The following is a 141,222-nucleotide window of genomic DNA, read 5'->3' on the forward strand; positions in this document are numbered from 1 at the left end:
GTGTTGTGCATTCTGAGTTGACAGGAGATAAGAAGCACCAGAGACCCGAACCCTGGATCCTCAGCAGGCAGGATGGTGGGTCACTATTTCCTCCTGGCCAACAAGCTCCTGCTCACTGAGCGCGTGCAGCTCAGGGGCCCAGGACAAGGGGATGGGTACAGGGTTGGGGGGATGAGGGAAGAGGCCTCTCTCAGGTCAAGACATGACCCCCCCCCCCTTTGCTAAAACCTTTAAGACAAACTTGCTTGCAGACAAAAGGGAGGGACAGTTCACCTGGGCAGTACCCAGACCAGGGGAGTGTGTTCAGTTGTCCCTCTTAGCTTCTTTTCTGTCTTAAAGGGCCTCCCTCCTTGAATGGGATGAACCCACATCCCCATCAAGCAGCAACTCGGGACCACAGGTCTCACTGACCGGTTCTTTGTTTAAAAATCCTCTCTTCCTCCAGATCCTCAAAGAACTGGCTGATGCCAGCAAAATCTGCAGAAGAATGGGATACAACCCAGGGGGAAGGCATGAGCCCCAAATCTCTTGTAAAAACTGAATGTGCTCTGAGTTTCAATTCTTTGGATAATCAAAATATTTAAAACACTTGGCGGGGGGGGGGGGGAAGAGTTAGTGTTGCTTTCAAAGTGTCTATTAATACCTGAGACTGTCCCTATCTGTAGTGAACCAACTCACAGCATCGATTCTGGGATGGAGGAGAGGCCGTGGAGAGTGGCAGAAGGCGGGTGGACCATGGTGGCTGTCACCCACATTTCCGCCGGGTCTCCCTGCGGAAAGCCTGCCGGGGATGCAGCTGGGGCCTGCCCCCCAGCCCTGGGGCCACCCCCTGCACGGCTCTCCAACACCTTCAACATGGCCGAGCACCCAGGGGCACTGCCGGTGTGGACAGGAGAGCAGAAGAGGGAGAGGCTGTTCCGAGTCATGGGTCTTGGCTGCCTGGGCTTTGGGTCAGGAATCTCAGCCGAGCTCTGGCGGATTCTCCCTGAATCGCGGATGCTCCGCTGCAGACACAGCAGCCTGCCAATCCCGTAGCCCTGCACCCAGCCTCCAGGCGCCTTTGGTTTCTATTAAAGAAACACAGCTTGTGCCAGTGTTCATTAAAAACCAAAACGGATCAAGGAGGCAGGAACCTCTGCAGAAAGTGTGTTAGGCTGGAAACTCATTCCCGTAGTGTCTCGGGTGCTCATCCGCCACGGACAGGTAGGTGGCCCTCATGCTGGGAGAATACTGTGGGAGAGAGGAGGAGTACAGTCAGAACAGGGTCACACGGTACAGTTAAACCAGACGCTGTGCTCGCAAAGGTGTGGGAGCTTCTTGGGGAGTATGAGCGGGGCCAGTCTTTGTCACAGGCATTGTGGGGACACTAGAGTGCTTGGGCAGCCTTCGTTGTTGGCGATGCCCCCAGTCCTGGGGCCATCAGGACGCCTGGCTCCCAGCCTCAAATGCAAGACGCACACACAGACCAGTCACCCTCCCCCTGCCACGGCTGCTATGTCCACCCCAGGGCACACCACTGCCACCAGGGACAGCAGCAGGGCACACCAAGGCACTGGGGAGCCTGCCTAGTGGGTAGGTTGACAGCACAGGCCCCTAGATTCAGAGATCCATGTTCAAATCCCAGTTATGCATCTTACTCAACCCATGACCTTGGCTAAGGCTCTCCAATCTCTGCGAGCCTCAGTTCCCCCATCCTTGAAAGGGACCCAAGAGCCGTCAGCAGTTACAGTGGGAGAATGGGTTGAATACTATCAGACAGGCAAGACCCCTCACACGGCGGTTGTGACATTACAAACTTGGCTGCACATTACAAACACCTGGGAGTCTAAAAAAAAAAAAAAAAAAAATCCTGACGCCCGGGCCATACCCACCAGTATTTTTTTTACTGAGGTAAAATCCACATCACATAAAATTCAGCATCTTAAGGGGCCACCAGCAATTTTTTTTTAAGCTCTTCCAAATGCAACCAAGTCGGAGAAGCAGTGAGCTGACGCAAAGTAAATTCTCAACAGACGTTAACTAGTTGCTACTCTGAAGCAGGAAGACGGGACTCCCCACATTACCACTCTTCATATTCCAGGACCTGCTTCTGCGTTTCTTTCTTTTTCTTTTTTTTTTTTTTAAAGAAGATTTTAATTTATTTGACAGAGAGCGAGAGAGCACAAGCAGTAGAGGGAGGGAGAAGCAGGCTCCACACCGAGCAGGGAGCCCGATGCGGGGCTCGATCCCAGGACCCTGGGATCATGACCTGAGCCGAAGGCAGATGCTTAACCATCTGAGCCACCCAGGTGCCCCTGCTTCTACATTTCAAACGGGCTCCAGATGCTGCCGGTCTGCTGACTTGGAATGGCAGCGTTCAGTATCTCCCGGCCCCAGGGGTTCAGGTCCGGGCCGTTCACACCAGAGGGGGAACATGTGCTCCCAGCTGGTGGGAGCTTCGGGGTGGAGGTGGGTGCTAAACTCTAACCCAGCAGTTCTTAACCAGAGGTGATTTTGTCCCCCAGGGACATTTGGCAATGTCTGAAGGCATTTTTGGTTATCACAACTGGGGGGTAGGGAGGGGAGAGTTACCAGTATCAAGGGGGTAGAGGCCAGGGATACAGCTAAACATCCCACGGTGCCCAGGAGAGCCCCCTCTTCCAGAATGACCTGGCCCAACAATAGTGTGGAGGGTGAGGAAGCCTGCGTCAGACCCGAGGTTCTCCGCGGGGCTTCCCAGACCAGCAGCCTCAGCTTTACTGTGAACACGTTAGAAATGCAAATCCCCCACCCAGTCAGAAAGATGGGGGAGGGGTAGCAGGCGTCTGTGTTCCAACAAGTCCTCCAGGCGATTCTGATGCACACCCGCGTGTGAGCATCTCCTTGAAGCACTATTTCCCAAACTTCCTTGATGAAGGAGGATCCCCTGTCTGCTCGATACACTGAACTTCCCAGGCGCCTTCCTGGGATCGTCCACTTCAGGGGTCTGTAGTGAAGTCCCGGTATTGGTATTTTTAACAATTGTCTGGGTCATTTTTGTCCGTCAAGTCTAGGACATGGTGCCTGAGAGGGCACAGGGATTCCTCGAAGGTAGAGCTGGGCGAAGGCATGTTTCCAGCCAATGGGACAGGCCATCCATTCCGACTGCCTTGCGTGCTATCACCCCCCATGGTGAAATCCCCGTCTGTTCCAGAGATGGGGCTGGCAGAGGGAGCGATCCATCCAAACGTCACACTTGCCTTCACCCAGTACAGAGCAGGTGCAGGGGGAGGATGGGGAGCGGCCAGCCGTGCTGTCTATCGGGGCCTCATGCTGGGGGTTCCTTGGTAAGCAGCCACCTGCCAATGCCTCTTCTGGCCCCTTGCAAGGCAGGAGGTTGGGGGGGGGGGTCCGCCCTGGGGCAGGTAGAGCTGGGTGGGGCAGGGCAGCCAACTTGGCCAAAGCAGTGAGAGTCCCTGGACAGGTCTTAACTCCAGGGGGAAAGTGACCTCTGTCCTTGAGCCTCTCAAACAAAGTCAGCTCTTGATGATCTCTGCTAATGGCAAGGAAAGTGGCCTGGGTCTTTCAAAACAGAAGGTAATCCCCAGACCATTTTTATTTGGCATCACAGTGCACAGAGTCATTCTTCATTCACAGCAGCAGATTTCCCCCTCATTACGTTTTGCTCAGATTATTATTAAAATCAATCTGCATTCCTGGGTCTATAGCAGCTGGGGGGAGGAAAAGGGGCCCAGGAGGCTTCTGGGTAGAGAAAGCTGGGTTGGGATTTAAGAGGTGCCTACTCGGAATATTGGCTCTGACCAGCCCTCTGTCCCTTCCTGAGGACCCCAGGAAGCGAGGGCTAGGCCTGGGTCTAGGACTGTGCGTAAAAGGATAGCAGGTGAGGCGCTCTGGGTGGAAAGAGCAAGGTGGGGTCATGGCAGGAAAGATGGGGGACTTGTCAACCATGGCGCTGTGGACATTTGGGGCTGGATCATTCTTTGTGGTCGGGCTGTCCTGTGTGCGGTAAGATGCTGAGCAGCGTTCCTGGCCCCCGCCCACTAGATGCCCGTAGCACCTGCCCCCCAGTTGTGACAACCAAAAATGCCTATAGACAGGCTAAGTGTCATCTGGGGGCAAAAGTACCCTTGAGTAAGAACCTCACTCAAAGGTGTGGCTCAAGTGCCACCTGCTGCACAGGACCTCCTCTGACCCCACAGCGCAGCAGGGACAGTTCCCCCCTCCAGGTCCCAAAGCACTTATTACAGGAGCCACTTTCTTGAGCACCCCCCCCCAGCCCCCGCCCCTGCCCCGGCAGGTTGCGCCCTTGCTGAAGACGGGGGCTAGGTCTCCGCCTTTCCCCAGGAGCACCATCTGTGTTTGGGGCTGACTCACTGGATGTGCCTGCCTGGTTCTCAGGGCCCAGGCATGTGTCACCGACCCCGTGTCCTGGAGTCCCCAGTGCTTCTAGTTCAGCAGCAGGATGGCCCCTTCCAAAGCCCTGAATTCAAACGCTTTTTCCAGCCAGGGGGAAGCAGGGGCGCCCTCCCCGACAGATGCTTGGCTCCAGAACTCTGCTGCGTACCCATCCCCATCGCAGACTTCTGACCTTGTTTTTCACCCCCCCCATGTCCATTTCATATAAATAGTGTAGCTTGTGGAGAAGGCAGGTGGAAGAAGGGGGTAAAATAAGCAGCTCCCTCTTAGAGCACCTGCGCCCCTCCCCACATTTACAGTGACCGAGATTCCAACGCTCGCCATCATCATGAGGTGTGTGCTGTCACCACCCCCATTCCACAGGTGGGAAAACCGAGGCACACAGATGTGAAGTGCTTGTCCAAGGTCACAGAGGTCATAAGCCATGAGCTGGGTGTGAACCCAGTCATTTGGCACAGGAGGCTGTGTCCTTGAACTCCACAGTTTACTGTCTCTACTTGCAGCAATGTCCTCTGGGAGAGGACAGAGCCTTTTCTCTCCAATGCGACCTCCTCACGCCACCGGCTCCTGCCCTGACACAGCGTCTCGGTTCCCTGGCTGGAGGCGGGCGTGGGCACGTTCCTAGCGATGGCAAGAGCTGAGCGGGTTTGAGGAAGGCTCGTCTCCCAGCCACCACTGAGGCTCCAGTGCGAAGCCCAGGGAGAAGGGGTTAACACCAATGAAAACCGAACAACTTCCCTGGAGCAAAAAGGGATGCTCTCCCTTCTAAGATTATTTCCTTTAGCAAACTCATCACTGTAAACAATTCCTCGGTCCCTTTGAGATGTATATAAACCTTTTTAAAGGCGAAATCGGGCTCTGCCAGCTTTACAATCCAGGAATGTTCTTGTAAGGGTCTGGGAGGCATCTCTTTGGAAGGGAGGCATCAAGGAGGACTGCCCCCATCACTGTGGCAATTGGGGACACCCTAATTAGCACGGACTTAGGATGGCCTGGTGTGACAAAGGTGCTGAGTCTTCCTTGGGGACAGGCGAGCCCTGGGGTGAGCTTTCTGTCTCCGCAATGCCTTTAGCGGACTGCCTGTGACACGCGTGGCAGTCTGGTCCAGTAATAGGACCGTATCATTTTTTTCTACCTTTGTGGAGGGGATTCACTGGATCGGCAGGAGGTCTTATCTTTTTAATCATTCCTCTACAAGGGCCACAGCTGTGATTTTGCCCGGAGAGCCCAGGTTACCGTGGGAGGAGGGGAGCCTCTTCCGATGAGGGGCACGTTCTCGTAGCGTGGGTTCCCGCCGAAGAGCATGGCCTGGTTCCTGCGGGGGCAGAGGGGAGAGCTCAGGAGGGGGAAGCGTGGGGGTGGGGGCGGGGGTACCCGGGTTTCTACAGGAGGGGCCCGTGGGTGTGCATGTGCGAGCAGGGGGATGCGAACGGACCACGGGAGGGAGCTGAGCAGGAATATCAGGGAAAGAGTGCTCGGGGAGGCCCAGGGGAGAGGCAGCGGTTGGGGCGCCAGGCGCCAGGAGCAGCGGAGCAGCGTGGCCTGGAGAAATGCAGCTCCTGGGCCCTGCAATCTGCTCGGAGGGTCTGTGGCTGTGCTGGGGGGGCCGCTGCTGGCCTTTGGTGTCTTCCTCCCATCCCGGCCCCCCGGACCCAAAGGGGCTGTCCTCAAATCTAGCTCCCCGAGGGCTAGGTGGGGCGGCGCTGCCCCGGCCGCCATGTGCGGGGGCAGGTTGGGGGGAGGCCCGGGGAGCCCCCGCCGTACATGTACTCCGAGACCGGGGCATTGGAGATGGTCTGAGCGGGGGGCTGCAGGCTGGTTTGGCTGCCCAGGCCGCTGCTGTAGCTGCAGAAGCTGCGGAGCTGCCCCCGGGGCGGGTTGTGGGCAGCGATGCGTCGGGCCTGGGGGTTGAAAGGGTCGTCACTGTCGATGTCATCATAGTCTCTGTCCCTAGAACAACACACAGGACACAGCCGGCTGTGAGGGCCGAGGCTTGGAGGCCGCGCAATCCTGGCCTGTTTCCCAGTCTTTGCTCCCAGGACTCTTCTCTGGCCACGTGTCCCCTTCAGGTTCCTGTAAAACACGGTCCTCTGCCCTGCCTCACACAGATCACTCCACCAGTTCCCAACTCATGCTCACCTCCTCCAGGCAGCCCACCATGCTGACCCCGTCAAACGGACCCTCCCTGCTCTGCTTCCTTTTGTCGGATCTGTCCATAGGCACTGAAATACCATCTCATCTCTACCTCCTCAATGAGAGTGTAGGTGTCCCGCTAACAGTGTTATTGTCTATCCTTCTTGGTATTCTGGGGGTGCCCCTCCAGCACCCAGAGCCCTCATTATCTCATACCTCAAAGTCCTACAGAGGAAGAGAGGACAAGCAAGGGATGCCAGTTTGCGGTATGACACTGTCACCATCCTCAGCAACGCTCCTGCCCCGACCCCTGGGAACCTCCTTTTGGGAGTCTGTCTGGACTCTCAGGGATGCTTCTGCAGCAATCCAGCCAGCCTGTTGGGGCTGAATGCCCGGGCCCCCTGCTGCCATCGTTTCTCCCGGATTATCAGCTCCAGGCTCAGTCTCAGAGCAGAGGTTCCTGCATGCTCCCCCAGGAAGCCCCCGGGCAGCCCACCTGGTAGTAAAGTGCTTCCAGGCCCTTGGCCCAGCGCAGATCATGGTGGAGAAGGCCAGGGCAGCCAGGAGGGAGAAGAGGCCGAGGTACAGCAAGCCCTCGATGCCATCATAGCAGATACCAGCAAGGGCGTCCAGGTAGTCCTGCAGGAGGAAGAGGGACACGTAGCTGGAAGGCAGGTCGGGGCACAGCCTGGGGTCTGAGCGGGTCTCAGTCAGCCCGTCTTCCTGAGCCTGGGCCTGGGATCGCCTACCTTTCCCCGTCCCTGGCACTTTGTACAGCCTGTTAGGGGTCCACACCCTGGGGCCCAACAGAAGGGGCTTCTTGGGTTCACTCCATAAGCAGGTGCTGACCACCTACTGCGTGCTAGGCACGCGAGGGTCAGCTCTGAGCGAGACAGACACAGCTGCAGGGTTGGGGGGCCAGGAGACAGGGGACATTTAATCTAAGACCAGCATGGCAAGAAGGAGTGAATTGTGCCTTGGGCAGATGAAGGAAGGGGACAAGCAGGGCATGTTCAGGAGAGAAAAAAGGCCAGCAGGAGACAGGATGGAGTGGTATCAGGTCATGCTAGGCCTTGCAGGCACGTGAGGAGTTTGCATTTGATCAGAAGGTGGTGAGATGTGATGGAAGGGATGTGACCCAACTCACTTCTACAAAGATCACTGTGGTTGCTGTGAATGAAAGGTCATGGGAGGTTAAGGGGGCGAGAGAGAAGGAGGGGGCAGTCAGGAGGCCACGGCTGTCACCTAGGGGAGCAGGGTGGTGCTTGGATCATGGCGAAAGTGGGGAAGGAGAGAGAAGTGGATGGATTCAGGATACATTTGAGAGTCTAGATGCTAGGACTTGCTGAGGGATTGGATGTGGGTGGTGTGGGAGGGAGAGAGAGTACATGTTCTCGGCTGCTCTGAAGTCAGACTGCCAGGGTCCAAAGCCAAGCCCTTGACTTGAGGGCTCTGGAAACTTCAGTGAACTACTTTATAGATCTATAGATATATACATATATAAATGTCTATCAATCGTCTATCTATCTATCGTCTATCCATCCACACATGCACAGTTTCCTTACCTATAAAATTGCCCATGAAATAACATGTATTTCACGATAATAACTGTGACAACTAATGATATGATGGATACAAACTGCACAGGACAAGGGTGAGCACTTGTTCTCAACAAATGGCAGCCGGGATCATCATATGACCCTTCATGCTAGATCCGCATGGGACATGAGAAGTGTCCACACTCACTGGCTTACTGCTTGGGGGGACGGGGGGGCGCACATACTCCCAGAATGTTCCCTGCATTTGAGGCTGTCTGGTATTCCAAGTTCTTGGAAAGGTGACCCTGGCAATGAGCAGGGGATGTCCACTTGCAGCCAGGGAGATGGATGGGTTGACCAGATGGCTGGGAGTCTGGACACTGGAGAATAGCCTTTCTCATGTAGGTCAGGATCCCCCAACGTTCTAGAGCTAACCGATCCAATCCTCCTACCCCCATCCCCTGGAACCTTTCACTGACTCTCCCTGTCTTAGCTACTTGGGAGAATCAAGAAGCCAGATACCCTTCTGCCTTCCTGTTGTTGTTTGGCTTCTACGCCATTCTGGGGCCTGCCGGGAGCCCCGATAATCACTCTCCTCGACCCTACTGGCTGCTCTCTGGGAAAATGTGGCCTGCGGGGGTACCCGCCTCCCCCCTGCCCCGTCCTGCTTGCCAGCCAGGCCCACCCCGGCACCTTATGCAGCCCTCGGCAATCCAGCATGGCCGTCAGCTGGTGGAGGCTGGACTCCGATGAGTTCAGCAGGAGCTGGATTCCGAGCAGGTCCTTCTGAAGCAGGAAGAGGCAAACACGCAGAGAGGCAGACAGTGAGCAGTGGGCTTGTTGTAGCTAAAACCACAGGCAGCAGCGTGTGCAGGGGCCCGGGAGCGCGCCCCACAGCCCGGTTCTGCGAAGCCCCGGGGGCTCAGGAGGGGCGAGATGAGGGCAGGGAGAGGGTTGTCCGGGTCCAGATGGGCCATCCCCTCTTCCAGCACAGATGCTGTGGGAGGCAGCGCCTTACCTCGGCCGTGGGGAAGAGGGGCATGGCGAACTGCAGCAGGCCGGCCACCTGGATCTGCATGGTGGTGAGCGAGCGCTGGAAGACGGTCAGTGCCTGGCCAGGAGAGACCACAGCCCCGCCCTGAGGCTCCGCTTCCCGGGAGCCGCTCCCCCTGCAGCCCCGCCCGATTCCCACCCTGCCCAGCATCCCTCAGGCTTTCTGAGAGCCGCACAGTCTTCTTGCTTCCTGCTACTCCAAGTGGGGTCCCCGGACTAGCAGCGTGGGCCTCACAATGAAGGGAAAAGCACCCAGCCAGCCACCTACAGGTGCAGGGGCTTCAGGTCCAGAGGGGGCGAGCTGACAGAGGGGGCTGTGGGCAGGGTGGGCGTACCTGCTGGAAGGGGCTGCTTCTGCTCTGACTGCAGTATAGGTAGTAACGGGTCACCTCTGCAAGGCAAAGACATCGGCATCAGGCGAGAGCTGACCAGTGACCAGGCCCTCACCGTCCTCAGTGGCCTGGTCAGTCCCCAAACTCCCCAAGGAGGGCACTTCTAACAAATGGCCCGGAGGTCCAGCTGGACCAAAAGTGTGGGGGGCTGGGGGTGGGGAGGGGTTAGGTGACGACAGGGCTGAAAGGTCCGGCCGGCCATGGGCCTGGTCTGAGTATCCGGAGTGGCTCCGACAGCAGAGGCCCCGAGGGTTCATTACCTGTGCGGATCTGGCCCTCTGTGATGTTCAGGATGAAGGTGTCGGGAGCTGAGCAGAAGTCACTGGTGCCCTGAGCCAGGGAGAGATGGGGAGGGGTGGAAGAAAGTTCTAACACCAGGGCCCTGGGTGGAGCCAGTACCCTCAGGCCCAGCTGCTTAGACCCCTCCGCTCAGTCCTCCCTGGGCACAAATCTTGGCCCTGCCCCTTCCTAGCTCTCCTAGCTCTGTCACTTTGCACAAGTGACTTACTCTTTCTGTGTCTCAGTTGCCTCATTTATAGCATGGAGAGAAAAATGCTACCTACCTTGTGAATTAACCTACGTAAAACACCCAGAAGGGTGACTGGCGGAGGGCAGGCTCTCCGCAGCGTTGGCTCTTTACTCTATTTCTGAATGCTGCTTCTGGGACCAACCTCAGGGGCCCGAGCACCCGCACCATGCATGTCGGGGAGTTACTGCACCACGGCCTTCGTTCATCTCGGTTGTATTTTTGGCCTTCCTGTTATCAAGCCCCACGTGCTTTTGAGGTGCTGATCTATGAAGCATCCCCCAGACTCTCTTCCTAAAGAATTATGTTAGGGGTCCCTGGGTGGCTCAGTCAGTTAAGCATCTGCCTTCGGCTCAGGTCATGATCCTAGGGTCCTGGGATCGAGCCCCGCATCGGGCTCCCTGCTCAGTGGGGAGCCTGCTTCCTCCTCTCCCACTCCCCTTGCTTGTGCTCTCGCTCTCTGACAAATGAATAAATAAAATATTAAAAAAAAAACCCACCACCAACAACGAAAGAATTATGTTGGCATTGAATCCATCTCTGAGCCTGTGGGTACGGGTCCTGTTCCGGATGAGATGGGGGGCTGGCAGTTAGGGGACACAGGCTCCAGGCTCTGCCACTGAGGAGCGGAGGGGCCTGGACCCCACAGCATGGCCTGGAGAGGTGACAGCTAAGGGCCTATGGGCTGTGTGGGAGCAGAAGCCAGCCCTGGGACTGGTGGCAGCAAGGACCCATCCTCTGAGCCAGGCCCTTCTCAGGTTCAGCCTGGGGGTACAGTGGGGCCACCGGGTAAAGGAGGCCTCCCATCTTTCAGAAGAGTCAGGGGAAACTCTGGTGCTCCGACTCATTCCTAGGGGGCCCCTCCCCAGGGCTCTGCACTGCTGGTGCCCTGTCCGCTTTCAGGAGTGGCGGCCTCAGGCTCCACGCTGGAGCTGCATGCATTCATTCTGAGTCGATCAGTATTTATTTAGCACCTACTGGATGCCATGTGCCATTCTAGGCATGAGATACAGGTGTGAGCTGTATCATGGTACTTATGGTCTAGAACATGTGTGTATAGGGGGGTTGGGGAATAAGACGCCCCTCTAGGCCCGGAGCTCCCAGAGCCACGTTTGTATACACATGCGTGCACATACACATGCACACACACAACCACAAGCTCAGGACCCTGGGAGAATTGCTCTATATGCACATCACTAACATACATCACTCAGACTGATTCATTACCATAAATCAGAGCCACAGGACCAGCAGCCCTACTCCTGTCGCTGGAGTGGTGAAAAGGGAGGAGCCAGATCTGAGTGGGGGGATGGGAGGCCTTGGGAAAAATAAAGAGGGAGGCCACCATCTTGGCCTGGGTCCCAAAAAGTTTGGGATCCAAAGAGGGACAGGAGGCCCCTGTCAGAGAGGCTCCCCCGGGGATGTGGCCTCCCACCCCACTCAGGCCAGGTCTGCCCTTCAGCCCCTTCAGTGAGGATCCAACTTTCTCTCCCTGTCCGTGTAGACAATATAATGGCCCCGGTGTCCATTACTCACACAGTGGGGGTGGGCATGGGGGAAGAGGCGGGGGGCAGTGAGCGCAGGCAGAGAAGCCCAGTGTCCAGCCCAGCTGAGGCGGCTCCAGGGAGCAGGTGACTGTCCGAAGGCGTACCCCTGTGGCCCTCACACAACGACATAAACACATGGCAAACCAATGAGGTTACTGCTCATTGGACATTTCCTATATGCCTCCTGGGAGTTACCCGCCCCACGGGATCCATTAACAGTCCTCTGGGGCAAGCGCTACACTTCTCCCCATCTCACACTCGAGGAAACTGAGGTCTGGAGAGCTTCAGAACGTTTCCAGGGGCCCCCCGTTGGGAAGGGGCAAGGTGGGGGGACATGGACCAGGCAGGAGGTTCCAGAGGCCACCCTTCTACTCCCCACCCGGACTCAGTGAGGTGGGCCCGGCCTCCCCCTTGGGGGCTGGATTTGCAGGGCGTACTCTGCTCAGTTGCCCCAGGGTGTCTGGATGACCCCCCCCCATCCCCAGCCTCCATGGCCCCCTTCTTTCTTTTCTGGTGCTTTCTCTCCTCTCTGCCCTCAGCCCCTCACCCTCTCAGGGCGGTCAAGCGGGTAGGCAGCACGGCTGGGGTGGCCAAAGCCCAGAGCTCAGCTCCCTAAACTCCCACTCGGAGCAGAGCTCCTTCCTCGAGGAGGTCCTCTCTCAGGGACAGGGAAGGGATGGGGAGGGAGGGGCTCCGCATCTGTCCTTGGGGCCCCACAGAGGCTGAAAGACAGCAGGCCTCCCAGGGCAGGGGCAGCAGGACCATACAAAAGCTCCCACAATGGCCTGTGCCGGCCTGCTTCCCGCCCCGCTTGCTCGTCCTCACCCCGCTTCCCATTAAAATGCAGCCTGGTCCGTGGCCCCCTCAAAGGCGCATTCAGCTCCCTCACAGCCCTCTCTCACACAGCCCTGACTCAACAATTAGGGAAATGGCCTTCCTTGCCAGCACTGGCAGCCCAGGGCGCCCAGCTGGGAGATTAACTCGCCCCCGGTCTCCCTGAACACTGAAGCCAGGGGAGAGGGAGAAGCCCCCCCTGGGAGGGAGCCGGCTCCCAAAGGGCAGCTCAAGGCAGCAAGCTGGAAGCCTCCCCTGCTTCCAGAAGGCAGAGGCTGCGCAAGGTGCAGGAGAGCCCCCCTGGAAAGCTTGCCTTGTGCAGGCTTCCCTGTGCTTACACTCGTCCCCAGAGGAGAGGCTGTTGGCCAGGCAGCTGTGCATGTAACTCTGGCCAGCAGCCGCTCCCTTGGGACTATGTACCCGCTCAGCTCCTGATGACATCAGGATGCTTTGCAGCATGACCTGGGCCCTCCTAACCTGCCCTTCCCTGCATCTGGTGGGGCCTCAGCCCTTGGGACAAAGGCTCATGCCTGGCTAATTCTCCCTCGTGCCCCAAGTGGACACCGCGCGGTGGGCGGAAGGAACAGGAGACACCCACCCCGTCTCCCTCTCGGACAAGCTCTACCAAAACCTGCTGTGAGCCAAGCAGCACTAGGGTCCGTTCATTCTGTGGGCACCATGGAGGCAGACTGCCCTGGGCCAGAGTGACTAGCCAGCCCCCAAGTCCCTGGGCAAGGTGTGAGTTTGGGGAGAGGGCTTCAGGTAGAGTCCTTGTTCGTTCTTTTATACCCAGGTAGCTAAGGCAGCACAGATGCAGGCCATGGGCTTACTTTGTGGCCCCTGAATTAGGCAGGGGTTCCCTGAAATCTCCTGGTAAATCTTGACCTCCCCCTTACACACACACACACACACACACACACTCTCACTCACACACATGCAGCATGCTCCTCTCTGGTATCCATTCACACAGGGTCACAGTGAGCTGCCTACAAGCATTTCTTCTGCAGCCTGAGACTATGTCAAGAGCGAACTTCATGTCCTCCTGGTTTCTGCATCCTTGGACACCTGACGTGGCTGAGAGCCACAGAGCCAGTCAGCTGAATGAATGACCTGTGCAGCGCTTCGCCTGAGTGTTAGGTCTATTGACGACCAAACATACCTACATAGGGAGCTCCCGCCGCCTTGTGTGTGTGTGTGTGTGTGTGTGTGTGTGTGTGTGTGTGTGTGTGTGTTTTAAAAACATTCTGGGGCACCACATCCAGAAACATACACCCTTGTGTTTCAGGCCGTGTGTGTGAGTCCAAGGCAATGGGACGGAAGGCAAGCTAAACACCACATTCCACATTCCAATGTCCAGGGAAGCTGGCCAAAGAGGGCGCTTTGGAAGCCCAAGGCTTCTCCGGCCTGAAGTTTAGACCCCACCCATCCGCATCAGACCCAGCTAGTTCTTCACACCCAGAGATCTCACCTGGCCATCCAAGCTTGGGCTTACAGGCAGTGGCTGGGAATGGGCCAATGGGGTGGGAAAGGGATCAGTCGTCTTATCTTGGCTTTGCCCCTAAATACCTCATGATCTTGGGTAAGCCTCTTCCTTTCTCTGGGCCTCTGTCCCCATAGGAAGGGCAAAGGGGCTGGTGTGGATGGTCCAAGCCCTCTCAGTTCTGAGATTCTAGGTTAGGGACAGAGACCAGAAGCTGGCCCTGCCTTGGGGGCTCTGGACAGGACACATCAATGTGCCACCGGACAGACGGTCCTGGTCAGACCACCCCCCATGCCCACCCCCAACTCACCACTGCTGCAGCGCTGTCAGCAGCCAGAGACGTCCAGCTGAGGAACAGGCCCAGCACCCCACAGCACAGCATCCTAGGAGAGAGGCATGGCCCGTGGGATCCAGGTGCGGGCTGGCAGGGGGCAGCCCTGTGAGGGCTGTCACCCCACCAGCCTCCAGTGCCCTTCCTCCGAGCCACCAGCCTGTCCCCCCTGTGGCCCGAGACTCTTGCAGTGGCCCCTAATAACAGCCTGCTGATTGCTGGGCGAGAGCTATGGAGCCCAGCGCCTGCAGCGTAGGTCCCTGGGCCGAAGAGACACAGCCATGAGGCCACAGGCTATGAGGAGATGTTGATTAGAGACCCCGGAGGCTCTAGTGCTTGGCCACATTCCTTCAGCTGCTCAGCAATCAGGCCCGGGGATGGTGAGGACACACAGAGGCAGGCCCCATCCTTGCTAGGTGTCCAGATGGTAAGTCAGCGGCTGCCGTCTCCCTCGGCTGGGGGCTGAGGAGGGGTCAGATGGTGGCTTCAGGCCGCTGCCCCCACCACACTCTCCGAGGCTGGCCAGGGCCCCCATCTCTCTGACAGTGACACTGTCACGCCACACGCTTGCCCGGCTATCTGGCCTGCAGGCAGGGATACTCACGAGACCAAGAGACACCTGGAGCGCCTGGCCAGTCCCAGGCAGGCGACAAGGCAGATGACCAGGTCCAGGATGAAGAGCAGGAGGTAGGAAAGCCATCTGGGTGGACAGGGAGAGACGGTCAGGGGAGGGGGAGGTGTCACCCCACTGGGTGCCCAGCAGGGAAGCCTGCACAGCAGCCCCCAGGCCCGCTTAACCCTTTGTTGTGATGAGCTGCCCCGAGCCAGCAGCTGAGCGGAGTAGATGAGGCTGCGCCCTGCCCTGGACAGGAAGGACCGGTGTGCATGGCGGATGGGCTCTTCAGGGGCTCCCAGGGCTGCACCCCCGATTCTGCCTGAACAAAGGGGTCATGCTCGCCCTTGCCCAGGCCCAGGGTCTAAACCAGCACTGCCGGCTAGAATTTCCTGCCGTTCTAGATCTCTGCACAGCCCACTGCATCTGCCCGGCCCCGGCATGTTCTAGATCTCTGCACAGTCCACTGCATCTGCCCTGCCCACGCGTGGCTCCGAAGAATGGAGATACGGTTTGTGCCATGGAGGAGACTTGTGTCTCATCCTAGCTGCTTTTGATTCATTTAAATTCCAGTGCCATGTGTGGCTAGTGGCCACACGCTGGACAGGGCAGGTCTACGTGGTCTCTCTGCAGCCTCCCACAGGCACCTCTTTGGACCCTGGTCCTGCTGCTTCGAAAATGCTTACCGGCATCAGATCAGGCCTGACATTTATGTCCACAGATCTAAGAAAGCCCCTAAGACGCCCATTTCTGTGATGAAGGCTCAGCCCGGCCTTCCCGGCTCGCCCTCCCAGCTGCCTGGCACCCACCGCTTAGGATACGTAGGTTCCTCTCAGCAACATTTCTGCCAGGCACAGGGTGCCTGGATGCGGGGGGCTCATTCCCAGACCACCAGGGAGCTCAGGTGGGGCGAAGGAGCCCCAGGCCACCCCTCACTCCTCAGGCCTTTCTGCCCCCCCACCCCCACCCCCAGGCCACGCTGACGGGAAAAGGCAGAGTCACATACTAACTGGCAGATCCTGACAAGCTGCCTCCCTCCTTTGGGCCTCAGTTTCCAAACCTTTACTGCTGGAACCTTCTCAGGGCTGGGTGAAAAGTTAAATGTTCACGAAGTGCCAAGGTTAATAAGGCATGCTGCTGAGGCATCTCAAAGTCCCCGCTTTCCTGCTTCTCCGGAGCAGGGGCCGAGGAATCCAGAGTGCCTGAAGTCCAAAGGCATTGATCTGATCCCAAGCAAAGCCCCGGGAGTTCCTTTCCTTTCCACACGGGATCCCAAGGAGGGGCTTTACAACTGAGCACCAGCCTCACCTATAGCAGCCACTGGCTAGCAGCCCTGCGGTGCGGGACTGGGGGACACAGGAGGTGGGGGGGGGCGACAGAAAGGACTGCTCCAAGCCCCTGAAGAGGGCAGTCTTTGGATCATTATGATTTCTCTAGATGCAAGAGCCAGATCAGCTCATGGACCCCTCCTCTTTGGCAGGCAATGCTTCACTAACAGCATCATGAGGGTGAGAAGGAGTTTGGAGTGTGGGTGGGAGCAGGGAGGTGCTGGAAGGAAGTACGAGGCTCCCAGAGGGTGGGGGCACACTGAGGCCACCTGGCAGCCAAACGAGGTTCTTCCCACCTTTGTGAGTGGAAGCTGAGTGCCAAGAAAGGGGGCTAATCAAGAACCGCCCCCCGTCCACCAAGGAGCCAGTTTTCCTAAATCGGAGCCAGGGCAGGAAGGGATTCTCGGGAACGTCTGGTGCTAGGACCCCATTCTGCTGATTGGAGAACAGACAGAGGCCGGTGGGAGGACAGCTTTGCCCAGGAATTCTGGACTCTGCCCGTCCGAGTCTTCCTGCAGGAGACACGGCCAGCCACCAGGCGCCTCTCAAAATCCTGGTTTCATGTTTCAAACCTAAAGATCTCTTATTACCTCTCTCCCTGCTGTGCACACCAGCAGGAAATCAGGTTAGGATTGCCTCTAACTCACTCCCCACGATCGTGTTTCAATGCGTTTTCTCTGCCTCCATACCTCGTGTTGTAAGGAGTTCCTGGAAACAGCTCTGCGAGGCGGATGTGTTTTCCCACAAGAGCCCAGTGATGACCCAGGATGTGTTTCTAGCCAAGAACTTGGCTCCAGCAGGAGCTGTGCAGGCCCTTACTCCCAAAGCTCTCCTGGATCCGGCCTCCGCGGGTGCCTTGGTCACACCCCTTGTGAGCCTCTCGCAGAGGCTTGGTTTTTTTATTGCCTCCAATAGTTAGCTGGGCCTTGTATAAAAGCGCTAAAAAATACGAGCTTAGCTAAATGGCTCTGTTCTAGAATCATCTGGAAGGCAAAGATGGGGAGTCTGTTCAGAGGAGCCCCTAAGGCTGGTTAGCTTGAGGAATGAGGCCTCTCTCTGTTCCAGGACAGCCCAGGGGACAGCAGATGGAGGAAGGCACGGAACACCACTGGTTTTCAGGGGCCAAGGGGCGCTAAGGTCCTCGGACTAGGCCTTTTCTGCTTCAGCCTGAACAAGGGAGCTGGGGATGGGGGGGTCAGAGGGCACCCCTTGGTCACCCACACTAAAACAGCAGTTAGGCTTTGTCACCACCCTTCCTCCCATTTTTAATGAAATCACCCTAAAATAAGTCCCCTTTGATACGTAAATTCTGACTTATTTCATTTTTGTTGGTGTCTAATGCCCACGTGAGGTCCTTAAGTATACACGGTCCCGCTCCAGGTCCACTCACAGAGAAAGGCAGGGTCAACACGGACACCCACTTTCCACCTGCCCCCGACCCCCCGGACCAAGGTTCCAAGTGCTCAGACAATGAACGGCCGTCAGATCACAGGACTAATCAGATGCCCCTGTTTTAGGTCACGAGTCACAGCCCGTCCTCAGAGTCGGGAGTTTCTGTTGCCAGGCAGAAAGGCAGTTTTGAACGTGAGCAAAAAAAAAATCTGGTGGGAAGCTGGATCCGTGACATCCTGGGCATGCAGGGGCTGGATGGGCTGCAGAGCCGAGGGGTGGGAGCGCCAGCCAGAGCTGGGGACTGACTTCATGTGCTTCCCTTGCCAAGGTCCAACTTTATCCTCCCCGAGAGGAAGGGAGAGCCCTGGACAAGTTGGGGTCCCACCAGAAGCATTTCCTTTGTGTCCTTATTAGTCAGCCTGGGGTGGGGTTTTCTCATAGAGGAGAAATGAATCCAGAAAACCAGAGTAAATTGTGCAACAGGGCTGGTAAAGGCTCTGATCTTTGCTAATGGCTTGAAGGGGAACCATGCATTTGGGGGAGGGGGTGGGTCCAAAGAGCTGATACTTGTTCTTCAGGACTCATTTATCCTTTCCTCCCCAGGCCCCCCTCCCTCCGTGCAAGGCGCTGGGCCCTGGCGGCAGAGAGACCCGCACTCCAGGAGGGTAAGTCCCCCTTTGGCCAGGAGGCCCCGAAAGCCCAGATTGCTGCCTCCTTCCTTGGCTCGCCCCAGAACGACCCTCACCAGATCCTGCACATGGAAGGAGGCAGCCGGTCCCTGGTCAGCTTACCTGTGTCCAGCGCCTTCACCTGGGATGGGGTCTGGGGAATGGGGAGGCAGGGAAGATGTACACAGACTCCCAGAGGTTATGGAGGTGTGAGTTTGCATTTCTGAGTATGGCAAAGGTGGGGTGGTGCCCCTCAGCCTCCCGTCCCTTAGGCTTCTACCTAAGTGAAGCTGGGGCACCTCTGGGTTTGCTACAAAGTTGCCATCAGGGGACGCTCCATGCAGGCAAATAGGCCACCGTCCCCCTGACCCCCTGCACCCCTGTGGCTGAGTCTGCAGGGGAGGGAATCCTGCCCCCCCAACCCTGTATACCACTAGCATCTGCCCCAGCACCAGCCATGGCGGATGCTGGTCACGGAGGGGTCCCTGGAGGCCAGCTTTAGCCTCTCCAACTGGGGTCTTGGCACGTCACCACTCCTTTGCCCCTTTCTGGGTCTCTGGGGCCTGCCTGCACAGGGACGCAGTTCTACATGCCCACCGTTCAGCATACAGACTCCTCTGTCTCAGGAATGGCTCATTTAGGCCCTGCCTGGGCCCTAAGACACAGGCTGGGACAGACCCGCTGGCCACCCTCTGGCCCCTCACCTATAGTACTCCACGTAGCCAGTCTGGTCAGCCAGCTCGGTCAGCTCTGTGGTGACCTCCCTCCACACCGGCAGCCCTGAGAGCTGGACAATGACATTGCCTGCCATCTGCTGCACGAACTTCAGCGTCTGGATATAATCACCCCGGGCGGCAAAGATCTCACTGAGCCGGGCCAGGTGTTGCTCGAGGTCCACCTTCATCTTCTGGGTGGTTCCAGATACCTGTGGAGGGGCCGGGGTTGTGAATCTGGCCTCCATGGGGGGAGGAAGCCAGGGTGGTACATACCCTATCTCTAACTCTGGAGGGGAAGGCCTGCAAGCTGCAGGAGGACAGAGGCCCTGAGGTCCCCCGGCATCCGGGGGAGGCGGGGGGGGGGGGGGCGGGGAGGACACAGGCCCTATCTGGTCTTAACCAGGACCCAGGCTCCCAGATGGGGAAACAAACAGGAGAATCTGTTTTTGCTTCCTTGAAGATTCCTTAAAACCTGAAACACCTTGGATTAGAAATTCTTTTTCAGACGGAGGGATAGAATGTTTAACGGCGAAGTTCCTCTGTTGCTGCCTGACCTTCTGTTCCCACAATGGGATTTCTCAACGCCTCCCAGGAGAAAGGCTCTGTTGTGGACCTAGCAACAGCTCCCGGCATCCGGAGCCTGCGTGAAGCCTGAACAATGACACTTTGAAATGACACAGAAGGACCGATCCTGCCTCCGAAGAGCCTGGACGTGTGGCAGGAGGAAATCAGCGCCTGCTCTGGGGGCTCACGCCGCCCCCCCCTCTGCACGGCCGTCCTGCCAGGTGGATGGATGGGCTCCCACCCTTGGCTGGGCCGCAAGGGCCTGGAGCTGGGCACTCCAGAAGGAAGGAAGCAACTTTCTTTCCAAGGGTACAGAGGGAAGGAAGCAGGCAGTGACTGTCCTTGGCTTTCCAACAGGGAGCCCCAGGAGGGCCTGGTCCTGGGAAGGTGCTTCCAAACAGCCCAGACGCAGGGTCCCCGCCGGACCCCGGGACGCGGCCTGGGAACCCCAAGCTCGCCCCTCCAAGCCTGCTTGGAGCCCATGTGTCGGCAGCAAGGGGAGGAAAGGCTCTGTTGTCGAAACTGTCGCGCCAAACTGACCAGTACCACCGGCTGGAAGGCGGAGGAGTGTGCGCTCATCGTCCCCTGGGTCTGGAAGGAAGATAAAATGCCACTGAAGGGCAGGAGCTTCCCACGGACAGCCTGGTGAGAGGCCGATGAGACGACACTCCCTGTGACCAATGCTGGTGCGTTAGGGAGACTCGAGGGCAACTTTGTGGCTTTTCACATCTGTACTCCTCGGCGGGTGCCCAGTTCCAGAAAAGAGAATGGTTCTCTTTGTTCCGTTTTGCTTTGTTTTTTCAATGTCAGCAGCTTGTTCCATTTTCCGGCTTGTTCTCGGTTCTTCCAAGCTGGGTAAGGACTAAGAAATACTCTAGGTTGGGCCGCTTCTAGCTTCACGCGGAAGAAAAAAAGATATAAAAGCAGGTTCTCGATCACCCCAATCAACTCTCCTTTCAGTTCAATAAGATCAGTGTATAAGTGCTTTATGACCATTGCTCCAAAAGGCACTGTTCCTAAGTGCTGAGATCAGGATCTTTTTATATTCCTGTATTATATACGATGAACTTTAGAGCAAAGGGCTGCTAACAGTGATCTGTAAACTTTTTCTGCAAGACGACTTCTCCTTCCCTAGCTCTACAATTTTAACTTCTTCATTTCTTAAATCTCTCCTTGAAAAAAAATGAAAGCCAATAAACCTCTGCCAGGCCCTTTTTCCCTCCTGAGGTCCTCCCCAAGGGAACAAACACACACACACTAAAACCACAACATTGATCTACTTATAGTACCCTGTTCCCCACTCCACCGCTGTTCCTCAGAGGGTTACACGGAGCCCCCAAGAGACAGGGCGGCCCCGGAGATGGGGGAGAGTTCTCCCCCTGGGGAAGGGCTCTGTGCACAAGAGGGACAGCTCAGCGACTCAGGCTGGGGTGGGAGTGGGGCGAGCAAGCAGGTGTGGAAGCTCTTGTCCCCACAGGATGGAAGAGTGGTCCTTCAAGTGCGGTCCTGTCCCAGACCCACAGAACCAGAAACTCTGGGGAGGGCCCAGCGATCTGTGTTTATCAGGCATTCCAGGGGTTCGGATACACACTCAAGTTTGAAAACCTCCAGGTGTGGAGGAAGCTTCTCCACTTACTGAGGTTTTCTAGAAGGGCAGCCATACCAGGGGACAAAGGGGTAATGGAGGCTCTGCCGGTTTGGGGAGGGCCCCCATCTCAGATCCTGAAGGGAAGGGCGAAGACCAGAACACCTGGGTTCGGGTTCTTGCTCCAGAGCACATTAGCTTCCAACCCTGCGACAGAAACGCAACGTCCCGGTGCCCCAGATTCCTCACCCAAGGGCTGCCCACAGGCTTACTGCTGGCTCTCCCGGGAGAGCCCAGAGGAGCCACGCTGGCCACTGGACCATGTAGCTCAGATCTGAGTTAGCCAACCTCCTGAGGCCCTTATCTTAACCCAAGACCCTGAGGGGTTAGAGGTATGCCTGGTCCCCTGAGTGAGTCACTCCCCAGAGCCCAGGCCCCCTTCACGGATGGGGGGGAGGTGGATGGGGGACAGTGGACCAAAGGACCCACTTGGCACTCCCAAATGACCCTTTCTGACCCCCCAAATCAAAGTGTGCAGCTGATCCAGAACGCTGCCAGGCGTGCCTGAGCCTGGAGCGGCGGCCCCCACCCACCGGGGCCCTCAGGGTGCAAGGCGGCAGGTGGTGGGGTTTCTGGTCCAGGATGGGGAACCCTGAAGGGCCCACCTGACTCTGACCTGTCTGCCGGGTCCTGCCCTCCCCACGCCCCAGCAGCCCAAGCCTCCTGTCTCCTTCAGGGCAATTATAGGAACACATATAATGATAGTAATTCTGGTAAGGGCCTACACAATGTCAGAGTCACCCCCACTTGGGGGGACTTTGTAGATTACCAGGCACTCTCACCGACATTATCTTATCGAACATCGTTTCTCTGGTGTTTGGCCTTCACCCCTGGGATCTGGGGAACCCTCCAAAATCTGCTGCCTCCCTTGCAGCCCTTGGGACCCAGAGTGTTGGGTGCCCACCCCGAGGCCCAAACTGGCCTCACAGGTCCCAGCAAGGGCCCAGAGCCCTGCCTCTCTGTGGGGGGAAAATGCCTGGCTCACCCAGAGGAGGCAGGCCATGGTGATTGCCAGGAGGGAGGCAGCTCCTAGCTGGCTGGACCATCACAAAACCCTGGGACTCCTGACTTTCAGAAATGGTGCAGAGATAATGAGGGGGCTGACATCTAGGGAAACATAGAACCCTTCCCTTTGGGAACATGGGAGAGTTTGGAGACGTGGGGCTTGCTTTGGAATGTCCAGACCTGGCCTGGAGCACTCAGCCCTTACGGCGGATGGGCCAGCCTAGGGGCTTGTTCTAGCTGTTTCTCTGTACATTCTCATCTCCTGGGATAGGACACAAAGAACTCAAACTTTCCATGAGGATGGCTCTGGGATTCTCTCTCTCCTTAGTCCTTCGGGGAGACAAGCGCCATTCCTTATGGTGGTCACCAGGTAAGCAGTGCAGGTCATGGCTCTGGGGGTTCCCCAGGCAGGGGACTCTCTCCTTTCAGAGCTGGGTTCCTCCTCTAGGGGGTCTGGTGCTGGTAGATGGAGGGAGAGCGGGAGGCAGAGCCTAGAGGTCAGAGCCCCTTCCCGGAGGGCAGAGGTGGGGCGGGGCGCCCAGAGGGTATGTCCCCCCATGCCTCCAGGGCTGGTCAGGCTGTATTCAGGCTCAAGGCTGCCCTCAGCCCCCCATCCCAGCTGCCCCCACGTCGCCCCGCAGAGCTGCCTCCGCCCAGTGTCTGCATGACTCAGTGTCCCAGCGATGGGTACCAGCAGACAAGTGCTGCAGGACAGGTGGGCCCCGGTCTGGCCTGTGACCTTCCGCTCCCCAGAAGGGCTCTCTCTCTGAGGCCAGAGCCCCATCGGCAGCCTTCCTGGGTGCTGAGGAGCAGCAGGACTATCTCTTTACGGTGTGCCCCCCACCCCCACTCCAGGACTGCTGACGGATTAAAGCCTTAGAGGAGCTTAGGGAGAAGGAGGGGGCAATGAGGTCAAATTGTCTTCCAGAATCCTCTTCTAGCAAGTACCAGGGCAATGTCCAAATGCTCTGGCTGGGGCTGGATTCTGTGCTTGAGGCTGCCCAATGACACAAACTGGCCATTTGCTGAGGCCCCCTCTCCCCCTCCCCCTGGCTGGGGAACTGGTCCAGAAGGAACGGGAAACAGTGTGGATGTCCAAGGACCGGCTTCCCTGAAAACTGCCCTTTGCCTTTTCCATTGGAGCCCAGCTCCTGTAGGCACAGGGTCAACCTGGAAACAGGCCAAAAACACCTGCTGCTGATGGCGAAGGTGACAAGCACCTGGGGGGGCCAAGGTCAGTGTTTGAGAAAACCCCAATCCCCACCACTTGGTCCCTCTGGCCAGCCGGCACAATCCGCCGCCCTGAGCCCCCAGCCGGGAGCCAGAGCCCGGACGACACCTCGCCGTACCACCCCTCAGGGTGTTTCACTTGGTTTTGAAGACTTTTGCACCTTGACGTTGTCTGGACCCCACGATACTCCATATGTAGCCATGACGTGAACAGAACGCACCCTGGGGCTGATTTTCCACATTCAGGCTCCCCTGGGACAAATGGGGAAGTGCTCGGCCCTCCCCAAGTCCACACAGCTGGATTCCATGGCCGCTCCCAGGTCCCCCCAGGACCCAGTCCGACTTTCCCCTTTGGTCCTCAGCCCTGTCCTCACCACCCCTCCCTGCCTGAAGAGCAGAAATCGCCTGTTTAGGGGCGCCTGGGTGGCTCAGTTGGTTAAGCGACTGCCTTCAGCTCAGGTCATGATCCTGGAGTCCCGGGATCGAGTCCCACATCGGGCTCCCTGCTCGGCAGGGAGTCTGCTTCTCCCTCTGACCCTCTTCCCTCTTGTGCTCTCTGTCTCTCATTCTCTCCCTCTCAAATAAATAAATAAAATCTTTAAAAAAAAAAAAAAGAAAGAAATCGCCTGTTTACTCCCAGCAGGACCAATTGCAACCTCAAGGGCAGTCCACTCCCCCACCCCACCCCGGGGCCAAGCTGGTTGGGAGGTGACTGGGGCCCTTGTTCTGAGCACACTGACCTCACAGGCTGTGCTGGCCCGGCCCACTGCTGCCCGTGCGCCTTACCAGTTCGTCTATCCCAGAGAAGGTGTGGTTCGCGTTGTCCAAGGAGTAGATCAGCTGGTACACCCCGTCGTTTGTCTCACTGTTTCCATAGAAACCAACGCCCACTGCAGCACTACAGGCAAGACCCCAAAGTTAGAAGTGACACGCAGAAGAGAAAGTTGCTCGTTGTTGTTCTAAATACAGTATATTTTAGAGCAGTTTTATTTTTTATTTTAAGTAGGCTGCATGCTCAGCATGCCCAATGCAGGGCTTGAACTTAAAGCCCTGAGATCAAGACCTGAGCTGAGATGAAGGGTCGGATGCTTAACTGACTGAGCCACCCAGGCACCCCTAGAGCAGTTTTAGATTCACAGCAAAGTTGAGCAGAGGTATAGAGATTTCCCATACACTCCCTGCCGCCCTAACAGCCGCCTCCGTTCCCACCATTCCTCACCACACCGGTACATTTGGTACCTTGATACACCTTCACGGACACGTCATTATCACCCAGAGTCTGTGGTTCACCCTAAGGATCACTCCTGGTCCGGTACATTCCGTGGGTTTGGGCAAATGTGTGGCACCCATCCACCGTTAGAGTATCCTAGAGTAGTTTTGCTGCTCTAAAAATCTGTGCTCCACCTTTCCATCCCTCCCTCTCCCACAACCCCTGATCTTTCCACTGCCTCCAGAGTTTTGCCTTTCCCAGAATGTCAGATGGTTGGAATCATAGTATGGAGCCTTTTCAGACTGGTGTGTTTCACTGAGTAATATGCATTTGAGGTTCCTCCATATCTTTTCATGGCCAAATAGCTCATTTCTTTTTAGCGCTGAATAATATTCCACTGTCTGGATGGACCACAGTTTATTTACCCATTCGTCTACTGAAGGGCATCTTGGTTGCTTCCAAGTTTTGGTGATTATGCATAAAGCTGCCATAAACATCCATGGAAAAGTGAGTTTTTGACTAAGGAGCTCTGTCCTGGGGGTATGGGAGGGGAGGGAGCTCTGGCAGGTGACCCAGGGGGTAGGGGTGAAGGTTCATGGCCACCTTGTCCCTGGCCTGGGTGACTAGCTCCACAGCACATTTCTTTTGGGCTGGGAATAATACTCCTGTTTTCTAGTCCAGCACCTCCGAAGGGGGGGGGAGACCGCTGGCGGGGCCTTTGGGATTCTGCTGCAGTAGGTCTGGGACCTGTACCTTCACCAGCTCCCCAGGTGACTGTCAATGGGAGGCGCGGGGACCACCGAGGTCTCTCCTGAAACCTCCGGGAGCTGGGGACTCCCCCTCCATTCTCTACCCTTTCCCCCTGCTTCCCCACACCACCCATGAGGTTGGCCTGCCATACTGGTAGAAAGTTCTTTCCTCCAAGGAGCTGAAGCCTACCTCCTGGTTCTTGACTGTCTTTGGGGGCATCCCAAAAGAAGCCTCAAATTCTGCGGGATGCCCCTCAGACGACAGAATGTGGCTCCCTGTCCCCCTTCCCTCCTGCTCTCCAAGTCACACGTGTGCCCTTCAGACCGCGGTCCCTGTCATCGCTGTCCACGAGGTTCAAACCTTCCTCCAATCGGTCACTGTCACTCTGGGTGAGGCCCCCATGGCCAGGTGTCCATCCAGCTCTGAGCACTGGGGGCTAAGCCCTGGCACCCCCTCTCTGCCCTGCTGACCCCATGGTCTACAACACCCCTGGGTCTCCTCACAGGAACTGCTGCCAAGCCCAGCCTGTCCTCCTTCCTGTAGCGCTGCACTCATTTTTGTTTTGTTTTAAGCAAAAGCAGAACTTTTAAATCTATCCCTGTGAAACTGCATCGGGTTGGTTTTCATCCAACATTCCAGCCTGGACAAATCATCTCGAATCTCGCCTACATCATCTGCTGTATTTCATCTGACGTGCGCCACCGGGGCCGGGGGGCGGGAGGGGACATGCATCTGGAGGCTCACTAAGCCGCCTCCTGACTCTTCACCCAGAACACTAACTTCGGAGGGGGGGAGAGATGAATGCACACGTGCACACACACTTGCATGTTTTCTTTTTTTGTTCACGAGGAAGGCTCTAGGATGGAACCCCCAGGAGATTTTAGAGAAATCTTCTCCCACAGTGGGCTTGGGCCCCGAGCTCAGTGTTTCTCGAGAAGTGGTTCGTGGAGCGCAGGACAGAGTCACTCAGGGTGCCTGTTATCAGAGTAGGTAAGCACCCCTCCTCCGCGCCACTGTAGCCACGTGCTCTGAGCATGTGCATTTATTTTAAAACAAGGTTCTTCCGTGCTTCTTGTGTATAACACAGACATGCACACGCACTGGCTACGTTCTGGTGTCCCACTACGTATTCTGTGCATTCAACCAGAATGTTCAACTGGCTTTGAATCCACTTAAGTGCACCACTGTCCATTTGGTGTTTCTCCACAGCACCCAATGGGACCTCACGTCCAGCTGAGATGCTCGTACGTGAGATGAACTGTAGTTCTATGATTTTCTATTTAGTGACTTTATTATTTTTTAAAAATTTTTATTATGCTCTGAAAAATACCTCTTGTTTGCTCCTTGTGTTTATAACCTTCTCCTCTAGTTCTCTGTGTCATGATCTAGTGTTTTCTGAGGATTCAGCATCAAGCCAAAGCCTTCCCAACCCTTGCCCTGTTTTTGAGACTGGAGGTATTCTCACTTTCCGCCTTCCCCTAGTCTGGATTTATCGGAGCTGGCCCAGGAGGGCACCTGGTCTTCCAAGACCAGAAGTCGCCCCGGCTGTTTAATGCGGGCCTCCTAGCTCCCTCCAGGTGTCATCGGTCCACCTGGGCCACACAGACCATTCTGTTTGAGGCATAAGATAGAATATCTTTCCCAGGTATAAAATTCTGTCTCCCAAATAGAAGGGCAAAAGGAGCTCTCCTCCTGTACCTTTGGCCGTTTGGGGAACCTGCTGTTGGGACTTTCTTCTATGGACTGAATCTCCCCTCTTCTCCGGGATCCTTACTATCAGAGCTAACACGCCCTCCCAATCCCCCCAATCTCACCTGGTCTCCCTCTACTTCGGCCTTTTCTACTCCCCTTCCCTGACTCTCCCCGTCAACTCATGCTGATCTGAGCACAACTCCAGCGAAGGTGACTGACAATCATTCCACTTACGGCTGATCCCCAAGACCCCTTGTAGCACCCCTACCCTAGCCCCTTACCCCCTCTCTGCTCCAGCCACACTGGCTTCTTTCAGGTCCTTAAAATGTCCCATGCTCCCTCTTGCCACAGGGCCTTTGCACACACTCCTCTTTCTTCTGCCTGAAGTATCTCTCCTACCCTGCCCCCACCTTTGCCTGGTCACCCTATGGATCTCGGTGCCCATCACCCAGGAATGCCCGACTCCAGTAGGCCATCGACTTTACGCTTGTTCCTTTCCTCCAAACTTACTCTTTAGTTTGTAATTACTCAAATCTAACAAATGTGTGATTCTCCAACTCTCCAAAAGCCACAAGAAGGCAGAATCAGTGCCTGTGCTTCTTACCGCGGGCTCTCGCTTGCCTGGCACAAATAGCCGGCAGAATTTTAGAGAATGAATCATGCCACATGCGTTCCTTCTGTTTTGAGTTTTCCTGAAACGGCCGGTAATTATTACTTACTGGAACTGTCCCTTCAAAGTCATTCTTACTGCTCCCAAGTACTCTTCTGTCATTTGCAGCATTTTTTGAAGAAATCTGAGTTCATGCAGAGAGGGCTTGCTGTGTAGAAAGCACTACTGGTTTCTTCACTGTCTCCCATCTCTCCCTGCCCACCCCCAGCAGGAGGCTGTTATTCCAGCTACTTCGTGGGAGGTCCTCTCTGCTGGGAGTCAGACTCGTCTTTAAGCTCCTGACTTGGGCTAGAACTCTCTCCTTTCTGTTTATGATTTAGGACCCAGCGGCATGACACCCCCCCCCGCCCCCCCCCACCCCCCCCGCAGCCCTAGTGCTCAGCGCTTTGGCATCACTGCGACCCTGCTTCTGGCTCCTTCCTATCTTGGCTTAGGTGACCCTGACGCTGCAGGCAGGACGGGATGTGAGCATGCTCTAACAGAGAAGAAACCACAGGAGCAAAGTGAGGCTAACAGCCCAGGCATCCTCACTCCCAGCACCGCTGTGCCCCGCCTGCCTCTCATCCTGCTGCCCAGACAGAGGGCCGAGTCCCGCTGTGGGATCTTGGATGCAACGGGACACTTAGCAAGGAGGGTCTCTACCCTTCGAGAGTGACCACCCCCAGGAGCATCTCAGGCTGGATCCGAGGCTTTTGGAAAAACCTCCGTAGACATGAGAACAAGAACAATACAACCACCTCCCAAAACCAGAGCCAGCAAGCGTGTGGGTACCGCCCGGGCAATGTGGGCTCTTGCACGGGGGTGGGAACCCTCATTCGCCGTCCTAAGCACAGAAGGCCCAGCGGATGGCACTAAGAGCTATGGATCTCTTGAGAAGAATGGAATTGATGTAGACTGCAGTCAAATTTCCTCTGACCTCGCAGAGCAGCTGGGAAGGCCCCACGATGCAAACAGCAGATGCCCCCTCTGTCCAGGAATGCTGTCCGGGGCTGCCAGGCATGCCCCCCCCCGGCTGAACAGGACTGCACCAGGGCAGAGGCACTGGCTAGACCCCCGTCACCACCCCGTGCATCTGACCCCTGTTGCTGGGCAAGGAAAGGGACAGCTTTTGCCCTGGGAAAGCCTCTGCCATGATGGTACCCGGAGCTTGGTCAGAAGAATGTGGCCACACAGCAGAGGAAGCACTTGGGGTTGGGTGGGGGCGGGGGGGAGGGCTGGTGGTAGAGGGAGAGGAAGGGGTGTCATGGGCCAGGGGCTAACCGCCAGGAAGGCCCAGACAGTCAGGCCCCCACAAGCTGACTTTCCCCCCTGTGGGCACCGGAGAACCCCCGGAGCCACCCCCTGAGCCCAGTGCAGAGGGACACTCACCAGCAGACGAGCCCGGCCACCACCGCCGTCCAGGTGACGCAGCAGGAGTTGCGCTGCTTGGTCTGCACAGCCTCGCCCTGCCGGCAGCAGCACACGCAGACCATGTAAGCCGTGAGGACAATGAGGTTCAGGCCCAGGCAGATGGCGGCCACCAGCCCCAGGAACAGCAGTGACTGAAGAGGAAAGGCCCAGTGTCAGCACTTGGTCCCGTGGAGGGGATCGAGAAGCACCCTGTCCTGGGGTCCTGAGCTCCCACTGGGGCTGTGGGGGGCCTCCATCCCTCTTCCGCCTTCCTCCCTCCTCCCATGGTTGAGGCCCCAACCCCACACGCACAGGGCCCGGCGCTCAGGCTGGGCGGGGGCGCCGGGGCAGAAGGTGCTTCGACGTGGGCAGGGCGGGCAGGGGCAGGAGAACAGTGGATGCAGTGTGGGCAGCAGAGGCGAGGGAGAAGGAGCAGCTTCAGGCTGTGCCCCGGTTGGTGGCTTACACGCCTGCATGAAGTTATGGACCAGGCCCTGCCTGATGAGCTACTCTGAGCCGTTCAAGAGACAAGGCAGGAACCGCCAGCCGGCAGTGGGGGCTATGGGTGATGAGCTGCGTGGCTAGGGGACAGACAAGGGGAGGGACATCCACGAGGATCCGAAGGCCGTGGCCTCCTGGAGGACACCGGCTTTGGGCAGGATGTTTTGGAAGCTGAGAGGAACCTGGGACAGGGCCAGGAAGGGATGCCTGGTGCACCCGCTTCCTCCGAGCCTTGTTCTAGATGCTGGGGTCCCTCCAGAGACACAAGAAGCCAGCTCTGTGCTGGAGGGGCAGAAGCGGCGGGGGTGGGGGGGTCAGAACATGCACCGTGGGGTCCCTTTCACTGCAGCCAGAAAGGGAGAGCCGTCCCCAGTCTCAAATTCTGACGGGGGCAGAAGGTGCCGTCTCAGGTCAGCCGAGCACCTCGGGGCCCTGCAAAGCGAGCTGCTGTCTGTTAGGAGGCCCAGAGGCAACCCCCTCCTTGCCCTCCAGTCTCTTGATTCAGCCAGATGGACACCAGATGGCACTAGGATCGGTGGCCGCCAGCCAGGGCTGGACCTGGCCGTCAGTCAGGCTCCTGAGCTGACAGCCAGCCTCACCCTGCTCCCCACATGTCCCCTTGGTAGTTCCCGGTCCAGAGCCCCCAGCACTCTAGTCTGGGCTGTTGGGGTGGGAGCCGGTTTCAGGGAACCCTAGTGCTGGTGGTGGCGACCAGCAGAGTCAGGTAGATGCCGGGACCTCCCGGTCTAAGGGAGAGACTGTGACGGACCATGCGCACACAGAGGAGACAACACTGACAAACAGAGGCTGGGGGGCTCTGCAGTCCTCAGGCCAGGGCCATTTTCGGGGGAAGGGGAGGTGGGGTGGGGAGCCTCACAGTGGTGAGGCACCTGCTGGGTCTGCCCTGTCTCACCAGGTCTGTGAGGGCTCGAGTTGGCCTTTGCACCCTTGATTCAACCTGCTCCTCTGGTCGCCTGGACCTGCAGGCTTCTGAGCCTCATGGACAAATGGCCAAATTGGTGGGGATAGACCAGAAGAGGTCAGGAGATGGCTCATTTGGGAGTGGGGATGGTGGAGGTGCCACGGTGTGGCTTCACCACCACCTGGGACAAACACGTCGCAGGTACTGTAGGAACTCGCTCCCCACTTGTCTCCCACCTCCAGCAGCATGGATGCCCTAGTGACCCGAACACATCAGCCCAGCTGAAGTGTCCCCGATGGCCTCATGGCCTGGCCGGGCTGGTGCTCTTGGCCTGGACCACTAGGCACCCCCACTCTGCTCAGAGGGTGGAAAGGAGCTGCTACCTTCCCGCCCTCAGCCCTTGCTCTCTCACCGGAGGGCCCTGGAGCCCCAGGCCAGGGAGGACGGGTGTTAGGGGCTCGCTACTCAAAGTGAAGTTTACCAACCCGGCACAATATGGACATCTCTTAGAATGCAGACTCTTGTTAGAAATGCAGGGTCTCAGGGCGCCTGGGTGGCTCAGTCGTTAAGCATCTGCCTTCGGCTCAGGTCATGATCCCAGGGTCCTGGGATCGAGCCCCGCATTGGGCTCTCTGCTCGGCGGGAAGCCTGCTTCTCCCTCTCCCACTCCCCCTGCTTGTGTTCCCTCTCTCGCTGTGTCTCTCTCTGTCAAATAAATAAAATCTTTAAAAAAAAAAAAAAAAGAGAAATGCAGGGTCTCAAGCCTCGTTCTGGGCCCTAGCGAATCAGAAGGGTGTCTAGCGATGATCGCAGGAAATCAGTATCCCACAAGTCTGGGGGGCGATAATGAGTGTCCACAGGCTTTCCCAAACCTTTTCCAGCAGCTTAAGCTTTTCTTCAAAGACTCCTTTAGCAGAGCGCCACTCTCCAGGGCCTCCTCTGACTGAGGAGGGGACTGACATGCCATGCTGTGTCTTGGCCACCCTCATGCAGGCCCTCGAGGCCCCTCTGCTAAAACCCTGGGTTGCCCTGACCAATCTGCCAACCACTGCACGACGCACCTACCCCACGAGCCAGTAAGGCCCGCCTGGTCATTTACCTTACAGAAAGGAGGCCCGTGTCCCCGCCCCAGGACATGCAAACGAATGTCCCCAGCAGCTCAATACACTGGTAACAGCCACAGAGCAGAGACAAGATGAGTGACCACCAACAATAGAACAGGTACATACAACGTTCTGTGGTCAGAAGCTGGAATACCACGCAGCCACGGGAAGAAAGCCACGCCAAATGGCAGACATGTAGCGCCGTCAGAGAAGTGCACCTACAGTGACAGGTGGGCACAGGAAACACCTCTGCGAGGGGACAGACTGAGAAGGAGTGGGAGGGGTTCCTGGGGGGTCAGGAATACTCTGTCAGGATGGCCTCTCTCATGCACGTATTCAGGTGCACACTTAAAACTGTGCACTTTCTGGGGCGCCTGGGTGGCTCAGTGGGTTAAGCGTCTGCCTTCGGCTCAGGTCGTGATCCCAGGGTCCTGGGGTGGAGCCCCGCATCGGGCTCAATGCTCAGGAGGGAGTCTGCTTCTCCCTCTCCCTCTGCCCCTCCATCCCATTCATTCTCTCTCTCGAATAAATAAAATCTTAAAAAAAAAAAAAAAAAGAGTGCACTTCCCTGTAAGTTGTTCCTAATGAAAAAAAAAAAAAAGCAACAAAAAGCCAGACAGACCTTTTGTATACACTAGAGTGGTTCACATCCAGACCTCCTCCCAGCTACCCTTGGCTTCCAACTGGTCTGGACAGTCCCAGGCTTTCTCCAAACAGGAAAAGCCGCGACTCTAGCACGTGTCCCCACCTGGCAAGGAAGGACCGCCAAGAGTGGTCTAGACATGGGTTGGTGCCGTCTCAGTCCCCCCAAACCACGGCCAGTCGCCACCCTCCGTCTGTGTAGTGACTCCCCTACTTCACACTCTCAGAGCCCACTCGGCCCCCCGTGAGCCCAGTCCCGAGGGCACAGCCTCCCCAGCTGGGCAGCTGGCCTCAAGGAGGTGCACGTCCCGCCTGAGAGAGGCCAGGCCTGCGAAACCCAAATGCAGGGGCCCTTTGGTTAGCAGTTCACCTCAGGTCTCTGCCCTCGGGTGCTGGGTGACAAGGATGGGGCAGGCCTGGTGGGGGAGGGGGGGAGCAGGGAAGGAAAGGAGGAAGTTGGGGAGCGGAGGGGAGGAGGAAGGATGTGCTGGAGGGAGGAGGGAGCAGTAGCCCAACCAGCAGAACCGCCCCCCGCCCCATGTCACCTGCCAACCTCTAATAGGCAATTATTTTCCTGTCCCTAATTAACACTGCAAGTCCCCATGTGCATGGCAGGTGGGCGTTGGGGAGATCCAACCTCCCTTTCAGAAGTTGCTGGGAGCTCTGCTCACAAGTCCCCTGCTCGGACAGAGCCTGGAAAGTAGTTGCCCATGTCAGCCGCACGCCCACAGCGCCCGGCAGCCACCCCCTCCCCGCCCTGCCCAACACCGAGCCACCACCGTGCCCACAGCTCCACATCAGAGCTGGGGCTCCAGCCTCTGTCCTCAGCACAGTGACTTCAATTAGTTCTGGTTTTCCACTTTGTAAGGAGAAACCCAGGGCAAGAAACCAGGACATAAGCTGGGGCGGGACTGACCGATTTGCACACTGGGGACGCTGACCATGAGGGGCTTCTGCACTAGGCACGGGAGGGGGCTGCAGCCGGAGACCCCCCTCACCCCAAGGGGTCAGGAGGTAGCTAGAGAGTGGGCCAGCCTCGGGGTGAGGCCCCAGGGAGGGGAACTGGAGCAACTTGGGAGGGAAGGGTTAAGCCCTGCCACGGCACCCCAGTAGGGGAGGGGGGCGCAGCGTGATTGTCTGATGACCATGACTCAGTGTGCAGGCTGCATGAATGGGGCTTCCTCATCCAACTTGGGCTCCTCGGCTGGGCTCCCAGCCTGGCCTTTCCTCCTGAGACCTGCCCCCAAGGAACGGGGTGGGGGGGAGCCCTGTGGTTCTGGGGCTGGCCCCATCCTGTCCCCTCCCCTGGCCTGAGGACACACACTTGGGACTCTCTGGGGAGCCTAGGAGCTGAACCACCCAGAGTTAACATGTGAAAATACACTTCTGAATGTAAAAAGTTAAAAGCATCTTGTCTATCTCATCATGCGTGTCCCAAAAGAATGGCTGGTGTATGGAAGGACCCGGGGAACAGGAAGCACCGTGTGGCTCCTGCACTTGGACGGAGGCAGCTGCTAACATCTGCACGGCGTTTGGAGCTACTAAGACATTTCCAGTACATTCGTTCATCAGCACCTGGCCTCCCTGCAATGGCGGGGAGCCGGGTGGTGCCCATAGCTGGAGGAGGGAACACCAGTGGCTTGTTCTGGGAAAGAGTCACAGCTGGATGCAGGGCCAGGGGTCCTTTCTGTGTCCCCAACTCCGCCCAGTGGACACCTGTCCAGCTGGGGGCTCCTCCCCAAGCAGGGCTTGTGGCAATTTATGACATGCCACTCACCGGCCACACGCTCTAGACCCCTTAACTTATCGGGTCCTTTCCTTCTCTCCTTGATGGGGGTGGGGGGTTTCTCCATCTCTACCCATCACCCATCAAAGGTGAGAGACTCAGACTGAGAGGTCTTGGCTGCTTCCCCTCTGCACACACACAGCCTAGAGCTAGGGTGCAGGGTCAAGTCCACTGGCAGGGGAGGGGTGGTGGTGGTGAAAGGGTCAACCATCGGTGGGCTTCCACTGCTCCCCAAGAGTCCAGAAAGTGAGTGGGAACCCTGCTTCCTCAGGAACGTTCTGGGAGCTGAACTTCCTCAGGATATTCCAGGTCACTAGGTGAGCTGCTCGTCTGTCATTTCCACTCTTTGAGACCCCTTTTTTCTTCCAGATCCCTGCATAGCTCGTCCCTCCTGAATTTTCCTCGGGGCCTGCACCTGCCTCTTTCCATCCCCACTGAGTCTTTGGTGCACACGCACACACACTTCCCCAAAAGCCGTTACTGTTCATTTGGACACTTTGGGCATGAGTTAGTTCTTCTCTGATCAGGGTCTGTAGAAGAAAATCTCTTCCCTCTCTATGGCCCGAGGAGTACTGTCTTTGGACACATTACTGAACCCGAAGGCCAGCCTGTCTAATGGTTTGTATCACTGGTCCTACTGCAAAAGCTCTTTAGGTACCAAGCACATTGCATGGAATGTCTCGTTTAATACTTGCAGATGAGGGAAGTGGGGCTCAGAGAGGTATGGACACCTGCCATGACACACAGTAAGTGATAAAACGGGGATTCCAACTCAAGACAGCTGGAGGGCAGAGCCCCAGCCCCACCTACTCAGCTGCTGTAGCCTGGAGCCAAGGCCCTGGCAGCCTTGGTTATCATGTGACCCCTCGTCTGGCATAGCATTTGGCCTCAATCAAGTTTGCTAAGTACTCAGATGATTGACAGCAGAAGGTGCCCCATCCATGGTGTTAACTGGCCTGCCAGCTGGGAGGAAGGGAGCTTCCAGGAGGGACCCATGGTCAGACCACAGGGGGACTCACCCAAACAGGAGCCACTTTAACTAACACCCAGAGCCACGGTCGGGCTGCCCAGGAGCAGTGGCCCACGGGAAGGGAATGCGTTCTGGAGTCATTTGATGCCCTGCACAGTGTGCCAGGGGCTACATCCCGAGAGAAGAGGGGCAGGGACTGTGAGTGGGTCCCTCTGGCTCAGCTGCCACCTCTCCAGGGGACTGAGTGGGTGGGGGAGGTTCAGGCCCCCCAAGCCACAGCTGCTGGCGGGACAGGTGCTGTCTCTGGGGCCACTGGGGTGGGGGAGTGCCCTACCACCACCCTCTCGCCCATCTGGAGGTCTTCCTGACCCAGCCAGTTTAGATTTCCTCTTGTGGAGAGAAGAAAATTAAGGCTGGAGATCTCCCCCCCTTCCAAGATCTGGGGCGCAGGGTTAGGGACACACCAACAAACACGGGCACGTGCACGCGCGCGCGCGCACACACACACACCCCGACACAGCTGTCTCAGAAATCATATCCGCCTCTTTTCATGCATTCATTGGGAGCGGAAGATTCCCTGGAGTTATCCCCAGGCAGCCGCATTCTCCGGGAACGCTGACTTCCACGGGCAGAGCTCTGGGAGAGGGAGGGGCAGACACAGATTAGGAGGGAGCCGGGCTAACCCACCCAAGTGCCTCGCAGCAGGACAGCAGGAAGGGGTCCTGATTCTCTCCCCTTTCTGGAAGGGCAGGCACCTTGTGCCTGGAGTCTGAGGGCGACAGGGACACTAGGGGCTATTATTAGACTCCCTGTCCCCAGTGCACTGCACACCCTGCCGGATCAGGATCCCTCAGGCCCTGCAGGAGCAAGGGCCGGTCAGGGAAGGCAAATAGCTGACTCCCAGCTCAGCGCCCCCCTCAGCGGCTCAGCCTCCCCCTCCGTCTCCCGAGACTCAGCAGAGGCCCTGCTCTGCCCTGACCTGCCCCACACGGGCCGATCAGGCCCAGGCCAGAGAACCTGACACTCTGCAGGCAGAAGCCACCAGGGGTCAAAGTCTCAACATGGGCCCAGAACTCTCAACAAATGGTCCCCGTCCTGGGCTTTTCAGCCTGAATCTTTGACCCAACAGTGAACTGACTCAGCTGGGCCACAGGGGCTGGAGCAGGCTTGGCCAGATTTCAGAAGGCTGGGAGAACCTTTAGTTCTGCCCCGGCGGGGAGGTCTGGGGAGCCCCTCCTCCAGGGGGAGTACAGAACCCGCAGAGGGAAGGGCCGGCGGAGCGAGGAAAGGGCAGAAGTGCAAGGATGAGGGGAGTGGCCGGCCAAGAAGCCAAGACCCCAGAAATTCAGGGCCTTGGAGTGTATGTACGGCGCAGGAGGCTGGAGCTGGTGTGAGATGGGGCTGACTGGGGACACGTCCCTTCCCCCAGACCTCCATATGTGGCTGTGGGCTTTGGGTGCATGGGAGGGAAGTCACCCCCGCCCCCACGCAGCCGCCTTCCCCGGCCCTGCAGCGGTCCAGGAGGGGGCCAGGCAGAGGTGCCCAGCGGCTCCCGACCTGCAAGCAGGGGCTGGGGAGGAGGGGGACTGCGGAGTCGAACTCTGGAGACGAGTCAGTTTCTGCTCAAACTTCTCCCAGGCCACATAAACCCGGAAAGAGAGCGCCCGTCTTGGAACCGCAGACGGAAGAAAAGCCCGAGGCGTCCTTGGCATCCCCACAGCTCGCGCGAAGGAATTACCCGGGTACGGGCGCAAATGCCCCCCTCCCCCGGCGCTCGGGCCCCCCACGCCCCGCACGCAGCCTCCGCGCCCCTCCCCCCCGTTCCCCACCGCTGGCAGAACTCCCATCTTTCCAGCTTTCCCGGCCCACGAGGTTCCCAGACGGGAGCGCCGTAGCCAAGAGTCCCGGGGGAGAAAGGGAGAGGGGTGAGGAGGCTGCGGGGCAAGGGTGGGAGGCGGGCCGGGGAGGCGTGCGGACCGCGGCGGGCGGGCCGGGAGGCGGACGGGGTGGTGCGGGGACTTGGGGCGCCGGCCGTGGCCCGGGTCCGGGCGGCGCGGACTCACCTCCCGGTAACTCTCATCGCGGGGGTTGAATGTGCTGTCCACCGGCTGCAGGCGCAAGCCCAGGTGCGGGACGCTGTGCAGCCACGCCACCCACCAGGGCGCGACGTACTCCACGCGCGCGGCCGGCATGGCTCGGCCCGAGCGCGCCCGCCTGCTGTCTGCTACGGCCGCCGCTCCTGCCGCCGCCGCCGCCGCCGCTGCCACCCGGCCTGGGACGCGCGCCCCGCCCCGCCCCGCCCCGCCCCGGCGCAGGCCCCGCCCCGCCCCGCCCCGCCCCTCCCGGGCTGGACCACCGGCCCTGGGCGCGCCCTCGGGCTGCAGAGGGTCGTGCTGGGGAACCCGCAGGCTTTTCCTGCTCGGGATTCTGTCTTGGCCCCGCGGGCGCAGGAGATGGAAGAAGTGAAAACTGCCCCCCAAATGCCCCTGTTTCTTCACAGCCGTCTCTAGGTCCCCGGGCTTCTCGTTAGTTATTATCAAATCAGGATGTAGATTGTCAATGCGTGCTGCGAGCAGGGCAGTCCTGGCGCCAGATGCGAGACGGCCATTCCTAGGGCTGCCAGGGAGTAGTCAGTTCACAGTGTGGGGACGGCAGGGAGCAACAGTCTGCCCCTGGGTCCCTAGTTCTAAATTCATTCTCATTTATTGAGCACCCACCGTGTAAACCACGTGTACTCAGAGCAGTAAGACATGGTTCTGTCCCGCGAGCGCCCAGCCTATCTGCCCAAACAACTAACGGACGCTGCTTGGGAAGCCCTGGGGACTGAGAAAAGCAGTTTGATTCTGCCTGGCAGGCGGCACCGGGCAGGCCTCCTGGAGGAAGGGACCCTCGAGCGACCAGAGGGGAGGGTAGGAGAGTACTGGGAGGGCCAGGAAAGGCTGGACCTCTTGGGGAGACACAAGACCGTCCACAGCACACATTTACTGAACACCTACAATCTGCCAGGCACTGAACAGAGCAGGGGCATGGCGCTTGGTGGGGGCAGCTGGTAATAGCAGTACACACAGAAAGAGGCAAACTGCTGTCTTCAAAGGGGCTTTGGAGAAAAGCAAAAGCAGAGCAGGGTCAGTGGACCAGGATGCGCTCAGGTGCAGTCGTTGATCTGATAAAGCCTTGTGGACACCTGGCCCTGAGTATGCTGAGCACTCACAGAAGCCCCAGGCATAAAAGCCTGGTTTTGGGAACTGCAAACAGCATGATGTGACGGGAGGACAGGTTGGGGCTGGCAAGTAGAGGTGAGGCTTGAAACAAGGACAAGGTCAAGGTAAAGTACCGCCTGAGGTTTACGTGAGAGTGGAGGAGTTAGGGGTCCTGATGGATCTGGCTGGAATTGGACACAGTCTGGGGGTGGTCACAAAGTGGGGAAGAGACATGGGTGAGAAAGGGGACTCCAGAGAAACTCCTGAGTTTCTGACTTGGGGAGCTGGGTGCGGTGCCCTGAAAGCGTGTTTGCCAGAGGGGCGTGGACCACAGACGTCCCTACTATGACCACTATCAGAGGTCCAGGGGCCAGGAGAGGGAGTTCCAGTTCCCTGGGCCCCTGACTGGGGCCATCTCATCTGGGCATGCCCAAAGCTGAGGCACTGAGGGTGTGCAGAAGGCCAGAGAGTGCTTCTTTTCTCATAGGGGTTTTCATTAATTCAACAAACTTTGGCAGAGCACCTTCTCCCTTCTAGGGAATACAGTGACCAATAAAACACCCGCGTTCCTGTCTGCATGGGGTCTAGAGTTTAGGGAGGAGAGGAAGCTTTTACCCCAGTGATGAGTTGCAAACCCTGTTCAGTGCTTTCAAGAGTCTGGTGTTGGTAGGAGGGTGGGGGCGAGCTACTCGGGGTGTCCTGGGCGAGGGATCTGAGCAGAGGGACAGTACATGATGAGACCGGGGACCGCGATCCGGGTGGGGGTGTTAAGGGTGTAGAAGAGAATCAAATAGGTACAGCACAGGGGGTGGGGGTGGCAGGGAGAGACTGTCAGACTGCAGGCAGGGAGAGCAGAGGCTGACCGGTCCCCGGGGTGGGGCGGTGTAAGAGGGAACTTCTCCGGGTGATGAAACTTTGGTTGCAGGGGTATTTATAAAAGTATAAGTGTTTGTCAAAATTCAGAGAATTGTACACCAAGAAGGATGAATTTCATTTTAAGTTTTGCCTCAATAAGCCTTATTTTATATTTTTCTAAAAGATTTTATTTTAGAGAGAGAAAGGGGGGAGGGGCAGAGGGAGAGGGAGTGAGAGAGACTCAAGCAGACTCCCTGCTGAGCACGGCCCCCCCCCCCATGTGGGGCTTGATCTCACAACCCTGTCATCATGACCTGAGCTGAAACCAAGAGTCAGATGCTTAACGGACTGACCAATCCAGGGGCGCCTCAATCAGCCTTACTTTAAAATAAATACCTTTATTAAAAAAAAAAAAAAAAAAAAAAAGGAGGGCTGTTGAGGAAAATGTACCTGCTGCCTGTTGAGGAAAATGTACCTTTGAAGCAATGTCCTGGGGCCCTCGGCAGGCGGGCTCTGACAACTGGCATGAGGATGCAGCCTGGCGCCTCCATGATAGGCTCTGCTGGGTGCCACATGCACGGTCCCCTCTCCCTCTTCCTCCCTGTTGACAGCACAGGAGGCTCCAGCTGCTGATCCTGCCTCCTGAACGCCGGAAGTTCGGGGATTTGGCATTCCTCTAGAAGATTAGAGTCACAACAGTGATTCTAAGTGCTTCAGGGGAGAAGGGAGGGCAAGATACCAGAGATCCCAAGCGGGAGGGTCTGCCTCCAGGGAAGGGGCGTGTCTCACCCTGGGGACTGCCCCTGAACCTGTTACCGGGGGGTCCTGCCAGCCCGAGAGGGAGGGGGTGGGGCAGGGAGCAGGCCTGCAGACAGGCTTGAAGACGAATACCAAAGCTCACCCTCAGGGCCAGCGTAGCAGCCATCTGCGTGCAGCAATGAACACCCAAACCTGCTCTGCCGGTCTGCACCCAGCTAGACAGTGATCCTTCTAGCTTCTTCCCCAAAGGGCTGCTGACCTAAGCCAGGCGAGCCCACGGAGCAAAGCAGAACAGGAACAGGAGATTGCCTGGGGACACTTTTTTTTTTTTTAAGATTTTATTTATTTAAGAGAGAGAGACATAGCAAGAGAGGGAACACAAGCAGGGGAAGTGGGAGAGGGAGAAGCAGACTCCCCGCTGAGACAGGAGCCTGATGTGGGGCTCAATCCCAGGACCCTGGGATCATGACCTGAGCCGAAGGCAGACGCTTAACGACTGAGCCACCCAGGTCTCCCTGCCTGGGGACTCTTAATGGGAGTTGAAGTGAGAACAGCCCAATTGCCCATTCCAAACCAGCAACTGTGGCCCACGCCTCACCACTCAGCCGATGTGCAGCAGGAATGGGCTCACCCAAGCCGACAAGTGGACCTCAGCAAAGCAGTGGTTGTACCTGGCCACCCGAGGGCTTAACACATACCTAGGCCTCCAACCAACTTAATCATTATCTCTGCCATCAGCCTTGGCCACCATGGAGAATTTTGAACAAGCACCCCAAATGGCTCCAAGGCACAAGCTGGGGCCGAGAACCGTGGCGGGAAAGGGTGCCTTCTCCAGGCACGGAGGCCAAACGCCTGCAGGGTTTGTCTCCTAGGAGCTGGGGCCTGTCTCTGCACAATGTGCTGGGACAAAGGGAGCCCAAGTGGCAAGCCCTCCCTCTTCCTGGGAATCTTGAACACCCAGAGAATGGGGAAGACTGGAAGCCCCTGAAGGTGCTCCATCCTGGGTTGGTCACTGAGGTCGTGGACCCCTCCTGGAGGAAACCCATGCCTCTCATGACTGGATTCAAACTCCCTTACAGCCTTAGAATTTCTATAGGAAAAAATGCAACTAAATTCAGGCAGTAGGCTCCTGGGGAGTGGATTTTATCAAGTGAAGCATTTCTAGACCCACACTGGAGACCGCTCACTTGTAGTATGTCGCCACCTCGTGGTCTGTCCTGACATGACCCCCATTCACCTCAAAATTGCTAAGTGCCAGAAAAGCGACCAGACGTTTCCTTAGCTCATTCACCCTTACAACAGACCACTGAAGCATCAATATGGTTATGGGTTATGTGCCGTAACCATATGTAAACTCAGGCCATGTTGGGAAAGGCAGTCTGGAGGACCCCACTCAGCCTCCTAAGAACTGGCCTTGCACACAGGAGTCCAACACAACTCCTGTCATGTTGTAGAGGCAGCTTTCTCTGCATCATAGACACTTACCCGACCCCATTATCTGTCCTCAGAAGGGAGGGGAGGGGAGGGGATCCACGAGGCTGATTGCCTTGCCGCTGCACAGGGTGACACCTGCTGGCCATCACCGGCCATTAAAGCTGATCTCACGGTCTTTTCTCTGTAAGCACTGTCCCATCCCTGCCTGATTCTCCCATGGTGACTCAATAGGCAGAGGTTTGCCGTTCTTCCCTGGGGCTGGTACCAGTGCATGGTGCTCAACAGTGAGGTAATTTCTCAAGATCATGCCAGCTGGCAAGTGGTAGAACCTGCATTTAACCCCCAAGGAGTCGGGGCTGGCTGGGACCTGAGCTGCTGCACTCATGCTGGAATTTGGGCCCTTTCGAGCAGTGGGTTACACTGTTAGCAGGGCTAACACTCATCTGCTCTTAGCAATAATCTCATCACACCCTACATATTCTGAAGCTCCACTTTACCTTGAGCAGCACTTAGGAAACAGTTTCCTAGCACTTAGTCTGAATAAAAAGCCTCCTGTCTACTCCTGCATCAAGGAATACTTCCCCATGGTGGATCTGAAAGCAGTGCTCTGTTTGGATGGGATAGCTCAGCCTGTTGCTATTTCCTAGAAGCTAATCAACTCCACCTTGTAACTACCATTTTCATTATCAGGAAGCTCACTTTACCTAAATGACTTTTAAATCCCATGAGGGCATACTGGCTTACTTCCACAAATATCTGCCTCTTCTGTGTGTTTCCATCTATTCATTTTCCAAACTTAGGCTAAACAAAGGATGGTTTTATTTGTCCATTGAGATCACAGCCAAAGATCAGGGATGCAAGTAAGTAGCAACCAGGACCCCCATCCTGTTCCCACCAGAAGGCACGACCAAGTAGTATTTCCCTTCCCACCCTCAAAGACAAAGGACATTTTACAAATTTTTAAAACTTTAATACAGTTCAAATCAGTGGGCCAGGTTCACTTCAGCTCCTTCACTGCCAAACCTAGAGGAAAAGATACAAAAGTGAGTCACCCAGAACATACATTTTTATTTAGTTACTCTTGCCTATCTGGATTTGTACTTAAGCTAAAGAGGGTTAACAAACTCAGAAATTAAGCATACCATGGTGGTTTTGCTTAAAATATTAAGTTAATCAGGGTTGTGAGATTGAGCCCCATGATAGGCTCTGTACTGAGCGTGGAACCTGCTTAAGATTCTCTCTCTCCCAGATGATGGACTCTGAAAAACAAACTGAGGTTTCTGGAGGGGAGGAGGGTGGGGGGATGGGTTAGCCTGGTGATGGGTATTAAAGAGGACACATTCTGCATGGAGCACTGGGTGTTATGAACAAACAAAGAACCATGGAACACTACACCAAAACAAATTATATAATATATGGTGATTAACATAACGATAAAAAATTAAAATAGAAAAAAAAAAAGATTCTCTCTCTCCCTCTGCCCCTCTTGCATGCCCTTGCTCTAAATCTAAAGAAATAAAAATAAAAAAAAAATTAAGTCAGTGTTAGGGGCGCCTGGGTGGTACAGTCAACTCTTGGGTTTCTGCTCAGGTTGTGATCTCAGGGCTGTGAAACTGAATCCCACGTGGGGCTCCAAGCTCAGCGGAGTCTGCTTAGGACTCTCTCCCTCTGCCCGCTGTACCCCCCCAACCCCACACATGCGCTCTTAAAATAAATCTTTAAAAAAAAAAAACTTAAAAAAAAAACCCCTCAGCGTTTGATAATTAAAAAACAAAAACAAAACAAAACAAAATCAGAAAGCATTCCCTCTCTCAGCCTTCATGAAGAGGTCTCAAGAAGTTCTTGTCAAGCTGCATTGGTGAAGTTTCCGGTATGAAGGGGCAGCCTTTGAGACCACTCTGCATTCCGGGCCATCTCTGCCCCGCCTCAGCTTTTGGTCCCCCCTCTCTCCCCAGGATGGGCCCTGAGTCTCACCTATACTCATGGCCTATTTAGTTTTCCGACCTGCAAAAATGGGGATGGGTACCAGCACCCACCTTGTAGGGTTGCAGGGAGAAGAAAGAGTTACCCACAGAGTTAAATGTTCGCTGTTACTATCCTGTGTTAGAAAAGCATGGATGGGAGCGAAACAAACTGTTCTCTGGCCAGGGAAACTATTTCTGGAATGGGATGGAACTCTGAGGATCACAACTATTCATTCCTTGCACCACCAACAGCAAGAGCAGATACTTCGACAAGCCACAAAATGGGACTTTCCTAAATCTGGGAACAACTCAAGAAAAGAGATGGCAACACAGGTGCCTTCCACATTTCGGGTCAGCCCCCCAGGACCCCAGGCTCGCTCACCTGGGGGCAAGGACTGCTTCAGCTTCTCTGCCTTCTCCTTGTCCGTGATGACCAAGGTGTAAAGGTATCTGCTGCACCGAACTTTAAACTTCACATTATCCTTATTTTTCTTGATCTTGACGGCTTCCAAAGAGACCAGAATTAGGAATTAAATTGTATCACAGAAGAGATGTCACGCAGTTCATCTGCTTTATATTTATGTAGAAAAGTGGCACTTTTGGCTGCAACCACGGTCAGGGCTGTGCTCGCCTCCCTGTACCATCCCCTCTGCAGAAACAGAAAACCAGAAGCCCTCTACACTTCAATATTAACAGTGTCAGAAACCTACATTTCCCTTATATTAATACGTGAGAGCCTAGGGCTTATTAATCTAAACTGGTTTACACATAAAAACAGATAATCTGATACGTGGAACACATCCGAGAACATTCTGTAACCATCTTATTTTTTAAAGGGATAAAAGTAGCTCATCAAATAAGGACATGTATCATCTGCTAGGATCAAGAACGTTCCACCTCTCTACTTCTGGGAATCAGTTCTCTGCCCCCCCCACCCCCCTCCCCCCGCCAACCCCGGGACAATGGTAACTACTTTCTTCAGGGTCTGCCAGCCACCTGCCCCAGAGTTATGTGCTAAAGCTTTTCCTTAAATTTATGAAACCCATTTTCCGGGCTCTTTCCTACTGCCCAATTCTATCTCAGGACCACAGCTCAGACAACAGAGCCCCAAGTGTGACTCAAGCTCAGCAGTGCAAGGTCTGAAGTTTTGTTGGCGGGGGGGACAAGCGTCCGTGCATTTCCATGGAGAACATTTTATGTATCCATCAAAACTCCTCATTCGAACTTTAAAAACAGGTCAGACACTCCCAAGAATTCATTATTATAAATGCACTCAAGTGCCCATCCCGAGTCAGGTGGCTGCACATGGGTTCTAGTGGCTCAGCCCGAGCCTGACCAGATGGCTGGACACACAGGCCCTCAACCCCACAGAAGCGGCGCCGAGATTCACTTGGACTGACAACCCCCAACTCCCTCTCTGCCAGTAACTCTAAAGAAAGGAGGCACGTCACGGGACGCAGCACTTGAGCCTGCCCAAGGCAATGGCTGCCTTAGCTTATGTTTTAATAAATCCAGCAAACTGGGTCTTCGTTCAAACCAACCTATTTTGCTATCTTCACATTCCTCTTAAAGCTGAGTATGCTGCATCGCCTAGCAGCTGCCGTGTGCCTATAAATTACATGGGACAATCCTAAGACCTCTTAAAGAAAAAACTGTTTATTCAACGCTGTCATCCTGTGCAGTCCTTCCACCTAAGGACATAAACCCAAAGAACTGAGAGCAGAAACGAGAGATATCTGCACACCAGTGTTCAGGGCAACAGGATTTGAAGTAGCCAAAAGGGAGATACCACCCAATGCCCACTGCTGGATGCACAGTGGCAGATCCACACGATGGATTATTCAGCCTTAAAAGGAAATTCTGACAAATGCTACCACATGGATGAACCCAGAAGACACTGTGCTAAATGAAGCGAGCCAGTCCCACAGGGACAAACACTGCTGATTTCATTTACAGGAGGTTTCTAGAGCAGTCAAATCAATAAAGTAAGCAGAACGGTGGAAGCCAGGGATTGGAGGGAGAATGGTAGGTTAGTGTTTCTTGGGTATAGTTTTAGTTTTACAAGATCATGAGTTCAGAAAATGCTGTGGGAAGGTCCCCAGTGCCAGCAAACTGTACACTTAAAATGAGGTTTTGTTACGCCTATTTCTAATTAAAAGTATTTTTTAAAAGTTTACTCAACAAGAACTGAACATTCTGTGTCCAGGGGACCACACAGTCTAAAATCAGGATCCTGAATTCCAATGCAAACGAATCTGATGGACTGGGTGCCATTTCTTCATGGTACTAAGGAGCCTTGCACCAATCCCATGGGACAGATGCTATTACCAATCCCCCTTCAACGGAGGGAAAAGATAGTGTCGTGTTTAATTTGAGGATGGCTTACCGCCTCACAGAGCTAGGATTTGAACCAGACAGTGACTCAAATTCCCTGGCCTGAATGATGATCACAATGACCTCTCTTTACAGCTCGACAGTGTACCAACAGTCCCCAGAAGCACTGCACAGAGCACACTCCTCCCTGTTCCCACAGATGGCCACCATTTCACACAGTCCCAGACAAACAGGACCCTCCCTTCCCCTGTGAACCCAATAAAACGCTCTCCCCGAGCTCCCACCACCATTTCAGCCTTCCACTGACAGAGCCTTAGAGCCTTAGAGCCTTGGCCACCTCAATCCGTCAGCAGAACACGGCTTACTTTTCGCAAATGATCTGATGTTCTCTTGAGAACACATTTCGGAGGGGAAAGGAAGCTTTAAGCGCTATCTGATGAGGCAGAAAAATGAGGACTCTGGGCTACCCCCCCATCTACCATGTAGGAAGCACAAGCCCCCACACCTCCCTCAACTCTAACAAAGGGGTACCAGCCCGACTCCCTCCCACATGCGGTGCACCAGTGAGAACACTGGGCACCAGGGGCTAGTACCATGGGGTGAACCCACTGAAAGCTTGCTGTTGTAGGCTTCTGATGCACCGTTCCCTTTTCCTTATTTATGCGCGCAGGAAACTAACTCCCACACGTGACAAGTCAGACTACTTCCTACAGCCCACTGTCCGGGGCCTGGGCTCAGGCAGCAGTGGGCCCAGAACCCGACCCGGGGCACCAAGGTCAGGGTTCTGAGATGTGCATTTCCAGACTTCCACGCGGTAAGGACTCTGCTCAGAACGCACACCTCTTCTGAACTAAGGATGGTTTTTAAAATGCTCACAATTAGCCAACGAAGGGAACACACTGCCCAACAAAGTCTTCCTTCTGGGAAATAGGATAAATCCCTGCTCCCGGGCAGCCAGGCATCTGCTTCAACAGCCTCCCTCGGTCTGACACCCCAGGGACCCACGCTCCAGGGGACCGTCCAGCCTACGGACCAGGGGAAGGTCTAGGGAGGGACCTGGGGAAGGTCTAGGGGGGATCCAGGGGAAGGAAGGTCTAGAGAGGAACCAGGATAGGATCCAGGGTAGAAACCAAGGGAAGGTCTAGGGCGCGATCGGGGTAGGATCCAGGGCAGGGCCCAGGGCAGAGGACCGCTCCACGCGCGCACGACCGTCCTCACTCTTGCAGTTCAGAGCGACCACTTACATTTGGCGTCCTTTCGCCTGGCCGTGAGCAAAAAGTCCTTGATTTCCTCGATTTTGCGAGGCTGAAACACAAACAGGTTCGTGCGCCGCACTGACACACTTGTTCCGGCCATGACTTGACCACCGCCACCAACCCCTCACGGGGACCGGGGACTCGGGACTCCAGCAAAGGCGCTCCTGCCCCCGCCCCCGAGGGGGCCCCAGCAGGGGCCATACTCACCATGGCTACGGGGGGCGCACGGGAGCGCGCGGCCGGCACCTGCGGAGAAGACCGATGTTGGCGTCAGCGGGGCGCGGGGATTGGCGAGGATCCCCGCTTCTCCTCCCCACCCTCCCCCCGAAATGCCCCCTCCGTCGCACTCCATCCTCCTCTCCCGCACCCTCGGTCCACACTCAGGGTCCCCAGATCTCACCCAATCGTGGATCACCCCGGATTACCCCTCAGTGCCCCGTTCAGAGCCCGAAACACTCACAGCGAGCAGCAAGAAAAGAGGACGGAAAAGAGCGAGACTTCCGTTTCCGGGCAGTTAAACCCTCCCTCGGAGGAAACTGGGTACGGTGTCTGCAAAGGGTCAAGAATAATATAGGCGTTCGTCCTTCCCATTGCAGCACCTCTGCCCCCTCCTGGCCTAGATTAATGGTGTATATCAGGAATAAAATAGGCGGCCTTCCTCCTCCGTCCACTCTCTTTCCCTTCTCCACCCCCAACCCCCACCTTGGCTTTGCTAGGCTTTATCTCAGATCCAGTTTAAAGACCGAATACTTAGGGCGCGTGGGTGGCTCAGTCGTTGGGCATCTGCCTTCGGCTCAGGTCACGATCCCAGAGTCCTGGGATCGAGTCCTGGGATCGAGTCCTGGGATCGAGCCCCGCATCGAGCCCCTCATCGGGCCCTTTGCTCAGCGGGGAGCCTGCTTCTCCCTCTCCCGCTCCCCCTGCTTGTGTTCCCTCTCTCGCTGTTTCTCTCTGTCAAATAAAAATATAAAATCTTAAAAAAAAACAAAAAACAAAACCCAAAAGCAAGAAACTAAAGACCGAACACTTATTAGCTTCTACTTTCTTTAGATGTGTGCATTGAGCATCTAAGCAGGGATTTTCCCATTTAAATAAAGGGATCCTTCTATGTACACTCTAGAACCTCTTTGTAGAGGTTTCTCACGTTTTCTTCTGGTCATCTTTTCCGCGGACATCTAATTTGTCCTGAGCAAGGCCCTCTTTTCCACTTAATGGAGCTTTTCCACTCGCCTCTCCCAATTCCTTTAAGAACTGGTGCACATACGGGTAAATTAGTACTTTCGATAGCTGACATTTATGGAGCACTTGTATGGGGCATCTCCTGTGCTAAGCACTTTTCCCCTGGGACCTCTGATCTTTGGCGCACCTGGGAGAGCTGGTTCTTGTTGTTACCCCAGTTTTACCCGTGGGGGAGAATGAAGGCTTGTCCTTTCCGGGAGAGGGGAAGCCAGGACTTGACCCCATGAGGGCTGGCAGATCTGAAGCCCAGGCTCCTGGCCACTGCTTTAGGAGGCTGTTCACCACAGGCAGGCTGGCAGCCCTGGGGAGGGAGCGATTCCTTTGCCCCTTTGGTTCCTCCCAGCTGCATCCCGCGCCTGACGTTGCTTCCTCCACAGGCATTTACTCTCACACAGCCTCTTTTCAGGCAGGCTCCGGGAAACCTGAGGTTATCGATTTTATTTTTATCTTCCACTTTTGTTCTATTTTCAATCTCTCTACAAATGTCTACATTTTATTATATTTGTTTCCCCAGATTTAATAACTGCACAACAGAATGTAATTGCCATGTGTTTATTATTACAGAACAGCCCACCTGAATAGATAGAGTGCTTCACTGTGAACTTTACTTTGAACTCACTCCCCCCATCCATCCTTCCTTCCTTCCCTTAGAGGAGCCCAGCTTGAGCATCTTCCTGGGAGTCCTGGGGATTCAGGGAGGGATAAACCCACAGTCCTTGCCCCAGGGAGATCCCAAAGTGCTCCAACTGTGTAGGGAGCCTTTTAAAAGAAGCCAAACTGTGTGTGCTAACTACAGCTGGATCTGTGTATTAACAGTAGGAAATGTTAATTGGTAGGAGTCTGAAGGTCTGAAGGTTGGGGTCTGGTCTGGGACTCACGGGACCCTCAGCTCTGACCTGAGAAAAACATCGCCAAGTTCCTCAGCCTGACGTTGCCAGCCCTCCTCCGTCCCAGGCTGATGACGTTCTGGTCTTTGGTCCCCACTGCTCAGCCACAAGCATCCACCCCTTCAGCCTAACCGACTGACACTTCCTGGCTGCAGGTGCCTGCCTGTGCTGTCCCCTCTGATACTAGGTCCCGCCCAGCTTCCATCTCCCCCTTCACCTCTGACCCCTCTCACTGGTGCGGCAGTTACCCGCACACACCTCCTGGTGATAAACTGTGTGACAGTGTGACACTTTTCAGACATTTGTGCTAACTTTTCTTTGAAGACAAGAATGGGGCTCAACATTCTTTTGGTAACTCCTGAAATTCAGTATATCTCTATCTATCTATCTATCTATCTATCATAGGTACTCCCTGCTGACATTATAGGGTTCTCAAACTGGATGCCCCATCTGAGATTACTCATTAAATGAAGGGTGGATGGATGGATGGATGGATGGACGAAGGAATGGAGAGAGGGAAGGATGGATGAAGGAAGGGATGGAGGAATTAATTAGGACAAAGCACATAATAGGTCCACAAAATATTTATGGAGTGAATACCTGGTGCTTCTCCCCACTACAAGACCTACGGGACAGGGACAGAGGACAGGGGAGGGGCTGCACCTCCCTTTTGGCAGCAATCCCAGAGAGACAGATGTTCACCCTTTTAAGTTGTATAATAAGGGAACTAGATGTGTAGTAACAAAACACAAAGGCAAATCTGCTCAAGTACGAAAAATTCTCTCCAACTCCCCAAGGGGCACAAATAGTAGAATAAACGGCAGCCCCTGAAAGGTGAAGCAAGGAACCCAGAGGGATGTCCGCTATGCTTCATGGGCAGATGAGCCCCAGATATGGTGGTGTGGCCGAAGCCTGCATCTCTGAGGGGAGGCTGGATGCTGCACTTGAGAGAAGCTTCCCGGATGGTGCTGATACACACACAACACAGGAAACTCTAAAAGGGGCTCGGGGTGGACCCTGTAGGAGATGAAGGCCCCCAGGCTTGACAGCCAGGCTTCCATGGTCCAGCATAATAACATGGTTTCTGGGAATAGACCATTGTGGCAAGTAGGATCTGTGGGTGGGGGTGGGGAGAAGAGGTTGGAGAGGGCATGGAAGGGGGAGGGTCAAGCCCTCTGGTGGTCTCATTCCAGTCTCACCTGCACCCTTGGGGAGCCAGACATCCTCCCATTCCAGAAGCACACCTTGGGCTCCTGGTCCTTTCAGACCTGGAAGAAATCGGTGAGCCGGACCCACTTGGAGCGGAAGTCAGCATGTCAGCAGTGAAAGGCTGGCAGGGTTTGGTGTTCCATCCAACACACATCCAGAGAACCCAGGGTGGTACCAAGTGGTAAGATGGTGAGCAAGCTCCACGGTGGTCCTTGTGGGGGCTCTGGTGGGGGAGCTCATGGTCTGCATGAGAATGGGGGGCAGGGGTAGAGGAGTAGCACCCCAAGCTGCCCTGTGGGTCTGCCTGGCTCCCTGGGCTTGCCCACTGTAGGCATCAGGGCACAATGGCCCCTGGCTGGTTCCAGTCTTGCCTCCTTCACTTACTTGTTCTAACGCGATGTGTGTGGGGTTATACTACCTCTCTCTTTCCTCATGGGGCTGCTTCGAAGCCTCCATGGGATAAATGAAAAAGCTAAAGGCCTTGCCTGCTATCCGGACTTGCTCCAGGAGGCCTGGAAGCATCTACTTGCCCTGGGTGTAGTGTCCAAGAATGGCCAGAAGGGGGCGCCAAGGCCCTGACTGGCAATGGAAAGTAAAGGCGCAGGCCCTTGCTTTCTGCCTTCTGAAACCCCAGGCTGCGAGGGCTTATATAAGTGACAAGTAATATTTGCATGGTATTTCATACCTGATGGGGTGCTTTCATACCTACTACCTCATTTAATAATCTCCAAGAGGCCCCCAAGAGCCCCGTGACTTTGGCAGCTGGCAGGACTGGCCTTCAAGCCACCTGGCGCGCGGGGAGCGGGGTGGGTGGGAGAGTTGTATTAAACCCTGTGGGTTTTCAGCAGGGGCACAGTCTGCAGTCCCTCCGGCTGAATGCTGTTACCTGGTTAAAGGCTGGGGAGGGAGGGAAGGAACCCAGGGTAGGCATTGGGGCTGGTGCTTTTTTGGGGGATCCAGGATGGCGAGACTAAATTAATGTGGGGGACTCCCCTCTTCCAGACACCCTCTGCAGAGACAACCTCAGGGCCCCCCTGACCTAAAAGCCACAAAGCGTGACCGGTCAGACTGGAACAGGGGTTTCTCAAACTGGGCACTACCGACCTTTGGGGGCAACTCCGAATGTTGTAGGATGGTTAGCAGTCCCTGGCCCCCACCCACCAGCTGCCAGACCCCCACAATCCTGACGAACAATCACATCTCCAGACATAGCCAAATGTCCCCTCGCTTCTTGTTGAGGGTGGCTGGCTGAGAAGGACAAGCCCAGGAGAATATTCTTTATTCTAATGGGCTTCTGGTCCGTCTATGCCTGTGGCCAGGTGACTTCTGGGCACAGGCCACTGTCTTTGCACCCCGCCGTCATTTCTCACTTTTGAGGCCAGCCCTCTGTCTGGGCTGCTCCGAGGATCGGTCTCCCCCGCTGCTGCTTCTGCTTGGGGCTCTGGCCGGCTGGCAGGGTGGGGTGTGGGCAGGTGGTCACTGGGAACACAGGGCAGCCCCGTGGGCCAGATGCTCAGAAGCTTGGGAACCTAATTCTCCTCTTCGGTGGGTTGGAGGCCCGCTGTAGGGGGGTTGGTGGGGTCGGAGAAAAGGCGCCGCCCCCCCCCCACACCCCTTAAGGGGCAAATGGCCCCCTGCCCAGAGAGCTCATTGATTGCATGGATTCCAACCATTTTTAGCAAGGCCACTGTCAGCCAGGCACTGTGCTGGGTCCTTTCCAGTCAACATCCTTTCAGCACAACTTTGTGGAGCTCCAGCTTTGTGCCAGGCCCTGGGCACACGGGACAGCACAGAACCCAGATCCTGTCTATCTCTGTCCCCATCTCAAGGAACTACCAGCCTGGCGGGGGGGCGGGCAGTGGTAAGTCAGGGCTATGTGTGCAGTAGGTGGGACCAGGTGAGAGCCGTGGGGGACTGATCCAGGCTGGGGATGGGGCAGGCCTGGGGAAATCCTCTGGGAGGAAGTAACCATGATGCTGATCCATGGGGGAAAATACCTACCCAGCACCCTCTGAGAAGCCTGTAGGAATGTGCAAACCCTCAAGACAGATGTGTTCCAGGGGGGCTGGAAGGAAGAAGCAATCAGACTGGGGTGCATCAATCCAAGAAGTCTTCCTGGAGGAGGCATTGGGATAGAGGATAGGAAGAAAACTGTTTCAGGGTGCCTGGGTGGCTCAGTCGGTTAAGCGTCCAACTCTTGATACCAGCTCAGGTTTTGATCTCAGGGTCGTGAGTTCCAGCCCGGTGTTGGGCTCCACACTGGGCCTGGAGCCTACTTAAGAAAAAAAAAAATGTTTCTGGAGACAGGCAGTCTCAGGCTCAGATCCTATGTCTGGCTGGGGGACATTGAGCCTCAGTCTCTGTTGAGGAGGGGTATTATTCTCTCCTTCCGAGCCTGCTGGGCCACTGTTCCAGTTGTGCGTAGCCTGCCCAACTGTCTGCGGTTGCCCTGCTTCTGAGAAACCAGAAGATGCGAGGAAGAGAAAGTGCTTCACCCAGAAGCTGGCTCTGTAACTGTTAATTGAATGTGAGTCCCGGGCAGGAGTGGCCAGTGAGTTTGCAGAGCCACAACCTGGGGAAGAGAGGCAGGCGTCCTCCCTCCCCAGAGCTGGGTGAGGCTGGCAGAGGGAGGGCACCCCGCCTGGGCTTCTCCAGCGGGGGCCCCGACCGATGACACCTCCTCACCTCCCCTGCTCCCTTCCACTGGCCCCTCGCAGTCCGCGAGCTGCTTCCACGGTGTTCAATCTGCTACCGTAAAAAGTATAGATTAGACGCTGTCCTCCAGTGAGGAAAATAATCTCGGGCGGAGGGGAATCCATCTTGAGCGTAAAGGACAAGCACCCCTCCTATATATCAACGTGTGCCAGGGTGAGGGGACGTTAGAGGAAGAAAGAGAAAGGGCACAGTCCCTTCAAAGTAAGGGACAGGGGCCAGCCTATCGGCTTGTATGTATCTTGCATAACGCAGCAGGAGAGAGAAAATCAATAGAGCTGCCAGTGGTTCAATGCATTCCCACTGCAGACGTCCCCATCTCAGGATGCTCCAGACGGATGCTCCAAATTAAAAACCAGGGGAGGGGGAGAGGGGCTGAAGGGGTGGGAAATAAACACCCTGACAGACCAGAGGGAAGGAAGGGACGCAACTGAGGATCTAGGAAAATTAAAGTCCATAAATCCTGAGGCCCAGGGAGCGTCCCGGGTGTGAGTGACAGGAGACCCTTACCTTGTGGTGGCCTGGGTCTGGGGTCCCCTCTGCCAGGTGGGGGTCCCAGAGAGGGAGGGGAGTGTGGGCAGGCCTCTTGTATTAGCGGTGTTAAAGGAGCCAGGGAAGGGGGGAGGGGGGTGGGGGAGGCAGAGTGATATGGATGATACCCTCATCCTTGGGGTAGGGGAGGTAGGGGGGTCTTTTGAGTCGGGGGCGGGCCTGTGGATTGCAGGAGCTGCACAGAGACAGGGGGCAGCGCTTTGCTCCCTAACTGCTTCTTCCCATGAAGCTCTGGCCTCCCCCTCAGCACCCCTAGCCGGTACCAACCTCCCCTCTCTGTCCCTGTCTGCCTGCTCCTCTCTGGTTCTCTGGCTCTCGCCGTCTGTGTCCTGCCCCGTGGGGCCTGCTTTCCCCTCAGCCCCAGAGATGGTTGCTGTCTGCCCTCCGCTCATCAGTGGCCTGGGGGCTGCTTCAGCCCCTCCTTCCAGCCCTTGGTTGGGAAGCTTGTGGGGGGATCCTGAGGATGTCCACAAGTCCTTCTAGCAGACCAGCTGCTCTGGAGACTCCTGGAAGGCCATGAGCTGTTGGGCGAGGTGCCTGCCACCCCTGTCTGTCCCCACCCATCCCTGCTCCCCAGCCACCCCCCCCAAGACCCACCTGCTCAGGGAGGGCTGACCGAAAGGAAACCCAGAGCCAGCCCCACAGGGGGCACGGGAAGCAGAAGGTTGCCGGTTCCAGGAGAGAGCCACTTCCCACCCTGTACCCCCACCCTTTGCATCCTTCCAGGTCCTGACAGGAAACAGGTGCAGCTGAACTGGGTGATTGGAGGATAATTTTAATAAAGGAACTGGTTTTGAAGGTATGGGCAGGTGCATGAAACCAGGCGGGAGATGGACAGGAGGGGGTGTCACCTTATCAGAGATGGGGCTCTGTGGAGGGAGGGGCTGCATGACTGATGGGCTCAGACCTTCAGTGAAGCTTCAGCCAAAGGACGAGCTCAGCCTGCAGCAACGGCTCAGGGAGAGCTGGAGAATGAATCTCTTGAGCTCACTGTCTGTCCTCCCCCTGGTCCTCCTTTCCTCTCTCTCTCCAGTCTCCTGCCAGGGCACCCCATTGGCTGAACCCAACAGGGTCATGGTGGTCTCCCTTGGGGCATGGAGCAGGGTGGAGGTGTTGACTCGGAGACAGTGGAAGATACCCCGTCCAGGACTCCTCCCCGGAGAGGGTCAACCTGCATCCTGGGGTGGCCTTATGACCCGATGTGGCCTTGTCACCATCCGTCTTTTTCATGGTCCCAAGGCAGAGATGGCCCCCAGGGCTCAGAAGACTCTCTCCGATCCTGTCCATCACCCAAACAGTCCCCACATTCCCTGATCCCCCAAACCCAGGTCAGATCTCCAGATCTCCAGGTTAATGTGCCCGTCGACAGGTGCAGACATGCTCTGGCTGCTGCTCATCCCGCACACAGGTGAGCCCGCGTGCGTGCATCCCATGCACAGGTGAGCCCGCGTGTGTGCATCCTGCGCACAGGTGAGCCCCCTGCACGCACAGCCACTCAGCCGCCTGCGCTTCCATAGAAACAGGCCCGAAGCTTCATGGCGTTACATCACCCAGGACAAGTGCTACCAATTAAACTGGTGACCGTGTTTCCAAAAGCAATTACCAGAGTACTGCAATGCCTCCCAAGGTGAGGAGATTAGAGACAGCACTCAAGGCTGCAGCGCAGCTGGAAGCAGGGACTCCAGGGGTCTGTGGGCTGCCTGTGTCTGAGGCACCACGTGCATGTGTGCGTGGTGCCTGCCTCGGAGCACGTGCGCTCTTAGCGAGGGCGAGAGTCCCCCAGAGGAAGCCAGAGTCGGGGGAAGGAGACGCCAGGATTTCACCCATGGAGGCCAGCAGCCCCATGGTTAGGGTGGGAACTGGGTCACTATTCCCATGTCCTTCCTGGATCCTTCTCTGGGCTGTGTGAGCAGGGAAAACCAGTCTATACAAAGCCAGACTTGATTTCAAGGGTTCGGGGAAGTGGCCCGTCAGCTTGTGAGCAAGGAGGAGCCAACTGGCAGGGGTCCCCATGGTGAGAAAACTCTGCTACTGCCTTCTCCCCTGAGGTTCCCGGCAACCACACCATTCCCTGTTCCTGGATCCCAGCATCTTTGGAGAAGGAAGGATAGAGGCAGAAGGGGCCTCGACCTACCTGCTGTCTGACTGAGTCTCTGGGAAGGGGGCTCTCCACAGGGGCTGCTGTCCATATTCTGTGGTGACTGCTTCCTCTCTCCTTCCCAACCCCACTGCTCTCCAAGCACCTGCAGAGGGGACATGGTTGCTCCTTCGCTCTGCCATTCCTCCCCTTAGATGTAGCCCGTGGTTTCTGGAAAGAGGCGGGCTCAGGGGCTGAGGGGTGGGAGGTGATAGAAGGTGGGGCAGAGGTGGAGGGCAGGTTGGATGCTGGCTGGTCGTGTTCCGGCTCCTGTCTACTTCTTTCCTACCTTCCTGTTCAGAATTTCCCTCTGGGCCCTTGCGCGACAGGCTGATCTATTAATGGAGCAGGACAGGTGCAGTTGGCTTGTTAATTACAGCGGCCGCCGTCTTCAGCCCAGACCTCCCAGGAGAGGGTCGGAGTGCCCGCAGTGCGTGGTCAACGTGGCCCAACACTTGGATTTAGCCTTCCAAGAACAGGGGCCTGGAAGAGCCTGGGTGTGTGTGGCTGACTGGAAAGGAACTCTCACTGTGGCTTCAGGTGGACCAGGCAACAAAAGCTACCACTGGGTTGACTACCTACTACGTGTCAGGTCCAGGAAGATCATCTCCTGTCATCCTTGCAACAACCCTCTGTGAGGCAAGATTCCAATCCCCATTTTACTGATGAGGCCTCCAAAGCACAGAGAGAGGTTAAGCTACTTGCCCAAGAGTCACACAGCTAGTCATTCGAGGACCAAAGGATGCCTCATTGCTTGGGCATGGAGGGTTCCCTTGTGAAGAGCCTTTTGCCTCTCTCTTCACGGACCATGTGGGTCACAGGTTGCTGAAGAAGGGCCAAAACTGAGACACATGGGACATTCCAAATGTAATCTGCAAATATTTATTGAGGTCCCCATCAGCACAGGGACTGGGGTTCTAGAGATGCACAGACACGTTTTTTGCCCTCCAGCCTGGGAGATGGCTTTTCTGCCCTTTGCCCTTCTCAGAACCAGTCCCGCAGCTCCTGCTGAGGAGGTGGGGGTGGCTATGCCCTGCTCCCCATGACTATGTGACTGCACCCCGTGGCCTCAGATAATCGGACTAACCCGGAGACAATCCTGGGTTTGGAACCGAAACCTAGAAGCTCTAGTGTGTGGTGGATTGGTCTGGGATTTTGTGCAAATGAGCAGGCAAAAGGCTCTTCTTTGGGGGGAAGCCATGGAAATTTCTATTCCAGGTCCTGTGAGGTCCCCTCCCCACATTTCTACATTTTCCTGCAGCTGGTTTGAATTGGTTCCCACTTTTGGATATGGAATGATCCTTAAGGTAGAAGTCCTGGTTGGGGCCTGTGATTCCTGTACCACAGGAACACAGAAGACTGGGACTGGGCGCCTGCCTGGAGGGCTTCTGCAAGTGACTAGGATCTCAGCAGGCAGAGAAGAGAGACAGAAGGCTTTTTAGGGAGTGGAAGGAGAACCCAACAGAAGGAACAGGGCATACAAAGATGGGGAGAGACTCAAGACATGCCCAGACCTTCTGACAGGGGTGTGCTAGCAGATGTTTAAAATCTGGCTTTCTGATAAAAAATATTCTTCATTTGTACCATGTGACAATTCCTATGGTGTAAATACTCTCACCATGGCCGATTTCAAGCTGTCTGTGTGTCGTGGACTTTTGAATGAGCAGCAAGCAGCTTTCACGAGCTGGTGTAACATACGTCAGGTCAGGTGCCATTGCCCAAATTTGGGGGGGGGGACATGTGGGAGGATGGGAGGGGAGGAAGGGGTGGAGGATAGACGTGACCGGGAAGGGTTTGGAATGTCCCATTCAGGAGTTTGAGCTTCCATATGAGGTGACAGAAGCCGAGGCTCTGATTGGGTGACTGTGGGTATGTGGGAATAAGCAGCTGGATGCTGTTTATTGTTGTCTGACCTGACCTTTCTTTAAACTGGTCCCCTGAACAGCCCCCAAGTGGTGGTCTGAGCCTGGTAGGAGGCCTGGGAAGGGGTGCACAGAATGTGAGGTGTGTTATGTTCTGATAAAGAGGGAGAAGAGGAGCTCTAACTCACCCCCAGCCAGCTGCACTTTGGGGGCCATCCCTCATCTTAATGAGACCATCCAAATCTCATTTGCTAATGAGAGATTTAATGGTCACAGACTGACAGGCGAGACAGAGAGGGGAGACGGGAAGGTCGTTCCGAAAATTAGTGTGTAGCTAAGTGCCACCCCTCTGCCATCCCACCTGCCCACTTGTAGTGCTGGCCCAGGGTGGGGGAGAGGTGGGAAGCAAGGACTGGCTTGACCTCACCTCCAGACCCGGCTCCTGGCTGGGCTGGTGGATCAGCACCTCGGACAGGGGACAGCTTTGTTCTAGGCTACACTCTGGAATGTCCTTTATGCTCCTTTGGCTCCCTGTTTTTCCAAGACTCAGATGAGAGGTCACCTCCCCCCTGGACACCTTGCATGCCATCCCACGTGGGTTGGGGTTAGGGCCCATGGTGTCTGCATGGCAACCTTTGCACATTCTCATAGCACCTACATCAAGATGCTAAAATGCTACATTTCCTTGGCTGTTTTCCCTACCGGTTTGTAAGCAACTTGAGTGCAGGGTATGTGTTATCCTCTCCACATCCTGAATACTGACCACATGCCCAGCACTGTGCAAGCCGTGAGAGAGTTTCTTGAGAAATGAATGAATGGATGGACCAGTGAATAAATGAGTAGATGGAGGTGGAGCAAGGGAAAGAATGCATGAATAAAGTGTTTGATGAATCAATCAATGGATATAGAATTGTGGCCAGGCTATTGAAGGGGTGGGTAAGGATTTGGATGCAAAAGAAATGTCCCATCCCTTAGGTTGCACACACAAGACAGATAGGGAAATTAGAACAGAGATTTCCAGAAATCCCCACATCCACTCCCCCATTCTTCCATCATATAGGGCTATCCAGAATAAAAACTACATATTCCAACATTCTTTGCAGTTACCTGTGCCCATGTGACTATGTTGTAGCCAATGGGGCATAAGGAGAAATGGCATAAAGGGAGGGAGGATGCCCTTCTCCTGCCCTTCTCCTTCTGTTCCTCCTTCCTGTTCGTTGAACTATGGGGGCGATGGCTGGAGCTGGAGCAGCCTTTTTGGACTTGGAAGCCAGCCAGCTTGGAGCAACATGTCAGAAGAAGGGTAAGTCTTTTGAGGACTGTGCCGAACAGACCTTCTAGACCAGTCCTGGCCTGCTAACATCCAGATTGCAATGGGAGAGAGAAATTAACCTCTAACTCTTTTTCCCATTATTTTTAGGTTTCAATGATCAGCTGAATCTAATCCTAAGTAATATATGTACCACTGTGAAAGAGATTCAAACATAAAAATAAGAGCAAACCAGCAAAATGCAAACTGTGGAAGCTAGCATTGAGCAGGCTGCCTGAAATTAACCCAGGGTGACATCTAAGCTAGGTCTTGAAGAGGGACGGAGGCTCATGAGTAGTATGGTGTGGCAATTGTTAGAATGGTGACTGGGCTTTCAGATCCTGGGCTCCCCCGCTCCTCCATCCTGGAGGACCTGCTTGCATCTTGTCCTGTGCTCAGCGTCCTGGGAAGAAGGAAGGTAGCTGGCCAAGGCTGCTGGGTCAAGCATCCAGGAATCCTTTCTGGGGTTTGGGATATAGAGAGGACCAGAGAGTGAGTGTAGCTCTGGTCTGCAGCAAAGAGCACTGGACAGGGAGTCACACTGTGTCAGATTGCTGGGTGTTTTCTCCACTTTCTCTCCCATGGGGGAAGACTCTCAGTCAGTCACGGCTGGCAGTTGGGTTGTTTGGGGGGCAGTCCCTCAGGCTGGGACGGGGGAAGCCTGTAGATGTGAGGCTAGCTCAGGGTGAGACATCTTTCCATGGCCTGGTTCTGGGAATCCGTAAAGCCTGGAGAGCAAGCTCTGATGGTAGATGTGCAAGGCAGAATTCCAAAAGGACTCCACTGACCCACACTATTGTATAATCCTCTTCCCTGGAGTGTGGCTGGGACCTATGGCTTGCTGCTAACCCATAGAATATGGCAAAGGTGAAGGAATTTTGTGGATGTAATTAAGGTCTCTAAACAGCTAACTTTAAGTTTATTAAAATGGAGAATATCTTGGGTGGGCCTGACCTAATCAGGGGAGCTCCTTAAGAGCCGGTCTGAAAATCGGAGGCTCTCTCTCCAGCTGGCTTTGAGGAAGCAAGCTGTCAGCGTTCCACAGCTGTTAAGGAAATGAATTTTGCCAAGAACTACATGTGTCCGAAAGAGGACTCAGCCTCAGAGGAAACCCCAGTCCCAGCCAACACCTTGAGCGCAGCCTGTGAGACCCTGAGCAGAGGCCCCAGCTAAACCATGACCAGACTCCTGACCCACGGAAACCGTGAGATAATACACGTGTGTTGTTCTAAGCTACTAAGTTTGTAGCAATTTGTTACACAGCCATAAAAAATTCATAGAGGGTCAGAAACGCCTGGCTGGACCCTGCTTTGCTCCAGCCCCATGGCCTGCCTCTCTCAAGCTGGGCTGGAATCACTGCTCATGGCGACATGACAACGAGAGAGAAAATTAAAATCCAAGAAGGAGCGATTCACAAACTGTAATCTCGGCAAACAGTGGCACTTAGATTTCCTGTTATTGATCCCCTCAGTGGATATTCTCCAATCTCGTAATTACAGAAGGACTTGTTCAATTTGCGCTGAATCGCCTCCCATCCCCCCCGACACCCCTCCTTGATTTCTTTAAACTCACCATAAAGCAGAGTAGATTGTATGCACAGTAGATTGTGTGTGGACTCGAAATAAATAAATGGTGCTAATCATTGTAATTGAAATCCGATCCCAGCAGGGGGAAGGTTCCTCTGAGTGGCGGTCTTCCTCTTATCTCCCTGGAGCAGGGAGTAAATCCTGCCTTTAGCTCAGGGACATTTGCTTCTGGGGCTGACCCCCTGTGAATTCCCAAGTGCCCTGTGGTTGCTGGGAGATGCAGGCCAGTGCTGGGACCCCCTGAGCTAAGCTAAGCTTGTTTATCTCCCTGCATCCAGGCACAGTCCTCCTGGGAGTGTACACTAGGTCCCTTATTCCCAGCTCTTGTTGGCCACTGGACAGTTCTCCCTAGCTCATCCATGGGTTCTCAACGAGGGGTGGCCAGCTCTGTCCCCCTCCTCCAAGAGCAGTGGGCAGTGACCGCAGACATTTCTGGGGATCCCAAACTTGGGAAGAGGGTTTCTGCTTGCATCTAGTGGGTAGACCCGGGGATGCTGCGAAGAACCTAGCAGGACTTGGGATGGCTCCCATCACCAAGAGTGATCTGGCCCCAAGTGTCAGTAAGTAGTGTGGGGGTCGAGGAACCCTGCGCTGACCAGAATCCTGCTTGAACTCATCTCTTTCGAGAAAGGACATCAGCGGCCAGAGGTGGGAGATTTGGGGCCAATAAAGTTGGATGGTCACACACACCCCATTCTCAAGACTTGGTTCCGACATCACCTCCTCCGGAGTCTTCATGCCAGGGGCCGTGTGCCCATCCCTCCAGAATACGCATGCGTATGGTTTCCCCACCGTTTAGCATCCCCTGCAAAATCTAACTGTTCAGGAAATACTAACTCATGATGACAAAGATCAAGACAATGGTTACCTTTGGGGAAGGTAGTGATGGGAAAGGTCAAGAGGGGGCTCCTGGGCTCCTGGGCGGTGGGGGCTGGTTTGCAGAGCTGTCCACTGGGCAAAAATATGCCATGCTCTGCGTGTCTTATGCAGAGTATGTGTGTATTTAATAATTCAATAAAAGGATTAAAAAGATCTGGTTTCTGTTCATTCTGGCCCACCCTGCCCTTGATTTTAACCTCACCCAGGGAGAGACTGTGTCTCACTTATTTCTATGCCCTCTATATCTTTCATCTGGAACATTCAATCCCTCTGAGACGGCTCTTCCTTTTGTGTAAAGGGGTGATAATAATAATGATATTTGCCGCATATGGTTTTAAAATATTTTTTCCGTGATAAATTAAATAATGCCTATAAAGTGTTTACTTAGCAGAGTGCCTGGCACCCAAGGGCTTGACCTGTATTATTATTAGCAGGTTAGTTAAAGTTTGTTGAACGACTGAATAATCTAACTGGAAGCATTCACACACTTAAGCACACCCCCCACCCTGGCTGCCCCACGCCCTGGTTCCCCAGGCCACTGTCATCCTCGCTTGGTCCCTGTGTGGGGGAGCCCTCGGCCCCCTGACCTGGTGCCTCCATCCAGAGCCCATCCCCCACCTGCTGGTTAGGAGTGTGTTAAGGAGTGACTGTCTCACTGAAGTAATTACCACTGCAGGCATCAGGGAGACATTTCCCGCTCACTAAAAATATTTTTCCCTAGCAAGCCCATTAAACCCCGGCATTTAACCAGGAGCCACAAATCTCAGCCCCAGGGACATCCTGCCACTCCGGTAACCCGGGAATGCGGGGAGCCCCTGCCTTCACGTTTTTGCTTCTCATTGCCCTTTTCTCCAGTTTTCAGTAGGATAAGAGAACTCCCAGGCTGACTGACTGACCCCCTGTGGCCCCTGAGAAGCCTGAGCATCTCTGGTCTCTAGGACATCTAACTGGCCGCCGTAGGGGCATCAGGGCTCCTTCCCTTCAGGCACGTGGCCAGCACTCAGGGAGTGCTCCCTCGCGTGGGTGCGGGGGCCCAAGGAGGAAATATTCAGTTCTGAGAGATGCTCAAGGACGTGATCCCCCTACGGACCCCGTCGGAAGGGAGGGGCCGCAGGGGGTCCCTTTGGAGTCATGGGCTTCCCTTGGGCTCTCCATGACTCCAAGACTTGGCCGTGACAGTTGGAACTGTGCAGGGAGGAGGGTATCTGCCCAGGAGGTAGGGCTCGGTGACGCTGCTCGGGAGGCGGGACGTAGTCCACACTCAGAGAAAGTGGCTGTGGCAGGGGTTTGGAGGAGGATGACCATGACCTGGGCCGAGGGCCTCCAGAGGAGCAGCTGGGACCCGAGTGAGGGGACCCGTCGCTCTAGTCCTCTCCAGTGTCCTCTGTTTTCTTGTCTCGTCCTTTCCACAGACCCTCCCTGCGGCTGAAGTTCAGTTCCTTGATGGAGGGACTGCACGTCCTCATTTGCCCAGACAGTTCCGGTTTATGTCTAGGGTGCCGGAATAAGAACTAGTGGCTGTCGCTTTCACTCTAAACAGTGTCCTGGTTAGATCTTAGGGTCCACAGGGAGGGGCCCACGAAGACACCTGGGGACGGCACAGACACGAGACAAGGCTGGAGAAGCCGTGATGGAGGGTGTGGCCAGTCCCAGAGCTGCTCCTCGCCTGTCCTCCACCAAGGAAGGGCAGACATTGAGAGGAAGCATCCAGAAATTTCCATAGCCCTCGACAAGGTAATTTTATACATGTTGACTTAACAGTAACAACAATTAGGCTTCTTTTTGTGAGTTATTTAAATTTTATTTTTCTAGGGGCACCTGGGTGGCTCAGTTTGTTAAGCGACTGCCTTCGGCTCAGGTCATGATCCTGGAGTCCCGGGATCGAGTCCCGCATCGGGCTCCCTGCTCAGCGGGGAGTCTGCTTCTCCCTCTGACCCTCCTCCATCTCATGCTCTCTGTCTCTCATTCTCTCTCTCTCAAATAAATAAAATCTTAAGAAAAAATAAATAAATTTTATTTTTCTAGCAACTCATTTTTATATGATTTGTACAGAGTAGGAATGGTACAGCCACTCTGGAAAATAGTTTGGCAGTTCCTAAAAACGTTAAACATATGACCCCTTTGCTTAAAGCTACCATACAATCCGGCAGTTCTAGGTTTATATGTGCCCCAGGGAATCGAAAATATACATTGTACACGAATGTTCATTGCAGCATCATTCACAATGGCCAAAAAAGGGAAACAACCTAAAATGTCCATCAGCTGAGGAACAGATGAACAAAATGTGGTCTCTGCATACCCCAGAATATTCTCCAGCCCCACAAAGGAAGAGAGCACTAACTCCTGCCACAACACGGCTGAAGCTTGAGCATCCTTTGCTACGTGAGAGAAGTCAGACTCCAAAGGTGTAGGATTCCAGTTTGGTGAAACGTTCAGAATTGGCAAATGTCTAGAGACAGAAAGCAGGTTAGTGGGTGCTGGGGGTGGGGGAGTGGCTGCTAATGATGGTGGGGTTTCTTTCGGGGCGATGAAAATGTTCTGGAATTAGGTAGTGGGGAGGGTCACACACCCTCGCGAATATACTACAGACCCCTGAAATGCACACCTTAAAGGAGTAAACTTCACGGTAGGTGAATTATATCTTAAAAAAAATTTTTTTAGGGCTCTCTGCTCAGTGAGGAGCTGCTTCTCCCTCTCCCTCTGCCGCTCCCCCTGCTTGTGTTCTCTCACTCTGACTCCCTCTCAAATAAATAAGTAAAATCTTTAAAAATTTTCTTTTAAGGTATTGCTCTCCCACTGGTTGGCGACTGAAAAGCTGGTCCTGCGTTACCAGTGACTGAGAGGCACTGACCTAATTCACCTTCAGATGAGGAAACCGAGCTCCAGCCCAGGGGAGGAGAGACCTGGATTGAGCCCAGTGGGAGTAATGGGGGCCCAGTCCCTGCCTTCCAGCGGTGAGCTCAGCATTCGGGTCATCAGCCAGTGTCTACTCTGCTTTGCGATGGGTGGTTCTGGGCATCGGTCAGCTCATCAGCAATGGGGCCCAAGGGTGTCCTGGCAACTCTGGAAGTCTGTCCTCCACACCTCCCCCGAAACACCTCAAAACAAAACTCTAGAGGAAAAGGCTTTTTCTGGGGAGGGTGAGAGTGGACTAGCCTTCCTGGCCTTGTCTCTCCTGCCTCTTCAGCTGGGAGTTGGCCACCCCAGAGACCTGGTTCCTTCCATCATGCAGAAGGCTGCTCACAGAAGCAGAGACCAGGGGCTTGTTTCCCTGCCCCGAGGGGGCTCCATTGGCTCTGCAAAATCCAGAGGAGCTTGCAGGCGCAAGAAGGTGTGGGCAGGACCCACAGTCAGGGCTACTGTCTGCTCAGCATGTGAGCAGGACGGAATCAGTCTGGACCCAGGGTGAATAATGACAGCAATCACAATGAGGATTGCTGGAGTTGTGGGCGCCCACTCCGGGCTCGGCTCTGTGCTAAGGACATTACAAATGCTGTCATAGCTACCCCAAGCCTCTCGGTGGGTGTCACTGTTTCTAGGGTCCCCGGAGAAAACCCAGTTTTCGAGGGAAGCTATGTGGCTTGTGCGCATCCCATAGCTACCCTGTGGTCGAGCCTTGCATGCAGGGCTGCTCACCACACCCCTGCACCGTGTGCCGTCCTGTGCCTGCACACAGAGCAGACAACTGGGAGCCAATGGGGGGAGGGACAAGTCTGCAGAGGGGGACAGGCAGGAAGAGCCACCTAAATGTGTGTGGTGGGGTGCCCACGCCCGTGGAGGGTCACCCACGTTTTCCCTGCCACAGCCCCTCGTGGGTAGACCTATGGGAGGGAAGCTGGTGCCGGTGCTGAACAACACCAGGACCCAGCGGGGAGGGAGGCAGGGGGATGGACCAGATGACCCTACAGTGTCTCCAGACTCATGAGTCTGCTGTTGTGTGGCTGGCACAAAGGAAGTTCTGGGAGGATCTCTGGCTTCCAGGTACTTTCTTCTAACTGCTGTGCTTGGGATCTGGTTACTGGGCGTGTGCTGGCTGGGACCTGGGGTCTTGGTCCAAATATGGGGCACCAGGAAGGACAGAGGAGACCCAGTCCTTTCTGGGTTTTCAGGGAAACATGGGGGTCGGTTGGGGCCCTACATAGAAAGTATTCCAAACAAGAGCAAGCTGAGGCCTCTGAGGGCATGAGTAGCAGCTATACCGGGGAACCTTCTGGAGGAGTGTGTTAGGGCAGGGTCTGGAAGAGAAGGGAAGGAAGCCAGCAGGAGGAGAGGGGTGGAGGCTGGGGGTGGGGGGCATTTCAGGACATCCCACCATCATTTAACTTTCCTTCCCCGGCTCCATAGCATCACTCACTCTGAATGCAGATCATAAAAATTACAATTGATGTTTCAATTAGTTATAATTTACAGAGCGATTACATTTAATTTCTCTTTTATTGTATTTTAATGGCTTCAAATTTCTTGTTGATGAAATTCAGCCCCATGGTCTGAAGCCAAGGCCGGAGGGTGGGGAGGGGGCTCAGGTTCTTAAGGGGGCAGGTGGGCTAGCGATGGTTCCAGGCGCCTTGCTGTCTTGGGTACCGCCCCCAACATAGTCACGCATTGGACTTCACTGTCTGGGGTTGGGGAGTGGGCGGGAGGAGGCTTGGGGCCCTTGCCCTGCGGGCAACTGTTGGAATTATCTCGCTAATGGACAAGGAGTATTTGCATCTTCCTAACTAAGGATCTGGGGGAATGAGGCGGAGGCAAGGGGAGGGGCCGGGTGAGGAGCCAGCGCTAGAGACAGTCGCTGGGCTGTGGCGGGATCAATGGGCTGTGCCCCTTCTCCAGGCTGCCAGAAGTAGAGGCCACCCGCAGAGGGGCTCAGCGGCGGAGCCGGAAGCACGGAAGAGAGCAGCCGGGCCGCAGAGCACGGTTGTATTCCTTGGTGCCAAGCTCAGGCAGCACTTGGTCACCCCGGTGCTTAATAACTCAGATCCGCCGCCTAGTTTTCTGGCCCCAAGCTCCCGAGCAGTTCTTTTTGAAGCTGCTTGTTATTTGGAAGAACCTCCCAGCATCCCACCTCCGGAGGGATGATGGCTGGAGGGGGTGGAGAGGGGCAGCTTGGCCACAGAGGAAGGGCCCATGGATGTGCTTTCCTGAAACCCTGGCCTCTCAGCTCTCCCTTTGTCCCCGAGGGACTGACCCGACGCTGGGTCCGGGCCCTGCTTTGTCATCTGAGGGGTTAGTGTGCAGTGAGCCAGGGCGCTGCCGTTTGCCCTTGGGGCTTGCTAACTTGAGGTGGCCCAGGGGGGCAGGGCTTTTCTGCCACTTGGTGACGGTACGCAATGCCATTGGCTTTGAAGAGGCTTCAAAGCATTTCCCAGGAAGGGTCCCAAGTCTGTGAGCAGGGAGAGAGGACAGCACCACGGGGCTCCCCTCTTCTCAGCTTCTGGGGTGGGAAAGGAGTCAGCACCTCACAGCCCCGGGAACTGGGGACAGGGAGCAGATCGGAGGTCCTGAATCAGGAGGCAGAACAGCCTGGTTTGGAGAAGGGGCTGCTGGCCAGTGGTTCTGAATTGCTGTCTGGGCGGGGCTGGGAGGCTGGGGTCCCGCGTGGCATGGGGGAGGGCTGAGACCGAGCTCCTGAGCAATGCACCTCTGCTCCTGCAGCCGGTGGAGAGGGGGAGCAGATGGGGAAGACACAGTACACCCCTCCCCATGCCTGTCCTGTCCGTGGCCCGCACCCCTCCAACCTCCCCACTGGGGCAGAGCCTGGCCCACTGGCTGGAGGGAGGGAGGCCAGATCCAGGGAGATAGATTGCCAACCAGCATGTGGAGGGTCGGGAAACCTTACCAAGGAAAGAAATGTTTCGAGGAATGGAAATTTCGGCTGGAGAAGAAGGGACCAGAAGGTGACTGCCCTCTCTGACTTCCAAACAATTAAACGCGGAGGGTGATGACCCACTAGGGCATTTAGGTCCTGCTGACCCTGTCATAATTTTAGGCCAGAGAGCAGGCAGCTGTGTCCCCAGTGCTTTGCCTGCTACTGAGAAGCGCTTAGCTTTCTGACAATTCCAGTGTTCTCAGCAACAATTAGCAAACACTCCAGTTTTTCCTAATTAATCAGATAAAAATAAAGAAATAGATCATTTATCAAGGGTTCTTCTCTTTCTTCAGCAATCTGAACATGGGCAGTCTGTTTAGCCTCTATGGGCCTCAGTTTACTCATTGTGGTGGTGTTTGGGGGCGGCACTAAACTAGAAAACCCCTAGGACCATTCAGCCTCTGCTGCGTCATACGTGTGCATGCCCAGGACACACAGTGGAGGAAGGGGTCACCTGACCTGCGGTCCTGCATCCAGTCACAGTCAGTGGGCGTGGCTTTGGGAAGTGAGCTGGGTCCCTGTTTCCAAATAAGGTCACACTGTGGGGTTCCAGGTGGACATGACTTTTTAGGGGTGTAGGAGCAAGGGCAACCCCCCCCAAGATGGGCCATTTTGGCATGAAGACTATCTTGAGTTAAAAAGCAATCAAAATCCAGCAGATTCAGGAAAAGCTCTTTACCTCCCCCCACTCCCCACCCTCCAACTGCCTAAAAAGAACTCGAGTAGAGGACCTGCTCCAGGAACAGAGCTGTCACCATGCATAACCTCGTTAGGATGGGAACAGGGGGGCTAGGCAGGGAGGAAGCTAGCAAAGCCTGGTCGATCAAAGTCCTCTCTGTCCCATTGTTTCTGAGTGGCGCTGCAAACATTTCCTGGTTTTCATCTTCCTGCGAAGTGCCTTCCTTCCGCTTGAAGTCCCAGACCCCTACCCCCTCCTCCTTAGTTCAGGATGACATATGCACCTCATTGCACCTGACTATCTTAGGAATTTCCGTGTCTGTGTGGATTCCCCGCACGTATGCTATTAAATTTGATTTTCTCCTGTTAATCTGTCTCATGTCAACCTGATTCTTAGTCTGCCTAGAAGGACCTTGAAGAGGATGGGACATTCTTGTTCCTGGACAGAGGATGCTATTCTATTCACCGTATCTCCATAGCATCTGCCTGCCTCTTCCTGGTAACTCACCCGCCTTCATTTGGGGGATCACCTGTCCCATTCCCCCATCGCCCAGGATTCTGGTGGGCAGTCACTGCTAGTGTCCTTCCTCATCTGCCTGGCCACATGAGCAGATGTGTGACCCCTGGACGATTGAACCTGTCTCCCAGGTCATGGGAATGGATCCCAGGGCTGGGGATCTGAGCCGGGTCCCTCAGAGTCACCCCTGACATATTCCTCAGGGTATCTTCAATGGGAGAGGGAGAGAGAGCCCTCTGGGACCCTGAGTTAGGATCATGTCCACCTGGAGAGGCCCGTGGCCATCTCCCTCCATCGTGGGGCATTACAGGGCAAGGCCAGTGACAAAAAGCAGCAGAAACTGGAGATGGGCATGTGATTGTTGGGGTTAAGAAAGACTGAGAGATTGAGAGAAATGGGGAAAAACCTGATACCATCCTCCCAGAATCCAGCCTGCCCCCCCCAGCTCCACTGTTTATTTCCCTACACAGCTCTGGGGGCCACTGACCCCCACTTCTCTGCTCCAGTGAGTTGCATTTCTATCCATTTGAGTTGCATTTCTGTCCCTTGCCCTGGTGGCCGAACAGTATATGAAATAATCAGTAGCCATGGGTGGCAGTGTTCAAGAAGGCTGGGTAAGCAGCCTTCTGTGACGTTATCAGATGGGATTCCTGCTTTGGGCAGGGGGCTGTACTGGATTCATGGTTTCAATAAGCACTTATTAGCCACCTCCTGTGTGCTAGGTACTGGGGATGCAGAGATGAAAGACAATGGTGAGGTTGTCTTGTGTTTATGTAAAGTAGGTCAGTTAGAGGATGGGGGGAGGCTTAGGTAGCTAGCAGGTGGTGGGGTGGGAGCCCTCTGCAGCTCAGGAGGTGACTATGCTTGGCACACAGCAGGTTCTCGGGAAGCATTTGTTGAATAAATGAGTTTAGATTATTGTGTGGCTCACCTGCTTATGTTGACCAGTTACTCACACTGCGTGCGTCTTCTTCCCAAGCATACCTGCCCCGCTGCGTGCGCAAGCGTGTACGTGCGCGCGCGCGCGCGCGCGCACACACACACACACACACACACACACACACACACACACACACACACACACACACACACTGTCAGCTGCCCGGTGCTCTGGGCACCTGGGACTGCTGAATAAACATCTGTGGTCCACATGATGGAGCGGCTGGCGGATGAGTGATTGGCAGAAAGCTGCTTCCATCCGTCTTGCTGTCCGTGGTCCTCCCTGAGACGGCAGTAGGGGGTGGGGCCCCTGCGCCGCTCCTCGAATCTGGCCTGTACTCAGCTCCTATGATTCACTTTGTGGATTAACCAGGACGTGTTCCATCCAAGGTCTCTCTCTCCTTGCCCCGCAGGATGCTTCCGGGCCATCTTTTAAGGCACACATGGCCTTTTCTTTGCCTTTTTTTTACACACGGCCTTTTCAACAGTGGTTCTTGACTCCCACGCTATCCGGGGATCTTGGGGGCACTTCAGGGAGATGGGGAGGGAAATTTCAGAGGGGAGCGTGGGATGGGGGGGGTCTCCCTGTTTCTAGATACTTCTATAGTCCCTCTACTGGGAGGGTGCCTCTGTATTGCAGGTCCCCCACAGAACCACTAGATGGCAGTGTTTCTTAATGGATGGAGGGTGGGAGTCTGGAGCAGGGATGCTGGAGAGGGAAGTTCTAGACTGTCTTAGGGGATGAGGGTCTGAGTCATGCCCATTTTAGAGATGGGCACGGTGAGTTCAGGGAACACAGCCAAGACATAAGTAAGGGTTTCTCTGGATAACACACAGCGAGTCAAAGGACTCTAGGTTCAGCCTCTTCCTTCAGCACCTTCCTCCGCAGGGGCGTCTAGGAAGGGAGCAGTGAGTGAGTGGGAAGGTGCCAGAGGGGAGGCGTGGTACTGGTGAGCCAAGCTGGGGAGGGCTGAGGGAGGCGGCCTGACCATGGAGTGGGAAGACCAGGAGGAGGTGTAACTGGCTAGGGAGGCAGCAGGAAGGAGAAGAGTGCCAGCCAGTTTGAGAAGGCTCCACTTTCCAAGGGAGACTCCACCCCACACTGAATTAAAAGCAGGCTGGGTCTCATTTATCTTGGGGGTCCATCCTTCCATGCCCCCCCATGTCCTTCAGACCTGGCACGGTGCCAGGTGCCCAGAAGGCCCTTGCTAAGTGTGCCTGGTGGAAGTCCTGAAGACTGAGGGATCCAGGAGCAGGCAGAGGGTGGCCAAGAACGGGAGGTGGACTCCTCAGTGCATGGGGGCAGACTTCAGGATCCTAGAACACAAGGCAGAGATTGGCTCCTGAGTCCCCAGTACAACAGCGGTGACTCAACACCACTTAGGTGGTGAATATCATCTCCATTGGAAGTGACTGAGACATCTTGGGGCAGACCCGACAGATGCTTATGTGGTTTAACCAGAGTTTAGAAGGTTATCTGCTGCCTACAATATGTTCCCTATGAGCCTAAAGTTCTATTATTAGATACTGATTTATTTAGGTCAAACCATCACCCCCCCCACCACCCCCAGGAGTTTTACATAGTTTCTTGCATGTAATAGACCAGTCAGTAAATATTTGTCAACTGAGTCTCCATTAAAATGAAAGTACCCTGAGGAGAGAGAAACCATTTTTGTTTGCTAACACTTCACTGTGAATTAGTTTATCACACTAACTAGGGCCCTAACAAGTTTCCTGAGAGGAAGAGACACAGCACTGATATGTTTTGAGGAGGTACCTGGGGCAACAAGGAGGTTTGGAATTTGGGCAAACATCTGGGGCAGATGTGACTTGGCTGAGAGTGAAGGCTCAGTGCGCTCAAGGTCAGCACAATGACATTGGGGGTGTCTGCTGCCAGCAAATATGATTGTACCCCTCCTCTGTTGAAAACTCCTGAGCAATCTCCATAGTCCTCAGAGAAATGCCCTAGCCCCTCACCAAGGTTACAAAGGTCCAATTAATTATTCAAATTTAGCAGGTGTCACTTCCCCTGGGAAGTCTTCTGTGACCCATCCCGGGTAAACAAGGTTTTCCTGCTACATGGAAGCGGCACTCTCATAACACTTATATCACAGAGTTATAAGAGGTTAACAAGAAGTAGTACCTGTTTAGAGGTAAAAAAACAAAAAAACCCAATTGTATAGGAGGCTTATCATAAAAAGTTACTGTTGTCTGCTTGTATCAGTCAAGGTCCAGTCAGGGAAACAAACTACGTCAGTTATTTTAGCAGAGAGAATTTAATATGGAGAATTGGCTACCCATGCATCAGAAGATTGAAAAGAGAAAGAACATTGAAGTGGCAAGGACATAGTCACTGCAAAGAGATGCCATCACTTCTAGGGCTGACAGCACAAAGAGGGGAGCCTGGGGTTTCGTGATCCTGGAAGCTTTAAGAGGCTGCCTGGAGCCGGGCTTAGACCCCACTATGGGGCATTGGCTGCCTGGCGCTGTTGTGTTTGCAGGCATGTGATGATGCCACAGTGATGTTTGCAGATGGCAGGGCTTCGCTCTTTTTCATGGCTGAGTAGTATTCCAGTGTGCATGTAGACCACACCTTCTTTACCCATTCATCCACTGATGGTCACTTAGGTTGTTTCCACATCTTTGCTCTCGTGAATAGTGCTGCAGCGGACCTGGGGGTGCACACGGATGGTTGTTGCTCTTGTCTGTTCACTTATTTTTAATTTGCCTTCTGCACCTGTTGCTCCATTATGCTCCATTGCAAATGGCTCTTTTCCACCCTTCTTGTGTCAGTTACATGTCACCTTTTTGGAGGTGCCTTCGATGCCACCTAAAGGTCCCTGCGGTGTTGCTCTTTGGCTCCTCACCCCTGCGTTTCTTCACGTTCTTTTGACATGCTGCGATTCCTGTGTTCATACATTGGCTTGTTTGCAGTCTCTCTCCCGGCCTAGAACAGCATCTCTATGAGGACAAGCCTGGCCTGGCGCGACCATTGCTCTGTTACCTGCCCCTTTCTCTATGAGTGATGGATGGCAGTGGGTGGAGAGGGGCCAGGTGGCTCAGTGACACTCAGCCTGACCGCTGGAAAAGGAAAAGAATTTGAAATTTCCGAACACTGCCAAGGGTCAGTGGTCTGATCTTTGTATAGAGAGACGGGGGTGGGGGTGGGGGGAAGCCTGCATTGAGTGTTTGAGAAACCCAGTTCCTTCTGTCACATCACACAGGAAGGCCTGAGGGAGGGAGTGGAAAGGTGCTAAATAAAGCCAAAATCTCATTGTCTCCGGTCTCCTGATTACCAGGTACTTAGATTGCAGGTCACACCGCCAGCAGTGATGAGCTGTAATTGCAGACGCTTTCCATGGTTATTTTTCCCCTGGAAAATAAAGTGATACCTGTAATTTCCCCAAAGATGTGCTCCAGTCTTCCTGAGACTCTGTCCCGAGACAGAGGCTGAGTAGCCTTTACTACCCCATGATGGGGTCCCCTTTCCCCTTTTTGGTGAACAGGTAGGCTGGCTAGGGGTTTCCAGCTCTATGTCCTGGTCTAGATCACTCTGCCAACTTGCTGGATAATTCTGGACCTCAGTTTGCCCATCTGGAAAGTGGAGGCTGTGCTGGGGGCTTGGGGAGGCAAGGTGGGTGGAGACTGAATCCCAGTGGAGCACAAGGACCTTGAAGAAGGAACTCTCAGGAGCCAAGGTCAGCAAGCAAGGCGAAGACTCCAGGAGGCCTGGGGGTCAGAAGTAGCCCCAAGGAGCTGGAGGCTATATGGTGATTATTAGCCCTGGGGCAGGGGCTGCCTGCATCAGCCTTGGACACAGCCAGAAAGAGGTCACAATGTCACCTTTCCCTTTCTCTCCCCTGTGCCCGCAGCTCTAGGTTATTGCTAAACTCAGGGGAGGCTCAATCTCTGCCAGCTTCATCTTGCCCCTGTTCTCTGGACTGCTTGCTCCAGCTCTAGGACACACGATCTGAAATTTGGAGCTTGGAAACTGCCTGGTTCTACTGCCCATGGTTGAGGGGGTGGGAGGGGAGAACCCCTGACCTTGCTGCCTGGTTCCTCCAGTTGTAGTCCCCACTGGGCTTTCCTCTGGGACCCTGTGACGCACTGACCTGTCCATGGATCCTTGCATAGTGTTGTTTTGATGGGAAGATGTGCTCCTAGCATTCCAGCTCCAAACAGCAGATTTTTCGAAGCAGTTTTGGAGCCCAGTGCCTATTCCCAGGCTGGGGACAGACAGGCTTCTGGGCTCAGAAAGACAGACATGTGCAGGCAAGCAGGGCTTTTGGCTTCACACAACCTCTCCTGTCCAGCTACCCTGTTGCTGAGTTCCCTGCTCCAGGGGCCCCTGAAGTTCAACTCAGTCTCCTGATGGATTGCTCCCCTGCTCTGTACCTGTGTGGGCCCATGGGCCACTGGAGGTTTCTTTGGGCTTGTAACATAGGGAAACAAGATAAAGAAGCTCTCTTGTACCACCCTCTCTCTTTCTTTACCGAGACAAACTTTCCACCTGGGTAGAAGTGATGAGTCATTCCTCAAAGGTCTGTAGGATGATTCATCTACTGAGCAGGCGGTCTGGTACCTGAACCCACATCCACCTGCCCCACCTCTGATCCAGGCCAGCCAGGAGACAGTCCCCGCAGGCTTCCTCTGGTTCACAGTGTGGTGCCTCAAGCAAGGGCACAGATCCTCATTTCTACCCCAGGGCTGCTCTGCTGTGGAGGATGCCAGGCCCAGCGGAGCTCTATAGCCTCTTGTTTCCTGCTGGGGAGGCCAGGGGACATGCTGGGGCAGTGGGGAAAAGCTCCCGCCCCTAGTGCTATCTGGGGCACAACCCCAGGGGGCAGTCTGTACTATTTTTAGGACCTCCCAGAGGAGGTGAGGCCTGGTGATGTCAATAGCCTGCCTTGTTTGTATTGCTTTAGTCTGTCCCTGTCTCATCTCTTTCTTTCCTGCTCCTTGGGGCCATCTCCCAAAGAAAACACCTGCACACAAGTCCTCATTTCAGGCTCTGCTTTTGGGGGAACCCAGGCTAAGACGCCTACCTTTCGTAGGGTCACTAGGGGGTACACGAAAATAGAGAGGAGCTACGGTTTTTGAGGTCCGGGTCAGTTCTCAGTCTGGGCTGGGATACTCCCAGGGGGCAATGCAGCAAGCAGGAGATGAAAAGGTGCAGAGTGACCTTATCTGGCTCTTCTAATTTAGGTTGATGGTGAGCAGAGCCTCTGGACCTGGGCTTAGGAGGGTCAGGGGGTGGCCCATAGCCTGGCCACTTGACATTGGATAGGCAGGGCTCTGGAGGAAAGGCACACTCTGGCCTGGGCAAGCGTGGGAACACACGGTCGTGGTCCAGTGGGGAACCCTGAGCCAGGATGGCTTTCCTTGCTCCCACTTTCTCTTTTGGCTTCAACTCTCCTTGTGGTTTCTCAGTCTGATCTGTTCCTTTGCCCAGCGCATTAGTTTCCTAGGACTGCTGGAACAAAAACTACAAACTGGGGGCTTGAAACAGCAAAGATGCATTGTCTCATGGTTCTGGGGGCTGAGTGGGAGTCTGACGTCAAGTTGACCACGCTCCCTCTAAACCTGCGGGAGGGATCCTTTCTTGCCTCCTCTCTTTTCCAGTTTCCCCCCGATTTCCTTGGCCTTCTTTGACTTGTGGATTGGAGTGATAACTCCAGTCACTACCTGACCATTTTATACCTGTGCGTATGTTTGTATCCGAATTTCCCTCTCGCATAGGGAACGATGCCATATTGGATTAGGACCCACCTTAATGACTTCATCTTAACTTGGTTACATCTGCAAAGACCCTATTTCCAAGTAAAGTCACTTTCACAGATACTGGGGGTTAGGACTTCAGTGTATCTTTTGGGGGACACAATTTAACCTGTAGCAATCTTCTGCATTGGTACCTGGGCTGGGGTGGGCTGACCCAACCTGTCACCCTTGCTTCACCTAGCCTAGGGGCTAATAGGGTGGCTGCTCAGGACGGCCAGGGAGGAGGGAGGAGATGAGAGACATAGGAAGTGCATGGGACAAGCAGGGCATGAATGCGGGGAGCAATGAGAGAAAAGGAGGAGTCAGGATGCTTTACTTCCAGGACTAATGCCTGAGCAATTGGTTGAAGGTGGTGCGCGTGACTGGGATGGGGAAGACCCAGAGGAGTAGGTAGGGCTTCAGTGATAAGTCATATGTAGATCCAGCTTCTTCCCCTGGGAGGTGATCCCTTATGTAGCAATAGGTGACCTGGCCTTTGGGATGGCCTCCAGCTGTTTTGGGAAAGGTATCTCATGAACCCCATTTTAGCTTTCTTAGAAATAGGGTGACCAACCTGGTTTGCCTGGGATTTTCCTGGTTTTGGCATGGAAAGACCCCCATCCTGGAACCCCCTCGGTCCTGGCAAACCAGTCCTTTTGGTCATTCTCCTTGGAGAAAGTGGGGACCTCTGGCTGGGAAGTGACAGGGAAAGTACCTGGTCAGTACAAATTACGTCCTGGTCACTGAGGAATGTGTGCCCAACAGATGGTGAGGCTCTCACGGGGGTGCGTCGGGGGTGGGCCGGGACACCACCCCAGAACGTGAGGCAGGGGAGACAGCAGAGTTTCGTTTTTTAAAGTAATCTCTCTGCCCAGCATGGGGCTGGAACTCACGACCCCAAGATCAAGAGTCACACGCTCTACCCGTTGAGCCAGCCAGGTGCCCTGGCAGCAGAATTTTGAATTTGAGCAAACTCTGGGTTTGTCTCAAGGTGTCTCATCAGGTTTAGGAGGGACCTTAATGCTGTTTAGGCCAGAGATGTGGTTTAGGTCTGGGTCACGCCACACCTGGACAGAAGCCCCAGGGATATCTGGGAGAGCATGCAGAATGGGAGCGAATGAGGTGGGACAACAGCCCACTTCTTTTCTTAGGGGACCAATTTATGCCTTCACTCAAGAAGCATTTATCGAACTTCTCCTGTGTTCCAGAAACAATTGTAGTCCTTTGAGATATGGCAATGGACAAAGCAGGTAAGAGTGGCTGCCCTCATGGGGAGCCTTCTCCTGGGGAGCTGAACGTGACAGTCATAAGTGAGTAACTTTTGTGGTCCCTTAGGAGGTCATGAGAGCCAATGAAGAAGAGAAAGAGCAGAAGCCAAGGGAGGAGGGAAGACAGGGAGGCAGGGGGGTGGGCTGCAGATTAAATAAACTGTCAGGGGAGGACTCAGGAAGGGGAGATGTGGGCAGGAGCCGGTGAGTTGGGGCTTGCCGTGGGAGCTCTGGGGGTGGCCCGTCCTTTGTTTATATGGGCAAATGATACCTCAGGCCCCCACCATCCTCACTCAGGCCCCTGGGAAAGGAAGGTCCAGAGTCAGGTCCATTCAGGTCCAGGTCCTTTCCCCGCAGGAAGATGACTGGTCTCTTGTCTGGGATGTCATAGCATCCATCTTGGTGTGAGACCTCAGAAAGCCCACACGGTCATTTAAGGGGTCTCAGACTGGGTTCTTGGGGCCTCTTGGAAGCCTCCCTTCCCCTCAGCATACATGGCTTTGCCTTCATTCTCAGGAGTGGTGCCCCTTCCCCCCATCGTCCCCCGTGAGACATCCTCATAATGGGGTGATTTCATGCAAACACATTAAAAAAGCCGCAGTGCACTAGGGAAGCTGCGGTAATCCTTTTGTGCAATATCTCTGTTCACTGCATTAATGATCCTCGCCAGATTACCCATTTCCTAACAAACCATTAACACAGAAAGGAGGTGGCGGGGGGAGGAGGGAAGGAAGAGGGAGGGGGCTGAGGCAGGGGCAACCAACTGCACAACTCAAGCTAACAGCAGATGGGGATCTGCATTCTCTCCTGCTTCTCCAGTGTGGCGAGAAGGTAAGGGGTGGGGGACTGGCATCTCTCCTGGGGACCAGGGCCCTCATGAAGCAAGGAGGGCCTTCTCCTGGTCTTACTGTTGCCGGGAAGACAGTCAGGCTCTGAACTTGGCCTCCTGGCTAGGGCAGCTCCGATGCTGGTCCAGTGTCCAAAGGGGAATGAATCTGGACTGAGAATCCCAGTGCCGGGAATGAATGAAGCAAGCCTGGGTTTGCTCGGCATCAGCCAGGCTCCTGCTATGGATAAACACTCTGGGGTGAGGCATTTGTTGTATTTGCTTTCTGGAAGATTGCTGATGGCCTCCCGGTCACCCATGCCCCAACAGGGTTGGATCTATGACGTCAGAGCCATCCTCACAAATGACAGCTTCTTGCTTCTTGCACGCTCCTCTGCTCTCCCGTTCTCCTTGTGCCAGGGGTCCCCCTTCACCCCCAGCACTGTGCTGTGCTCAGCAGCATGTGGTCCCATGTGGGTTCTTCGCGGACAGGAGCTTCTGCCCAATAGGCGCTGGCTCCAGGCCTTTCTGGGAACTGCCCTCTACCCTCCGGCCCCCAGCTCCACTCAGGCCTCGCTCCGGCCGTTCTCATGAACGAGGGCAAGAAGTAGCCCTCTCCAATTGGAAAGCATAACAAGATCTATGGGATTTAATAAGATCATCCAAGACTTGGAGCTACTGCAGTTTTCTGGTGACACCACGTTCTTTGGGGACGTAAATTTCCTTCTCTTTAATCCACTGTATCTTAAGCAGATGACCCACTCTGTGTTATTACAAGCAGGTTATTATTACCATAAATCCTTCTGCTTCTACTTCTTCCATTTACATTAAATATAGTCTCTGTTATGGCGCCTAAATTAGCTTTCATACGAGGAAATTTCTGTATAATTTAAAGGAGATGGGGAATAAGAGTGAGGCTGGGGGAGGGTCGGGGCAAAAGGAAATGGGAATGAAGGCTTCTCACCCCAAAGAGGGACGGAGCCTGGGCTCACTCCTTCCTGACGCGCACTCGGAGCACCCCGGAGAATGCAGGCATCCCTGAGTCCTTTCATCCATTCATTTGTATATTTGGAGAATATCATCCATTCATTTGTGTATTTGGAGAATACTTGTGGGCCAGGTGTGGTGCCTGGTCACAGAGATTAAAAACACTGGAGATGTTGCAGGATTCTAACTCTATGACATTCTGCAGAAGGCAAGAAGATGAAGACAGTAAAAAAATCAGTGGTTGCCAAGGGCTTGGAGGAGACAGAGAAGGATGAAAGGGTGAGGCATAGAGGATTTTAGGACAGTGAAATGATTCTGTACATGTCATTGTACATTTGTCATAAAGCGTCAACCTCAATGTAAAGTGTGGACATTGGTTAATAATAATGTATCCGTATTGGTTCATCAATTGTAACAAGTACCACACTAATACAAAATATGAAGAATATTGATGGCGGTGGATGGAGAGGGTATTTGGGAACTTTTTGCACATTCTGATCAATTTTTCTGCAAACTGTTTCAAAATAAAGAAAGTCTGTTAGTTTCCAAAAAAATGAGGGAGAGAATGTGGGAGCCTACAAGAGTATCCCAGCCTGGTGGGCGCGGCGTACCTGCCCACTGGTTTTCTCTCAAGAATTTGTGGGAGTGCTCCACATCGGTTTTAAATGGGAAACTCTGTTCTAGGCTCTGGGGAGACAGTAATAAATATGACACAGTCCTTGCGCTTCTGGAGCTTACACTCAAGGAGGGGAGTTTGGCAACAACCAAGTAACCAATTAAGTAAATAAAGAGTTCAGACAGCGGAATGTTCTATGGAGAAAATAAACAGGGAATGGACAGAAAGCTGTTCAGGTCAGAAGCCAGGAACAGTGTCCGTGCTGGATGGTCTCTGTTTGCTCCCCCAAATTCTCTCTCCCCTCCTTGTCCAGGGGGCTGAGTTCTTCCGTGGGGAGCACCTGCAAGGATGAGGAAGGGAGGGGGGTAAATCTGGGTTTATTCCCTGGCTCTTACCCTGGCAGATCAACATGTCCTGGAAAGGGTTCCATCTCCTTGCCCCCCACGTCAGGCCCAGGGGTGGCACTAACGCCAAGCACTGCATTATACCTGGCGGTCTTCCTACACCCTTAGGTTTGGAAATGGTCCTCTTATTGAACTGGCTTCCAATTACCCAGTTTGACTGTGCCATCTCTTTTCTGTCAGGAATCTGACTGATGGTACCTCTCTTATGAACACAGTCATGCAAAGGTCTGGGGCAGAATTCTGGGATTGGGGGGCTACACAAATGCAAAGGCCCTAAGGGGGTAGGAGCTCTGTGTGTGTGTGAAACCAGAAGAAAGGAAGGCTGGTTGGATGAAAGCAAGGTGAGTAAAGGAGTGAGTTATGCAAAACAGGGCCTGTGTCTAGTTATGGCCTGATCATGTAGGGTCAGGCAGGCCAGGCAGAGATTATGATTTTCCATTTGTTCTTTAACTTGTGATTTTTTTAAAAAGAAATGTTAAAGGTAAAATTTACATAAAGGGGAAATGCACACATCTTAAGTGTACAGTTTGAGGAGTTTTGACCAATGAAAACACTGGTGTATCTGAACGCCTTTCCAATCAGAATATAAAAATTCCCGTTTCAGTTAATCTTACCCCCTCCAGAGGTGATCACAGCTCTGACTTCTATCATCACTGATTAGTTTTGCCTGTTCTTGAACTTCATATAAATGGGATCTTACTCTAAGTACTCCTTTGCAACTGTCTTTTCTTCGTCAGCATGTTACCTGTGAGACTCATGCATACTTTGCAGGTTTCAGTAGTTTGATCCTTTATACTGCTGAGTAGTACTCCACGAATACACTGTGCTTTGTTGATTCATCTCTTGTTAACGGACATTTGGGTTGTTTCCTCTTTGTGGCCACTACAATGCTGCTATGCATTTTCTGGTACAAGTATTTTTGTGGACGTATGTCATCATTTGTCCTGGGTAAATGCCGGAATGATGGCCCATTGGATAGGTAAATGCTTGACAGTTTTCTTAAGTGATCGGACGGCATTATAAAACTCCACCACCAGTGTGTCAGAGTCTCAGTTGCTCCACGTTCTTGTCAACACTGGTTATTGTCCTTTTGATTTTAGTCGTCCTAGTGAATGTGTAGTAACATCTCATTGTGGTCTTAATTTGCATTTTTCTGATGACTCATGATATTGATAATCTTCTATGCTTATTTTGCAATTCTTTTCTTTTAAAGATTTATTTATTTATTTTTAGAGAGAGCAAGCAAGTGTGTGAGTGGGGGAGGGGCAGAGGGAGAGGAATGATTAGGCTTTTCATTTTCTTTTTTAAATTGAGATATAACTGACATATAACATTATATTAGTTTTAGGTGTATGGCATAATGATTTGATAAATGTATTGTGAAATGATTACCACAATAAGTTTAGTTAACATCCATCACCACATGTAGTTACAGTTTTTTTTTTTTTTTGTGATGACTGTTTTTCCATTTTCTTAATGGTGTCTTTTGATGAGCAGTATTTTTTTGATTTTGTTAAAGTTAATTTGATCATTTAAAAAAAGTTAGTGCTTTTTGTGTCTTTTCTAAGAAATCTTTGCCTATCTTAAGTTCACAGGAGATTTTTTTCCCCTAAGATCTGTACTTTAACTTTCATGTTTCAATAAACCTGCTCAAATAATTTTGTGTATGGTGTGAGGTAGGGGGTCAAGTTTTTTTTTTTTTTCCTATATAGATGCCCAGTTATTCCAGCATATTTGTTGAAAAAATTTTTTTCCTATTGAATTACCTTGGTGTCTTTCAAAAATCAATTGACTATGTATGTGTGAGTCTATTCCTGGACTCTTTATTCTAGTTCATTGATTTATTTGTCTGCCCCTATACCAATAACATAATGTCTTGTAGCTTTATAGCAAGTCTTAAAATCAGGTAATGTGAGTCTTCCAACTTTATCCCTTTAAAAAAATTTTTTTGGGTAGTCTAACTCCATTGCATTTTCATATAAATTTTAGACTTACCTTGTCATTTTCTACAGAAAAGCCTGCTGGGATTTTGATAGGGATTCTCTTGAATCTATAGATCAATTTGAGGAGAAGTTACATCTTAAAATACAGAGTCCTCAATCCACGAATATAGTATATTACTCCATTTATTTAGGTCTTTTAAATTTTTTTTAGCAGAGTTTTGTAGTTTTCAATATAAAAGTCTTGCAAACCTTTGCTAGATTTATTCCTAAGTATTTTACATATTTGGATGTCATTGTTAATGGGGTTTGTTATTTCATTTTCCAATGGTTATTAGATGTATGTAGAAAAACCAAATTTTTGGTATATTGGTTTGTTTTCTGCAATTTTGCTAAATTAATTTTTTAGTTCTAGTATTTTTTTTAGTAGATTCTTTAGTTTTTAAAAATGTAAACAATTATCTCAAGTGTGAAAAAGAGTTTTCTTCTTTTCTAAGAAGTACATACTTTATTTATTTATTTTTCTTGCCATATTGCTCTGGCTAGGACTTCCAGTACAATGTTAAGTCAAAGTGCTGAGAGCAGAAATCTTTGTGTTTCCCCCTACCTTAGGAGGAAAGTATTCAGTATTTTACCATTAAGTATCATTGTAGGAGTAGCTTTGTTGTACATGCCTTTTATCTGATTGAAGTATTTATCCTCAGTTCTTAGTTTGCTGAGGGTTCTATGTCAGGAGTGGGTGTTAGATTTCTAAATCTTTTGAGATCTTGTGCATTCTCTTCTTTGATTATTAATATACTGAATTACAGTGCTTGATACTGAAATGTTGAACCAATCCTGCATTCCCAGGATAAATTAAATTTGGTTGAGTTTGTACATTTATATACATAAAATGTGTTATACATTTTTATATATTGCTGTATTTAATTTGCTAACTTTTTAAAAAAATTTATTTATTTATGTGTTTGAAAGAGAGAGGGCAAGAGAGCACAAGGAGGGGGAGTGGCAGAGGGAGAGGGAGAAGTAGGCTCCCCACAGAGCAGGGAGCCCGATGTGGGGCTTGATACCAGGACCCTGAGATCATGACCTGAGCTGAAGGCAGACGCTCAACTGACTGAGCCACCCAGGCACCCCTAATTTGCTAACATTTATTAATAGGCTTTAATTTTTTAAACTATGTTCATAAGGTATATTGATCTGTAATTTCCCTTCTCATATTGTCTTTTATGGGTTTGGGGTACAAGGTTATGCTTATTTCATAAGAGTTAAAGGGGTAGGGGTGGAGCAAGATGGTGGAGGAGTAGGAGACCTAGATTTTGTCTGGTCTCAGGAATTCAGCTGAATAGGGATCAAGCCATTCTGAACACCTACGAACTCAACAGGAGATAGAAGATAAGAAGAGTAACAATACTCTGAACAGAAAAGCGACCACTTTCTGGAAGGTAGGACATGGCGGAGAAGTGAATCCGAGGCGATATTCGGGAGGATAGACGGCGGGGGAGGGGGCCTCCATCGGCCACTTCTGGCAAGTGATAGAGCCGCGGAGCACAAAATTGGAACTTTTAGAAGTCGGCTCCGCTGAGGGACGTCGCTCCAGTGGCTAAGCGGGGGGTGGAATCCTCACAGGACAGTGTGGCCTCAGGACACTCAGAGTCACAGAAAGACCGGCGGGTGCCTGAGTGCGGCAAAGCTCTCGGGTATCGGAGCGGGGAAGCCAGCTGCAGAGACGGAGCCAAGGCACGGGCTTTCAGCTTGGGGTTGCCATAAACTGTGATCGGCGACACAGTTGGGCCACTGCTCCTCCAGCAGGGACCCAACAAGCAGCAGATCCGGGGAGACTCCCCTTCCTCCCCTGGGAGGAGTGGCGCGGGAGCGCACCGCAGGGATCTGCTGGGTTTGGAGACTTCACACCGAGTCAGGTGCCAGAGATAGAAACGCTTGGTCACAGGCCGGGTGAGCACAGAGTGCGGCCGGAGTTCGGGGAGACGGGAGTGATTGACTGCTTTTCTCTGGGGGTGCACTGAGGAGTGGGGTCCTGAGTTCTCGGGTCCTCCGGGGTGGAGATTGGGAGGCCACCATTTTCACTCTCGTCCTCCAAAGCCGTACAGAGAGTTTGCAGGAAACTAAAGCTCCTGAGAGCAAACCTGAGCAGATTGCTTAGCCCTGACCAGCAAGGGCGGGCCAATTCCGCCTCCGGCAAAGACATTCTGGAACCACGGCAACAGGCCCCTCCCCCAGAAGATCATCAAGAACAGCCAGCCAAGACCAAGTTTACCGATCAATGAGAACGGCAGAACTCCAGCGCTAGGGGAACACATAGAATCTATGGCTTTTTTACCATGATTCTTTAGTCTTTCAAAGTTAATTTTTTTAACTGTCTTTTTTTTTAATATTTCTTTTTCCCCTTTTCAACCAACATCTTATCAATCTCTTTTTTAAAAAAAACATTTTTATTTTTCATTTTTAGAGTCATATTCTATCCCTTCATAGTAGTTAACATTATTTTTGGCATATATATATATAAGTTGTTCTCTCTTTAAAATTTTGAGATACAGTTTCTTCTAACAGATCAAAATATACCCTAAATCACTAGTGTATGGCTTTGTTCTAGTCTCCTGCCTGATCACATTCTCTCCCCCTTTTTCTTTTCAAATCCTCTTCTTTCTTTTTTCAAACGACTTCTTATCTTATCAATTCCTTTTATAAAATTTTTTATAATTTTCATCTTTACAGTCTAATTCCATCCCTTCATCGTATCAACCCTTATTTTTGTACATATGTAAGGTTTTCTTTCTTTAAAATTTTGGGAGGACTTTCTTCTAACAGACCAAAATACACCAAAATCTAGTGTGTGGCACTGATCTATGCACCAGCCTAATCATATTTGATCATATTCTGTTTTTTTGTTTTGTTCTGTTTTTGTTTGTTTTTATCTTTTTCTTTTCCCTTTTTTTTCTCTTCTTTCTTTCCCTTTCTTGTCCCCTGGTTTCAGGTCTTTTCTGATTTGTATAGAGTATATTTGCTGGAGACGTTGTTAACCTGTTAGCATTCTGTTGTCTCATTCATCTATTCTCCTCTGGACAAAATGACAAGACGAAAAAAATCACCTCAGCAAAAAGAACAAGAGGTAGTACCGTCTGCCAGGGACCTACTCAATACTGACATTAGTACTATGTCGGACCTAGAGTTCAGAATCATGACTTTAAAGATACTAGCTGGGCTTGAAAAAAGCGTGGAAGTTATTAGAGAAACCCTTTCTGGAGAAATAAAAGAACTAAAATCTAACCAAGTTGAAATCAAAAAGGCTATTAATGACGTGCAATAAAAAATGGGGGCACTAACTGCTAAGATAAATGAGGCAGAAGAGAGAATCAGTGATATAGAAGACCAAATGATGGAAAATAAAGAGGCTGAGAAAAAGAGAGAGAAAAAACTACTGGAACACAAGGGCAGAATTCGAGAGATAAGCAATACGATAAGACGAAACAACATTAGAATAATTGGGATCCCAGAAGAAGAAGAAAGAGAGAGAGGGGCAGAAGGTATATTGGAGCAAATTATAACAGAGAACTTCCCTAATGTGGGGAAGGAAACAGGCATCAAAATCCAGGAGGCACAGAGAACCCCTCTCAAAATCATTAAAAATAGGTCAATACCCGACATCTAATAGTAAAACTTACGAGTCTCAGAGACAAAGAGAAAATCCTGAAAGCAGCTCAAGAGAAGAGATATGTAACCTATAGTGGTAGAACCATTAGATTGGCAACAGACCTATCCACAGAGACCTGGCAGGCCAGAAAGGACTGGCATGATATATTCAGAACACTAAACGAGAAAAATATGCAGCCAAGAATACTATATCCAGCTAGGCTGTCTTTGAAAATAGAAGGAGAGATAAAAAGCTTCCAGGACAAACAAAAACTAAAGGAATTTGCAAACACGAAACCAGCCCTCCAAGAAATATTGAAAGGGGTCTTCTAAGCAAAGAGAGAGCCTAAAAACAGCATAGATCAGAAAGGAACACAGACAATATACAGTAACAGTCACCTTACAGGCAATACAATGGCACTAATTCATACCTTTCAATAGTTACCCTGAATGTAAATGGGCTCAATGCCCCAATCAAAAGACACAGGCTATCAGATTGGATTAAAAAACAAGACCCATCAATATGCTGTCTGCAAGAGACTCATTTTAGACCCCAAGACAACCCCAGATTGAAAGTGAGGGTGTGGAAAACCATTTACCATGCTAATGGACACCAAAAGAAAGCTGGGGTGGCAATCCTTATATCAGACAAATTAGATTTTAAACCAAAGACAGTAATAAGAGATGAGGAAGGACACTATATCCTACTTAAAGGGTCTCTCCAACAAGAAGATCTAACAATTGTAAATATCTATGCCCCTAACATGGAAGCAGCCAGTTATATAAGGCAATTAATAACAAAAGCAAAGAAACACATTGACAACAATACAATAATAGTGGGGGACTTTAACACCCCCCTCACTGAAATGGACAGATCATCTAAGCAAAAGATCAACAAGGAAATAAAGACTTTAAATGACACACTGGACCAAATGGACTTCACAGACATATTCAGAACATTCCATCCCAAAGCAACGGAAAACACATTCTTCTCTAGTGCCCATGGAACATTCTCCAGAATAGATCACATCCTAGGTCACAAATCAGGTCTCAAACGGTACCAAAAGATTGGGATCATTCCCTGCATATTTTCAGACCACAGTGCTTTGGAACTAGAACTCAATCACAAGAGGAAATTTGGAAAGAACTCAAATACATGGAGGCTAAAGAGCATCCTACTGAAGAATGAATGGGTCAACCAGGAAATTAAAGAGGAATTTAAAAAATTCATGGAAACCAATGAAAATGAAAACACAACTGTCCAAAATGTTTGGGATACAGCAAAGGCAGTCCTGAGAGGAAAGTATATAGCAATACAAGCCTTTCTTAAGAAACAAGAAAGGTCTCAAATACACAACCTAACCCTACACCTAAAGGAACTGGAGAAAGAACAGCAAATAAAGCCTAAACCCAGCAGGAGAAGAGATATAATAAAGATCAGAGCAGAAATCAATGAAATAGAAACCAAAAGAACAGTAGAACAGATCAACGAAACTAGGAGCTGGTTCTTTGAAAGAATTAACAAGATTGATAAACCCCTGGCCAGACTGATCAAAAAGAAAAGAGAAATGACCCAAATCAACAAAGTCATGAATGAAAGAGGAGAGATCACAACCAACACCAAAGAAATACAAACAATTCTAAGAACATATTATGAGCCACTCTATGCCAGCAAATTAGATAACCTGGAAGAAATGGGTGCATTCCTAGAGATGTATCAACTACCAAAACTGAACCAGGAAGAAATAGAAAACCTGAACAGACCTATAACCACTAAGGAAATTGAAACAGTCATCAAAAATCTCCCAACAAACAAAAGCCCAGGGCCAGATGACTTCCTAGGGGAATTCTATCAGACATTTCAAGAAGAATTAATACCTATTCTCCTGAAACTGTTCCAAAAAATAGAAATGGAAGGAAAACTTCCAAATTCATTTTATGAGACCACCATTACCTTGATCCCAAAACCAGACAAAGACCCCATCAAAAAGGAGAATTACAGACCAATATCCTTGATGAACATGGATGCCAAAATTCTCACCAAAATACTAGCCAATAGGATCCAACAGTAGATTAAAAGGATTATTCACCACGACCAAGTGGGACTTATCCCTGGGCTGCAAGGCTGGTTCAACATCTGCAAATCAATCAACGTGATACAATACATTAACGAAAGAAAGAACAAGAATCATATGATCCTCTCAATAGATGCAGAAAAAGCATTTGACAAAGTACAGCATCCTTTCTTGATCAAAATCTTCAGAGTATAGGGATAGAGGGTACATACCTCAATATCATAAAAGCCATCTACGAAAAACCTACAGCGAATATCATTCTCAATGGGGAAAACTAAGAGCTTTTCCCCTAAGGTCAGGAACGCGGCAGGGATGTCCACTCTCACCACTGCTATTCAACATAGTATTAGAAGTCCTAGCCACAGCAATCAGAAAACAAAAAGAAATCAAAGGCATCCAAATCGGCCAAGAGGAAGTCAAACTCTCACTCTCTGCAGATGATATGATACTTTATGTGGAAAACCCAAAAGACTCCACCCCAAAACTGCTAGAACTCATACAGGAATTCAGTAAAGTGGCAGGCTATAAAATCAATGCACAGAAATCAGTGGCATTCCTATACACCAACAACAAGACAGAAGAGAGACAAATCAAGGAGTCGATCCCATTCACAATTGCACCCAAAACCATAAGATACCTAGGAATACATTTAACCAAAGAGGCAAAGGATCTGTACTCAGAAAACTATAAAATACTCAGGAAAGAAATTGAGGAAGACACAAAGAAATGGAAAAACGTTCCATGCTCATGGATTGGAAGAACAAACATTGTGAAGATGTCAGTGCTACCTAGAGCAATCTACACATTCAATGCAATCCCCATCAAAATACCATCCACCTTTTTCAAAGAAATGGAGCAAATAATCCTAAAATTTGTATGGACCCAGAAGAGACCCCGAATAGCCAGAGGAATGTTGAAAAAGAAAAGCAAAGCTGGCGGCATCACAGTTCCGGACTTCCAGCTCTATTACAAAGCTGTCATCATCAAGACAGTATGGTACTGGCACAAAAACAGACACATAGATCAATGGAACAGCATAGAGAGCCCAGAAATGGACCCACAACTCTATGGTCAATTTATCTTTGACAAAGAAGGAAAGAATGTCCAATGGAAAAAAGACAGTCTCTTCAACAAATGGTGTTGGGAAAATTGGACAGCCACATTCAGAAGAAGGAAACTGGACCATTTCCTTACACACACCGCACACAAAAATAGACTCCAAATGGTTGAAAGACCTAAACGCGAGAGAGGAGTCCATCAAAATCCTAAAGGAGAACACAGGCAGTAACCTCTTCGACCTCAGCCGCAGCAACTTCTTCCTAGAAACATCGCCAAAGGCAAGGGAAGCAAGAGCAAAAATGAACTATTGGGATTTCATCAAGATAAAAAGCTTTTGCACAGTAAAAGAAACAGTCCACAAAACCAAAAGACAACCAACAGAATGGGAGAAAATATTTGCAAATGACATATCAGATAACAGGCTAGTATCCAAAATCTGTAAAGAACTTATCAAACTCAACACCCAAAGAACAAATAATCCAATCGAGAAATGGGCAGAAGCCATGAACAGACATTTTTCCAAAGAAGACATCCAAATGGCCAACAGAAACATGAAAAAGTGCTCAACATCGCTCGGCATCAGGGAAATCCAAATCAAAACCTCAATGAGATACCACCTCACACCCGTCAGAATGGCTAAAATTAATAAGCCAGGAAATGACAGATGTTGGCAGGGATGCGGAGAATGGGGAACACTCCTACACTGTTGGTGGGAATGCAAGCTGGTGCAACCACTCTGGAAAACAGTATGGAGGTTCCTCAAAAAGTTGAAAATAGAGCTACCCTACGATCCAGCAATTGCACTACTGGGTATTTACCCCAAAGATACAAATGTAGGGATCCGAAGGGGTATGTGCACCCCCATGTTTATAGCAGCAATGTCCACAATAGCCAAACTGTGGAAAGAGCCAAGATGTCCATCGACAGATGAATGGATAAAGAAGAAGTGGTATATATACACAATGGAATATTATGCAGCCATCAAAAGGAATGAGATCTTGCCATTTGCAATGATGTGGATGGAACTGGAGGGTGTTATGATGAGCAACGTAAGTCAGTCAGAGAAAGACATGTATCATAGGACCTTACTGATATGAGGAATTCTTAATCTCAGGAAACAAACTGAGGGTTGCTGGAGCAGTTGGGGATGGGAGGGATGGGGTGGCTGGGTGATAGACATTGGGGAGGGTATGTGCTATGGTGAGCACTGTGAATTGTGCAAGACTGTTGAATCACAGATCTGTACCTCTGAAACAAATAATGCAATATATGTCAAGAGAAAAAAAAGAAGGAGATAGCAGTAGGGGAAGAATGAAGGGGGGGAAATCGGAGGGGGAGATGAACCATGATAGATGATGGACTCTGAAAAACAAACTGAGGGTTCTAGAGGGGAGGGATTGGGGGGATGGGTTAGCCTGGTGATGGGTATTAAAGAGGACACGTTCTGCGTGGAGCACTGGGTGTTATGCACAAACAATGAATCATGGAACAGTACATCAAAAACTAATGATGTAATGTATGGTGATTAACATAACAATAAAAAGTAAAGAAAATTAAAAAAAGAAGAGTTAAAGTATGTTGCCTTATTTTCTATATTCTAGAATTTTAAGTAAGATTGGTATTCTTTGTTTCTTTCTTTTTTTTTTTTTAAAGATTTTTATTTATTTATTTGACACACAGAGAGAGAACACAAGCAGGGGCGGCAGCAGGCAGAGGGAGAGGGAGAAACAGCCTCCCTGCTGAGCAGAGAGCCCAATGCGGGGCTCTATCCCAGGACCCTGGGATCATGACCAGAGCCAAAGGCAGGTGCTTAACTGACTGAACCACCTAGGCGCCCTGGTATTATTTCTTTTTTATGTGTTTGGTACCTTTACCAGTGAAGTCATCTGGGCCTAGAGTTTTCTTTGTCGGAAGATTTTTTTTTTAAGTAGGATTTTCATCTTTTAAAGAGGTATATAACTATTTTCATTTCTATTTCTTGAGTTAATTTTGATAATTTGTGTTTTTCAAAGACTTGGTCATTTTCATATAACGATACATATTTTTCATAATGTTGCTTATGATTACTGTTTGAGTGTTTGTAGGTTATGTAGAGATGTCCTCTCTTTCACTCATTATATTGGTAAATTGTGTTTTCTCTTTTTTCCTTGATCAACTTTGGTAGGGGAATATCAATTGTATCAATCTTTTAGAAGAAGTAAATTTTGAACCTTGTTAAATGTTTTCTATTTCATGGATTCCTGCTACTGCATTATATATTTCATTTTTTTTATTTCCTTCCTTCTGCTTACTTTGGTTTTAATTTCCTTTTCTTTTTCTAGCTTCCTAAAGTAGAATCTTAGATATTTGATTTTAAACCTTTCTTCTTCTAATAAAGGCATTTAAAGGAATAAATCTCCCTATAAGCACTGTTTTAGTGGCATCCCACAGATTTTAAAAGTGAGTTTATTGAAGTATAAATTGTACAAAATGTAATTCACCAATTTTAAGTGTACGGTTTACTGAGTTTTGACTGATGTAATTACCCATGTGACTACCACCACATCCAAAATATAAAACATTCCCATCACCCCCTCAAAATTTCCCTGTGTCTCTTTTAGTCAATTATCTTCCCACTTCTATGACCACTAGTGATTTGCTTTCTATCACATCATTTTGCCTTTTCTAGAATTTCATGTAAATTATACAAGAGGGTTGTCTTGGTCCGTTTGGGCTGTTAAAACCAAATATCACAGCCTGGGTATCTTATGAACAACTGAAATTTATTTCTTGTAGTTCTGGAGGCTAGGAAATCCACCATGAAGGCACCGGCAGATTTGGTGTCTGGTGGCACATGCTTCCTGGGTCACAGACAGCCATTTTGCCCTTGTGTCCTCACAGGGCAGTTGGGGGAAGGGAGCTCTCTGGTGACTTTCATAAGGGCACTAATTCCCTTCATGAGGACTCCACCCTCATGACCCAGTCAGCTCCCAGAGGCCCTACCAGACTCAGCTAGAACCACCCATCTAAGCCATCCACAGATTCCTGATGCTTACATTGTTATGTGAGATAATACATGTTTGTTGTTTTAGGCTACTTAGTTTGGGGGATACTTTTTTTACACAGCCGTAGATAACTATATTTGAATTTATATATATTCATAGGTAGATCGATGGTGTTTAAAGGCGTTTAGGATTAAACAAAGTTAGATTTCTTTACCGTGAGACTTCTCAAAGCATTTATTATGCCACCACATATCATGAATATCCAAGAGGATGACATAATATTTAGGTTTTCCAAAATTTATTTGATCCTCTGGGCTCTATGAACTCTCTTGCCTCCTCCCACTTTTTCTTCTTTGCAGAGCATCTCTGGCAACTAGTTTGTGGGAAACACACTTGAGGAGGGGGAGGAGAAGGAGGGGGAGGGATGCTACTTTGTCTCTTCGGGCCTTAGTTTCCTTGTCTGCAAAAAGAAAGAATTGGTTTTATTTTATTTTTTATTTTTTTTTAAATAGTTTACTTTTTTTTTTAAGATTTTATTTATTTATTTGACAGAAAGAGAGAGAGAGAGACAGTGAGAGCAGGAACACAAGCAGGGGGAGGGGGAGAGGGAGAAGCAGGCTTCCCGCCGAGCAGGGAGCCCGATGCGGGGCTCGATCCCAGGATCCTGGGATCATGACCTGAGCCGAAGGCAGATGCTTAACGACTGAGCCACCCAGGTGCCCAAGAATTGGTTTTAATAACCTCAGGACTCTGTGCCCTAATATTTTAACCCTCCCCCACACCTCCCCTCCAAACCTGGTCACTCCTCAGTCAGGGCTCACTGGGAGAAAACGGGGAAGCCAGATTAATCAAGGTGGCTAGAAGTCATAGATATGCTGATGCTTTATGTTAATGACTGATGAGAGCGGGCAATTGGAGATGGCGGGATGGTGCAGAGTTGTGAAGGAATTTCCGTTCTTAGAGAAAATAGTGCATTCAAAGAGCTTAAGAATGATTAATGGAGGTTCTGGAATTACCAAGAACAACCAGTAGATACTGTTGGAACAGAAACAATTCAGGGGGAATAACCTTGAGGAGAGTGTGGGCCCAGGCTGGGGACATTTTGTGGACCCACTGAGTGGCTGTGAGAGAAGATGAGGAAAGATGTGGCCTGGGACAGCATTGGGCAGTGAGCCCAGGTGTGGCTCAGGGCTTGGATGTGGTTGGGGCCAGAGGGGCTGCGAGGGGTCAGAAAAGCCGGACCTCTGTGTGCACCTGTCCCCCCTCATCTGCATCTGGTCATGCCCCGTGCCTACTTCCCACCTTACGCAGCAAGGCCTGACTCAGTGCCCAGGGGATCTCGTTCTGGAAAAGACCCGGCAGGGAGAGACACCAGCAGCAAATCACCACGTCCGAAGGGCACTGTTTGCTGAGCTTGATTGGCTGGCCCCTTGGGTGTTGTGAAAGGGAAGTGACCCAAGTTGAAAAGAGAGTGGTGGCAAAGCTCTTTCGCCGAAGGAGAGAAATCAGGATGTCTCATCTATCTTCCTCTTCACAGGGACAACTTGGGGGAGGGCTGGATCTAGGCCCTTCTCTGGGGCGTGCGTGTCTCTTGTAGGAGTCCTGAACCCCGGCTGCAGAGCCAAATGCTTGGGTCGCTGGCTTTGTCTCTTCCTGTGGAGACCAACATGGTTGAGATTCTGGGCACTGCCACCGGGCATTTATAATCCTGCCAGTGGAGGATGAGGGATGGGGAAAGCATGTCCACCCAGGGCGGCTCTGCCCTACACCCGATGCTGCTGACTGAGGCAGCCTCCCCACCTCTCCATCTCCTCCAGTACCAGTCCCAGGGCACACCCCACCTCCCCGCCCTTCTCGCCCTGGCCAATGTCCTCCCAGACAACCTGGCCAGCAGGCAGCCTCCCAGGGCCCCTCGGCCTTTCCGGCTCCAGGGTGATGGATGAGTGGGCTGTGCACCTCCTGTCCCTGCTCCTACCTCACCCCACCCTCACTCTCCAAGTGCAGCGGACGGTCGGGGGTTGTACGGGTCCCACGGAGCCTGAAGTCCTGATGCCAAGTGCGAGTGGGGAAAGGAATAGAAGAAGACCCGGATGTGGCCAGCCCATTCTGGGGGACTTGTTCTGGTCTGCTCTGGACTCCGAGAAGCAGGTCTCCGATCTTCCTTGCTAGTGGATAGAGCTTCCTTTTAAAGAATCTCAAGCCCCTTAGTCGGGTTCCTTCCAATCCAGAAGACCTTCGAGGTCAATTGCCTCCAGACTTCACAAAATCACCTGCAGTCTTTTACGCCAATGAAACCTAACCCAGAAACCCAGTAGAGTAAATGGATGAAAATAGAGCTGGCTGCCTACTTACATTAGAACAGAGCCCTGCTTACTCATCTTGTCCTTGACCTGCTCCCTTCCCAGGCAGCCTCCAGAGGTTGGGAGGCACCCCTAGGTCTTAGAGGCCAGTTCAAAACCTAGTGATGCAGGAAGCTGGCAATGGGGAGTTCCTGTTTAATGGGCATGGAGTTCCAGTTCTGCAAGATGGAAAGAGTTCTGGAGGTGGGGGCCATGGCTGCACGGTAACAAGATGCCTAATATCACCCACCTGTACACTTAAAAGTGCTTAAGATGGTAGGTTTTATGTTATGTGTATTTTACCAAAATAAAAACAAAGACAGAACACCACATCAGTGATGCAGCCCCCATTTGAAGATGGGAAACTAAGGCCCGGAGGGGGACGACACCGCCAAGTTTACGAGCTGCCCCAGAGTCAGGTCAGAACCCCGTCTTCGGCTGCCCCAGTCCTGGCTCTTGGCACTGAGCCGCATTCAGCTCAGGCTCCTTGGCAGGTGGGGGTCCCCGGAGCAGAGGGGAGGTGGCAGGTGAGCAGGAGCGGGTCGGAGGCCCTGAAAAGCAAGGTGAGATGGAGGAGGGGCCTCTTTTGGAAGTTCTTGTCAGGAGGCCCCCGGAAACCTCACCCGTTTTGGGTGGCTTGCTGCATTTTCACCAAATGAGTTTTTTAATTGCTTGATTTACTTATCTCATCTCAGATCTGCTGATATACTCTGCTGCCATTTAATTGCTTGAAAAGTTGAGCAGTTTTTCATGTTTTAAGGAGTGCTGAATTGTATAATTAAAACACTAACAGTGTAAATCAACAGTGCAGAAGAAAGACAGCAGAGAATTAAGCAAGTGTGTTGGCATAATAATAAAATCAAACCGGCATGAAGAGGGCCCTTTGCCATGAAGATGCTGAATACTAATGGCACCTGGGCCTGGGGTGGGGGCCGGGGCTTCCAGGACCCTGATGTGCCCCCTCCTCCTTCTGGGAAGAGAGGGGAGATTGTTGCTTGTGGAAGTCGGTGTGACGGAGGCACAGGGCCGGGGCACAGCCTCTGTCAGGGAAGGGCTTTTAATTAGCCTGTACCTCCGGTGGGAGGTAGTGTGTGCTGGGGGCTGTGGCCCTGGGGCTGGGCCGGCCAGGCTGTGGGTCAAGGTGGGAGAAGGCGGGAGCGGAGGCATCTGCCTGTAGGATCTCCCTTTCTTCCTGACACTGGCCTTGGCCGGTTAGCGTTAGCTCAAGAGGGTGGGCAGGCGGTGCTGGAAGCCTTCCCTCTCTCTGCCCCTTTTGCCTCTCTGCTTCCCTCCCTCCCTCCTCACCCAAGTATTCATGCCCACTATGAGATGGCCAAACAACATCGAAAAATTGAATGCAAAACTTGAAAGCCCACCCTTGGCTTCTCCTGAAGTCCCTCCCGCCTTTTCCTTCCCCGTTGTCTGCTGGGTAGACTGAGCTGGGAACAGAGGTGAAGCGTGGAGGTGAAGGCTCAGGCACAGATCCTGGCAGGATTCATCTGAACCTGCTTTGAAACTCTCAGGCTAAACACGGGTCAGGGTTTCCTGGAGAGCATGAGGCAGCACACCGACCCAGGGAAGTGCTCCATGAAAAAAGAATTTTGGAGCCAATAATTTCGGAAAAGGCTAAATTAAACAAAATAATTTTTGTTTTCTAAATGCAGCACTCGCATAAGCCTTGAACTTGCTGATGGCCTAGTCTCCTTGCCTTCCAGCAGAGTAAACTTTGCTGACCGTGAGGCTCATGGAATGTGGCTTTCAGGGATGACACTTTGGGTTCTGGTGGAAAAGCACTTTCCTTCAGTCTTCGAACTGCAGTCACATCCCAGGTTGACCACTGATCGACCAGCTGTGTGACCTCGGGTACGTTCCATAACCTCTCTGGGCCCTGGGTCCCCCACCTGTCAAATGGGACGAATGCTGCCCCCGGCCAGTCTGGTGAGACGGAGGTGATGCTGGATGGGAATGAGGTCAGCCTGGGGCTGGCATTGGGGCCAGACAGGGCCTGGCAGAGGCCTTCTCTCTCAGCGATGCCCACCCACCCGCACTTCCTACATCACGAGATACGACGGCTCTTAATGATCCAGAGGGTCTTGGAGCCCTGAAACCCAAGACAGAAAACTGGGCAGGCAGCTGTGGCAAGTTGGAGCCAGGTAGAAACGGAATGGATGCCAGAGGGTGAGGAGCAAAGCTGATCTGGGAAAATGTGGCCACTGGCAGGGCAGGGATGAGGGTGAGGCGGGGGAGGCATCACCTGGGCACAAAAGGTGAGTGTGTGCCAAAAACAGTAATCACAATAAATACTACTTTACTGTCATATTTTTTAAAGAGCCAAAATTAATGCCCCCCAAAATCGATGACCAACAAAATATCAAAATTTAAATAAAGATGTGATTGGCGCCTGCACTTATGTAACTCGTTTCTCTGGCCTTCACCCTGATCCCGGCCCTGAGAGCTAACCCTTTTCTGCACATGCTGAGTGTCCCCCAAAGGGCCTGATCTGGGGACCGGCTCCCCGCCCAGGGATTTGCACACTCGCAGCAAGTGCTCTGTGGACAGAGGTGGATGTGGGTTCCAGGCTGGGCCTTTCTTGGGGGGGTCACCGTCCTCTAGCAGGGGTCTGGCTCCCCACGGTGGAGGCAAGGTGCTCACTCACAGCCACGGAGCTGCTGTTTTGCACGGGGCCCAGGCTGGCAAGCTCATACCCACTTCCCCTTCCGGCTGCCCACCCTTGGCTCATTTCCAGGAAGCCCTTCGGGACTCTCCTTCAGCTGGACGTGACCTTGCTGTCCTTAAAGTCCCCAGGGCACTGAGTCCCTCTTCCATGGCACTTGTTAGGTGCTCATTCATCTTCCCCATCTCTGGCTTGAAATTCCCAAAGGCAGAGACCATGGAAGAATAGCCCATTTCCCCAGTCCCATGCCCTGTGCGTCCATGAACTGAGCTGGGGAATGAGCGGTGTGGCCAGGGTCAGGCTGCTCCCTCCTCAATACCAGAACCATCTTTGTGAAGCTGGACACACCTTCTGGGGTGGCGTTGGGCCACCTGGGACTAAGATATTCCGTGATATGTCCCTAAGTGGGGAGGGTCTGATGCAGCTGAGAGTCCCTGGCCACTCTGCTGGGGTAACACCAACCACCATGGACATCTCCTTTATAGGCATTGTCCCATTTAATCTCTACGACAACCTTGCAGGTTGGTATCAACATTCCCATTTTACAGATGAGTAAACTGAGGCTTACCGCAGTTAAACCCGTGAAGTTTGCAAAGCTAGTGAATGGGGGGGCAGGATTTGACCCCATGTTGGCCCCATGCCTCACCTCTAAGGTCTGCTGTCTCTGGATAAGTGGAGATGGGCACTCTCTTCACACGTGGGTGGGTGATTTTCCAAGCTGGTAGACCCCTGAGTAAGAGATTGGGGCAGTTCTGATGATTGTTCTTCCTGCCCACGGAAAAGGGGAAAAGGGGAGGATTTTTCTCTAGAATCCCTGCACAGGTCCATCTCCTTTCCTTCTGGGGGAACCTCCATCCCTCCTTCCCCACACAATGCCCCACACTGGGTGGGGCTGCTGGGAATTGTTCTCATCAGTAAAATTGCTTCCAGGCCCGTCCGAGCCTTAGCCCATCTCTACTGATAAGTCTTAGGCTGCAGACTTAGTATTTGATGTTTATACCACCCCGTTCCTCGCCTTCATGATGGATGGCTCACATGTCAGGATCAATATGGCCTCTCACATTTACATATTTATGTTATTAATAACCAGTAAGTCACCCAGGCAGCCCTGCTCTGCTGGCTTTTCAATGTGTTCCATGCAGACCATAAACCGTGTCCTCTGTCCCTTGCACCAGTCCAGATGGCTGGTATCGATCTGCTTGCTAACGGGGGGGAACACAGAGCAGAGCACAGAACCTTCGGGGACAGAAAGTCTGGAAATCACCCTGGTGCCTTTTGCACTACTGCCCCGCCCTCCGTCTGAGAGTCTGGCTCCTTCTTACACTCTGAGGTGGAGGAGGACCCTTCCTGTGTTGAGGTCCCCTGCAGAGAGTGGTCACCAGGCTGGTGGATGGCTTTCTTCTTAACGCTTTCTTATCCACCTTGGCCTCTCCATGCTCACTGCCGTCCTCACCCAGGGCCTCAGCAGCTCACGCCTGAGCACTGACCAGCCTCCTAACTGGCCTTCCAGCCATCCCTGCCCGCCCCTTCCCCCTGCTAGGATACTTGACTTCCTACCTTCCTGCTGATCGCCCATCTGGAAGAATCACCACTCTGCTCTGAAATCTCCTGTTCTTTCTACATACAACCTCAGTCTGCTTCCACACCCTCAGTAATCTACCCACCAGCCGACCTGGTGTCCCATTTCCCCAACCTATACCTCCACTAGCCTCACCCTTCATCCCAACACACATACACACACCCCATTTATTCTGTTCCACACACCCAGAACACCCTTCCAGATGTCTCCATCAATACACAATCTATTCATGTTTCAAGGTCAGCTCAAGTCCCACCTACTACATGAAATGCCGCCCAACTTTTCAGGTGACCATTAACTACTTTACCTCACACCACTCTCTTCTCCATTCTGTTGTCCTTTCAGCAAATATTTGCCAAGTGCTTTCTATTTGCCAGAGCACTGGCCTAGCCTCTTGGGTCGTAATGGTAACAAAAACTAGTCACAATTTTAAGAGCTTGAAGTCTAGTGCAGAAGGAAGATATCCATTAAATATTGCACAAAGGAATGCAAAATTAGGTAAAGGCTAGTCCCATGAAGGAGAGATACCACTTGGTACCAGTAGGGTTAGTTAGAGAGGGGTTGGTCTGGTCAGGGAGAGCAGAGAAATCTTCTTAAAAGTGGGTGTTGGAGGCAGGTGAGTGAGAGAGCATCTCAGGCTGAGGAACAACAGGTGCAAAGGCCCTGTGGTAGGAGGGAGCATGGAGCATTTGGGAAACTGAAAGAAGCCAGTGTGGCTGAATCACAGCAAGCAGGGCAGGGGGTGGGAGTGCACTGAGGTGGAACGGGCGGGTTGGGCAGTGGCGAGAACTTGCAGGGGCTGTTATAGGTGGTGTCAGGGTATGGTTCTTTTTCCTAAGAACACAAGGAAACAGCAGAAAGTTTTAAGTAGAGAGGCAACATGATTTGATTTGCATTTTGAAAACTCGCTCTTGTTGTGCGGACAATAGGTGCGGAGGGAACAAGGCGGGTGGCGGGAAGGCCATTAGGGGATGATGGCAGGGGGATGTTAGTGAGGATGGAGAGTAGTGGACCGGTTTGAATGGTATTTAGTAAGCAAAGCCATCAGTGGCTCAGTGACATTTGGGATGTGGGGGATGGAGGAGGAGTCAAGGTGGCCAGTTTATGACTCATGATCCTAGATAGAGCCACTTGCTACCCAGGGAGAGCAGAAGGTCAAGTTGATGGTGGTGGGTGGGTGGGGCATAAGCCTGGACTTGGACGGACTGAGGTCAGGGTCTTTGAAGCACCCAGGTGGCAATGTTGGATGCACAGGCGGGGACGCAGAAGAGAGACTTTGCCTGGGGACAGGCAGAGATCGTATAAAGACAAGGGTGGCAGAGGTAAGAGCCCTGGAAAGAAAGAAGACAGGAGAGAAAAGAGGGCCAGCACCAGGCGCTGGAGATGCCCCCTCCTCTGCACTGCCTGCAGTTCTGCGCTCCTTCCAGTCCTTCTCCAGGCACACTGTAGGCGCCCCCGAAGGCGGCTCTGAGTGAATAAGTGTATGGTCCATGGCTTCTATCTGGTTCACCCACCAGCTGTACTGAAGGCAGGGCTGTGTCTTGGCTTTGCACCTGCCTTCCTTTGCAGTAACCCTAATAGTACTGATGACAGTGGGGTCCCTTCTCCATGCCAGGCACTCAATCAGTGGTCCCCTCAAGACTCATCACCCAGATAAGGAAATAGCCTTGGAATGGTTAAGTGACACGACCAAGCTCTCTACTTTCCTATGGTTGTGTAACAAACCACTCTAAGATTTCAGGTCTCAAAATAGTGAGCATTTAAAGCTGGTGCAGCCGCTCTGGAAAACAGTATGGAGGTTCCTCAAACAGTTGAAAATAGAGCTACCATATGATCCAGCAATTGCACTACTGGGTATTTACCCCAAAGATACAAATGTAGGGATCCAAAGGGGTACGTGCACCCCTATGTTTATAGCAGCAATGTCCACAATAGCCAAACTGTGGAAAGAGCCAAGATGTCCATCGACAGATGAATGGATAAAGAAGATGTGGTATATATACACAATGGAATATTATGCAGCCATCAAAAGGAATGAGATCTTGCCATTTGCAACGACGTGGATGGAACTGGATGGTGTTATGCTGAGTGAAATAAGTCAATCAGAGAAAGACATGTATCATAGGACCTCACTGATATGAGGAATTCTTAATCTCAGGAACAAACTGAGGGTTGCTGGAGTGGTTGGGGGTGGGAGGGATGGGGTGGCTGGGTGATAGACATTGGGGAAGATATGTGCTACGGTGAGCGCTGTGAATTGTGCAAGACTGTTGAATCACAGACCTGTACCTCTGAAACAAGTAATGCAACATATGTTAAGAAAAAAGAAAAAGAAGAAGATAGCAGGAGGGGAAGAATGAAGGGGAGTAAGTCGGAGGGGGAGACGGACCATGAGAGACGATGGACTCTGAAAAACAAACTGAGGGTTCTAGAGGGGAGGAGGGTGGGGGGATGGGTTAGCCTGGTCATGGGTATTAAAGAGGGCACGTTCTGCGTGGAGCACTGGGTGTTATGCACAAATAGTGAATCACGGAACACTACATCAAGAAAAAAAAAATAGCATTTATTTCTCTCCTGACCCTGCACTTTGGGTGGGACTTGGTGGGGAGATGGGGGACAGCCTGTTTTGGCTCCATGAGCGTCCATTTGGGAGACTGGATGGGGCTGGAGGATCCACTTTTGAGGTAATTCATTCACATAGAATAGCAAGATAATTCATTCACATAGCAAGTTGGGGCTGGTCATTGGCCAACATCATCAATAAAACCTCCCTGTGAGCAGAAAGCAGACGTAACATGGTTCTCCTACCAGAGAGGTTTTGGCCATCCCAGCTTTTGTCTCTAATTTGTCTGTCCTGAAGTCCAGCCTGGGTGACCCCCCACTCTGCTTTCCGCATTCCGTCTTGCCCCGAGAGTAGCTCGGACCGGCTGGGTTCTGCATTGCTTAATACTGGTTGTCCTGTCTCCCTCCGAGCAAGTGTCTGCTTTCTCTGTGATATCATCTCTTTGGATATTTACCTGGAGAGTAGTTGTTTATTTTGCTCATTGTGTCCTCCCTGCTACCAGAAAAGATTTAAAGGAGACAACGCGGATGCATAAAATATAAGAAGACCAACGTAATTAAAAAGTTTGAAGGAAAGAAGAAAGGATGCAGGATGGAGCAGAAATAGACCAAAAAGGCATGCCCTGGTGGGCTCGACGTTGAACTGGGTTTGCTTCAAAGTTTTCCAATAATCAGAGCATAAGGAGCTGCAGGGTCATATTCATGTTCACAGGGTCCAGAAGATGAAAAGGACTGGGAGTTATAACTGAGCTGGAGGAGAAAACATCTGATCTGGAACTGAGACAATATTGCAAATAAGGCTGCTTTAAACATCCCTCTAATCCAATCCTTGGGGGCAATTTTGTCTCCAAGGGGAAGACTGGTAATGTCTGGAGACATTTGGTTATCACAGCTGGGGAGGAAGAAGGCTTGCTACTTGCATCTAAAGAGCCAAGGCCAGGGATGCTGTAAATGTCCTACAGTAAATGCACAGGATGGCCTCCAAACAAAGGAAGACATGACCCAAAACGTCAACAGTGCCTGGTTGAGAAACTCTGGTCCAGCCCTTTCTTTGGGCTGGCGACAAAGCACTGCCTTAAAGGCAAATCATTTTGGCTCTTTTGTAACTAAGCCCTCTTGGAAAAGACTCAAAATTCCCTGGCCTGAGATTCTCCCTTCTCTGTGGAATACTGCTTTAGATTCCTTGAATCTTAGAATGGAAAAGCTAGATCACTGAGGCCAGCACCCACACAGGTGACCACTTTTATGCTGCCCCCAGGTGGCGTCCCGTGGGGGCAACCTCCTCCCCACATGCTGACAAGTGGAAACATCCTGCCCTGAGCCTGGCACAAAGTAGGTACCTGGCCGTGTTACCTTCCTTTCCCTTCCTGTTGGAAGTCTGAAAACATGGCCCTGAAATTTTTATGCTGCTTCTCCCACCAAATGTGGGGTCTATATCTCCTCACCTTTGCATCTGGGCTCTGTCACTAGTTGGCTTACAGATGACCGTAGAAATATGCTACATCTGTTTCTGGGCCTGGTCCTTGAGAAGCAGGCGGCTTCTACTTCCTGCCTCCTGGGACGGTCACTCTGAGACCTCAGTCGCCATGTTGTGAGGAAGCCAAGAGCCGTATGCAAAGGCCAGTGTGGCATTCAGGCCCACTGCTCAGGTTGCAGACTGCAGCCGTGACAGCCGCCAGAGCTCAGGGAGCGAGCTTTCAGGTGGTTCCAGCCCCGACTGTCAAGTCATCCCACTTTTAAGCCACGTGCCCAAAGTGCAGATTCGGGAGCCCAAGAAATGATTGTTGTTTTACGCCTCTCAGTTTGGGGTGGTTTGTTACGTAGCAATCGATGACTGAAACATGCCTGTCATGTTTTTTCCTTCTAGTCATTCAACAAACATCTTTTAGCACCTGACAGGTGTCAGCCACAATTCTAGATGCTGTAACTAGAACAGTGAGAAAATGAACAAGTATCCTTACCCTCTTGGAGATTATGTTCTAGCAAGGGAGACAATGAGCAAAAAAAAAAAAAAAAAAAAGCAAATGGTGGTAGAGAAAAAAGAAGCCTAGAAGGGAACAGGAGGTGTCAGGCACCAGGGAAGACCTCACCACACAGGTGGCATTGCAAAAAGACTTGAAAGAAATGAGAGAATCAGCCATGTGGGTCCCCAGGCAGAGGGAACAATAGGTGCAAAGGCCCTGTGGCAGTGGTGTGTCTGGAGCGTGTGAGGAGCAGCCAATGCAGCTGGATGGAGTGTGTGCAGGGCAATAATAGACTGTGGGACTCGGGTGGGGGTGGTCAGATCGTGTAGGCCTGTGGATCCCTCCCAGGACTTTTTACTCTTGTGGGGGTACTTTTTACTCTAAGGGGGCCCCTTAGGAGGCCACTGCAATAATCCAGGTACAAGGTGCTAACCCCAGTGACTTCAGCCCGGATAGTAGTGATGGAAGTGGTGAACAGTGGTCAGACTCTTGGTGTATTTTGAAGGTATAGCTACCAGGATCTGCTGAAGGATGGGACATGAGTGGGGTGGCAGGAGTGGAGCCAAAGATGTCTCCAAGGGTTTGGCCTGAGCCAAATGGAGAGATGAGTTCGCCATTTACTATTATGTAAGATGGTGGAAGAAGGGTTGTGTGTGAAGGGAGAGGTTTCAGAAGTTCCATTTGGGGCAAGTTCAGTTTGAGATCCTGTGGTCAACAGCCTCCACGATGACCCCAGTGTCCCCATTTTTGTACCCAAGCTTGTCTGGTCCCCTCCCGCACCGTGCCATGGTTGCTCTGAGTGACCAATACAATATGGCGGAAGTGATCCTGTGCCACTGTGGAGATTAGTTTGTGAAGCCTCCAGCCAGCAGCCATGTGAGAGAATGTGGAGGTCGATCCTCCAGCCAACAGGTGGACTGCAGCCTCATGAAGGGCCCTGAGGCACAGCCACCCAGCTAAGCCTCTCCTGGACTCTTGAACCTCAGAAGCTGTGTGGGATCTTAAGCGTTGGATGTTTTAAGCTGCCAAGTTTTGAAGTCATTTGTAGGTCATCAGTACCGATCTGTATTAAACGTCCAAGTGGAAATGTCAAGTAGGCAGTTGGGGCTACAAATCTGGAATTCAGGGAAGCCGTTCAGGCTGGGATATACATTCGGGAGTCAACATAGAGATGATATCAAAAGCCACCCAGAGCAGATTATTCCTTCTGAGGAAGCTTTTCCAACTTTTCCCCTTCCGTGCTGCGTCAGACGCTGGCCTGGCCTTTGCTGTGCCATATTGTGCTGTGATGACTTTGTTTTATGCCTCGTCCCTCATTAGGTTCCAAAATAACTCTGTTTTCTCTGTATCTGCTTCTGAGCGTGGCATAAACTGTAGGTACTCAATAAATGCTTTTGGAAAGTACAAACGCACGAGGGACCTTGGAAGGAGAAGCAGACGCGGTGAGTGTTCTGATGGAACCCCCTTCGGGGTAACGTACACTTGCCAGCTTTGGCCTCTCAGAGCCTGGCGGGGGGGGTGGTCACTCCTTGCCTCGGAAGGCCCCGTTACGCTCATGTGCAGCCAGAAAGAGCCTGGATCAGTGTTCTCCCGGAGCCCTTAATCAAGGACGCTTACCTCTTACGGAGTGTGTGTGTGTGGGGGGGGGTGGTGGATCATTCTAGATTGTGTGTTTTGTATTGTTTCTTAGAGTGTCCCCTTGGGGTCAAGCCCAGTCACCCTCTTTGGTCGCCAGTTTATTAACAGTCCTTTCCTGGCTGCCCTCCCTTCTCTGGATCATCTCCCTGCTTTCCTGCCGGGTCCCCAGTACTGCTCACAATCTTCTCCGAGGACCTGCTTCTTGGGGAACCAGACCATGACTGTGGAGAAGCAGGATTGGGCGAGATGGAGGGGTGAAGCTTTCCCAAGCCAGGGAGCGGCCCTGAGGGAGGGCTAGGCAGTGCACACAGGGCATTCTGGAGCTAGGTTCCCAAGACTATGACCTTGACCCATCAGCAGAGAGGACTATGGGCTTTCCAATGCTGGCCCCGGTTTTGGAGGAGCATTCCTGGGCCATACCAGGTGGTGTGACCTGTGATCGGGGAGTTCTGCCCTTGGCCTGCAGCTCTGACTAGGCAGGGTCTCTTTCTTCCTTGAAAGGGACAGTGGCTGGCTGCCCCAGCACGCAGCCTGCAGCTGGCTCCACCCGGAGGCCCAGAAAGCTCTCTGCACTGGAGGATGCTCTTCTGGGGCAGGATGGCACTTTGCTGATGCCTTGGTGGGTGTGACTGCGCGCTGACCTAGAGCTGAGAGCATCTGCTCTCCTCCAGGCGGCTTTCCTGGAGAGGCGGCAGGTGGGGAGAGACAGCAGAAGCCTCCACGTTGTGGCTGGTGCCTGGTTCCTGTGGTGTCCTGATTTCCACCCAGCCTCCGCCTCTGCCCAGGCCTCTTCAGCTCCGGGCCTCTAATTCTACTGCTTTGCTCCCAGGCCCTTTGATCACCTCCGTGTGTCTGGCGGCTGTGTCCTGAGGGCTGTAGGCTCTTGCTAGCCTGGCCTGGCCTGGGGGCCCAGAGCCTGGGAGGCCTGCTCGGTACCTTGCTCCCGCTCCCGTCCTGGCTCACCAGAAGCAGCCCCCAGATGTGCAGCCAGATTCTTTCCACACCCGGAACTGCTGAGCGCCCACTGTCCCCCGGGCTGGCAGATGCCGCTGGGAGCATAAAGATGCCCCCAAGTGGGTGGGCTCCCCCCTCTCAAGGAATGTACAGTGGAGAGAGGAAGTCAGGCGTAGCATCAAGAACAAGGATACGTGGGGCGCCGAGTGGCTCTGTCTTTAAGCGTCTGCCTTCGGCTCGGGTCACGATCACAGGGTCCTGGGATCGAGCCCCACATCGGGCTCCCTGCTCGGCAGGAAGCCTGCTTCCCTCTCTCCCACTCCCCCTGCTTGTGTTCCTGCTCTCGCTGTCTCTGTCTCTGTCAAATAAATAAATAAAATCTTAAAAAATTAAATAAAGGTACATTCACATCTAAAAAAACAAAAAACAAAGAAGAACAAGGACACGAGAAAGTAATCCATACCCCAGACGGAAGTGAATAACCCCTTCAAGGGCCTCCTCTGTGCTAGATGCTTTCCTACACATAAATTCACTAAGTCCTCCTACCAACGCGGAGGGAGGGAGGATCAACCCCCAGGTTCATGCTCCTCCTTTCTCCACTGCTCTGAGCCTGGGAGCCACATCTATGCAGACGGCATCCACTAGGCTCTCCTGACTCACGCTGCTGGCTGGGGGCTGCCGAGAGCAGCAGCTGGAAGGACTGGAAGGGGGGGGGGGTCCCGGGCGACGCCTACTCCCCCTCCCAGGTCACAGCTGGGTCCTCCGTCAAAGGTTCCTGTTCCAAGGCTTTCTCTACAACGGGCACCGCCGTCTCTGGCTGCCCCCAGGCTGCTCACACCTGCTGCAGCTCCAGCAGTTTCGCTGCCCCTGGGGTGTCTGCAAACTTGTCTCAGTCTATGTAACAGGTCCCTTCCAGGGCCAGCTTCACTGACAGGTGTCCTGTGCAGTCACCCTTCACAGAACCCCTCCCTCCCCCACACCAGGGGTTTAATCCCCCCCCATCTTGGAATTCTTAATACCTTTTGAACTAGGAGCCTGCAACTTCATTTTGTGCCGGATCCACAAAGGGCCACTCCTGGTGCCTTCGCGCAACTTTGCTGTTCGGCTGCCGGGTGCCATCCCCTTCCTGCGGGGTCCGCTTTCCAACAGGCAAACGGCATTCGAAGGAAACTCAATAACCGGCATGAGGCCACCCACTACTCAGTGGCAGGCTGGGATTTGAACGCAGGACCTCGGCCTCATAGCCCAGGTTCTTTCCAGTTTGAGGAGCCCAGGGATATGCCCGCGATGGAAACTGGCAGTATTTTGCATCTACACTGATTGCCTCTCCTTTGATGGGAAAGTGACAAGGCTTCCTGGGGCCTCTATTTCTCCTGATTGTCTTGGCCCAGCCCGGTTCAGAGCGTCCCAGCTGCGCTGAATCGCTAATGTGACTATCCTGACCTCCCGGTGATGGAGGGGCCGCCTCCCTCCCCCACGGTTCCTGAACAGGGTTCCTTCCCAGCCCCTGCCCACCACCTGCTGCTCCCAGCTGAGAGAACCTCACTCCTGGGCTGCAGCCGAGAAGCTGTGGTCCTGACATGACAGATGAGGAACGGAAATTTGGAAGGGGCTCAAAGCTCTTGCCGGCTGCCTCTAATTTTATTTTGAAGGGAAGGAGAAAGAAAGGGGGCACCAGAAGATTGGGAGACATTTCCCCTGATGGGGATGAGCAGTGAATCAAGATAAATGGAGGCTCTTTTCGAATACTTGTTCACACCCCCAAACTCTGTTTTCTTGGCAGACAAATCCATGCCTGGGGTGCTGGGGCAAATTGTGGGACCCTCGGCGCCTCCACTGATCAGATACAGGGGCTCTGGAAGGAGGGTTTCATGTTTCCTCTCTGCCTTTGGTCCTGGCCTTTCTGGCTAATAATTTGGAGCCCAGTGGACTTTGGGAGGTAAAGGGGAGGGACACCGACTCTATCAGCAGATAAGTAGGTGCATTTGCTCATTCATTTCTTGCAGCCCTGCAGGTACAATCCTGAGTCAAACCAGAAGGTTCTGCCTTTCCCGGAGTAAGCTTGAGGCTTGTCTTACCACTTCTCAGCTGGGTGACCTTGAACATGCTCTCCAACCTCTCAGGGCTTCATGGAACTTCTAGAGGCACGGAGAAAGTCACACTGATTTTCGGTGGAGACGTGAGCCTCAGAGTTGGCACAGATAACGCGCCTGGCCGCGATGCGCTAAACGATTCAGACCCAAATATACTAAGGGCTACTATTATCTAGCTGGTGACTGTAGGAGTGACAAGGCTCAGGGAGGGGAGGGCGTGGTGGGAATGGTCTCTCAAGTCTGTGCCCTGTTTATAAATGCCCAGTGACGGTGGTGGGGGGGTGCGGGAGGGGATTCCCGAGGTGCCCCACCCCGAGGAAACACAATTCGGAGAAAAATGCCCCCCTGAGTCTCTGCAGTCTCATATTCCAGCTGTAGGTTCGTAGCTCCAGGGGGGACCCGGCTCTCCTCTCTCCCTCGTTAAAGTTGGAGGGGTGTATAAATCAACCCAAATAATTCACGACGATCATTAGCGACTCCAAGGCGGCATCTTCTACCTGCAGCTTTAAATTAAAAACAGCGCAAAACTGCGGTTTTTAAAACACATCGGCTCTGTTTCCTCCCCTCTGCCTGCTGTAATCCAAGGCTGCTGGGATCTAATGAAATGAAATTAGCATCTCCAGTCCCCCTCTGGCTGCGGGTTACATGAAGGCAGCTTTGCGGTGGGGAGTGGAAGAGGGAAGTCAGAATTGCGAGGGGGTGCCCCCCTTCTCTCCCAGGCCCTGGTTCGGTGCCGCCCACCTGCCTGCCCTTCAGGAGCCACCGAGCCACAGGGCAGGTGGTGGCTGTGCTGCAGAGGGACCCGTGAGGAGCAATGGGTTCTCTTGGCCAGTTTTCCCTTTCTGCATCTGCAGAGATCCGGCCCAGCCCGGCAGTGTTCACGCTGGCCAGCCCCACCGCGCGTGGTCCCCGGGACAGTGAAACAGCAAGACTGTTTCCCTCCATCCCTGGCCTCCCCTCCTCTCCGGGCCCCCTAACCTGGTGTCCCCGTCATGTCCCTAAACATCCAGCCAGCTGGGCAGGCAACCCAGAAACTTTGTGGATGTGGCCGCCCCCTTTCTTCGAAAGATTTGGATACGTTCTTTCGCCCCTTGGGCTCATGCACCTGGGCGGCTACCTTCTCCACCTGGGCGCTGCAGCATTTTGGTGGAACACGCTTTTTCTCGTTGGGGGGCTGCCTTGTGCCTTGCAGGGTGTTTCGCTCCTGCCCACTTGATGCAGTGCCCTCCCAGTCAATGCAAGAAGGAAAAATGCCCAATGAGCCCTGTGCCTCAGGGGTACGTGCCTCCCTAGTGGAGATGCACTGTCCCCCACGACACCGGGCTCAGCCACTCTCTGCTCAACTCTGGGTTTCCTAAAACAAGCGCTGATGGACCCTTTCCTTAGAAATCCTTGCTGACTCCCAGGGCCGTGATTCTCTGTCCCATTGTCACTGCTCAGGATGTGTCTGCACTGGGGAGTGGGGTGGGGGACAGGCGGGGACATGGCATCACCTTCCCTGGCCAAGTCCTAACTCCTTAGCATGGCACCCACGGGGAGAGTTGCTCCCCTGCCTGAGCCCTTTGCTCTGCTCTCCTAGGCCGAGCCACACGCCAGCTTCACTGTCCCTGGCTCACAGAGGCAGTGCTCTGGTGCCCCTTTGCCTGTCACGTCTCACTGTGGCCATGGCCATCATCCTCTTGTGCCATCAGGCATGTGTGGGCCTTCTGCTGGGGCCTGGTGTGGCCCCCTTTCAGAGGCAAAGCTGAGACTCCCAGAGAGGTTATGCTCGGGCAGAGAGCCGGTGGCTCTTCCCGGCCCTGGGCCTATGCTCTGGAACCTTCTTAAGACTACTCATTCATTCGTTCATTCATTCATTCATCCTCGATTTGTGCTCTGCGGTCCCTCCCAGTCTCTGCCCAGGCTTTCTCCACAGTAGGAGGAGTGTCCTGACAGGTGCAGCTGGGGGTACAGGAGGGTTAATGCCCAACCTCCCACAGTGGGGAAGGAGTAGGTGGGCTGAAGGCTTTAGTCCGTGGTCCTTCCGCAGGGCAGTTGTAAGGCACAGGGACCCCGGTGTCCGTGGGGTTAGCAAGCCCAAGGACGCATGCTTCATTACCCCTCTCCCTTCCTGCCCCACTCTCCCTGGCCCCTCACTCCTGCTTCCTGGGTGCACGGGAGTCCTCATCCCCGACTCTGCCTCCAAGGGGACTCAGACTGAGGCCAACACCTACGGCCAGTCCGGGATGTGGCGAGAGAGGACCCAGCATCTGCTGCAAGTGGGGGGATGGAACGCCGTGTTCATCTGGCACCCGCTTCACCTTCACTGCCGCCCCCACCTATGGCGGACAGAGCGCACGGGGCCATGGGCCTGCGAGAGATGGCCGGCCGGTGAGGACAGAGCAGGAGACCAGCTCCAGGGGCTCCCCAGTCTCTCCATCTGGACCAGCTCCCTGCAGAGTGGGAAAGTGGCAGGTTGCCTGGGGAGGTGGGAGTGACCGTGGGGAAGGGCAGGAACAGAGCCTGCTGCTCAGGAGAGCAGGCCCTCCCTGGGTGCAGTGTGGGGTCAGCAGGGGCTGGGTGTGTGTGTGTGTGTGCATGTGAGAACACTGTACAGACTGAGTTGGTGGAGTTGCAGAGCACCAGCTCAGGGGGCACCGCTCTGAGCAGGAGCAGCTGGTAGCACAGGGACTATTTCCCTGGGCGAGAGGGGGGCGGGGGAGGGCTGGACCCCTGGGGGCTTGAGCAAGGTGGGGGCCTCCCTGCCTGCTGGACTGACTGACCAGACAGCTTATCTGCCTGTGTGCCTCCTACAGTGCTCTACAGGTGACAAGTGCTCAAATCAGCATGGCTTGAAATGGGGCAAAACCCCCAAAATCAAAATCAGAAAACAATCCTGATGGACAGGCCCCGGTTGCTCAGCGGCTGCCCCCTCCCTCTCTCTGGAGAGCGCCCTGCACCCTGCTGTCCTGGGAGGTAGTTGACAGATAGGGAGGAGGGGCTGGGAGAATGACAGCCCATCATAGGGTGGGGGCTTTGATTCTTGTCCCAGATCTTGTCCTGGTTGCAAGTGTCCTTACCCCTGGCCCACCGGCTCTCGGCTCTCGGTGCAGCCCCCTTCCCCAAACAAACAGCCACCTTCTGCTCCTCCCTCCCTCCCCCGCCCCAGCCCTGGCTCCTCCCACCCCCACCCCAGTCCAGAGCCGCCTGGAGGCCTGGGGGGCAACCATATGTTTAGGATGCTTGATTGTTGCTCTTGTGAGCCAGAATGGCTGTTTGGGAAAGGGTACTCAGTCAAAGCTGTGTTTATATACACAAGGGCCGGCGTCTTTTTATTATGCATAATTATACGCTTCTTAATGCACAGGCTTTCTGAGGCATTTTTCCTTCCCCCGGTGAAGCCACAGCGGGGCGGGAGTGTTCTGGGTGGGTGGGAGCCGGGACACCATGGGCTGCTGTCCTCCTCTCCTCGACTCCGGGAGCTCTGAGCCCAGAGCACCGCGGGTCCGGCTGATAAATGGCTGCTCGCTCGCTCTAACTGAGAACTAATTCCTCTGAGGGGATCTGGGGAGATGAGACGCAGCCCTGCTGTCGTGGAAATGTTGCAGAGTGTGATGTGAAGCCTCGTTTCTCTCCCTCTCTGTCTTTGAGCCGAAGCCTCAGATTTGCACTCCTCATCTCCTCCTGCAAGGAAATCGTTAGATCCTTCCCGCACCGAAGTTTCTGGAGTCTGCACCCTGCAATTCTCTTCTTTTAAACTTCACAAACTGGACTCCAAGGGCTGACATAGTCTTTTATTAGACGTTGATCACTAGAGTTCAGGTGAAGCTTCTGATGGTAACAAGATAATAATGATAATGGCAGCTTTTTGTTTGTATAGTGTAATGGGGTTGGATGCCCTGGGTTCAAATCCAGCCTCCACCATCTACACCATGGATTATCTGTGTGACCCTGGGCTTACCATTTAACCTCTCTGAGCCCCGGTTTTCTTGTTGGTAAAATGGGAAGGATATTAGCTCCTACGCCGTGTCCAGCACCTGACACCTAGGAAATGCTTTGTAAACGAGGTTTTGGGCTTCATCCCTGAGGCTCCACACTCTGCTCAAACACAGTGAGCACTCCCCCAAATAGTTATTGCAACAAGGAACGAATGAGCACTGGGTTTGGAATCAGGGCATCTTTGTTTACCAGCTGCGGGGCTGGGCAGTTGTTGGACCTCTGAGCTTCAGTTCCAACTGGTGAACTAATAGATTTGCCCACAGGCTTGTGAAGGTGAGGTTAATCCACAGACATGGGGCTAAAGTGCAGAAAATGTCGAGCGTGGTGCTCGATGCCACACATGCCCCATGTTATTGATGGCTGATATTTCAGTGAGTAGTAGTTTACGATTTAAACGTGTTTGGATTTCCATCATCCCAGGCGATGGAACAAAATAACCAGTGGCCTGCGCACGCCCGTTTCCAGCCCCTATTTCACAAATAAGGAAGTCGAGTTTCAGAAAGATCAGAAAGCTTCAGAAATCTTCAGAAAGATTTGCCTTAGTTTGCACAGCAGGCTGCCCCAGGGCCTGGACCCCCACGCCCTGTGCCCTGTTTAATAAACGAGTTATTACTTTAATTCCAATGCTAGTTGTTGAATTATTTGAGAACGTCCCCAAACTTTCAAATGTAGGAGATGCTGAAACTATGGGGTGTTCTGTAAATCTGCCCTCTTCCCCATTCCTCAAAGCCTGCTTCCACCAGGAAGCCCTCCTGGGATGAAGTTATCAGCTCAGTCTTTTTTTTTTTTTTTAAGGTTTTATTTATTTATTTGAGAGAGAGAGAATGAGAGACAGAGAGCACGAGAGGGAAGAGGGTCAGAGGGAGAAGCAGACTCCCCGCTGAGCGGGGAGCCCGATGTGGGCCTCGATCCCGGGACCCCAGGATCATGACCTGAGCCAAAGGCAGTCGCTTAACCAACTGAGCCACCCAGGCGTCCTCAGCTCAGTCTTGAGAACCTTTTTTTCGGGGCATCCCATCCCAGGGACTTCGGGAGACTGAGGAAACACTGAGACTTGCAGATTGACACTGAGATGGAGCTCAGCCTGGAAGACGTGGACAGACCTCCGTGTTGGGTCAGGACACTTTCCCACATGCCTGCTTGGGACTAAGGGACTGGGCGCATGGCTAGGCGTCCCGTGCATACATGACATGTTCTGTGTTAATGATGATTTTATCCTATGACCCATATTCACCCCGTCAGAACCCCCTAAATGTCCTATATCCAGGTTTTCCCCCTAAACATGACCAAAGTTACGCAGTTAGAGCTATTTTTCAAACTTACCTGGGCATTCTGTATTTTTCTTTTTTTAAAGATTTCATTCATTTATTTGAGAGAGAGAGAGTGAGAGGGAGAGAGCACAAGCAGGGGAGGGGCAGAGGGAGAGGGAGAAGCAGGCTCCTAGCTGAGCAGGGGCTCCCCTCCCAGCCCCCCGATGTGGGACTTGATTCCAGGACCCCAGGATCATAACCTGAGCCGAAGGCAGATGCTTAATGTACTGAGCCACCCATGCGCCCTGACATTCTGTATTTTTATTTGCTAAATATGGCAACTCTAGGGATTGGTGACTTCCCTAGGTAGGAGGTGGCTTGGGTTGGGGTCCTCAGGCCCTCCCGGCTCCCCTCCACAGTGCCTGGGACCCCCTTCCTTCTGGTCTCGCCACTGCTCCCCCACCGACAGGGCGGGACTGGCTGGGCTCCGAAGCCAGGGAGAAGCCCAGCGCTGGGGGGCCGGGCTGTAGGCTGGATGAGCCTGCAGATTGGCAGTAAAGGAAACGTCCTTGGTAATAGAGAGATTTACCATCTGAAGGGCAGCCCCTCCCCCCTTGAAAAGGTGGTTAGTTCTGAAGTACTTTCCTGTGGATTTGTTTCAGGGACATCGGAGGCCCCTATTACTTCTCTCCCCTTCCACCACCAGCCGTCCCCCAGAGATTTAGAGCTAGGAGGTGATCTTCCTTCTCGCTTCCATTACTTTAGCGCCTGAGTTACGAGCCATTATCCCTCAGAAAGCTCTTCACTCAACCTCAGGCAACAAAATCTAAGGAGCTGCAGGAGCGACTTCCTTGTGGTCCGGGGGAGGGGGGGGGGCGCCTGCCCGGGACCTGTGCGGGGGACCCGGCCTCCCTAATCATTTAGCTCCTTTATAGGCTGGCTCTGCCGTCCCATAAGCTGCCGACTTTGGTCAAGACCTCAACCTCCCTGAAATGCATTTTCCTAATGTGTAAAATCAGGTGGTGGAAACAGATGCTTCCTAAAGCCTCTCACAAAGCTGTGGGATCTTTTGGCCCACTTGGACCCGGCACACCCCCCTCTCCACCATAAACAGAGTTAAGGGGTCACGGCCGAGCCCGAGGGGCTGTCTGCCTCCTCCCGCTCACCTTCCAAACCCCGACCCCACCCAATGCACGCCGAGCCAGCCCCTCACTGGAGGGACCGGGAGGTGGGAAATCGGCAAAGTTAATAGAAGACAGGAAAGGACAGACGCGGATCGAGATTCTCTCATTCAATGAACAAAGTGCATTAGGTTTCCTCCCTGCTCCTGTTTACTGTGGTTTCTCCCCCCTCTGGTGCAGGGAGGAGAGGCTTTGCATCAAGATTAGTTGTTCCACACAGTAAGGCTGCAATTTGCCCAACACGTTTGTCATTCGGGGAGCCCAAACACCATTCACAATAGCTCGAGTCCCTTGTCCTTGCTTTGCTTTGGCTTGTTTCCCTTTCTTGTGCAAACAGGGTCTGGGAGGGCGATGGATTCTTCACAGGTTATAAGGTTGGGCGCACTGCTAAGGTCTCGGGGCAGGCCTGCCCTCCTGGGAAGGCCGATGCTTCTGTCTCTCCAGAGGGGCACTTTCAGGACCAAGGAGATGGGCCCCCTGGCCAGAAGTCCCGGAAGGGACGGTCAGCAGCACCTCCCAAGGGATGGGGAAAGATCTGCTGCTCACTCCCAGGTGGCCAGTGTGGGGGAAGGGAGAGCAGGCAGCTCTGATAAGGATGAAACAAAATGAATGTGTTTTCAAAGTTTCCCCCAGGCCCCAGCAGGATTCTGCAAAACTGTAATCCTATTTTGTAAATAGATGGAATTGCCTTTTTTTTTTTTTTTTTAACCCATTGGAGATGCAAAGCCAGTGGCTGTCTCTCTCTCTCCCTTTGTCTCTCTCAAGACAACCGACAAAATGAGAAGGTAAGCTGCCTATTTGTCTCAACGTCCAGATGCAGTAAGGGAAGTGCAGGGAGGGGTTGGTCCCAGAGGCTGTTTGTCTCTGAAGCTTGGCGCCGTCAGTGCCCAAATCTGCAGTTAGTTCATTCAGTTCGGAAAGAGACTGACCAGTTGGGACAATATGAAGCAGACAGGGGAACCCGTGGCCCCCCTGAGTCCTCCCTGAGCCTTTCCTTTTCTCACCAAGGGTCGGGATGAGGCTGGGACCACCTGTCACCATTGCATTTAAAGGCCCCAAGGGGGCGCCTGGGTCCAGTCGTTAAGCGTCTGCCTTCGGCTCAGGTCATGATCCCAGGGTCCTGGGATCGAGCCCCGCATGGGGCTCCCTGCTCCGCGGGAAGCCTGCTTCTCCCTCTCCCACTCCCCCTGCTTGTGTTCCCTCTCTTGCTGTGTCTCTCTCTGTCAAATAAATAAATAAAATCTTAAAAAAAAAAATAAAGGTCCCGAGGGACGTCAGCAAAGCACCTGGGTGCAGAGCCTTGTGAAGCCCCAACAAGGGGACTGGCGTTATTCCAGGTCTGTGGGGGCCACTGAAGGATTTTAATCAGATCAGATGTGTGTCTTAGCTGCCATTAGTGGTCCCTTGGGGGTCAGGGTGGGTGGCCAGGAGCGCAGGATAGAAGACCAGTGGAGGCATGCAGGAAGCTGGGAGTGATGGTGGTGGCCTTAGGCCCCTGTAGCAGGAGCCCTGGGCTTGGATTTCAGGCCTGTTAAGCGCGGCAAGCCATGGCTTGGCGATGCCTGGCTTGGGCACTGGGGGGCGGTGGTGTCATCACTCAGGTAGGGGATGTAGAAGAGAAGCCAGTTGGATGAGCAGAACTAGAGACATCATCCTGGAGCTCAGGTGAAGGGTCTAGGCCAAGCAAGTCATCTGGAGGCTTTTCTGATATTTAAATGATACCTTGAGAAACAACTTTTTTTAAAGGTAACTAGGAAGGAGCAGCCAGGGGTTGAAAAACAGGAGTACATGGCGTGACAAGAAACAGCAAAGAAGGATGGATTAGGGTTCTCCAGAGGAACGGAACCAAGGGGATATTCGTATATCTCTATGAGGAGACTGATGGGAATTGGTTTCTATGATGAAGGAAGATGGGTCCCACAGTCTGCCACCTGCCAGCTGGGTCTCCAGATGGAGGTGTGGTTCAGTCCTGGACCAAAGGCCTGGAACCAGGAGCTCCAGTGGCCAAGGGCAGGAGAAGATGGATGTCCCCACTCCAGAAGAGAGAAGGAACTCACCTCTCCCTCTCCCCCTTTCGTTCCATTCGGATCCTCCACGGACCGGATGGTGCCTGCCCACGCGGATGAGGGCAGATCTCTTCACCCAGTCTGCTGAATCAAACCCTCAGTCTCTTCCAGAAACACCCTGATGGACACACCCAGAAGTAATGCTTCCCCAGCTGTCTGGGCATCCCTTAGCGCGGTCAAGTTGACACATGAAATTAACCATCACAGAGAGAATATCGAGAGATCTGACAGCATCCACCCTTCTTAAGAGACGCTGAACAAGGTCTGAGGGGCGGCAAAGTTTCCATTATACTTGGCAGCAAGGCAGCGCCCTCCACCCCTGGTAAAAGCAGGTCCAACGGCGAGGTAGGAGCAGGAACGCGGCCACGTAGGTTGGGGGTGGATGGAGTCTTCTGGTACATTTCTAGACCTCTGCATCCTCCCGCCCCTTGAAGTTGGAGCTCAGGAAAGTGAATTATTGGTGTCTAATAATTTACCAATTATGAGGAACAGTAGCTGGCTGGAGTAGGGGATCCTCAGGACTAACAGTGAAGAACAGTAGTACGTACCAAAGTGCTGTTTTATTTTTTATTTGTGCTTTAATTTATTTATTTGACAGAGAGAGCACAAGCAGGGGGAGCAGCAGAGGGAGAGGGAGAAGCAGGCTCCCCGCTGAGCAGGGAGCCTGATGCGGGGCTCGATCCCAGGACCCTGGGATCATGACCTGAGCCGAAGGCAGATGCCTCACTGACTGAGCCACCCAGGTGCCCCCCAAAGTGCTATTTTAGAAAACCAACATAACCCACAGAACAATGACTGTCACCCCGCCCAGGTGGGCAGGCAGAGTTGGTGACGGTCACGGGCAGTTGCTTGACTGGGCAGAGGCGTGTGTGGGGGGGAGGGGAAACAGTCAGTAGCCATGGGCTGCTCCTGAGCCCCTTCCTTCCCCTCTCCACTCTGCGAAGCCCCCCCGCCCCCCTACACTCCCCCGGGGTCTCCCCTGAGCTTCCTCAGTGGCCTGAGTGTGGGGTGCGGTCTATGGCTGGAATGAAGAGGTTGCTGGGAAGCCAGTGTTAAGGCCCTACTGGGAACCAGTGGGCTGTGGGGGTGTGCCCGGACACCCCTGGCCCCTGTGAGGCTGCTGGGTAAGGCTTGCCAGCTCCCAGCTTTGTCTGGGGCATCCCAGAGCCAAACTGGGGCTCAGGAGGGACCTGAGGGGCAGGGCAGCCCGACTCCTCCAAATCCCATTCACCCCGCCAGGAAGCCAAATGGTCCATTTGCTGAGTTCACTTGTTGCCTTCGACTCTTCAGTCTTTGTTGACTGGTTTTCATTTTGTCTTCATCATGGCGTTTTAAGGAACTGACCTGCAGCCCATGAGAGGTTCTTGAGGTGGTCAGGCCCAGAGGCTCACTTGGGCTATTTCATATAATGGGGTTTATGGACGAACGATGCAATGGGAAGGCAGAAACCCCAGGGGGGCCCAGGAGCAGCCAGTCTGTCAGAGGCCGTGTGAGTGCAGGAGATGTACAGTCTGCGTCGTGGAGGCTGGGATGGGGGTCGTTCCGGGTCACGGCAGCTCCAGTAGCTGGGATGTTCCTGGTCCCGATAAAGATGGGACGTGCCCATCTACGGCAGCTCCACAAGATGCACACAAGAGCAGGGCCCCTCTCTCATTCTTATTGCGGCCCCAGAGCCCCCCATAGCAGGCCCGGCGCTCTCTCACAGCAGATGGCCCCCCTGCCCCACAGATCTGCAGGAACATAGCCAGGGCTGCCCTTCTCTGTTGGCCCACCACCCAGTGTGTCATTTACACTCTTGCAAGGAACGAGGGAAGGAAGGGTGGTGGCCGGCAGTGGGCTGAGCCTCACGTCTGGTGGCGTGACCTTGGGGGGCTGTGCCCAGCCTTTCCGGGGCCTGATGCTTGCTACCATCTCTCTCTGCTCTGCCCCTTCTCCTTCCTCCTAGCCTGGGTCTCCTCTCCCCTTGCCTTCCGGCCCCCCCAAACTCCCTCCACACTGACTCCTAAAGGAAGGAGGAGGCCCCTCCTACTGGAAGCATGGAGATGGGGCTGAGAGGGAGCGGCTGTTGGATCAAGGGGGACTTGCACATAGTTGAGCCTCGTTTATTAGGTGCCCGATCTACGCCAGGCACCCCACTAAGTGCTTTAAAACCCCGTGTGGAAGGTAGTTGTTTCTGCCACTTTACGGGTAAGAAACTGATGGGGCACAGAGTGGTGATGTGACCTGTCCAAAAGCACACAGCTGATGAACGGGGGAGTCTGATTTGAACCCATGTCTGTCTGACCAAAAGTTCCTACTCAAAACCCACTACTTTATTCTCTGGTGGGGACACAAGGGATTACTTCTGACCTTCAGCTTGGTGGGCCCAGGGATGGGAGACTTCAGTCACTGGCATCCCACTTAGAGTCTGTAGGGAAATACACACACTTTCTCTCCCCAAATGGACTGTCCCCGGATCACGGCTCTGTTTGGGCTCCTTTGGAGGCAGAATCAGCCCCTCTTCCCTTCCTCTCCTCTCTCGGTGCTGCCCTGTGACATCTCAGACTTACTCTTTTGCACATAAAACTGGCCACCTCCTCTCTGGGTCCTTCCCCTGCTTTCTAAGGTCAGTTCAGATTCAGATGTTCCTGGCCACCCGGGGTCCAAAGCAACTTGCCCAGATTCTTCTGCAAAGCCTCCCTGCATCCCAGGAAGGGGATAGGCAGGGGCAGCCACCGCCAATTACCCTGGAGACCCCTTCTTCTCCCTGCCAAGCCCAAGCCCCTAGAGCTGACTGGGTACATCCAGGATGCTGGGCTTCTCAGGAAAAATACCAGGAATGTATCCCCACCCCACCCCCAAGACCCCAGCCCCTGGGGATGTCTATCTTGGATGGCACTGCTGGTTTTTGTTATTCTCTTGGGAAGTGGTGATGGCCCTTGCCCCCAGGAAGCTGGCACCTCCTAAGCCCCGATGCCCTCCCCACTGGTTGCCAGATAACGGGAGATCATTTCTGGTGGAAGGAAGTGGAGCAGGGCCTTCTGTGCAGCAGACTCATTGCAGCAAGAGCAAATGTAGGACAGCAACCCTTCTGGCTCACTGCTCATGCTATTGAAAACAGCACCAGCCAGAAAATACTTGCTAATGGCCTTCTCCCAATCTCCTTCTAGATAATGATAAATATGTGTACTTTTAGTTTGGAATTGAAACTCATTTCTGCTTTTCTGGTGTGTTTCATGTGCCGCCCCCCCACCGTGCCCCCTTCTCCCTTGGGGTCTGAAAACTAGACATTTGTGCATTTACTGTGTGCATTTATTCCCTGCCAGAAGTTGACATATAGACTCATTAATTCCTCCACGATTGTGCTCACCCCCAGACACTAACCTGGCTGGACCAGGAGGGGAGCTGTGTCCCAGCAGGCTCTTCTGCAGGAATCCTGCAGACCAGGGGATAGGTACGTCCTGGAGGCAGGGGACTGGCCCTTATCAGTGATCACTGGTTCCTATACTCAAGCCTGTCCCGGGCCCCACTCCCAGAGTTTCTGATTCAGGAGGTCTGGGATAGGACCCAGAAGTTGCCTCTCTAACAAATTCCCAGGTGATATTGATGCTGCGGTCCCGGGGACCGCACTTTGGGAACCACTGGCCTAAATCCTTGCTACTCAAAGTGTGGTCCTGGGACCAGCATCTTCAGCATCACCTGAGAGCTTCTTAGAGATGCTGCCGCTTGGGCCCCACCCCAGGTGTAATCGAGGTTTGCATTTTAACAAACCCCAGGTGATCTGGATGCGTATTGCAGTCTGAGAAGCAGTGGCCCAGGTTCTTTTCAGCGCAGTGGCCTCGATCTTGACTGTGTATTAAATCTCCTGGGGAGCTTTTAAAACATCCCTAAACCCAGGCGGTGACCTAGGCCAATTAAGCCAGCATCTCTGGGGGATGGGGCTGAGGCATCTATGTTTTTTAAAAGCTCCCCTGTGATTGCAGGGCATGGCCACATCTGAGAACCGTGGTTCCTGGTTCACCTTGAAGGAGACTGGAACAGTCATGCTTCTTTCCTCCATGGCCGCTCACCCATGCCCACTTTTCCGGCCCAGAGAGAACTCAGCTTCGCCTGGCCCAGGGTTGTCCATCTTTCGGGCATGCTCCTGTAGGCTTCTGCAATGCATCCTTCTCTCATTTCAGTTGAGCCGACTGGATGGAGAGTGGGAGAAGTAGCAGAAGCAGCCAGAATTGTCCAAGCCAGGCTTTGTTTACTCTATGGGTATAATTAGAGCAGCACCCACAAGGGCCCACTTTCCATGCTTCTGAAATTCAGCTAAAGTTCTTTGCAGTGTCAAATCCCGAGCCAACCTGGTATCACTCTCCCATTGCCAGGTCCGTGGCAGACATCACTAATCAATCAGAGCACTCGTTCTCACTGAGCCCAGAGGTGGCTTGTCTCTACAGCCCTCCAGCCGCCAGGACCAGCCAAACTTGGCATGGCATTGGAAGCCGTTGACCTTTCCAGGATTGAAAGCATCTGCCCCCTCTTCTGGGGGGCAAGTATCAGGTTATTGGTAGTAAGTGTGACTTACTCATCGGCTCCTTTCCAGGGTGAACCTGGAGCAGGTTTCCAAGTGGGAGGGCGGGCAGTAGCAGGGAGAGAGGTCTGGAGAATGGGAGGCAGTTCTGGAACACCAAATTCAGCATGGGGCTTTTGGGGAGAGGAAGGTCCCTTCTTCTCGTGTTCCTCTCACCTCCCCTGCAAGGGAGGTTTGGCCGAGAGGGGCCAAGGGCAAAGTTCTCCAGGTTCAACACTGTACCTGGGGCTGGGGCTGTGTGACAATTTGGGGAAGGGTCTTTCCTCTTCTATCATGCCTCCCACTGCAGCCAGGTCTTAGCTTCAGCGAGGTTGGTGGAGGTGGGGGTGGAGACCCTCAGTGCAGGGGTCTGGGGTCCTGGATGGGGGGCAGTCCTGGGGCCCCCATAGATGACAGTGGGAGATTACAAGGCGGGCCAGAGGCTCTCTTCTGTCTAGCTTGGGGTGCTGGTGGGGAGCTCCGGGAGAGGTAGAGGAAGATTAGCAGGCCTTTCCACCAATCTTCATCTCAGCTACTCCCAAGACTGGATTTGTGGAAAGGAAGATGGAGTTCTGGAGCACATTCTCCAGAGCAGCGAGGGCCTGCTCTGGAGAGGGGAGTTTAATGAACAGGTAGAATGCAGCACCTGAGCGGGTGGGCCAAAGAGAGGAGATCTAACCTTTAGGTGGGGAGAGAAAGAGGAAAATAAAGGAGATGAGCAAGAAGAGCGTTCTCCTTAAGGACTGTGTGTTTATTCACTCATTCATGAGCTCCACACTTCTCACTGAACACCTATTCCCAGACAGGCTGGAATCTGGTTAGTCCTTTCCTGCGCAGATGAGTCCACTCTCTGGGGGAGGAGAGGAGTGGCTTCCAGACCATCTTAGCAGCTTGAAGCTTGCGGGCAGAGGAGGTCTTACCAGCTCAACACATTCGAGCTGCTACCTGGCTAGAATAAAGGAAACTGAGGAACCTTGGCCTTCCTGCCTTCGGGTGTTCTGAAGAAGCAGAGGGGATCCCCAGGGCAGCCTGTGACTGAGACGGGGACTCTCACGCTACTGGCTCAGCCAAGAACCTTGTCTTCGGAAAAGAGACGAAGACCCAGATCCTGGCCCCCAGCTGTCCCAGCCCGAACGGGAGGCAGCCAATGCGGTGTGTGTCCAGGTAGCAGATGCTCCAAGGATGGGAAGCTGATGCAGCATGGGGCATCCTCTGGAGACGTGGAGGATGGGTTTAGTGAGGTGGTCCGCTAAGAGACAGGGGGCTGGGCCTGATGACCTAATGAGCCCTGGCTGGGGTAGCCAGGATAGCCCTAGACTATGTCCTGGGGGCCCCTGTGCGGCAAGGCTCCTCCCATCTCCCAGCACCATCCCAGCAGGAGGCTTTGCTGATTTCCAGTGACCTTGACTCGTCCCCCTGCCCACTTGGATGGAGAAGCATCTGCACTGCTCAGTCATCTCTGCCGCTCCAGAGCCAGCCTTCCAAATGACCTGCCTCGGCCGAGGCTGCGGTTGGAGCCCGAGAAGCGCTGCGCTCCATTTCCAATTCTGTTGGCTCTCCCACCCCTGCCCCCATCCCTCAGTGTCCTGGGAAGCCGTGGGCACCCCTCCCTCCCCCACCCACAGCCCTGCTGGCACTTGCCAGCAGAGCCCCGGCTGCCTGGATGGATTGACTTGTAGGAGAGAGTATTTATTTTAAGAGGCATTGCACCTCGGGTTTTGATGTGCTTAGCTTATTACCCATAAATATCAACTAACAGAAAAGGGGTGGCCTCTGGGAGGAGTGGATGTTTTGGATGGAAACCAAGAGCTGACATGTTCCCGGGGTGGGGGAGAAGAGGGAACAGTTCCCATAATTGGCCTCTACAGTGCAATCCAAGCGCGTCGTCCCGAGATCCTGATGTGCTGCCACCGAGGCGGTCCTGGGCTGCAACATCCACCGCACGCAGTCTGTGCCCTGGAGGATCTGGGTCTCGCTGGGCAGGCAGTGACCTCAAACCCAGCCAGGGAATAAGGGGCAGAGGAGGGTGTCCCGCGGGCCTGGGGCTGAGGACCAGGGTTTGCATGGGGCTTCCCGGAGAGATGATTTAGAAAAGGAGGTGGCCTCATGCAGCAGCCCTGGGATCTGGAGGCCGCCAGTGTGACACAGACACCAGCCTGCTCTTGCTCGCCACCAGATGCTGCTCCTGACCGCTGGTGTGGTTTCTCTCTCCTCTTCTTTCCTTCCCTGGGAATGGAAATTCTCTCCAGAGCTTGGACATAGGGGAGGGTCAGGATAAGGTGATCCAGTCTGCAGGAGACTGGAGTGACCGCTCTGAGACCTTCCCAGGAGGAGTCTCTATTCAGATGGCTCCCCAGTCCCCCCCCCCACCTGCCCCCATGGAACCTGGGGTGCTTCCAGAAAGGCTGGTGCTGCAGGCGGTTTGATGACTATGATCTGGGCCTTCGAAAGGACTGTGGATAGAAGGGTGTGAGTGTGGGTGAGTGTGTGTGTGTGCGCGCGCGTGGCTGTGTGTGAGAGCATGTGAGATAGGTGTCAGTGTGTGTACCTGTGTGGATGGGGGCTGGATCTTGAGACCTCCTGCTCCAGCATCAAGAATCCCGCTGAGCCCCACTCACGCTGACCAGTCACAGGACCCCATCCCCTCTGCCACATGAGGCGGGAGAGCAGGGCCAACATCCTTCCTTGGAGTCAGTCCGTCTGTTGCTCAGATGCTGTAGTGGGGAGCTGCGAATGTGGGGTGTCTCGTGGCCCTCCTCACCACCATGTGAGAAGCAGCCTGTCTGCGACCAAGATGAGCAAACGTGCAAATCGGCGGGGGTGGAGGGTGGGCGAGGAGACAAGCCGGGCGGAGATGAAGATAAAGGTGCAGACAGGGCCAGCATATGGGTCCCGAAGTCCTGGCTCCCGCCGTCTCTCCTCTCATTCCGTGAGCCATCCCAGAAGCCTCCCAGCCGCAAGAGCTGATAAAACCCCCTTGCCTAGAGTGAGAGCTAGCCGAGTTTCGTCTCCGTCACTCGCAGGTTAGAGAGTTCTGAGTGATGTACTGGCCTTCGCAGGCCACGTCCCAGCCCTCCCACGGGTCTGCATGCTCTCGAGCAGCTGGGGCTGCGTTATACATTCCCCCGTATTGTCCTTCTCTCCTCCTTCTGATTAGAGTCAAATGTCTGTTTTTCCAGCATCTCTGCTCCTCTCCCCTTTCCTATGCTACTTGCTGATATGGCACACGGCCCTTGCCTTTCTCCCTGCTACAGAAAAAAAGTAGCATATGCAGAGAGGAGTTTCTAGATGACCGGGCATGACTGCGCTTGAGAAGCCCTGGGTGAAGACATGACTCAGGTTATCTTGGTCACTCTGGCATTTAGGGTCAAGGGGGCAGGGCCGAGAGGGAGACAGGAGTGTGGCATTCTGGACCTCTGGACTCTGCTTTTCCTAGTGTGAAAGCCCCCTTCATCCACAGCACCCTCCTCTTCTCACTCCTTACGTTTGTGCCTAGTACGTGTCAGCCAGTTTACTATTTTTATTACTTTTTCAACACGGAACAATCTGCAATTTTTTTCCCTTTATAAAAGTAATTCACGGTCATGGCAATATAGTAAAATAAAACCACGGTACATAAAGTAGAAAATCCCCTGCCTTTGGTGAGAGCCCACACTGGGGAATGAACTGGTTACTCGGCAGCCCCTCTCTGGTCCATCATGAGTTTGGTTTCTCACACCAGTCTCCCCAGCAACTGTGTGCTCATCTCTCCCCTTCTGGCCACTCAGCCCCTCCCGTACACATGGCCTCTTCTGTCCCCAGACCACATTCTCGAATTATACAGTCCTGGCAAGGAGAGGACAGCTCATCCAACCTTCTGCCCAACTTAAGAAGCTTGGCCACAGCAAATGACATATGGTAAGTTACTGATGCATGCATGCTGCCGAGATGGGCAGCACACTACCTTCTGGGGCGGCCCTTCCACTGCAGGGCAGCTCTAATTGCTGGAAAGTTCTTTCCTTTGTTTAGCTAAAATCTGGCACCAAGATGCCCTTGGTTGAAGGCCTGCCCTCTGGAGCACTGCAAAGTCAATCTGTTCTTCTTCCACATGACAGCTTTCACACCATGGAAGACAGTTAGCATGTCCCTCGTGGATTCTTTCTGTCTCTGGTCAAACACCCTGATCTCCGAGAAGCACATCAAAGGGGGAACAGCTTCAGAGCCCTCGCCAACCTGGTTTTCATGCCCTCCATGCTCCTCCTGGAGTCTCATACCCAGTCAGAGCAAAATTCTCCAGCGGGGCTTGACCCCAGGAACCAGCCAAGGGGACACGGTGGTCCCATGCTGCAGAGTCCACACTGTGTGTGCGGAACCTCCAGCAGATTCCTGGGCCCATCCCCTGAGATTCTGGATCAGTAAGTCTGGGATTAGTCTCGGAAATAACTTTTAGGAAGAGCTGCACAGCCAATTCTGTCAACAAGCCATTTTTTCTGTAGGAAAATAGAGGTGTGTAAGTGGGATGGGATGGGGGTGAAGCCGGTGTATTCCGCAGGACTCATCTGTTTGCAAGACATAGAAACCCAGCAAAACCAGCCAATGTAAACAGGGGATGTATTGGTCCAGGAGCTGCAAGGGATTCTGGGACAGCAGAAGCCTGGTCTTTGGGAATGAGATTGAGGACTCAAAGCTCTCAGTCCTTCTGCCTCTCATCTTCTGCTTGGCTTCATTCTCGGAAAGGATCTTTCTGTGTTGATGAACATGGCCACAAGTAGTCCAAATTCATATTCTCGCAGCTCACCAGCCTCAGAGGGAAAATGTATTCTGCTCCCCCTCACAACCCTGCCAGTATCTTTAAATTAATTCTAGGGAAGGACTTTTATTGGTCCGACTTGGATCCCCTTTCAGTGATCACTGTTGGCCAGAGATGGGCTATGATGATTGGATTGTGACCCTATCCCTGCTCTGTGCTGGAGAAGGCTCAGGACACCAGGTGAGGGAGAGAGAGTTCTCAGGAAAGGGTTTGCTGGCCACACGTCCACCACAGCCGACCTGCAGGAAAGCCTCCTAGGGTTTTCTTAGGAAAAGAAAGGTCTACTGCAACTTTCGGATGGAGGCAGCATTCTTCTAGAAATAACAGGATCTTTTAAGGACCTTGTTATGATCACCTACTGAGATGAAAATAGGAAGGGATATCGGGGCAACCACAAATGGCTAGTCCAATCACTCACAAACCTTGATTCGTCCTGCAGACATCGGTGGGTCCCATCTATTTCAGACTGGTCTCTCCTTGTTTCACTAGCATGAACCTTGTCTTGTCACGTTTCATTGCTTTGTGTCTGTCTACTTTCTCTAGTTTGTGTCCCTCAAAAGCAGGGTCTATGTCTAGCATGTTTCTGATATCATAGCATAAACTCAACACCATGACTTGGGGTGGCAGAAATGGCTAGCTGACCAATAAAAATATGTGCCACCAGGGTGTAGAACCCTTCCTAGAAAATAGCTGTCTGGCCAGGCACCATGCTTCCCAGGCCCTCTTGCGTCTACGTGATACCACACGGCTTGTTCTCACCAATGGAATATGAATGGAAATGCTGCCTGTCACTTCTGGGCCAAGGTGGCTGGTGAAGCATTGTGTGTAAGATTTCCATGCTTTCTTGTTTCCTCTGTTAGCTGGATGCAAAGAATCCAACAGAGGGCCTCCAGGATGTCCTGGGGACAGCTGAGCCTCAAGATGGAAGGGACCTAGGTCCCCAAGTCACCCCCTGGAGGAGAGTCTCTCAAAAGTGCTAATTGATTAGCAACATCCACATTTAATTCTGTGTGACTGTAAAATAACGCCTTTATTTGTGTTAAACCACTAAGATTTTGGAGCCAACTGCTAACATTAATTACTCTGATTACCCTACTAAGCTCCATAAGAACTGGGCATGGCGGTGGGGGGGGGTGCTGTGGCTGGGTCTGGAATGGTGCATTTCCCAGTTTAAAGTTGGACACCACGTGGGTTGTGGCGTAGTCAAAAATCAGAAACCACACCCATCACTTTAGCAGAGACATTTTACTGGAAGGACGGGTAAAGCGAATACGGGGGAGAACACAGTGTCTCCGTGACACCGAGAGCTGGCTGGGGGAGCAGCTACAGGGAGCAGGCACCACCCTTCGTGCTGGGGGTACGAGGCAAGAGGTTGGGGTCATTAGAATGTAGGAGCTTGGAGGCGAGCCCCCCTGGAGCCGGGACTCCGAGCTCTGCGGGGTGGGGACAGGCGCTGGCTGGTTAGTGCTGGATCCCGGAGAGGACACACACCAGCGGCTGGCTCAGGAGGTGCAGAGAGAGAGGACTGCATGCAAACTGGAACCTGCCAGCGACCCCAGCCAGCTCCACTGCCAGGGTGACCTTGAGAGGAACAAGGAGCAAAGAGGAAAAAACAGAGCCTCTCCCTCCTGTCTGAAGGTCCCTCAAGTGCCCCCTGCCAGTGGCAGCTAGCTGGGCGCCACCCCCCACAAAGCAGAAATGGGGTCCCAGCCCAGCGCTTCACAGCACCGACTGACCCGTGGGTTTGGAGCTGAGGGGCAACAGCTAAAGAGCCAGCACAGTGTCTAGCTTGAATCCTCCCATCTGGTTGTTTTGCCGTGGAGGGGCGCTCTCTGGGGTCTAGCGCCCCAGGAGTCAGTCCATGCCCACAGCCTCCCAGCCAGTGTGAGAGCTGACATCTTCGTGACCCACCTGGCCCCGGGCTCCAGGTCCTAGGGAGACTCAGGAAGACGGGCTCCGGGGAGAGTACACGTGGTCTGGGATTGCATGCCGCTCCAGGTGCTGGGGTGCAGAAGCGAGATGAGCGGTGTGGGTCCCCCACCCAGAAGAGGCCCCCAAGAGCCGCAGCCCCGCAGAAGGCCGCTGTGGCCTTTCAGTGATTTGGCTAAGATGGAGAACTCAGGATGGCAACACTTTCTCTTACTGCCATGTGACCTTGAACAAGCGAACTACCTTCCCCAAGTCTTGATTTCTTCCTCTGTACAATCTCTTCCGAGGGCTGTCATGCGGATTGGGGTAGTGCATATAGAGCACGGTGCCCGGCACACGGTAGATACATGAGCGGCAGGAACTGTGATTATTCGTAGGAATGGGGGATGGCAGGAGTCTGTCTTTGACCTGGAGGCTAGTGGGGTGGCCTCACTTTATGGGGGTGGAGTGGCCCCAGGGAGCAGAAGTGCAGGCAGAGAGAGGGCACACGGGTGCCTGAGGCTCCTGGGCCGTCCCCAGTTCCAGGGAGGCCTTGGAAGTCCCACTGCGGAGACCACAGGGGGAAGGCTCGCCCACCCTGATGGGGCACTTGAAGGCCCCCGGGGCCAAAGGAAACTGCCCTGCCCTCTTCCAGCCTGCGGTGGCCCAGAGGAGGGGTGTGCCGATACCTAAACTGTATGCATCATTTCTAGATCCCACTGCAGTGGAAGTTTGGATCAGAGCGAGTGGGTGTAAAGAATGTCAAGCAAGATTCGATTACAATTTTTATTTTCAAAAAACCTTCATCAAAATATGTATATCTAATTAGGACAATTACAGCAGAGGAACAAAAAACTGATTAAAAATCAGACACTCCATAAATTACAAGTGCTTTCCTCCAGCTGGGGCACATCTCCGGCTGCTGAGCTGCAAGGCCAATCAATGCGGCCGGCGCTCTGGGAGCAGGAAGCGGGGAGGTGGTGACCCTCAGGACCGGACCGTAGTGGGTGGCTGTGGAGAGTAAGCTGTGGGTGTCCCCTGACCACCTGACTGTCACCCCGGGGCATGGAGGCAGCTGGGGCTGCTCAGGGACAGGAAGAGCTGCTCACGGGTGGATGAGCAGGGGTCTGGTGGAGGTGTGGATATGCCCGTGTGCATGTGTGCATGCGCGCATTTCACTGAGCCCGAGCAGCAGATCATGTATGTGCACACATGCATGATGACGTGTGAACATCTGTGCAAACATCTGTATCACGGCCGGAAGAGGCAACAGTCTGGGCAGAAGTAAAACGCACAGCAGCATCTGGAGTGTTGTGCCAGAGGCAGGCATCGTGCCCAGGGAGAACCGGCAGGCGGCTTGTCATATGAGCCTGGACACCACCAGCTCGGGGATGAGCCCGGCTAGTCACCAGGTGGACAGAGCTGCCCTTTTAAGATATCGCAAGATGAGGCCATCCCACAAGGATGCCCACACCCCAATCCCTGGAACCTGTGAAGATGTCACCCTCCATGGCTTAAGGGACTGCAGATACAATGAAGTTAAGGATTTTGAGATGGGGAGCTTATCCCGGATTACTTGGGCGGGCCCAGGGTCATCACAACGGTCCTTCAAAGTGGAAGAGGGTGGTTGGAGAAGGAGATGTGATAGCAAAGGAATGATCAGACATATTCTATGTCATTGGCTTTGAAGATGGAGGAAAAGGACCCCGAGCCAAGGGACGAGCATGGCCTCCAGAGGCTGAAAAAACGAGGAAAAGCCTTCTTCCTTAGAGCCTCCAGGAGGAACACAGCCCTGCTGCCATTTTGATTTTAGCCCAGTGAGATCCATGTTGGACTTCTAACCCGTGGAAGTGTATGTCCATAAATTTGTGCTGTTTTAAGCCACTGCATTTGTGATAATTTGTTACAGCAGCGACAGAAAAAGAATGCAGAAGGTAATGCTATTTTGCCATTTTACAGGTGAAGAAGTTGGAGCTCAGAGACACAAAGTGCTCGGCTCAGGCTCACCCAGCCCGCAAGTGGCAGAGCCACAGTCTGAGGCAGTCTGACCCCAGAAGCTAAGCTGGTGTCTCCCACCTGTCCTCCGAACTACACCATCTCTCTCAGAGCAATTGTGAGGGCCAGCCTTCTCATTTCCAGGCAAGCTCCCAGTTCAAGCCCCTTTGCTGCCAGCTCAGAGATGATGGAATCGAGGGGCCATCTGGGAAGAGAACATTGACAAGCCTGGACACGTTCCATTTAAAGCCATGGTTGAAGGCAGCTTGTATGTTTTCCCTCCGAGGAGAGGAAGGGGTTTATGTATGAGCCCGAAGCCAGCTTTGACACACAGTGTTCTCTGTCTCCCCAGCCAACCCCCCTTGAACTTGCCTTAGCTCCTCTGCTCTCTTCCTGCCTGCTTAACCCAAATCCGCGTTAGTCCGCACTCTTGGGGATGGAGATTGAGCAGCTTCATGGCCTTCGGAAGCTCAGGGGATAGATTACTTGGGCTCGGAACCTCATAGCCCTGGGCAGAAAGGTGGCGGTGGGATGGGTGGAGAAGCCACTGGCCCCTGACACCCACTACCTTGCTCTGCAGCTACCAGTGAGCCAGGCCTTGCCAAGAGTCCTAGAGCACCATCCAAGAAGGCATGGGGAGGAGGGAGATGTGGAGCAGAGATACTGGCTTAGGAGCCGGGATAGCTGGACTCCACTGCTGATTCCCCTGGGAGGCTTGCTTGACTCAATTCCCCAGCTGGGCCTTAGTTTCTTTGTCTGTAACCTGGGCCACTTAGAGAACATTCCAGAGATTCCCTCTAGCTTGGACCTGCTGGCCTGTTGGCTAGGATTCTCTTCCCAGCATGTGATAGTCCAGCATCCGGGGGTCCGTGCATGGCCCTCTCCTGCTTGCATATTCTTCAGGAAGGTGGCTATGGGGTGAGGGCAGCAGAGGGCTTGAACTGGGTGTCAGGGCTGTGTCCTGGCCTCCAGGGGGTGGAATGGAGACAGTGAGGTCTGCTTTGCAGGAGGTTGTCCTGAATGGCCAGGGTAAGAGCCACCTTCAAATATAGCACCCCACTTTTTCATCATTTTTCACCTCTGAAGCATGCTCTCCCCCAGGCCTGGTGTCCTGGGCTTCTTCCTCTGGCCCCAGGGAGGGGCTTTTGTGTGGTGAGGGGGACTCTTGACTGGATCCACTCTAACAGAATCAATAGACTTGTCTCAAGCAAGACTGTGATTGGCTAGCTTGAACGATGTGACCATCTCTGAACCAATCACTCTGACCACAGAGGGGTCAACCACAGCTCAACCCCGTTATCACACGTGTGATGTCACATGATCACGCCTGTAACCAGGAGGAGGGGTCACTCGGGCTACCATGTGCGAAGTCCCCCAGAATCACATGTAGCACATCATGGGTTCCCCAAAAGAGCCCTTAGATGGAGGAGCACGTTAGGCAGACAAGAATGTTTTCCTAAATGCCCACCATGTACCAGGCCCTGTGCTGAGGGGCTCCTCGAGACATCTATTCCAGATGACTTAGGGAGCGTCACAGTTTATATGCTTTACCTGGGACAGGTGAAGCCATCCTTGCCTTGCACCTTGCTTTCAAGGGACTCTGTTTGGAAAGAAGGTCTGTGCTTGCTTGGTGCTCTAAGGCCTCCTCCGCTAGACATGGGGGAGGCTGGGGTGGCTCTAAGATGCTCCCCAAATGGGCATATTGTTCACTCTGTGCTTTAGCTGGCATTCTGAGGCAGCTTGGCACCCGGGCACCAGAATTCTGGGACACCCCGGTGTGTGAATGTGTGTGTGAGCGTGAGCGTGAGTGTGTGTTGTAAGGGTGGTGGGTGTCAGGGGTTTGGGACTCTCAGGCTTAACAGACAAGGGAGAGGTACGGTGAGAGGATGGTCTTTGGGACCACTGCCATGTCTCTGGGCCCTTGTCCTCTGGCGTCCGCAGCTCCCTGATTATTATTCTGGGCGCAGACAGAGGCAGCTGTGTGGTGGTAGGGGAAGCTGACAGCCAGTGACAGGTGACACCAGCTGCTGGGTCTTCCTTCTGTCAAACCCAGCTCTGCTGTCTTCATTGTCTCTGGTGCCTGGGACAGTCCTCCGATGCCCTCCTGCACCTTCCTCTCTGGCGCCCCGCCAGCCCCCACTGAGGCCAAAGGGAGGGAGGGGCAGTGTCTGGGGTGAAAGCCCTTTTACTGGTCCTTTACCTGTTTGCTGCTCCCAGGTCCATCTTCATGCTCCTCCCGCTCGGCTTAGCGTCACATGGGGCTGATCATGACAGCCGGCTCCTGGCTGGTTTTAGCCAATGCTATAGGCTCAGTGTTTGTGTTCCCCCAGATTCCTATGTTGAAAACTAACCCCCAGTGTGATGGTATTTGGGGATGGGGCCTTCAGGAGGTGATCAGGCCATGAGGGTATGGCCTTCATGAATGGAATTCGTGCCCTTACAGAGACCCCAGATTGCCCCTCACCGGTTCCACCAGGTGAGGACAGAGAGGAGACGGCCGTCTAGGAACCAGGACGTGGGCCTCCACCAGACACCTTGATCTTGGTGTCCAGCTTCCAGTTCTGTGAGAATGAGATGTCTGTGGTTTAAGTCCCCAGTCTCCGGGGTTTTTGTGAGAGCAGCCTGCCCAGACTCAGGCCGCCAGTGAGGCCCCGGCAGGGAGAGCTGAGGGCAGGAAGGAGGAGATGGGGGGTATTTCTTCTCCCACTCTCCAGCACTGCTGTGTTTGCTTGTTGTCCTGTTCTTTTGAGGTAGGCCTACCACCAGCTCACATGAGGGACCCCACTTCTCCTGTTGGTCCCACCTGGGGTGTCAGCAGCTGTGTGCTGTGCTGGTCCCGAGTCCCCTCACCATCCCCTATCTGGGTTCTCAGTTGTCCGTCACCCGTGTAACCAAGTCCCTATGTACATGGTTCCCCTTTAGATCCTCGGAGTGGCATCTGCTTACTGCTTGGAGCCTGATGCTATAGCCATCTGGTGGGGCCTCAGGCAAACTTGGACTCAAACTTCCCTTCTGTCCACAGCAAGCTGTGTGAGCTTGGGCTAGGTGCTATCTTTCTCTGGACTTTTCTTTTCCTATCTGTAAAAGGGAGAGGAAGAGCCCAGACAACAGCTCCCTGATGATTCCTGGACCCTCTGCTGGGGGATTCAGGGCTTTTCTAGATGTTCTTCTAGAGGATCCTCAGACCCTCTGATCCCCCAGTAGCGCCCCTGTGATCCGCTAAAGCTGTCTACCTCATCTGGGAAGGTGTGAGAGATGGCAGAGACCCTCTCATGTGGCTTGGCCTTAATTCCTAAAGCCCACTTCCCCATATATGCAGGGCTCAGACTAGGATGGGAACAGTCAGAACCATGGACATTTTCCAGAAGGGTCTCTTCTCCACGGGTGGAGGAAAGTAAGGGGCAAGAGTACAATGTTGAGATCTGGGTGGAGACCCCTGGGGCCCCTTCCCCGGGAGCCTGCCTCTTACCTGTGTGGGGGTGGGGTGGGGTGGGGGTCCCCTAGAGAGCGGACACTGTGGGGCAGGGGAAGCTACAGGGAGAGGGGAGCAGGAGGGAGGGAGGGAGGGAGGGAGGGAGGGAGGAGATCAGAGCAGAGCCGAGGCCTTGTTTTAGGTTTGAAATGCCCAAGCTGTTAATTTGAGAATAATCAATGCTAATTTGCACATATCTGGCTGCTATAGCAGGTTATCTATTTCCCGTCAAGATGGCCCAGAAGCTCTTGCAGCTCTTCCCCAGCTCTGCCCACCCAACCTACCCCTGCTGCTTGGAGGGGCTGTGGGCTGGCTCCACAGGGGAGACAGTGGTCACCCCCCACCCTGCCTCTGAGCCCAGCCCCAGCTGCCGCTGGGCTGGAGGAAGCCCAGGGGGCTGGAGAAGAGGAGAGGGCTAGGGGGCCGGCCAACGCCTGGCGGGAGGAGAATTAAGCAGAAGTGCAAATTACCCAAACCCATGATTAACATTTCTTCCAAATCTGCATGAATATTAAAGCGCAACCCACCCTGGTCCCCACACAATGAATTCTGCATGAATCTTAAGATAAATCGTTTGGATAACTTAGCGGCAGCTGTACTCCCCTGCTGCCAACTCCCTCCCAAAATCATTTCAAGGCGGTTAAGGGGAGGGAAGGAGGGGAGTGTGGGGGACAGCCGGGAAGGGGCACAAGAGCGGCTGGTCATTTCAGGTCCTTCTGCTCAGGCATCAGGGCTGCATTCGAGGAGTGGGGTTCACAGAGCCTGGACTCCGGCCGGTTGTCCGGGCTGGAGGGGCAAGTTCGGGAGCCGCCGTGCAACCTTGATGAAGATCTCTTTCTTGAGTTCTCAGAAGAACCTCCAGGGCATCCTGAGCTGCCTGCTCCATCCTTCCCCTTCTCCTAAGAAGCAAACCAGCCCAGTTCGCCCTCTGCTTCATCCTCCTGGAGGGCAGTTGTTCTTAACTGGGATGATTTTGCACTCCCTCCCCCCAGGGGACATTTGGCAATGTCTGGAGATGTTTTTGATTGTCACAATGGAAGAAGATGCTACTGGCCTTTAGTGGGTGGAGGTCACGTATGCTGCTAAACTTCCTATAACATACAGGGCAGCCCCTCTCCCCCAACGGCAAAGAATGATCTGGCCCAAAATGTCACTAGTGCCCAAACTAACCACTTACATTGGTGTCTCTGCTTTACCAGGGAGGCATTGGTTTTCTTCCCCACCCACCCATGGGCTAAAAATGAGGTACCAGGGGCCCTGGGTGGGAGCTGGGAGTCAGGTTTTGACTTTTGGAGCGTGGCAACATCATCACCGTGACTGTCATCATACCAGGCAGGGTCTCAGCAGGAAAGAGATGGCACCAGCTAGGGGTTCTAGACAAGACAGTCTAATGAAGAGGCTGTCTGTCCGTACCTGTGAGCAGAGCTAAGGAAACCAACCTGAAGATGTAGGATCCGGGGACCAGCCCCGGTGGGGAGGCTTTACCACCTGGAGGTCCAAGGGGGTGAAGGAGAGGAGTGTTTTTACGGCAGCCTGCAGAGCCTGGATTCATGGAGAAGGGGTGGTGCTCCAGAACAGGAGCAGGGGTAGAATAAACACCCTATCCTCTCTCTCTCTCCTCCTGCCTTCAGCCTTGTGCCAGTGACTTCAATTGGGCCAAACACTCCTAGAAGCCAGGGACAAGAGGGCCCAGTTGATCAGCCTGTAGAGGTGGCCCTTCCGAGGTGCAGAACAGAGGGGAGGAGAAGGAACGGCTTTAGTGGAGTGGCAGGAGGGGTAGGTGGGGAATGGAACCAAGAGTAGCCAGGACATTTTCCTTATCAGCACCAAAGGGAAGCCTCCCAGGGGGTACCCCTGGGAACTGCTCCCAGGCACTCAACACATAGAACACTGGTTAAAGAAACCCCACAGGACAGCCCACATCATAAACATGAGTGGATTGGTACAAAATGCCTTTTGGGAAAGTCCAGACTCTTTTCTAGTGGTCGAGCTAGGGTTAAAATGGATTCACTGGGGAGGGAATCTCAGAAAGAGCTTCAGTGAGCCAATGGTGTGCTGGGATTCAACTTACAAAAATGCAGTTTAAGCACAAATTTGCAGAAGCACTTCCATTGTGTAAAGGGAATTCCACTTATAAATAGTCAGAGGAAGAGAAGAACTCCCTGGCGTGTCCTGAGATGAGACTGGTTCCTTGGGGAGGATGGGTTGGCGTCTCCAGGACTTGCTGAAGATTGGGTGGGGGAGGTGAGGGACACAGGACTCGGGAGTGAACATTTAGGCTTTTGGCCTGATAATCAGGGGACAGCAGTGGTGCCTCTGGTCAGGGGACTGATGGGGAATCAGGTTCTAGTGGACTCCAAAGCCCTGCTCAGGGGAGACAACCACCTCCCAGGCCTGTGGGCCACGTGTCAAGGCTGTGACTGGCTCTCTTGCCCGATCCGCAGGTGATTTGGTGCTGTCTCTCCTCTCCAATTGCAGGGAGCTTGGTGGCATTTGCAGAGCTGCTGGGGTACCTGAGGAAGAGGTTTGGCCCAGAGAGTGCCAATGGCCCCCCAGAGGTAAGCAGACCAGAGGGGTTGCCTCCTGTTTCTTCTTTTCAGCAGCAGCCTAACAAGAATTAGACAAACAGCTCAGCGGGGTGATGGGGGGAGCGAATTAAAAGCCCATTATAAAAACACTGCAGAGGCTGCTGGCAGCCTTGTTGATGATCATTTACACCGATGTGCACACACCGAAACCTTCCTCGCTGTGACTCAGGCCACACAGGCAGCCGTGGAAAGAATTCTGGAGTCAAGTCAATCTGGCTGGGCTGCCTGTGCCTTCCGGGCTTGTGACCTTGGGCAAGTGGCCGAACCTGGTTCAACTTAAGCTCGCTGGTGCCAGAAACCTTCTTTCTGTTTGCCCTCCAGACCGCTCCCCACCTTTTTTTCCCACTGCTCTGTGCCTGGCCTGGGAGGCCGGCCTTTGGCTTGCTAGAGTGTGGCACCACCAGGAGCTCCAAGGGCGGGCCAGAGCAGGTAGGACTTTGGCTCCCTGGTTCTTCCTGCCAGGGAGTGGCTTGGCAGTGGCTGTCCGTGGTCACCTCTGCCTCCACGTTCTCCCCTTGTGTCCTTAGCCCTGCGTGTGCAATGGCTTCCTTCCCTTGCTGGGTCCTGGGTGTCCCCCACACCCCCATTTCCTGGGCCTTGCTCCACCTTTGTCAATGGTCCTTTCATTTGACTCTCCTCCATCAGTGCTTTGGGTGTACCCCCGGCTTCTGGCCAGGAACCTGACGGTCCACCTGCTGCAGGGGACTGGGGGTGGTGGTGGTGAATGCCACAACTCGGGGAGCGAGGTTAGGACTAGACCATCTGGGGACTGGTCCCAGCTCTACCCCTCAGTAACCAGGCGTGGAACCGCAGACAGCTGATGATGCCCTCTGCAGCTTCAGTGTGCCTCCAAAAATGACGGTGATGATGGTGTTACATACATCATGGGGTTGTCGTGAGGACCACATAAGTAAATTCATGTAAAGTTTTAAAATGGCGCATCGCAAACCACCAGAAACACGAGCTGCTCCTTTTTATGGTGATACATTGTCCCGAAACACATCTTCTTCCAGGTCACACAAAAGGCCTAGTCAGTAATCAGCCTCCCTCTGCCTTTGAATAATGTGATTGTGACACAATTTCTTCTGTGGTTAGAAGGACCATGAGGCCATCTCTGTCTTAGGGGAGGCCACTGCTGCCCAATTCCCTTCCTCAACCACGCCTCCCTGAGAGCTCCAGTGAGGTCTTGGGAATCCAGCCACAGATATCCGTGGTCTCCAGTAAGACTGTGGTTTGCTGAAGGTTTGCTTATTCATAAATGTGTATCAAGGGCCTAACATAAGCCAGGCACTGGGCTGAGCCTTGGGGATCTTGCATTAAACTTACAAAGACTCTCCTTCTGCCTTGGGGTATTCAGTTAGGATCAGAAATGGCCCCGGAGCCACAAGAACCAGGTTTAGAATACCCACAGAGGACAGAAGACAAGTGTCAGTGACTCTAGGTTTCATGGCTGCTTGGATGAGTTTGGGAGGGACTTCTATAACCAGCTGTGTTCTACACATGTTACGTGCCACACTCATCTCCTTTTGTTGGACTTGGCTTTTGAAAAGAGGGCTTGACATGATTCTGGCCAGTGGCCTCTTTTTCCTACAAAAAAAGTCTATGAATTTTAACCACCGCCAACACCACTATCACAACAACAGCAAATAGCTTTTCCTATTTTGGCCATCTTTTTTCCAGGACAGAAGATGGCACAACAGGATCCTTGGCAGCCTTCTCTCTTAGGTTCTTCAGTTTTAGGTCAAGAAGTAGGTTCTCCTCCAGTCCCCAGGAGGAGAATAAGGGGCAATGTGTGCTCCAGACAAAAATCTCAGAGCGAGGCATTCAGAGAAAAGGTCAGGCTGGTTCAGTGAGTGGTTAAGGTCCGCTTGAGTTTCTAAGCACTTTTCATCCTCAACTTCCCTGCCCTCCTTACCTCACCTGTGCTCCCTGCCTTGCCCTGGGCATGGGCTTGGGGTCAGGAGAACCTGCTCCATACTAGCTATGTGACCTCAGGCAAGTTGTTGAAACTCTCCGAACCCAAGTTTCTGTATCTATAAATGAGGATAAGAACACCAACTTCAGGGGCACCTGGGAGTCTCAGTCACTTAAGTGTCTGACTTGAGTTCAGGTCATGATCTCAGGGTCCTGGGATTGAACCCAGCATTGGGCTCTGAGTGGGGAGTCTGCTTGTCCCTCTCACTTTGCCCTTCTCCCTGCTTGTGCTCTTTCTCTCTCAAATAAATAAATAAATAAATAAATTAATTAATTAATTAATTAATTAAAAGAAAAAGAATACCAACTTCATAAGATTGTGATGAGAAATGTTAGCAAATCACTTGGTCTAGTGTCTGGCACCATAAATGCCCATTGGATGTCTGTCTATCATCTATCTTTGTGTCTAGGGATCATCTTCATGATTATAGCATTTTTGTCTTGTTCAGGTTATCCAGAGGTGTGTTACAAACCTCCTCAAACTTAGTGATTTAAGCAATAATTATTTATTCTTGCTATCTCTTATGGTTTGGAGGTTAGCCCGTCAGTTATCACTCAGTTTCTTCCATGCAGTTTCTGTCAGAAGGTGGCCGGAGTCATCTTGAAGACCTCCTCACTCTCATGTCTGGTGGGTGGGTGATGCTGGGCTTTTGGTTGAGATCTCAGCTGGAGCTGCCTACTAGGACACCTATGCATGACCTCTCCATGTGGCCTGGGCTTCCTCACAGCTTTGCAGCTGGTTTCCAAGAGTAAGCATCCCAAGAGACAGGTAACCAAGAGGAAGGTCTGTTGCCTTTTTTTTTTACCTAGCTTTGGAAGTCACATAGGGTCACTCCTGCCATACCGTACCGATTGAGGGAGTCACTAAGGTCTGCTTAGGTTCAAGGGAAAGGGACATTTCATCTGGATGGGGGAAAGGCAAAGTCACATCATGAGAAGACTATGTAGGAGGGAGATATTGTTGTAGCCATTTTTGGAATATAATCTTCCACAGTTTGATGCCTTCAGTAGACCTTGATATTTTCTTGTCCTCGGGTATTCACCCTTAGCCCCCTTGGTGATACTTACTGGGTTAGGTGATATCTTTTCCCTGGCCTTTGGGAAATTTAGTGCATTAGGAAGAGCAGTGTCCTAGAAGCCCAGACTCTGGTTCCTTGACCCAACTCTGTGTGGTGCTTCTGAGCCAGTCTGGAGCTATCTACTGCTCCTTCTCTATTTCCATGCCTTCAGAACTATGGAGCTTCAGAAGGAGGAGGAGGATGGTATATTATAACTGAGTTTTCCACTCTGGTTAGCTCAGCACTTCTTTATCCAGAAGATCAAATTCATTTTATGGGATTGGGACTGGGATATCCACGGCCGCAATCCTCCAAACACCAGCTCTTCTGGTTCAAGAACTCATTCCCAATAAACTCATCCCTGGCCCACTGTCATCTCAGAGGCCCAGAGTCTCCCAAACTTATCTTCTCTTCTGTCTTCACTGTATTGATTGTCTCTTGCTATGTAACACATTACCCTAAAACTTAATGGGTAGAAACAAATAACACACATATATTATTATCTCACAGCCTCTGGGTCAGGATTCCTGGTGCAGCTCAGCTGGGCCTTAGGCTCAGAACTCTCACAAGGCTGCAGTCAAGCTGTTGGCTGGGGCTGTGGTCTCATCTGAAGTCTTGGCTGGGGAAGGATTCACTTCCAAGCTCACTCATGGTTGTTGGCAGAACTCAGTCTTTCACTGTATCTTGGCTGGACGCCTCCCTCAGTTCTTTGTCATGTGGACCTCTACATAGGACAACTCTCAATTGGTGGCTTGCCTTGTTACAATGAGAAAGTGAGCAAGCAGAAAGTGAGAGCAAGATGGAAGTCAGAGTTTTGTAGCCTAATCTTGTAAATGGCATCTTTGCCATTTTCCATTCCTTAGACACAGGCCACTGAGTGCAGCCCACATTCAAGGTAAGGGGTTTACACAGGTCATGAATACCAAGAGATGGGGATCACTGGGAGCCATTTTAGAAGCTGCCTACCACAATCACCATGGCCATGGGATTTTGGGGAGGCAGACGTGAGATTCTCAGTTTTGCCGATAACAAAAGTAGTTAGATGTTGGACATGAATTTTCATAACAGCATTATTCAGAATAACCAAAACATAGGAACAACCCATATGTCCATCAGTGGATGAATGGATGAATAAGATGTGGTATATCCGTACGATAGAATATTATTTGACAATTAAAAGAGATGAAGTACTGATATATACCAGAATATGGATGTACTTCGAAAACATACCAAGTGAAAGAAGCCTATCATAGAGGGCCACATATTGTATGATTCCATTTATATGAAATGTTCAGAATAGGCAAATCCATAGAGATAGGAAGTAGATTAGTGGTTTCCAGGGCTGGGAGAGATGGGGGCACTGGGGGAATATAGTGGGTTGAATGGTGGCTCTTTTTTTTTCTTTAGTTTGTTTGTTTTGTTTTACAGAGAGAGAGAGAGGGAATGGGGGGAGGGACAGAGGGAGAGGGAGAGAGAGAATCTTAAGCAGGCCCAGCATGGAGCCCAACTTGGGGCTTGATCTCACGATGCTGAGATCATGACCTGAGCCAAAATCAAAAGTCAGATACTTAACCAACTGAGCCATCCAGGTGCCCCTGAATGGTGGCTCTTAAAAGATATGTCCGTGTTCTAACCCCAGAACCTGTGAATGTGACCTTATTAGGAAGAAGGGGTCTTTGCAGATGTAATTAAGGATCTCAAGATGAGCTCGTCCTAGATTTAGGGTGAGCCCTAAATCCAGTGACATGTGTCCTTATAAGAGAAAGGCAGAGGGAGATCTGAAACCCAGACACATAGTGGAGATCACGTGAAGATGGGGGCCCAGACCGGAGGGATGGGGCCACAAACCAAGGAACACCTGGAGCCTCTAGAAGGTGGAAGGGTCAAGGAAAGATCCTCCTCTAGAACTTTCGTATGGAACGTGGCCGTGCCAGCACCTTGATTTCAGACTCTGGCTTCCATAACTGTGAGAGAATAAATTTCTGTTGTTTTAAACCACTGAGTGTTACAGCAGCCCCACAAAACTAATTCCTTGGGTGGTGGCTAAGGGGTACAGGGCTTCTTTTTGGGGTAATGAAAATACTCTAGAACTGATTGCAGTGGTGACTACGCAACCCTGTGTATAAACTAAGAGTCATTGGGTTGTACACTTTAAATGGGTGGATTATATGATATGTGAATCATATCTCAATAAAACTGTTAAAAATAAAGTGGTTGGGGGGTTTGCCCCTCTTCCAGCAAGGCAGGGGCAGAAGCAGACCAGAAGACGGACAGTTTTGTGTCTTAGCCGTGGACTTTTCCATGCCGCCAATTTGTATTTGTATCCACTGACACTTGACATCTAGGCCCCATGTCCCTGGTCAGAGTGGTGTCATAAGGAGGCAATGTGTTCAGGAGATGGTCACACCTTCCCTGTTCCCTCTTTCTCATGCATATTATCATCCCCTCCTTTTCATGTTCAACTTTCTCTTTTCCCCATCCCTCAGTATTCACTCTTTGCTACTCCCCCCCACCACCCAGTTTTGTGTGCTGGCTTCATCCTTTTCCCCTTCCATCTCCCCTTCCAAATTGTAAAGCTCCAGGGTGGAATCCATTTCCAATCCCTCAGATGTCAGGGGAATTGAAAGCATGGCAAATATTTCCGAGATCTAAATTACACCGACCCCGGAAGGCAGAACTTGCAGTATAATCCAGGTTATGAATTGTAAATCAGACGCCATGTAAAGTACTTGCAAAAATTCAATAAAGCTTTTGCTCCCAGCACAGGAAAGCCTGGCCTAAGGAGGCAGGAGGAGGCAGCTGGGGAGAGAAGGAAGGAAAGGGAGGCATGTGATGGGGTAGGGAGGGCAAAGAGTGGGTGGGGCTGCTCCTAGCACTGAGGTCAAGGCTCTCGTGGCCAGCACCCGTTCCTGTTGTAAAAGTCAAGAGATCTCCATGGCCTTTGGATAACATGTCCTCCAAGATTTAATCCAATCTTGCAAATGAGAATATTATATTTACCAGGCAGTCTAACCTAGGGAGGCTGTGAAAGTAAAGGGGAAGCTTCTAGATCACTCATTTGGCATCAACTGTCCTGTTGCCTATTTATACAAGTTGTTACTGGGTGCTTTTGCAGGTCCATAGCGGGTGACAGTCACCAATACAAGTGTAGTAGGGGATCCCCTGCCTCATATTAAATTTGTTTTCATCTCTGTGTTAGTGAGAAAGAAGTCAGAGAACTCACTGTGGACCCAGCAATGTAACCATCCCTCAGAATGGAGAGGGAATGCAGCGGACCCCAGGCTCACCTAAGAGTTTTATTTAGAAGTGAGGTTGAAGAGCAATGACCCCACTTTATGGCTGGAAGTGGGTGGCACAAAGGCTTTTATGTGTTAAGGACTGGCAATTGCAAGAGAAAGGACCGGGAGAGAAAGGGCACAGACACTCACTTCTCTCCTGGCTGCCAGGGCTGGAGGTACACAGAGGCACAGCAGTTCTGCCACTGAGCTGGGGGCTTATTGAGAGGGTCATTTTTTGTACAGTGACATCTCTGGAGCACAAGAAGGTCAATAGTCCTTCAATATTCACTCAAGAATTGAAGGGAAACAAGAAGTGAGGAAGTGACTGGAGATTGGGTTTCGTTGCTCACACCTGCCTTCACAGGTGTCACACTGCATCTGCACAGATGACCCGTTGATTCATTTCAATCCACCTTCCAGGCACTGTGCTTGCTTCCAGGAATATAAGGGTAAAATGAAGTTCTTCCTTAAGCATATCTGATGGTTGACACCTTCACCCCCACCTCCCAGGTGCTCAGAAGATCAAAGTGTTGGGCACTAGCCTCAGGGACAGATCGGGTGCTGCCTTTGGTCAGAGCAGAA

At 53.0% G+C, this 141,222-nt stretch overlaps 2 protein-coding genes across 4 annotated transcripts; both read right to left on the reverse strand.

The window, feature by feature from the left end:
• Positions 1-1,075: 1,075 nt before the first annotated feature.
• On the reverse strand, positions 1,076-37,217 carry TTYH2 (tweety family member 2). Its single transcript, XM_028112796.2, has 14 exons — positions 37,089-37,217; positions 29,081-29,253; positions 24,177-24,288; positions 18,935-19,155; positions 14,834-14,929; positions 14,209-14,281; positions 9,772-9,841; positions 9,455-9,510; positions 9,085-9,177; positions 8,760-8,852; positions 7,025-7,167; positions 6,160-6,345; positions 5,632-5,710; positions 1,076-1,230 (listed from the first exon to the last, which is right to left on the reverse strand). Exons 1-14 carry the CDS (start codon positions 37,215-37,217, stop codon positions 1,150-1,152), a joined length of 1,605 nt encoding a protein of 534 aa, XP_027968597.1. The 3' UTR covers positions 1,076-1,149.
• A 4,852-nt stretch (positions 37,218-42,069) lies between these two features.
• Positions 42,070-47,353, reverse strand: RPL38 (ribosomal protein L38). 3 transcript variants are annotated; one of them, XM_028112804.2, is made up of 5 exons: positions 47,288-47,353; positions 47,035-47,073; positions 46,816-46,876; positions 43,620-43,742; positions 42,070-42,296 (listed from the first exon to the last, which is right to left on the reverse strand). In XM_028112804.2, exons 2-5 carry the CDS (start codon positions 47,035-47,037, stop codon positions 42,271-42,273), a joined length of 213 nt encoding a protein of 70 aa, XP_027968605.1. In that variant the 5' UTR covers positions 47,038-47,073; positions 47,288-47,353; the 3' UTR covers positions 42,070-42,270. The 3 variants fall into 3 exon arrangements, with proteins under 3 accessions (XP_027968605.1, XP_027968606.1, XP_027968607.1); XM_028112805.2 differs by having other exon boundaries at positions 47,228-47,324; XM_028112806.2 differs by lacking the exon at positions 47,288-47,353 and adding an exon at positions 47,253-47,274.
• Between the last annotated feature and the right edge of the window lie 93,869 nt (positions 47,354-141,222).

The sequence above is a fragment of the Eumetopias jubatus genome, unplaced genomic scaffold, assembly GCF_037043125.1.
Source record: "Eumetopias jubatus isolate StellerSeaLion01/CBP00866 unplaced genomic scaffold, mEumJub1_p1.0 scaffold_10, whole genome shotgun sequence".
In the NCBI taxonomy this organism is placed as follows: Eukaryota; Metazoa; Chordata; class Mammalia; order Carnivora; family Otariidae; genus Eumetopias; species Eumetopias jubatus.

What these genes read in the sequence shown, in the direction of transcription:
- TTYH2 (XM_028112796.2), bottom strand. Translation starts at nt 37,217, where the DNA reads ATGCCGGCCGCGCGCGTGGAGTACGTCGCGCCCTGGTGGGTGGCGTGG. An exon ending in TCTCTGGGATAGACGAACTG is followed by an intron (nt 19,156 to 24,176) that starts GTAAGGCGCACG and finishes GCCCCTCCACAG; the next exon opens with GTATCTGGAACCACCCAGAA. An exon ending in CTGACAGCGCTGCAGCAGTG is followed by an intron (nt 9,842 to 14,208) that starts GTGAGTTGGGGG and finishes TCCCTGGCTCAG; the next exon opens with GGCACCAGTGACTTCTGCTC.
- RPL38 (XM_028112804.2), bottom strand. An exon ending in CAGGCGAAAGGACGCCAAAT is followed by an intron (nt 43,743 to 46,815) that starts GTAAGTGGTCGC and finishes TCTCTTTGGAAG; the next exon opens with CCGTCAAGATCAAGAAAAAT. An exon ending in GAAGCAGTCCTTGCCCCCAG is followed by an intron (nt 42,297 to 43,619) that starts GTGAGCGAGCCT and finishes CTTTTCCTCTAG; the next exon opens with GTTTGGCAGTGAAGGAGCTG.